A 144,179-nucleotide genomic window follows, 5' to 3' on the forward strand; every position below is an offset into this window, starting at 1 on the left:
TAGTTCCTATTGGTATTGATAATGCTAAAAACGAACATATATTTCATAGCATTATTCCTCAAGAAAGACAAGCTTTTAGTTGCAATTGTTCTATTTACAAGTGATATTCGTTTAAATAATAAAAGGTGAAGACAAAAGACAGATTTGACGAATTGAAGACGCAAACGATCAAAAAGCTCAAAAGTACAAAAGACAATCAAAGAGGTTCCAATTATTGATAAGAAACGTCTCGAAATTACAAGAGTACAAGATTCAAAACGCAAAGTACAAGATATTAAATTGTACGCAAGGACGTTCGAAAATCCGGAACCGGGACCAGAGTCAACTCTCAACGCTCGACGCAACGGACTAAAAATTACAAGTCAACTATGCACATAAATATAATATAATATTTAAATAATTCTTATAATTATTTAATATATTATATTTATATTTAAAACCGTCGGCAAGAAAGACTCCAAACTGGACTGAGCTGTAATTTCAATCTCCGCGACTCGCGGAGTTTGAAGGCCAAAAATGCCGCGAGTCCCGGAGCCCCAAGTTTTGAAAGTCCCTATAAAAGCAACCGAATTCTGAGCATTTTTCATCATCTTTTTCTTCTTCTCTCATAATACTACATAAATATTTATATTTATATTTTAATTTTAATTTTAATTTTAATTATAATTCTAATAATAAGGGTATGTTAGCAAATGTTGTAAGGGTGTAAGTCGAAATTCTGTCCGTGTAACGCTACGCTATTTTTAATCATTGTAAGTTATGTTCAACCTTTTTATATTAATGTCTCGTAGCTAAGTTATTATTATGCTTATTTAATCCGAAGTAATCATGATGTTGGGCTAATTACAAAAATTGGGTAATTGGGCTTTGTACCATAATTGGGGTTTGGATAAAAGAACGACACTTGTGGAAATTAGACTATGAGCTATTAATGGGCTTTATATTTGTTTAACTAAATGATAGTTTGTTAATGTTAATATAAAGATTTACAATTGGGCGTCCCTATAAATTACCATATACACTCGATCGAACACGATGGGCGGGGTATTTATATGTACGAATAATCGTTCATTTAACCGGACACGGGAATGGATTAATAGCCACTAGAATAATTAAAACAGGGGTGAAATTATGTACAAGGACACTTGGTATAATTGATAACAAAATATTAAAACCTTGGGTTACACTCAGTCAACATCCTGGTGTAATTATTAAACAAAGTATTAAAATCTTGTTACAGTTTAAGTCCCCAATTAGTTGGAATATTTAACTTCGGGTATAAGGATAATTTGACGAGGACACTCGCACTTTATATTTATGACTGATGGACTGTTATGGACAAAAACCAGACGGACATATTAAATAATCCAGGACAAAGGACAATTAACCCATGGGCATAAAACTAAAATCAACACGTCAAACATCATGATTACGGAAGTTTAAATAAGCATAATTCTTTTATTTCATATTTAATTTCCTTTATTTTATATTTAATTGCACTTCTAATTATCGCATTTTTATTGTTATTGTATTTAATTGCACTTTTAATTATCGTACTTTTTAATCGCAAGTTTATTTTATCGCACTTTTATTATTCGCAATTTCATTATCGTTATTTACTTTACGCTTTAATTTAAGTCTTGTATTTATATTTATTATTTTACATTTGGTTTTAACTGCGACTAAAGTTTTAAAATCGACAAACCGGTCATTAAACGGTAAAAAACCCCCTTTATAATAATAATATTACTTATATATATATATATATATATATTTATATTGTTATAAAAGTAAACTAATATAGCGTTAAGCTTTGTTTAAAAAGATTCCCTGTGGAACGATCCGGACTTACTAAAAACTACACTACTGTACGATTAGGTACACTGCCTATAAGTGTTGTAGCAAGTTTTAAGTATATCCATTCTCTAAATAAATAAATATCTTGTGTAAAATTGTATCGTATTTAATAGTATTTCCTTCTAAAATTTATAAGCTATTTTATATACACCTCGCGAAACATCAAGTATTTTTTTTGGCGCCGCTGCCGGGGAACTACTCTTAAAAGCCGGAAGCGCAACGCTAATATAAAAAAAAAAAAATTTTTTTTACTTTTATTAAAATTCATTTTTATAAAAATACGTTTTAAATATTCGAAAATATAAAAAGAAAAACAAAAATATGGGTATTTTTAAGATTTTGATAAATATTTAAGTTTTATAAAGTTTCTTTAGTTTGTAAAAATATAAGTTTTATTTAATTTATTTTATAAATATATTTTATAAATATAAAAAACCGAAAATATATATATATATATATATATATATATATATATATATATATATATATATATATATATAGCTTTAAGATTTTTATTTATAAAATTATAAAGTAGTCTATTTTTTTTATTCTAGTTTTGTTTTAAATATAAGTTTTTATTATACACATATTTTTTTTTTATATAAACAGAAAAATATAAAAACAGAAAAAAAAGAAAAAAAAAAGAAAAACGCGTTGAATTTTAAACCTGTCAGTTGAAATTTGGAACCCCGCGAGTCGCGGGGTTTGCTGCATCGAATACCGCAACTCGCGGAGGGGATCTGACACGCGACAGAACCCTAATTCTGCTTTAATTACGGGTATTAATTAATTATTATTATTATTATTTAACCCTAATTATTATTATTATTATAATTAGTTTTATTTTAACTTTTACTTTTTATTTAATTTATGTATTTAGTATTAATTAGTTTAATTAATTTATAAAATTAGTAGTTTTAATAAATAAATAATATAAAAATAATATTTTTATAAAAATTGTACTTTTTACAACTTTTTGTATATTTTTATATTTTGTCCCTTTTTAATTGTTTTAGCATAATATTTGTATTTTTAGCTCATATTTAGTTTTAAACATAGTTTTTGCCATAGTTATTTTTACTTCTAGATTTTTAGGCTTTGCCGTAGAATTCCTTAAGTGCTTTTTCTTTAGACTAAGATTTAGGTGCTTTAGAATTTTGCGACGCCTTTTTAAGTTTTAGTTTCTTTTTAAGTTATTTTCATTTGGGATTTAGTTTTTCTTGTAAGCTTTAATATTTTTAGACACCTTTTACCTATGTATCAATTATCATTCCAATTAGTAATCTCAATTTGCGATTATAATTTTAAGTTAATTGTAGTAATAAGGTTAGGTTAGTCAAGTATTTTTAAGTTTTATAAGTTTCTTTTATTTTTCCGTCACCTTTTATTTTTCCACCATTTTTCTTTTTCGACCTTTTTCCGACGAACTCTTTTGCTTTCTTATTTCTCGCTATTCTAGTTTTAGGATATAGATTTTTATTCTACTTCTTATCTAAATTTCTTAAAATTACGAAAATTTATTTTAAGTGGTTAAATTGATAGACATCAAAATTTTCTGGTTCGTAGTAATAGTTGGATTTGTACGTGGACCGGGTTATTGGAGCCAAACAGTCCTCAATTATATTGAGACCAAACGAATCCTGCCCCTCTGCTGCATCTTTTGGCTATTCGAAACGTGGGCAAAATCAGAAAAGTCTATTGATTGGATAACTTATTATAATTTTTCTTTCCTTTTAAAAACTAATAGGATATTCAGTGAATGCACCGAGCAAGACGTTCACCACCTTTTGTACGTTCACCACCTGTAACTAGATCAAGACATTTAGCAAATATTACTGCCGTTGATTTTTCCTTAGAATCGTCATCCAGTCGACCAAGTACTTCAGTTCAAATTTCCGATAATCCATTTTTTGAACCCGACCTCACAATTGAGAATCCGGAGAATATTCAGGAACGGTTCGTAGATCCTGAACCACTAAACTTTCCTCCGGAACCACCAATCATTCAAACAGAGATTGTTGAGGAACGAACCATTAAATCAGAATCCTCTAGTGATACCGATTCAACAAATTCAATTATGGAGAATCTGGAACCTTTAAGTATGGAAGACCGAATGAGGGCTAAACGCACTGGCCAAGGTCACGCAATTACTCATCCAGACATTAATGCGCCAGATTATGAAATGAAAGGACAAATTCTACACATGGTGACTAATCAATGCCAATTTAGTGGTGCGCCGAAGGAAGATCCAAATGAACATTTACGTACCTTTAATAGGATCTGCACACTATTTAAAATCCGAGAAGTGGAGGATGAACAGATATATCTCATGTTATTTCCCTGGACTTTAAGACGACTTGTAACGGGAGTGGAGCCACGCCGTGAGGGGTGATGTAGCAACCGGCCACGCGGGGAGGAAGGAGGTAGCGGGGCGTGGCAGGGGGCGGCGGTGGTGGCGTGGGGGTGGTGCGTGGGATGGCGACGGGAGGAGGAGACGCGGGTGGGAGGATTCGATTGGGCAACATTTTTTTCTTTTCTTTTTTATTAATTTAAAATATTATTTTATACCCCTTTTTAATATTTAACCCAATTATATTTTAACACCTCATCACAATACTCACAACCCACACCAAAAACCCACACAACCACTACTCCACAAAAACAACTCACACGTCCTAGTCATAAAAAAGCAACTCACGCCCCCAACCCACGCCCCCTACCGTTACGAATGGTCTAAAGGGAGAAGCCAAAGATTGGTTGGAATCGTTACCTGAAGGGGCGATTGATACATGGGATGTTTTAGTTGACAAATTTCTTAAACAATTCTTTCCGGCATCTAAAGCCGTAAGACTTCAAGCAGAAATTGTTACGTTTACACAGAAGCCAAATGAAACTCTATATGAGGCGTGGACAAGATATGGAAAGTTGTTAAGAGGATGTCCGCAACATGGTTTAGACACCTGTCAAATAGTACAAATATTCTACCAAGGATGCGACATCACTACAAGGAAAGACATAGATATAGCAGCTGGTGGTTCTATTATGAAGAAAACTGAAACTGATGCTTACAAAATTATTGATAACACTGCTTCCCACTCACATGAGTGGCACCAAGAAAAAGATATCGTTAGATCATCTAAAGCAGCTAGAGCCGATTCTAGCCATGACTTAGATTCCATTTTCGCAAAAATAAATGCTGTGGAGAGACGAATGGAAAAGATGACTAAAGATATTCACTCAATACGAATTAGTTGTGAGCAGTGTGGAGGACCACATTTGACAAAAGATTGTCTCAGTATTGAATTAACAATGGAACAAAGAGAGAATATTTCATACATAAACCAAAGGCCTGGAAATAATTATCAGAATAATTATCAACCGCCAAGACCGATTTACAATCAAAACCAAAATTATAACCGAAATATTCCATACAACAACCAACAAGGTCCTAGCAATCAACAAGTATCCAATAATACTTACAACCAGCAAAGACCTAATTTTCAAAACAAACCACCACAACAAACCGATGATAAAAAGCCGAATTTAGAAGATATGATGACGAAGCTAGTTGAAACTCAAACGCAGTTTTTCACATCTCAGAAACAAACTAATGAACAAAATGCTCAAGCATTTAGAAATCAACAAGCTTCTATTCAAAATCTGGAACAAGAAGTAAGTAACCTAGCAAGGTTAATAGGTGAAAGAAAACCGGGAAGTCTACCTAGTGATACAAATGCTAACCCCCGGAATGAAACAGCTAAAGCCATTACCACAAGAAGTGGTACAACACTTAAACCACCTGAAATACCTGTAACTTCTGATGAAACTATTCCTACTCCACAAGAACCACAACCTGATCAAGATAAGGAAAAAGAACCGGTAGTTGAAAAGGTTAATGAAGATAACATAGTTAAGGCTAAACCTTATGTTAAACCATACCAACCACCACTTCCTTACCCGAGTAAAATAAAGAAAGAGAAACTTGAAGCCGAGCAATCCAAATTCTTAGATATGTTTAAACAGATAAATGTAAATCTTCCTTTCATTGATGTGATTTCAGGAATGCCTAGATATGCTAAATTCTTGAAAGATCTAATCTCAAATAGAAAGAAAATGGAAGAACTCTCGGCTGTTACTATGAATGCTAATTGTTCAGCAGTGCTGTTGAATAAGATACCAGAAAAATTATCTGATCCAGGAAGTTTCACAATTCCATGTTTTCTGGGTAGTCTTAGTTCAATAGAAGCATTGGCAGACTTAGGTGCTAGTATAAATCTAATGCCGTATTCACTATACACTAAACTAGACCTTGGAGAATTGAAACCAACCAGAATAAGCATACAACTAGCCGATAGATCAATAAAATATCCTAGAGGGATAATGGAGAGCATGCTAGTTAAAGTTGGTACTTTAGTATTTCCAGTAGATTTTGTTGTTTTGGACATGGAAGAAGATTCTCAAGTTCCTCTCATATTAGGAAGACCATTCTTAAATACGGCTAAAGCAATGATAGACGTGTTCGGTAAGAAACTGACCCTAAGTATAGAGGACGAGAGTGTTACCTTTTCAGTTGATAGAGCAATGCAACAACCGCAATCTGCAGATGATACATATTATTATATTCAAACTATAGATGCACATGCAGAATTATTAGAAGAATTTCCAGAATTACAAGGAACAGGAGAATGTTCTTTAGGAGAAGGTAATGAACCAATTGATGAAGCTGAAATGTTAGCTACACTTATAGCTAATGGATATGAACCAACAACAGAAGAAATTCAAATGCTAAAAGAAGAAGACAAATATCGATATAAATCATCGATAGAAGAACCTCCGAAATTAGAGTTAAAGCCACTTCCAAACCATTTGGAATACGCTTATTTACATGGTGAATCTGAATTACCTGTAATAATATCATCTTCTCTTACTGAAAATGAGAAATCACAACTCATTTCTGTGTTGAAAGCTCATAAACCAGCCATTGCATGGAAGATTCATGATATTAAAGGAATAAGTCCTTCGTATTGCACACATAAAATCCTTATGGAAGAAGGTCATAAAACGTATGTGCAACGCCAACGAAGACTAAATCCTAATATGCAAGATGTAGTTAAGAAAGAGATTATTAAACTGCTAGACGCAGGTCTAATTTATCCAATCTCTGATAGTCCATGGGTAAGCCCAGTTCAATGCGTACCTAAGAAGGGTGGCATGACTGTCATTACAAATGAGAAAAATGAGCTTATTCCTACTAGAACTGTAACAGGATGACGTGTGTGTATTGATTATAGAAAATTAAATGATGCCACCAGAAAAGATCACTTTCCCTTACCTTTCATAGATCAAATGTTGGAAAGATTAGCCGAAAATAGTTACTATTGTTTTCTAGATGGATTTTCCGGATATTTTCAAATTCCAATAGCACCCGAAGATCAAGAGAAAACCACATTCACGTGCCCTTATGGTACTTTTGCTTACAAACGCATGCCATTTGGACTTTGTAACGCCCCAGCAACCTTTCAAAGGTGTATGATGGCGATTTTTCACGACATGATAGAAGAATGCATGGAAGTTTTTATGGATGACTTTTCAGTCTTCGGTGATACATTTGAATCATGTCTAGTTAATCTGGAACGAATGCTTATTAGATGCGAACAATCAAATCTAGTTCTTAATTGGGAGAAATGCCATTTCATGGTTAAAGAAGGCATCGTTCTTGGACATAAAATTTCAAAAGAAGGAATTGAAGTGGATAGAGCTAAAGTAGATGTAATTGCTAAACTTCCACATCCCACCAATGTTAGAGGAGTTAGGAGTTTTCTAGGGCATGCCGGTTTTTACCGACGTTTCATAAAAGATTTTTCTAAAATTGCCACTCCTATGAATAAACTCCTAGAAAAGGATGCTCCATTCATCTTTTCAGATGAGTGTATCAAATCTTTTAATATTCTTAAAGAAAAACTAACTAATGCGCCGGTCATGATAACACCAAATTGGAATCTACCATTTGAACTAATGTGCGATGCAAGTGATTTTGCAATGGGAGCCGTTTTAGGACAAAGGATTGAAAAATGATTTCAACCTATATATTATGCTAGTAAAACGTTACAAGGAGCACAAACGAACTATACAACTACTGAAAAAGAACTCCTTGCTATTGTCTTTGCTTTTGACAAATTTCGATCATATCTCGTTCTAGCAAAAACGGTGGTCTATACCGACCATTATGCTCTTAGATACCTATTTTCGAAACAAGATGCTAAACCAAGATTAATCCGTTGGATCTTACTCTTACAAGAGTTTGATATTGAAATCCGAGATAAAAGAGGAGCAGAAAATCTCGCCGCTGATCATCTTTCTCGTCTTGAAAATCCCGAATTAGAAGTTCTGAATGAATCGGCCATACAAGACAACTTTCCTGATGAATATCTATTGAAGATAGATTACAAAGAAATTCCATGGTTTGCAGACTATGCAAACTACTTAGTTTGTGGATTCCTTGAAAAAGGATTATCGTACCAAAAACGAAAGAAATTCTTCAGTGATATAAAACACTATTTCTGGGAAGATCCACATTTGTTTAAAAGTTGTCCAGATGGAATAATACGCCGATGTGTATTTGGAAATGAAGCAAGTAAAATATTAAACCATTGTCACACAGGACCAACAGGAGGGCATTATGGGCCTCAACTAACAGCAAGAAAAGTTTATGATGCTGGATTCTATTGGCCTACAATTTACAAAGACGCACACCTTCTTTGCAAATCCTGTGATGCTTGTCAAAGGGCCGAAAAAATAAGTCAACGTGATGAAATGCCACAAAATGTCATCCAAGTATGTGAAGTATTTGACATTTGGGGTATTGACTTTATGGGTCCATTTCCAAAATCTCATAATAATCTATATATACTCGTAGCCATTGATTATGTATCTAAATGGGCGGAAGCACAAGCTCTCCCAACTAACGATGCACGAGTTGTAGTCAACTTTTTAAAACGTCTTTTTGCAAGGTTTGGAACACCGAAAGCTTTAATAAGTGATCGGGGTACTCATTTATGTAATAATCAACTTGAGAAAGTTCTTAAAAGATATGGAGTAACTCATAAAATCTCCACCGTATATCATCCACAAACAAGTGGACAAGTTGAAAATACCAACCGAGCTTTAAAACGTATTCTAGAGAAAACCGTAGGATCAAATCCGAAGGAATGGTCCATTAAATTGGAGGATGCACTCTGGGCTTTTAGAACAGCCTACAAAACTCCAATTGGAACCACACCTTTTAGACTTGTTTATGGAAAAGCATGTCATCTTCCAGTAGAAATTGAACACAAAGCGTTTTGGGCTTTGAAGACATGTAATCTTGATTTACATGAAGCCGGACGTCTACGATTAAGTCAACTAAACGAATTAGAAGAATTAAGGCATGAAGCATACGAAAATTCGTTAATCTATAAAGAAAGAACGAAGAAATGGCATGATAAAAGAATCAGAAGTTCAAAAGAATTTAAAGAAGGAGACAGAGTTCTTCTTTTCAATTCACGATTCAAGCTATTTCCTGGAAAATTGAAATCAAGATGGTCTGGACCATTCATAGTCAAAAGAGTTTTCCCATACGGAACGATAGAATTAATAAATTCAAAAGGGATTGAATTTAAAGTTAATGGTCACAGAGTTAAACATTACATACATGGTCCGATGGAAGTCGACAACGAAGTTAATCACAATTTTAACACCACAGCTAACTAAGTGTGGGGAGAATCAAGTCTTTAAAGGATAATATGTATTTCTGTTAGAGTTAGATTGTCTGTTTTCGTGTAGTTCTCGAAAATGGAACCCGAATGGTCTTTCCCTAGCAGACCCTAAAGAACTAGTCTTCTCCCCCCATTCTGAATTTTTATTTTTTTAGGTTTTTACAAAATGGAGACTGTCTGTGAACTAAACCATGGTCTAATGCTACACGCTTTGATCACTAAACGTAATAATGACATACTACCGAGTGAACTAGTATCAGTAATCAGAGAAAGAATGGACGGAGTTAGAAAAGAATCCAGATGCGAAGATAATAAGTTACAATTTGGTAAAGGAAAATCAAAATCCGCAGCGAAAAGAAGAGCACGACACCTAGAAAGATGTCACAAATGCGGAAAATGGTCACATGGAGGTAAATGTTCAAATAATCAAACCTATTCAAACACCGAATTTGTTACTTTATGCAGAGACGGACCGTTCATATGTTTAGAAGAAAAGACACTAAATGCTCGAGGTTACGCCTATGTAGCCATGGAAAACCAATTAAACCGACTATCTTATGAATGGGATAGATCATATAACTAAGAAATCTATTTCACAGGTATGTTTGTACAGTTTTTATTTTATTTTATTTTTTTTATTTTTATTTTTAACCTTTTGATAATAAACGCTAATTTGTTCGCTAAAAAGTATTAAATTGGTATTGAATAAAATTAGGTTTGGCGACCGAAATTATTGATATCATTCAAAAATTTATTACATCACTGCGAAATTTAACGTTTATTCTTAAGGTATAAATATCTTTAATCAATCAACCCAAAATATTTCAAAAATTCGTCATGAGTTAAATTAGGTCTTGGAACCGAAATTACTTTACCGAAAATAGGGGCGCATATTTTTGATAATATTTGATTGATTAAAGTAGGATAAAAAGCCAAAAAGATTTTTAATTTTATTTTTACCATGTTTTTAAAATTAATATTTAAATCTTAAATTAATATTGTAAACTTTGTAAAAACAATATTTTTAAAATTGTAAATATTTGAAAAATTTATATAAGTTTGGTGTGAATTTATAATATAAATTTTTAAATTAAGATTGGTGTGAATTTTTTATTTTTAAAATATGAATTTTTAATTTTATGCATTTTAAATTTTAAGTTTGGTGTGAATTTTTAATATTAATTTTGAATTTCATATTTAAGTTGTGTGAATTTAAAAACAAAAATTTACTTTATCTCATTAAGTTAAAAATATGATTTTTAAAATTCGTCGTAATTTGAAGACTAGGTCTTTGAACCGAAATTGCTTTACCCAAGGGAGGGACGAGAACTTTTATTATCATTATTTTTAATCTTATTGAATTAAAGTATGCCAAAAATATTAAAAAAACCCCAAAAATCTTAGCTTTTAAAACAATCGCTACAAAAAGACAAATTTTAAAATTTTGTCGAAGGACGGACTAGGACATCGATCCGAAACGACCTCGTCCTAAATAACAAGGGAAACAAAATTTTAAAATTAATTACTTAATTGTTTTATAAGTTAAAGATTATAAAAAAAATATATATATATATATACCAAACTCCGCGACTCGCGGAGTTTGAAGGGGAAATCTCCGCGACTCGCGGAGGGACCAAAATCCAAAAAAAAAATAAAACGTAAAAAAACAGATCAGTTCACTCCCCACAAAAACACACTGCGAAGAACACAGCGAAAAAACCCCGAAAATACACGAAAAATACACCCCAAAATCACAATTTTTGACCGTTAATCACCAAATTTTTTACTAAAATCATGTTGTGAAGGATGCTATCTAGGAATTACTCAAGAAAAATGGTAAATTTCTACACCTAAACACCATTTAATCCGAAATTAGTGTTCTTGAGCAATTTTTTTCCCCAATTTGATTTTGATGCTTTTTAGTGTAATTAAGCTTAAATTGTTTATGTATTATGCTTGTATAACCTATATTGATGTTGTTTAACATGATTAGAAGCCTTAAACTTCAAATTTTGAGTAATCTAGGGTTTGTGTTCTTGAGCAAATTTGGGGCTTTTTGATATAAACAGGTTATGGCCGATTTTTGTCATGAATTGTTGCTAAATTAAGTAGTGTAACATGTCTAGGTAGTTAAATGATCCAAACTTTGAGCCTAAACATGATTTTGAGAATTAAAGTGGACTTTTTCAAGTCTAAAATTCATGAACTTGATTTTTGAGAGATAATGCCATTTGAAACTTGTTTAATTGCTAGTAATGATTATTTTGACATGTTATTTGAGTTGAATGCTTATGAACTTGGCAAACATTTTCGTATATGCTATTTTGAAAAAGTGTAGATTTGATGAAAATATGAAAATGAGTTTAAGTTTGATATAAATTGATCATGTCATTGTAATTATTTTGATTGATGATTTTGCTGACACTAATGCATATTTGGATGCACACAAATTGTGTTTGATGTGTTTTGCAGACTGAAAGGGGTGAATCTTCATCCCAAGCCCGCAATGCTCCTGCTGAGAATGCGGAACAACAGGAGGTGGATAACTACTACAAGCAGGATATACCTCATCCAGTCATGACCTTTTTTGATATGCACTTGGAAGAGTTACACCCGAACCTGAGATTTGACAGACTTTGGATAGATTATCCAAAATACCAAAGGGGTTTGCATACTCTTCATTCTAAGGTTGTTGAGGTACCGAGGGTCATAGAATGGGGACCCTTAGAAGCTGTAGAATTGGCCAGGCCAATTAGGGAATTACTTGTACAGAGGTATGGTAATTCTACTTTTAATGACTGGGTACGTTTATTCACCATGCTTAGACCTATATATAAAGTATGGTGTGAAGAATTGTTGTGTAGTATAGAGTTGAATGATCGGGTAGCTAGTTTAACCGATCGTTCTTTTATTAGATTTTTGTTAGGCGGTTCGATGCGCCACATGTCTTTACTAGACATGGCTCAGGCTTTACGTATATATACACCTGAGGAGTTAGCATCTGTCGATTGTAGAGGGTTGATACTAAATGGTAGAAAGATAGATGAAAATTTTGATACACACGGTGTGTGGAGTCAAATGACAAGCCATCATCGTTTCAAAGGGGGAAATTACTCTTATTTGGATATAGATAGAGCTGAATTAAGAGTAATTCATAGGTTTTTAGCTAATTCGATTACACAAAGGGGTAAGAACAAGGAAAAAGTAAATGAACAGGATTTGTTTTACCATATGTGTATTCGAGACCCACAAAGCGCTGTAAGTATACCGTATTGTGTGGGTTATTATTTATCAGCTATGGTTCGGGGGATGAGACCGCATAGCATAATAGGAGGTGGTATTTTTATTACTTTGATTGCTGAATATCTCGGTGTGGATATAAGTCGGGGGGGATTATTAGTAGAAGAACCAGAACCCCGCGATACTATAGGTTTAAATGTATACCATGGTGCGAAAGTTTTGAAGAGGCGAAATAACGTCGCAGTACAATACCATGGTAGACATCCACAGGTTGAGAGAAACCAACAGTAAGGTAATGTAGGAGGGGGAAATGAGATGCAAGAAATGCAAAGGTTTATAGCTTCATAGGAGTACGAAAATGCTAGACAGAGAGCATTTGAAGATTGGCAAGTTCATCAGAACCAAATCATAGCTCATTGCCAACATATAGGTAGAAACTATATTCCTACACCAAAACCCATCTTCCCTCCCTGGACTATAGAGATGCAACCACCGTATCCTACGTATAACCCTGCCGAAGCATTCTATAGCACCTATGGTTATGCCTGGAACCCCTATTGGTACCAGTATCATCCCTAGTCTACTTAGTTTTATTTATTTTGTAATTTGTAATATTGATACATTTAATACTTATGTTAATATTGTAATAGTTTTTATAATTTTCTAACTTTTATTCCTAGATTTTAATAATTTTTGAATGTGGGGTAATATACCAAACTTCAAAAATATGTATATATGTTTGCAGTTTATCTTATGTACACAACAGGGTAAAACAACGCATTTTCAAAGACTGGCATTAAGTTCAGCAAAAGCAACTAATTTTGACGACAAGATGCAAAATATATGTGAAATAAAAACAAGACGGAATGAACAAATGATGTGCACCATTTATCATTCAGCAAACAAACGCCAATATATTTGGAAACTTTGGTAAAAATTTAATCATTTTCACACAAATCACCCTCAATAATTTAAATTGTTACTGATTTCTTGCAAATGAGGGCATTGCAAGATCTTAAGTGTGGGAAGGGGTTAAATTCTTTCGGATTTTAAAATTTTTACTTTAAACACTGGGTTACCATTAAAAATACTAGTAAAGCAGTAGTTGTATTAGAATCTAGTGCTCTCTGATAATAAAGAACAGCCCTAGTCTTATATACTGACTACCCAATTCTAGTAAAATTTTACAAAATTTTCAATTAAATGAACTCAAAATCATGTTTATACATATTTATGAACGATAAAACTAGGTTATAACACCGAAATTATTGTTACCTCGAAAAGGACATAAATTGAGAAACAAACCAAAATGTTAAAATTCATTTAAAATGGAATAGAGGACGATAAAAAAGGAAAATAAAAGCCAAGTGTGGGAAAAATTACCAAGTTATCTTAAACATATGCCACATATTTTTGTACAAATAACTGAAAATACTTTTGCTTTGGACTAAACTAAAAAGTTTTACCTAATTTACTGTAAGAAAGATGGATCTACACGATGAATCAATTCCATCATTAAAAGAAAGTAAAGTCTTCCGAAAAAGACGCGCTTCTTGATTTAAGTCAGGAAGTTGTCGTCCAGACCAGCTGTAGGTTGACGAAAAATCTAGAAAAGTCATCACTAAAATCAGCAGGAAATCCACGGACCTCAGCATTAAACAGGGTCGCCAAGTGGTCAGATTTATCCTAACCATGAGAAGGATTTATCTCGTACAATGGGGGGGCACCATGAAAATTAGCTGGATAAGACTAATGAATCAGATCCCCAGAAAGGATAATCTCCTTAAAAGATCAAAAATCAGCTTTTAAGCCTGATATTACTCAATCCTTGAGATTGACCTTAAAGATTGAGAATTACAAACTCATGGAATTCAATGATATCTAAACTCGAGCTTGAACGAGAAAATATTTTGATCAAAACTATAAACCGATTTGTTTTCTGAAAACCTATTTTCAATGCGTTCATTACCATTGAACGTGAAAACCTAGGAATTCACCTGGAATTCATTAGGTCACCTGAACTAAATCGGGTGTCAACCGTAAGAACGGTGGTTGCATAGTTGTCAAAGACAGGACCTTGTGCCAAACCGAAAAATCATAAGGGTGAGCTTTACTATTACTCCTACCAAGGATAGTAATTGCGTCTGACACGTTATAGACCATAATTAAAAGCATGTCAGGGGACATTGCCTTAACAGTTGCTTGTTCAACGCTTTCCTTTACAACCGGACGGTAGTTTACCGAAAGGTAATATACGGGACAAGTAAACTGGACGTGTTGCTTTCCAAATACAAGGTTAGCAAGTGGGTGACACAAAACCGCAAGTTTTGAGCTAAAATTTTCAAATCTGAAACCCACCAAACCCACAAAAATATTTTGCAAACACCGGTAAAGGGTTATTCCGGAAAACTTATCTAGGGTAAAAACTAGATTTAATTTTTAAAAGATCAAATGTTTTCATAAAGATCCAATTTTCTTAATGGATCTAAATTTTTATAGTCATGTGGGACTGTAAACCATATCGTTACTACCATTGTTTATACCGCCGTATAGAAATCACTGATGTACAAAGTGTGAAGAATAAAGAAGTGATTCTTGTATTTCAAGACGATATTGCTTGAGGACAAGCAACGCTCAAGTGTGGGAATATTTGATAATGCTAAAAACGAACATATATTTCATAGCATTATTCCTCAAGAAAGACAAGCTTTTAGTTGCAATTGTTCTATTTACAAGTGATATTCGTTTAAATAATAAAAGGTTAAGACAAAAGACAGATTCGATGAATTGAAGACGCAAACGACCAAAAAGCTCAAAAGTACAAAAGACAATCCAAGAGGTTCCAATTATTGATAAGAAACGTCTCGAAATTACAAGAGTACAAGATTCAAAACGCAAAGTACAAGATATTAAATTGTACGCAAGGACGTTCGAAAATCCGGAACCGGGACCAGAGTCAACTCTCAACGCTCGACGCAACGGACTAAAAATTACAAGTCAACTATGCACATAAATATAATATAATATTTAAATAATTCTTATAATTATTTAATATATTATATTTATATTTAAAACCGTCGGCAAGAAAGACTCCAAACTGGACTGAGCTGTAATTTCAATCTCCGCGACTCACGGAGTTTGAAGGCCAAAAATGCCGCGAGTTGCGGAGCCCCAAGTTTTGAAAGTCCCTATAAAAGCAACCGAATTCTGAGCATTTTTCATCATCTTTTTCTTCTTCTCTCATAATACTACGTAAATATTTATATTTATATTTATATTTTAATTTTAATTATAATTCTAATAATAAGGGTATGTTAGCAAATGTTGTAAGGGTGTAAGTCGAAATTCTGTCCGTGTAACGCTACGCTATTTTTAATCATTGTAAGTTATGTTCAACCTTTTTAATTTAATGTCTCGTAGCTAAGTTATTATTATGCTTATTTAAAACGAAGTAATCATGATGTTGGGCTAAAAAATTAAAATTGGGTAATTGGGCTTTGTACCATAATTGGGGTTTGGACAAAAGAACGACATTTGTGGAAATTAGACTATGGGCTATTAATGGGCTTTATACTTGTTTAACTAAATGATAGTTTGTTAATTTTAATATAAAGATTTACAATTGGACGTCCCTATAAATAACCATATACACTCGGTCGGACACGATGGGCGGGATATTTATATGTACGAAAAATCGTTCATTTAACCGGACACGGGAATGGATTAATAGTCACTAGAATTATTAAAACAGGGGTGAAATTATGTACAAGGACACTTGGCATAATTGATAACAAAGTATTAAAACCTTGGGTTACACTCAGTCGATATCCTGGTGTAATTATTAAACAAAGTATTAAGACCTTGTTACAGTTTAAGTCCCCAATTAGTTGGAATATTTGCCTTCGGGTATAAGGATAATTTGACGAGGATACTCGCACTTTATATTTATGACTGATGGACTGTTATGGACAAAAACCAGACGGACATATTGAATAATCCAGGACAAAGGACAATTAACCCATGGGCATAAAACTAAAATCAACACGTCAAACATCATGATTACGGAAGATTAAATAAGCATAATTCATTTATTTCATATTTAATTTCCTTTATTTTATATTTAATTGCACTTTTAATTATCGCACTTTTATTTATTGTTATTATATTTAATTGCACTTTTAATTATCGTACTTTTTAATTATCGCAATTTTATTTTATCGCACTTTTATTTATCGCAATTTCATTATCGTTATTTACTTTACGCTTTAAATTAAGTCTTTTATTTATTTAATATTTTACATTAGGTTTTAACTGCGACTAAAGTTTTTAAAATCGACAAACCGGTCATTAAACGGTAAAAACCCCCTTTTATAATAATAATATTACTTATATATATTTGTATTTTTATAAATTAAAACTAATATAGCGTTAAGCTTTTTTTAAAAGATTTTCCCTGTGGAACGAACCGGACTTACTAAAAACTACACTACTGTACGATTAGGTACACTGCTGTGACGACCCGGAAATTTCCGACCAAATTTAAACATAACCTTTATATGTTTCCGACACGATAAGAAGAATTTGTAATGTTGAATCTCAAAAAGTTTGGAACTACATTCATGTAATCAATTACCCTTTGACCGTGTTCGATGATTCACGAACAATTATGAGTATATAGATATGTATATATAATATATAATATTAACTGAAAACATTAACAAAGTATTAGATATATGATACTTTACATGAACGTATTTGTTTCGATATATTTATCAACAGAATTAAGAGATAATATCAAATGATTGAATTATCAGATACATTATGATATGATTACGGGCCTATGTTATGAGGTCCACTGTGATTTAAGAAATCTATTCTTTTTGACAACATTCGGAAAATGGTAGAGTGATTTATAAATAAGAACAAATATGTCAATTAACGGGAACTAGACAAGGGTTAGTGGAAATTCCTGTTTAATTTTCAAGGCATGTTTTATAATATTTTCCTCGTGATCTTGATAAGATAACTATGTTAACTTTCATTTTATTTAATATGAAAATAAGAACGTGGAGTGTAAATAACTTAGATGTTGGATATCGACAAGTTAAGTAACTCGACATTTTTCATTAAGATGATTTCATACGTTTATTTAACCTTTGGACTTTATCTCATGCTTCACCAACAGACTGTAATTTAAAAACTTGAAACTTATTATGAATATATATAATTCTACTTTTCTAAAATGTTTTATGATATAACGATTTCCATTATTTTAACCTTTTAACAAAATGATTCTTAAATATATTTAGTTTTGAAAAACAAAATTATCATATTTATTTGATTTAGTTTCAAAAGTACAAAAAAAACGTTTTCAGTTTAAAAAGAACTTTATTATTAAAACGTATATATATCTTTTATAAATATCTAGAACCACTTTTGACAACTCATTACTTAACCAGTATGATAAAGATAACGATATTTATATTTTATTTTATTAAATATATATAACGATTTAAATTAATATTATATATATTTATACGCGTATTATACGTATACAGTTTTATACTTTTACTATACTTTAATTTTACCTTTACTTTACTTTTACTTTACTTTAACTTTAATAATTCACTTTAATAATTCATACTTTAATAATTCACTTTAATAATTCACTTTAATAATTCATACTTTAATAATTCACTTTAATAATTCATACTTTAATAATTCACTTTAATAATTCGCTTTAATAATTCATACTTTAATAATTCACTTTAATAATTCATACTTTAATAATTCACTTTAATAATTCAAAAATCTTTTATAAATAGAATTCAATAGGTTTCATTATTTCATAGAAACTTGAAAATATATTTCTCTAAACTCTCTCAATCGAATTACATATATATATTTTCTTTGTATTATTTCAAGATATTATTAGTATACATAAAATACTACGACGAAGTTATACTCAGAAGATTTCAAAATAAGTTTTCAAACGGGATAGAGCTAAGGAAATTATGGGTTATAGCTATGGAGGTTATGGGTATTGATCGAGGGTATTGCTCGTGAGGTCAACCTAACGTTTATCATTTTCGTTGCGTCTACGTACTTTCCTGCAATATTGAATCACAATATTGATACGTTCGTGAATCCGAGACAAACTCTGCACTTGTTCAGTGCCGTCATATACATGATTGCTACGAAATACAGTATTGTGAGTTTCATTAGCTCCCTTTTTAATTGCTTTTGCAATATATATTTTTGAGCTGAGAATACATGCGCTGTTTTTATAAATGTTTTACGAAATAGGCACAAGTACTAAAACTAATTCTACGTGGGTTTAAATCAGAAATATACCCTAAGCTTGGTAACATTAAACTACTTGTCTATGTACGGTAGGCGCGAATCCTAAAGATAGATCTATTGGGCCTGACAAACCCCATCCTGACTATGGGATGCTTTAGTACTTCGAGGTTATTTTAAACACACCTGATCTGGTGTACTTCAGAGGGTAAAACATGAACGTTAAGGCTTGTTACCGGGTGCCTACAACTTATAGAATACTTTTAAACACTTGCGAGTGTACGGATATTTATGGAAACTGAAATCTTGTGGTCTATTACTATTACGGAAATGATTGATTATGATAAACTAATGAACTCACCAACCTTTTGGTTGACACTTTAAAGCATGTTTATTCTCAGGTATTAAAGAAATCTTCCGCTGTGCATTAGCTCATTTTAAGGATATTACCTGGAGTCATTCATGACATACTTTGAAAGACGTTGCATTCGAGTCGTTGAGTTCATCAAGATTAATATTAAGTCAATTATAGTTGGATGTAATATGAAATGGTATGCATGCCGTCAATTTTTGATGTAAAGAAAGTTTGTCTTTAAAAAACGAATGCAATGTTTGTAAAACGTATCATATAGAGGTCAAATACCTCGCGATATAATCAACTATTGTGAATCGTTTATAATGTATATGAACGGGTCCTTTCAGTTGGTATCCGAGCCGTGGTCTTAGCGAACCAGGTCTTGCATTAGTGTGTCTAGCTGATAGTTGTTAAGATACATTAGTGAGTCTGGACTTCGACCGTGTCTGCATGTCAAAAGTTTTGTTTATCATTTTTAGTCGAAAATCATCTACTTACCATCCTTAGGAAATTACCTGCTTATCATTCTTAGTCTAGACACATCTTGCTGCATTGATTACATGAATAGTGTATAGACAAAATTCATATCTTAGCATATCTGCTAAATCATATCTTATCGTATCTATTATCGTAAACTTTGCCTAACATATTCCGTAAATTCCTCCGTAATCTATGAAATCTTTTGATCTATATATATATAGATATTCTATGTAGTTAGAATACCACCCGATAGCCAGAAAATCATTTCGTATCAAAAAATCCTTTATCAAATTGTACGAAATGGAATTCGTCATCAGTTCAAGTTCCTCGGATTCCGAAATGGAATCCCACTCAAGCTCTGAAAGTAGTGTGACTAGAATGGATCAACCAATTAGCCATAATCTATTCTGGATGAATTGGGGATGGGTTCGTAGCCTCCTTAATCATTGGAGATAAGAAGAAGGCGATCCTTTCCATCCACCACATTGCCCTCTTGGCAATGAACCTGAAGCACTTACCGGCGAACCTGTCCGAAACACCATTTTTTCTCTCATTTCCAGAGTATCTCGTCATGATTATATACTACACTAAATTCTAGATCTTATTTATCCGCTCGTCCGAACCGACAATCACCCCGGTGTAATAGAAGAAGTCAACGAGCTTCGCGCTCGGGTAGTGGCTTTGGAGAATATGGTGCAAAGGTTACAAACACCAGCAGCAGCACCAGCAACATAACCAGTACCACTATCAACAACATCAACAGTACCATTACCACCACCAACAACAACCGCATCACAAACCTCAACTTCACAATCTGTCCCATGAGCATCGACGTCATACGCCCTGTAGATACTAAGGAATACTACAACGATGAAGTATTGATTCATAACTTCATTGGGAAAACATTCTACGACGATTATGTAATTTCTAAAGTTTAGAAATTATCTATCCTAGCCTTAACCATAAATCAAGTGAGTTTAATTTAATATTAACTCATTAAATCTATATTACATCTGAAGAAATATACACATATATTTCCATAAAGACTGTAATAAAATTCTTTTGTACAAAATATTAATTGTGACATTTTTTTAACGGGTAGGTAATACCCGAGAGATATATAAATTCACAATTAATATGTTACATTCTTCGAATCTGATTCAGCAAATCATCCATTATACTCCCTACTTTTACAACAATATACATTCTTTTATAGAAATCAAAACAACCATACTCATTCAAAAATCTAATTACATATTCTGATTTTGAAATCGCCGAATTCAATTCAAGTTATAACCGGTATCATCACTCTTAGATTCTTACATCTTTCAAAGCTATACTTTAACTTCAAAACTGTGTTAGAACATCGTATGTATATTAACGATTATAATCTGTGTTCAAGCCCTTCGAAATACCTGAAGACAATTCAAATAATGAACAATCAAGATGATGATCCAACCACATGTTATCCACAGTTACGTACCTGAAAAACTTTTGAAACCAAAGTCATAATTTAACATGTATCCATGTCAGACCTTTTGGCATTTATTAGCTAAAATAACTTTTCAATCCCTTCTAAAAATAGACGATTTTGTCACAGCTCCAGCAAACCAACTTCAATTGTTCATTCGAATAAGCCTTATTATAATGATTACCCCTTCATCATTATTACTGGGGAACCTTTCATATCTCGCCACATTAGAAGTAAACTTATTAACAACTTCATTGACCTTTGACTTTCCGAAAAATCTTTATATTTATCAAAACCCCATCATTTACTCATCTACATCTTGTAACGAGAATTGCCATACGAATCATCAGAAATTAGCAATCAGTATTTTGAAATCTCGCAGCATGTCTACGCCAACAATTATATGTGTCTATCTTCTGGACTTATATACTTTGAATGTGAAGTTTCTGAAAAACACCCTAAACTGCGAACTAGTTCTCGAAATACTGATGAAGCAGCAAAAACTATAAATGACCTTAACAGTAAAAAGTTTGATGATAAAGAGTAGTGTGTTGGCAAAGCTCAGAAAAAGAGAAGATTTGGTACTGAAAAATACAGATTGAGCAAATCATGAAGAAGGCTGTGGATAAATTACAAGGACGAAATCTACCTTCAAAGAATCCAAATGATTCCGTGTCTGCTGAAGTCATTATCGAATACCTTGCTCCTGACTCTAAACCCTTACAGAAAATATTCTTCATCATCCTCTGATATTAGAAATTTTAAGATATCATCGTATCTTTCATTATAAATATCCTCCATATTTCTGAAGATATTTTCATAATTATTCTTATCTGAAATCATTTACCTCTTCGTGCTGTCTGTATTACATCATAAAAGAAACTATTTTAGTTTCTAAATTCTGAAACTTTCGAATTTAAAATAGGAATATTTTTGAAGTAGTGTTGGGAACTGAAGCATGAACTAGTATAATATAATGACACTTGATCAACGTGATTATATTACAGTAAGTCATGCTGAGTTTCTAAATGGAACGTGATGATTCACAGATCATAACGTCATCATGTGCTATGTTACACGACTCTTGTATTCTCTTTAACCTCTAAAATATCAAGAAAATATTTCTTGATGATTCGGCCTTTTTTGAGGTATTCTAGTAATTTGAAGAGTCAAGATCGTGCCATTACAATTTCCTTCTTAGAACATTAACAATGTTCATTATGAAATTCATATATTTGAATTCTGGACCATTACAAGCGGTACTTAATCGCAAGAAGAAGAAACGAAAGGACAAAACTCCGAAATAGAAATTGGGGTATAAATCGCAGCAAATAAAAGAGAGCATTAATTGGGGATGATAATGATTATAGAAGACAGAAGCAGGGACATCGAAATATAAGGGAAGATATAAAACCTAACAACAACTCAGAAACTATAAACCGTATATATCGATGCATATAGTAATATAAAGACACGGGAGAACTAAAAACACTATAAAACCAAGAGTATAGTAGAAGTAAATAGATTCTTCTGGAGGTAGATGAAAAAGAAGAACGACAGATATGAAAGTGAGGAGTATATCGAGAATCAGCACTGGATGAAGCATATTGACGAATAATTTTAAAGTAAGAATTGAGGGAGAAAGAATAGAAGGTGTGAATTAAAAGGAAACGAAGGAGGTGGATTTATAGTGAAATATCCGACAGAAAAATCGAGATGAATCATCGCATTAAATCGAAGAGGATCATAATTTCCTTAATCACTGAAGAATAAGATCCTATATAGATTACAAAGATTTTCTTTAATTCGGAGATCAACCGTGATGATGTCAAAAGATAAGACGAATCCCTATTTTCTCATTTCACTAATTTACGATAGCTTCACTCATACGTTTCGAGTAATCGAATTATTTTATCCATATTTCTCAATCATGATAAAACCCTATGAATCAACTTATATTCGTCATAATAACATTCTTATTGTTAGCCATGACGACCTCGATCAAATTTCGGGACGAAATTTCTTTAACGGGTAGGTACTGTGACGACCCGGAAATTTCCGACCAAATTTAAACATAACCTTTATATGTTTCCGACACGATAAGAAGAATTTGTAATGTTGAATCTCAAAAAGTTTGGAACTACATTCATGTAATCAATTACCCTTTGACCGTGTTCGATGATTCACGAACAATTATGAGTATATAGATATGTATATATAATATATAATATTAACTGAAAACATTAACAAAGTATTTTATATATGATACTTTACATGAACGTATTTGTTTCGATATATTTATCAACAGAATTAAGAGATAATATCAAATGATTGAATTATCAGATACATTATGATATGATTACGGGCCTATGTTATGAGGTCCACTGTGATTTAAGAAATCTATTCTTTTTGACAACATTCGGAAAATGGTAAAGTGATTTATAAATAAGAACAAATATGTCAATTAACGGGAACTAGACAAGGGTTAGTGGAAATTCCTGTTTAATTTTCAAGGCATGTTTTATAATATTTTCCTCGTGACCTTGATAAGATAACTATGTTAACTTTCATTTTATTTAATATGAAAATAAGAAAGTGGAGTGTAAATAACTTAGATGTTGGATATCGACAAGTTAAGTAACTCGACATTTTTCATTAAGATGATTTCATACGTTTATTTAACCTTTGGACTTTATCCCATGCTTCACCAACAGACTGTAATTTAAAAACTTGAAACTTATTATGAATATATATAATTCTACTTTTCTAAAATATTTTATGATATAACGATTTCCATTATTTTAACCTTTTAACAAAATGATTCTTAAATATATTTAGTTTTGAAAAACAAAATTATCATATTTATTTGATTTAGTTTCAAAAGTACAAAAAAAACGTTTTCAGTTTAAAAAGAACTTTATTATTAAAACGTATATATATCTTTTATAAATATCTAGAACCACTTTTGACAACTCATTACTTAACCAGTATGATAAAGATAACGATATTTATATTTTATTAAATATATATATAACGATTTAAATTAATATTATATATATTTATACGCGTATTATACGTATACAGTTTTATACTTTTACTATACTTTAACTTTACATTTACTTTACTTTTACTTTACTTTAACTTTAATAATTCACTTTAATAATTCATACTTTAATAATTCACTTTAATAATTCACTTTAATAATTCATACTTTAATAATTCACTTTAATAATTCACTTTAATAATTCATACTTTAATAATTCACTTTAATAATTCATACTTTAATAATTCACTTTAATAATTCAAAAATCTTTTATAAATAGAATTCAATAGGTTTCATTATTTCATAGAAACTTGAAAATATATTTCTCTAAACTCTCTCAATCGAATTACATATATATATTTTCTTTGTATTATTTCAAGATATTATTAGTATACATAAAATACTACGACGGAGTTATACTCGGACGATTTTAAAATAAGTTTTCAAACGGGATAGAGCTAAGGAAATTATGGGTTATAGCTATGGAGGTTATGGGTATTGATCGAGGGTATTGCTCGTGAGGTCAACCTAACGTTTATCATTTTCGTTGCGTCTACGTACTTTCCTGCAATATTGAATCACAATATTGATACGTTCGTGAATCCGAGACAAACTCTGCACTTGTTCAGTGCCGTCATATACATGATTGCTACGAAATACAGTATTGTGAGTTTCATTAGCTCCCTTTTTAATTGCTTTTGCAATATATATTTTTGGGCTGAGAATACATGCGTGGTTTTTATAAATGTTTTACGAAATAGGCACAAGTACTAAAACTAATTCTACGTGGGTTTAAACCATAAATATACCCTTAGCTTGGTAACATTAAACTACTTGTCTATGTACGGTAGGCGCGAATCCTAAAGATAGATCTATTGGGCCTGAAAAACCCCATCCTGACTATGGGATGCTTTAGTACTTCGAGGTTATTTTAAACACACCTGATCTGGTGTACTTCAGAGGGTAAAACATGAACGTTAAGGCTTGTTACCGGGTGCCTACAACTTATAGAATACTTTTAAACACTTGCGAGTGTACGGATATTTATGGAAACTGAAATCTTGTGGTCTATTACTATTACGGAAATGATTGATTATGATAAACTAATGAACTCACCAACCTTTTGGTTGACACTTTAAAGCATGTTTATTCTCAGGTATTAAAGAAATCTTCCGCTGTGCATTAGCTCATTTTAAGGATATTACCTGGAGTCATTCATGACATACTTTGAAAGACGTTGCATTCGAGTCGTTGAGTTCATCAAGATTAATATTAAGTCAATTATAGTTGGATGTAATATGAAATGGTATGCATGCCGTCAATTTTTGATGTAAAGAAAGTTTGTCTTTTAAAAACGAATGCAATGTTTGTAAAACGTATCATATAGAGGTCAAATACCTCGCGATGTAATCAACTATTGTGAATCGTTTATAATGTATATGAACGGGTCCTTTCAACTGCCTATAAGTGTTGTAGCAAGGTTTAAGTATATCCATTCTATAAATAAATAAATATCTTGTGTAAAATTGTATCGTATTTAATAGTATTTCCTTGTAAAAATAAAGCTATTTCATATACACCTCTACGCACATAAAGTATTTTTGGCGCCGCTGCCGGGGAACAAATCTAGCTTAAAAGCCGGAAGCTCAACGCTAATATATAAAAAAAAAGATTTTTATTTTTAAGTTTACTTTTATAAAAAAATACGCTGTTGTAAAAATACGTTTTAAATATTCTAAAATATAAAAACAAAAACAAAAATATAAATATTTTTAAGAGTTTGTTAAATATTTAAGTTTTATAAAGTTTCTTTATTTCTATTTTTAGTTTGTAAAAATATAAGTTTTATTTAATTTATATAAATATATTATATATATATATATTTTAGCAAAACAGAAAAAAAAACACTCGAGTCCAGTACTGTAGCAGCCCAGTAACTGGCCCGAAACCCTAGCTCATGCGATCGCATGAGCTCGAAGGCATATTTTCATGCGATCGCATGAGGGCATCTGACACGCCACAGTTGATTCTCGTACTGCATTAATTACGGATAATAATTATAATTATTATTATTTAACTTAAAACCCTAATTAGGGTTAGTATTTTTAATTGTTTAATTTTAGTTTTTAGATTTAATTTGTATTTTTAGTTTTAGTTTTTATTAATACATAAAATTAATAGTTTATAAAATAAAAAATATAAAAATAATATTTTTATAAAAATTGTACTTTTTACAAATTTTAGTATATTTTTATATTTTGTCTCTTTTTATTTGTTTTTAGCGTAATATTTGTATTTTTCGCTCGTTTTTAGTTTTTAAGATATAGTATTTGCCATAGTTATTTTTACTTCTAGATTTTTAGGCTTTGCTGTAAAATCGCTTAAGTGCTTTTTCTTTAGACTAAGATTTAGGTGCTTTAGAATTTTGCGACGCCGTTTTTAGTTTTTAGTTCCTTTTTAAGTTATTGCCATTTGGGATATAGAATTCCTTGTAAGCTTGAATATTTTTAGACGCAACTTTTAATTCTTAGTTTTTAGTTCCTTTTTAAGTTTCAACGCGCTACTTTCTTATTTTTATTTTTTCGACGCCTTTTACCTATGTATCAATTATCACTCCAATTAGTAATATCAATTTGCAATTTTAATTTTAAGTTAGTGATAATAATAAGGTTGGGTTAGTCGAGTGTTTTAAAGTTTTATAAGTCACTCTTTTTCTTTCTTATTTCTACAATTTTAATACCGACGCGCTCTTTTTCTTTCTTATTTCTCACCATTCTAGTTTTTAGGACTTAGAATTTTCTCTACTTCTTCTCTAAATTTCTTTAAATTACGAAAAATTATTTTAAGCGGTTAAATTGATAGACATCAAAATTTTCTGGTTCGTAGTAATAGTTGGATTTGTACGTGGACCGGGTTATTGAAGCCAAACAGTACTCAATTATATTGAGACCAAACGAATCCTGCCCCTCTGCTGCATCTTTTGGCTATTCGAAACGTGGGCAAAATTAGAAAAGTCTATTAATTGGATAACTTATATAATTTTTCTTTGTTTTTAAAAACTAATAGGATATTCAGTGAATGCACCGAGCAAAACGTTCACCACCTTTTGTACGTTCACCACCGGTAACTCGATCAAGACATCTAGCAAATATTGTCGCCGTTGATTTTTCTTTAGAATCGTCATCCAGTCAACCAAGTACTCCAATTCAAATTTCCGATAATCCAATTTTTGAACCCGACCTCACAATTGAGAATCCGGAGAATATTCAGGGACGATTTATAGATCCTGAACCATTAATCTTTCCTCCGGAACCACCAATCATTCAAACAGAGATTGTTGAAGAACGAACCATTAAATCAGAATCCTCTAGTGATTCAGATTCAACAAATTCAATCATGGAAAATCTGGAACCTTTAAGTATGGAAGACCGAATGAGAGCTAAACGCACTGGAAAAGGTCACGCAATTACTCAACCAGACATTAATGCGCCAGATTATGAAATCAAAGGATAAATTCTACACATGGTAACAAATCAATGCCAATTTAGTGGTGCACCGAAGGAAGATCCAAATGAACATCTTCGTACCTTTAATAGGATCTGCACACTATTTAAAATAAGAGAAGTTGAAGATGAACAGATATATCTCATGTTATTTCCCTGGACTTTAAAGGGAGAAGCCAAAGATTGGTTGGAATCGTTACCTGAAGGGGCGATTGATACATGGGACGTTTTAGTTGAAAAAGTTCTTAAACAATTCTTTCCGACATCTAAAGCCGTAAGACTTCAAGGAGAAATTGTTACGTTCACACAAAAACCAAATGAAACTCTATATGAGGCATGGACAATATTTGAAAAGTTATTGAGAGGATGTCCGCAACATGATTTAGACACTTGTCAAATAGTACAAATATTCTACCAAGGATGCGACATCACTACAAGGAAAGACATCGATATAGCAGCTGGTGGTTCCATTATGAAGAAAACCGAAACTGATGCTTACAAAATTATTGATAACACTGCTTCCCAGTCACATGAGTGGCACCAAGAAAAAGATATCGTTAGATCATCTAAAGTAGCTAGAGCCGATTCTAGCCATGACTTAGATTCCATTTCTACAAAGATAGATGCTGTCGAGAGACGAATGGAAAAGATTACTAAAGATATCCACTCAATACGAATTAGTTGTGAGCAGTGTGGAGGACCACATTTAACAAAAGATTGTCTCAGTATTGAACTAACAATGGAACAAAGAGAGAATATTTCATACATAAACCAAAGGCCTGGAAATAATTATCAGAATAATTATCAACCGCCAAGACCGATTTACAATCAAAACCAGAATTATAATCGCAATGTTCCATACAACAACCAACAAGGTCCTAGTAATCAACAAGTATCCAACAATACTTACAACCAGCAAAGACCTAATTTTCAAAACAAACCACCACAAACCGATGATAAAAATCCGAATTTAGAAGATATGATGACGAAGCTAGTTGAATCTCAAACTCAATTTTTCACATCTCAGAAACAAACCAATGAACAAAATGCTCAAGCATTTAGAAATCAACAAGCTTCTATTCAAAAACTGGAACAAGAAGTAAGTAACCTAGCAAGGTTAATAGGTGAAAGAAAACTGGGAAGTCTACCTAGTGATACAAATGCTAACCCTCGGAATGAAACAGCTAAAGCTATTACCACAAGAAGTGGTATTACATATAAACCACCTGAAATACCTGTAATTTCTAATGAAGATATTCCTACTTCACAAGAACCACAACCTGAACAAGATAAGGAAAAAGAACCGGTAGTTGAAAAGGTTAATGAAGATAACACAGTTAAAGCTAAACCTTATGTTAAACCATACCAACCACCACTTCCTTACCCGAGTAAAATAAAAAAAGAGAGACTTGAAGCCGAGCAATCCAAATTCTTGGATATGTTTAAACAGATAAATGTAAATCTTCCTTTCATTGATGTAATTTCAGGAATGCCTAGATATGCTAAATTTCTGAAAGATCTAATCACGAATAGAAAGAAAATGGAAGAACTCTCAGCTGTTACTATGAATGCTAATTGTTCAGCAGTACTGTTGAATAAGATACCAGAAAAACTATCTGATCCAGGAAGTTTCACAATTCCATGTTTTCTGGGAAGTCTTAGTTCAATAGAAGCATTGGCAGACTTAGGTGCTAGTATAAATTTAATGCCGTATTCACTATACGCTAAACTAGACCTTGGAGAATTGAAACCAACAAGAATAAGCATACAACTAGCCGATCGATCAATAAAATATCCTAGAGGGATAATGGAGAACATGCTAGTTAAAGTTGGTACTTTAGTATTTCCAGTAGATGTTGTTGTTCTGGACATGGAAGAAGACTCTCAAGTTCCTCTCATATTAGGAAGACCATTTTTAAACACGGCTAAAGCAATGATAGACGTGTTCGGTAAGAAACTGACCCTAAGTATAGAGGACGAGAGTGTCACCTTTTCTATTGATAGAGCAATGCAACAACTGCAATCTGTAGATGATACATGTTATTATATTCAAACTATAGAATCACATGCAGAATTGTTAAAAGAATTTCCAGACTTACAAGGAACAGGAGAATGTTCTTTAGGAGAAGGAACTGAACCAATTGATGAAGCTGAAATGTTAGCTACACTTATGGCTAATGGATATGAACCAACAACAGAAGAAATTCAAATGCTAAAAGAGGAAGACAGATATCGATATAAATCATCGATAGAAGAATCACCGACATTAGAGTTAAAGCCACTTCCGAACCATTTGGAATATGCTTATTTACATGGTGAATCTGAATTACCTGTAATAATATCGTCTTCTCTTACTGAAAATGAAAAATCTCAACTCATTTTTGTGCTAAAAGCTCATAAACCAGCCATTGCATGGAAGATTCATGATATTAAAGGAATAAGTCCTTCGTATTGCACACATAAAATCCTTATGGAAGAAGGTCATAAAACATATGTGTAACGCCAACGAAGACTAAATCCTAATATGCAAGATGTTGTTAAAAAGAAATTATTAAACTGCTTGATGCAGGTTTAATTTATCCAATCTCTGATAGTCCATGGGTAAGCCCAGTTCAATGCTTGCCTAAGAAGGGTGGCATGACTGTCATCACAAATGAGAAAAATGAGCTTATTCCTACTAGGACTGTAACAGGATGGCGTGTTTGCATTGATTATAGAAAATTAAATGACGCCACCAGAAAAGATCACTTTCCCTTACCTTTTATTGATCAAATATTGGAAAGATTAGTCGGAAATAGTTACTATTATTTTCTTGATGGTTTTTCCGGATATTTTCAAATTCCTATAGCACCCGAAGACCAAGAGAAAACCACGTTCACGTGCCCTTATGGTACTTTTGCTTACAAACGCATGCCATTTGGACTTTGCAACGCCCCTGCAACCTTTCAAAGGTGCATGATGGCAATTTTTCACGACATGATAGAAGAATGCATGGAAGTTTTCATGGATGACTTTTCAGTCTTCGGTGATACTTTTGAATCATGTCTAGTTAATCTTGAACGAATGCTTATTATATGTGAACAATCAAATCTAGTACTTAATTGGGAGAAATGTCATTTCATGGTTAAAGAAGGCATCGTTCTTGGACATAAAATTTCAAAGGAAGGAATTGAAGTGGATAGAGCTAAAGTAGATGCAATTGCTAAACTTTCACATCCCACCAATGTTAGAGGAGTTAGGAGTTTTCTAGGGCATGCCGGTTTTTACCGAGGTTTCATAAAAGATTTTTCTAAAATTGCCACTCCTATGAATAAACTCCTAGAAAAGGATGCTCCATTCATCTTTTCAGATGAATGCATCAAATCTTTTAATATTCTTAAAGAAAAACTCACTAATGCGCCGATCATGATAATACCAAATTGGAATCTACCGTTTGAACTTATGTGCGATGCAAGTGATTTTGCAATGTGAGCCGTTTTAGGACAAAGGATTGAAAAATGATTTCAACCTATATATTATGCTAGTAAGACGTTACAAGGAGTATAAACAAATTACACAACTACTGAAAAAGAACTCCTTGCTATTGTCTTTGCTTTTGACAAATTTCGATCATATCTCGTTCTAGCAAAAACGGTGGTCTATACCGACCATTCTGCTCTTAGATACCTATTTTCGAAACAAGATGCTAAACCAAAATTAATCCGTTGGATCTTACTCTTACAAGAGTTCGATATTGAAATCCGAGACAAAAAGGGAGCAGAAAATCTCGCCGCTGATCATCTTTCTCGTCTTGAAAATCCTGAATTAGAAGTTCTAAATGAATCGGCCATACAAGACAACTTTCCTGATGAATATCTATTGAAGATAGATTATAATGAAATTCCATGGTTTGCAGACTATGGAAACTACTTAGTATGTGGATTCCTTAAAAAAGGATTATCGTACCAAAAACGAAAGAAATTCTTTAGTGATATAAAACACTATTTCTGGGAAGATCCACATTTGTTTAAAAGTTGTCCCGATGGAATAATACGCCGATGTGTATTCGGAGATGAAGCTAGTAAAATCTTAAACCATTGTCACACAGGACCAACAGGAGGGCATTATGGGCCTCAACTCACAGCAAGAAAAGTTTATGATGCTGGATTCTATTGGCCTACAATTTACAAAGACGAACACCTTCTTTGCAAATCCTGTGATGCATGTCAAAGGGCCGGAAAAATAAGTCAACGTGATGAAATGCCACAAAATGTCATTCAAGTATGTGAAGTATTTGACATCTGGGGTATTGACTTATGGGTCCATTTCCAAAATCTCATAATAATCTATACATTCTCGTTGCCATTGATTATGTATCTAAATGGGCAAAAGCACAAGCTCTCCCGACTAATGATGCACGAGTTGTAGTCAACTTTTTAAAACGTCTTTTTGCAAGGTTTGGAACACTGAAAGCTTTAATAAGTGATCGGGGTACTCATTTCTATAATAATCAACTTGAGAAAGTTCTTAAAAGATATGGAGTAACTCATAAAATCTCCACCGCATATCATTCACAGACAAGTGGACAAGTTGAAAATACCAACCGAGCTTTAAAACGTATTCTAGAGAAAACCGTAGGATCAAATCTGAAGGAATGGTTCATAAAATTGGAGGATGCACCATGGGCTTTTAGAACAGCCTACAAAACTCCAATTGGAACCACACCTTTTAGACTCGTTTACGAAAAAGCATGTCATCTTCTAGTAGAAATTGAACACAAAGCATTTTGGGCTTTGAAGACATGTAATCTTGATTTACATGAAGCCGGACGTCTACGATTAAGTCAACTAAATGAATTAGAAGAATTAAGACATGAAGCATACGAAAATTCGTTAATCTATAAAGAAAGAATGAAGAAATGGCATGATAAAAGAATCAGAAGTTCAAAAGAATTTAAAGAAGGAGACAAAGTTCTTCTTTTCAATTCACGATTCAAGCTATTTCCTGGAAAATTGAAATCAAGATGGTGTGTACAATTTATAGTCAAAAGAGTTTTCCCATACGGAACTGTAGAATTAATAAATTCAAATGGGATTGAATTTAAGGTTAATGGTCACAGGGTTAAATATTACATAGATAGTCCAATGGAAGTTGACAACGAAGTTAATCACAAATTCGATACCACAGCTAATTAAGTATGGGGAAAATCAAGTCTTTAAAGGATAATATGTATTTCTGTTAGAGTTAGATTTTCTGTTTTCGTGTAGTTCTCGAAAATGGAACCTGAATGGTCTTTCCCTAGCAGACCCTAAAGAACTAGTCTTCTCCCCCCATTCTGAATTTTTATTTTTTTTAGGTTTTTCGAAATGAAGACTTCCTGTGAATTAAACCATGGTCTAATGCTACACGCTTTGATCACTAAACGTAATAATGACACACTTCCAAGTGAATTGGTATCATTAATCAGAGGTAAATTGGACGGAGTAAGAAAAGAATCCAGATGCAAAAATAATAAGTTACAATTTGGTAAAGGAAAATCAAAATCCGCAGCGAAAAGAAGAGCACGACACCTTGAAAGATGTCACAAATGCGGAAAATGGTCACACGAAGGAAAATGCTCGACGAATCAAACATATTCCAATACCGAATTTGTTACGCTATGCAGAGATGGACCGTTCATATGTATAGAAGAAAAAACGTTAAATGCTCGAGGTTACGCCTATGTAGCTATGGAAAACCAATTAGTCCGACTATCTTATGAGTGGGCTAGAGCATATCACTAAGAAATCTCTTTCACAGGTAAGTTTGTACAGTTTTCATTTTTATTTTTATTTTTATTTTTAACCTTTTGATAATAAACGCTAATTTGTTCGCTATAAAGTATTAAATTGGTATTCAATAAAATTAGGTCTTGCGACCGAAATTATTGATATCATACAAAAATTTATTACATCACTGCGAAATTTAACGTTTATTCTTAAGGTATAAATATCTTTAATCAATCAACCAAAAATATTTCAAAAATTCGTCATGAGTTAAATTAGGTCGTATAACCAAAATTACTTTACCGAAAAGAGGGGCGTTGTTTTTGATAATATTTGATTGATTAAAGTGGGATAAAAGCCAAAAAGATTTTTAATTTTATTTTTACTTTATTTTTAAAATTAATATTAAAATAATATTGTAAACTTGTTAAAATTAATATATATATTTAAAATTGTAAATATTTGAAAAAATTAATATTTTTAATATAAGTTTGTATGGAAAAAAAAAATTTAAATTTAAGTTTGGTGTGAATTTTTAATATGAATTTTTAATTTTATGCATTTTAAATTTAAGTTTGGTGTGAATTTAAAAACAAAAATTTACTTTATTTCATAAGTTAAAAATATGATTTTTAAAATTCGTCGTGAGTTGAAGACTAGGTCATTGAACCGAAATTGCTTTACCCAAGGGAGGGACGAGAACTTTTATTATCATTATTTTTATTCTTATTGAACTAAAGTATGCCAAAAACATTTAAAAAACCTAAAAATCTTTACTTTTAAAACCGCGCTTTGAATTGACGAAATTTTAAAATTTTGTCAAGGGACGGACTAGGATAACGATCCGAAACACCCTCGTTCCTAAAGGAAAACATAATTTTTAGAATTTAATTAATTATAAGTTTTATAAAGTATAAGGTTTTAAAAAAAAAAAGCCAAAAATACTGTAGCCGGAGCCCCATGCGATCGCATGGGTAATGCACTCCAACTCCATGCAATCGCATGGAGCTAGAAATTTGGCCAGGATCATAAGGCAGTCGCCTGTTCTGCCTCACACCACAACACACACACACATACACGAAACTCTCTCAAAATCTCACCAAATTTCACCATTTTTTCACCGTAATTCATCAGATTTCTTGCTCTAATCATGCCTAGATTCTCATTCTTCAGCAAAAAGGTAAAAATTACACCCCTAAACTCTATAAATTCCTAGTTTTTGTGATAATTACCAATATTTTACCTAATGCAATTTTGTTAATTTCTAGTGTAATTAGTGTTAAATTGATAGTATTTTGTGCATGTATAACCTAGATTGATGCTATTTAACATGATTTGAAGCCAAAAACTTCAAAATTTTTAGAAATCTAGGGTTTGTGTTCTTGAGCAATTTGGGCCTTTTTGATATAAATAGGTTATGGCCGATTTTTGTCATGAATTATTGCTTAATTGAGTAGTGTAACATGTTTAGGTAGTTAAATGATCCAAACATTGATCCTAAACATGATTTTTAAAGATTAAAGTGGACTTTTTAGGCGAAAATTCATGAACTTGATTAATTTGATATAATTGCCAATTGAGACTTGTTTAATTGTTAGTAATGACTATTTTGACATGTTATTTGAGTTAAATGCTTATGAACTTTGTATACATTTTCATATGTGCTTATTTGGAAAAGTGTAGAATTGTGAAAAATTGTGAAAATGTGTATAAGTTTAATTTTGATTTAACATGTTATTGTGATTGTTTTAAGTTGTTATTTTGCTAACACTAATGAATATTTGGATGCACAAATTTTGTGTTTAATGTGTTTTGCAGAAAGCCGATACTGGAGGTTCAGGAGCATCATCATCTAGACAACCTGCTCCAGCTCCAGAACCAGAACCAGAAATGCAATATGAACCTGAAGAACAACCATAACAGGAACCACAACAACAGCCTGATCAACACGTACCTTATTATGATCCTGTACAGTTTGTTAATGAATTCATAGTATTCCCGATGAGGCCGCCAGTAGAATACCCAACGATTCCTGAGCACACTTTGCATCCTAATCTGAGATTTGATAGAAGATGGAGAGATTACGAGACATATCAAAGGAACAAATTCAGATTGGTAACTAAAAATGTAGAGGTGCCAAGGGTAATCGATTGGGATCCTTTGGAAAGAGTTCAGCTAGCTAATAGAGTCAGACTGCTACTGATTCAGAGGTACGGGAACTCTTCTTTTACAGATTGGGAATGTCTTTTCACCATTCGTAGACCTGTATATAAGGAATGGTGTGTTGAGCTGATGAGTACTATAGCGTTAAATGTAGATGTAGATAGGTTAGATGATAGAAGTTTTCTTAGATTTATCCTTGGCGGTAGGATGTACAGAATGTCCATGATGGACATGGCCAGGGCATTATAGATTTACACTCATAGTGAATTGCTACTACCCGATTGTATGAGTTTGATTTATCGGGGTGAAAGGGTAGATAGGAACTTTGACACTGACGCCGTTTGGAGGCGTATGTCAAACTATAATGTTTTTACACTAGGAGGAAAACACTCCTACTTACATATTAACAAATCTGAGCTTCATGTGATTCATAGATTTTTGGCTAACTCGATTACACGGAGAGGTCACAATAAGGAGAAAATGACCTTACATGATTTATTTTACCTAAAGTGTATTCGAGACCCGAGAAGCTTTGTTAATATCCCTTACTGTGTTGGTTTTTATTTATCTAAAATGGTAGAAGGAATGCAGGACGGGAGTATAATAGGAGGAGGTATTTTTGTTACTCTCATTGGAGAGTATTTAGGTGTTGATAGGAACCAAGGGGGTCCATTACAACTTTGTAGAGAACAGGATGAGACCATAGGATTGCGGGTTTATGTGGGTGCTAAGGTATTGAAAAGTAGACGCAACCAGGCAGTACCCTATGAGGGCCCTCATCCACAGGTAGAAAGGGGCTCAGACGAGGAAATGGAGGAAGCGGAAGACATTAGGGATGTCTTTCGAGATGCTATTCTTGACGTCCACGTTCGTATAGATGAGGAAGCAATGACGAGCGCGGCCAGACATAGTATGTATGAGCAGTGAAACTCCGAGCGAGTATACGAGGATTATAGGCGACGCCAACACGATAGCTGGTTAGTTCATCAGCACCAAATCATGAGCCAGCTATCATATCAGGTACCAAATAATTACCTGCCTACTCGACCTGCTCATTTTCCGCCACACAACCCCGACATCCAACCACCCTTTAACCGGTATGACTATAACCAAGCCTATCAGAACACCTATAACCAACAATGGAACCTACCTGACGAGATGAACTGGAACCCTTATCCAGACTGATTTAGTTCCATTGGTTATTTTTATGTTTTTATCTTTTTAATTATTCATGTTTAAACTTATGTTATTGGATATATTTATGTAATTTTTATCATTTTTATTATTATTGTGTACTAATATTTCACATTTAGGATTTGAAAGTGGGATTTTAAGTCCCATTTCAAATTGCCATGCATGTTTATATTTGCATTGTATGTATATTGTCGATTGTACAAAACAGGGTAAAACAGCGCATTTTCAAAGACTGGCATTAAGTTCAGCAAAAGCTAGTACTTTTGACGACAAAACGAAAAACAAATGTGATGTAACAACAAGACGGAATGAACAAATGATGTGCACCATTTATCATTCAGCAAACAAACGCCAATATGTTTGGAAACTTTGGTAAAATTTAATTATTTTTCTACGCTAATCACCCTCAATAATTTAAATTGTTACTGATTTCTTGCAAATGAGGGCATTGCAAGATCTTAAGTGTGGGAAGGGGTTAAATTTGTAGTGACCCAAACTTTTCCATGTTTATATATATTAATTGAGATTGATATTTACATGATTAAATGTTTCCAACATGTTAAGCAATCAAACTTGTTAAGACTTGATTAATTGAAATATGTTTCATATAGACAATTGACCACCCAAGTTGACCGGTGATTCACGAACGTTAAAACTTGTAAAAACTATATGATGACATATATATGGATATATATATAGTTAACATGATACTATGATAAGTAAACATATCATTAAGTATATTAACAATGAACTACATATGTAAAAACAAGACTACTAACTTAATGATTTTTAAACGAGACATATATGTAACGATTATCGTTGTAAAGACATTTAATGTATATATATCATATAAAGAGATATTCATACATGATAATATCATGATAATATAATAATTTAAAATCTCATTTGATATTATAAACATTGGGTTAACAACATCTAACAAGATCGTTAACCTAAAGGTTTCAAAACAACACTTACATGTAACGACTAACGATGACTTAACGACTCAGTTAAAATGTATATACATGTAGTGTTTTAATATGTATTTATACACTTTTGAAAGACTTCAATACACTTATCAAAATACTTCTACTTAACAAAAATGCTTACAATTACATCCTCGTTCAGTTTCATCAACAATTCTACTTGTATGCACCCGTATTCGTACTCGTACAATACACAGCGTTTAGATGTATGTACTATTGGTATATACACTCTAATGATCAGCTCTTAGAAGCCCATGTGAGTCACCTAACACATGTGGGAACCATCATTTGGCAACTAGCATGAAATATCTCATAAAATTACAAAAATATGAGTAATCATTCATGACTTATTTACATGAAAACAAAATTACATATCCTTTATATTTAATCCATACACCAACGACTAAAAACACCTACAAACACTTTCATTCTTCAATTTTCTTCATCTAATTGATCTCTCTCAAGTTCTATCTTCAAGTTCTAAGTGTTCTTCATTTATTCTACAAGTTCTAGTTACATAAAATCAAGAATACTTTCAAGTTTGCTAGCTCACTTCCAATCTTGTAAGGTGATCATCCAACCTCAAGAAATCTTTGTTTCTTACAATAGATTATCATTCTAATACAAGGTAATAATCATATTCAAACTTTGGTTCAATTTCTATAACTATAACAATCTTATTTCAAGTGATGATCTTACTTGAACTTGTTTTCGTGTCATGATTCTGCTTCAAGAACTTCGAGCCATCCAAGGATCCGTTGAAGCTAGATCCATTTTTCTCTTTTCCAGTAGGTTTATCCAAGGAACTTAAGGTAGTAATGATGTTCATAACATCATTCAATTCATACATATAAAGCTATCTTATTCGAAGGTTTAAACTTGTAATCACTAGAACATAGTTTAGTTAATTCTAAACTTGTTCGCAAACAAAAGTTAATCCTTCTAACTTGACTTTTAAAATCAACTAAACACATGTTCTATATCTATATGATATGCTAACTTAATGATTTAAAACCTGGAAACACGAAAAACACCGTAAAACCGGATTTACGCCGTCGTAGTAACACCGCGAGCTGTTTTGGGTTAGTTAATTAAAAACTATGATAAACTTTGATTTAAAAGTTGTTATTCTGAGAAAATGATTTTTATTATGAACATGAAACTATATCCAAAAATTATGGTTAAACTCAAAGTGGAAGTATGTTTTCTAAAATGGTCATCTAGACGTCGTTCTTTCGACTGAAATGACTACCTTTAAAAAAACGACCTGTAACTTATTTTTCCGACTATAAACCTATACTTTTTCTGTTTAGATTCATAAAATAGAGTTCAATATGAAACCATAGCAATTTGATTCACTCAAAACGGATGTAAAATGAAGAAGTTATGGGTAAAACAAGATTGGATAATTTTTCTCATTTTAGCTACGTGAAAATTGGTAACAAATCTATTCCAACCATAACTTAATCAACTTGTATTGTATATTATGTAATCTTGAGATACCATAGACACGTATACAATGTTTCAACCTATCATGTCGACACATCTATATATATTTCGGAACAACCATAGACACTCTATATGTGAATGTTGGAGTTAGCTATACAGGGTTGAGGTTGATTCCAAAATATATATAGTTTGAGTTGTGATCAATACTGAGATACATATACACTGGGTCGTGGATTGATTCAAGATAATATTTATCGATTTATTTCTGTACATCTAACTGTGGACAACTAGTTGTAGGTTACTAACGAGGACAGCTGACTTAATAAACTTAAAACATCAAAATATATTAAAAGTGTTGTAAATATATTTTGAACATACTTTGATATATATGTATATACTGTTATAGGTTCGTGAATCAACCAGTGGCCAAGTCTTACTTCCCGACGAAGTAAAAATCTGTGAAAGTGAGTTATAGTCCCACTTTTAAAATCTAATATTTTTGGGATGAGAATACATGCAGGTTTTATAAATGATTTACAAAATAGACACAAGTACGTGAAACTACATTCTATGGTTGAATTATCGAAATCGAATATGCCCCTTTTTATTAAGTCTGGTAATCTAAGAATTAGGGAACAGACACCCTAATTGACGCGAATCCTAAAGATAGATCTATTGGGCCTAACAAACCCCATCCAAAGTACCGGATGCTTTAGTACTTCGAAATTTATATCATATCCGAAGGGTGTCCCGGAATTATGGGGATATTCTTATATATGCATCTTGTTAATGTCGGTTACCAGGTGTTCACCATATGAATGATTTTTATCTCTATGTATGGGATGTGTATTGAAATATGAAATCTTGTGGTCTATTGTTACGATTTGATATATATAGGTTAAACCTATAACTCACCAACATTTTTGTTGACGTTTTAAGCATGTTTATTCTCAGGTGATTACTAAGAGCTTCCGCTGTCGCATACTTAAATAAGGACGCGATTTGGAGTCCATGCTTGTATGATATTGTGTAAAAACTGCATTCAAGAAACTTATTTTGTTGTAACATATTTGTATTGTAAACCATTATGTAATGGTCGTGTGTAAACAGGATATTTTAGATTATCATTATTTGATAATCTACGTAAAGCTTTTAAACCTTTATTGATGAAATAAAGGTTATGGTTTGTTTTAAAATGAATGCAGTCTTTGAAAAACGTCTCATATAGAGGTCAAAACCTCGCAACGAAATCAACTAATATGGAACGTTTTTAATCAATAAGAACGGGACATTTCAGTTGGTATCCGAGCGTTGGTCTTAGAGAACCAGAATTTTGCATTAGTGTGTCTTATCGAGTTTGTTAGGATGCATTAGTGAGTCTGGACTTCGACCGTGTTTACTTGAAAAATGATTGCTTAACAAATTTTGTTGGAAACTATATATTTTTAACATGTGAATATTATGTGATATATTAATCTCTTAACGCGTTTGATATTATGTGATAGATGTCTACCTCTAGAACAAGTCCCATTAACTCACCCAATAATAATGAAGAGTCAAATGTAAATTGGAATGATTCGTGGACTGATTCACAAGTTCCCGAAGAGGAACCGGAAGAAGAGTCGGAACCGGAAGAAGAATCGGAACCAGAAGAAGAATCGGAACCGGATGAAGAAATAGAACCGGTGGGGAAATAATAAAACGGTTAAGTAAAAGAAAATCCTCAACCGACCGACCAAGGTTAATTATGGTCAATGGTGTTTCCGCCAAGGAAGCAAAATATTGGGAGGATTACCAATTCTCCGATGAATCGGATTCCGACGAGAATTCCGATGATGTTATAGAAATTACCCCAACTGAATTTAAAAAGGCAAAAGAAAATAATAAGGGAAAGGGCATAAAAATAGAGAAATCTAATTCCAACCCCGATGAACTTTATATGTATCGTCAACCCCCGAAGTCCTTAAGTTGTAACAATGACCCGGGAACCTCTAAACCACCAGGTTTTTCTAAACCAATGTGGACAACGACGGCTCGTATTAGGGGAACATCAAATATCCCTAGAAACTTGGCAAAACGAACCAAAACCGAAGAAGAAGAAACAAGCGAGTCGGAATAAGATAGTTGTATTCGTGTGGTGTAATATATGTAATATAGTGTGCTTATGCTTTATGATATATGTAAAAATTGCTTGTATTAATAAGTATTTTTTTTTATGAATCTAACTCTTGTCTATTTTACAGTATAAAAACACAAAATGGATAGACAATCCAATATTTTAAGAGACCTACCCGGAGACATGATTGATGAAATCTTGTCTAGAGTCGGTCAGAATTCTTCGGCACAACTATTTAAGGCGAGATCAGTTTGTAAGACATTCGAAGAACGTTCCAAGAATGCCTTGGTTTATAAAAGGCTTTCGTTCGAAAGATGGGGGATATCACATTGGGAAACTCATAAGTTACGATGTGTTTACTTTGACGCATATATTGCGGGGAACCCAAATGCTATTTTACGCAATGGGTTAAGAAATTATTTTGACTCAATATATCCGAATATTGGACTTCGTGATTTAGAAAAAGCGGCTAACATGCAACATAAAGAAGCATGTTATGCTTACGGATTAGTAATGTTCACTTCTCACCAAAGTGAGAACAAGAACATCGGGCTACAACTATTAAAAAAAACGTTTCCACAAGTGACGGAGTCGGTAATTGGGGTAAGAAATGAGGTTTTTAGATTGTTACGGGACTGTTGGACATTACGTAACCCTCGTCCCTTTGACGACGTTACAACACGCTGTCTTATCAACGGCTATAACGGTTATGTTCCACAAGACCAAGGATGGGAAGTAGTCCTAGTAAAACCAGAATGCATGACTTGTTTCTGGACGTATGAATTACGTGTCTTTATTGCCTTTGCTGAACGACTTGTGTACTAGCTAGAATTATCTTCACAACCATCTTGTATCAAATTTATTGTGTGCTATATTTCATGCTATATGTAAAATAAGCGGTATTGTAAGTTTGTAAAATATTATGTAAAAGTTTGAACGCGAAATATTATTATAATCAGTTTTTTATATAGAATTGTAGTAGTTGAATTGTATATTAGCTACTAAGTATGAACTTAACGGGTAGGTACTACCCGAATTTAAACTTATAAAACGCTAATATGAAGAAAAAGCTTTTATAAATGAGTTCATATTATGCTATGAAATACTATTAACTACTCTTAATATTCTGTATGATTAACTTGTTCCATTTGACTATTTTGAAGGAAATGGCACCGACTACTCGACACACCGTGAATATGAATGAAGAGGAATTCCGTACTTTTCTAGCTTCAAACATAGCCGCAGTACAGGCTGCGCTACATACCAACAATAACCTTGGATCTAGCAGTACAGGAAATCGTGTAGGATGCACCTACAAAGAATTCACTGCCTGCAAACCTTTAGAATTTGATGGAACCGAAGGACCGATCGGATTAAAACGGTAGACCGAGAAGGTCAAATCGGTGTTTGCCATAAGTAAGTGTACTGAAGAGGACAAAGTAAAGTACGCTACGCATACCTTCACAGGTTCTGCGTTAACATGGTGGAATACCTATCTAGAGCAAGTGGGACAAGACGATGCGTACGCACTACCGTGGTCAGCATTCAAGCACTTGATGAACGAGAAGTACCGTCCCAGAACCGAGGTCAATAAGCTCAGGATAGAACTTAGAGGGTTACAAACCCAAGGATTTGATATTACCACGTACGAAAGACGATTCACAGAATTGTGCCTATTGTGTCCGGGAGCATTCGAAGATGAGGAAGAGAAGATCGACGCGTTTGTGAAAGGATTACCGGAAAGAATCCAAGAAGATATAAGTTCACACGAGCCCGCCTCCATACAACAGGCATGTAGAATGGCTCACAAACTAGTGAACCAGATTGAAGAAAGAATTAAAGAACAGACTGCTGAAGAGGCCAATGTGAAGCAAGTCAAAAGAAAGTGGGAGGAAAACAGTGATAAGAATCACCAATACAACAACAACAGCAATTACAACAATAATCGCAACAATTATCCCAACAATCGCAACATCAATCGCAACTACAACAAACGGCCCAACAACAACAACAACAACAACAACAACAACAACAACAGCAACTACAACAATCATCCCAATAACAATAATAACCGCAACAACAACAACAATCAGAAGCAGCTATGCCAAAGGTGTGAAAAGTATCACTCGGGGTTCTGTACCAAATTTTGCAACAAGTGTAAAAGAAATGGTCATAGCGCGGCTAAGTGTGAGGTCTACGGACCAGGGGTTAATAGAACGAAAGGAACAAATGGTGTTGGAACGAGTAATGGCAGAGCAAGTAGTGTCAGAGCAAGTTATGCCAATGTAGTTTGTTATAAATGTGGAAAACCGGGCCACATTATTAGAAATTGCCCGAACCAGGAGAACACGAATGGACAAGGCCGCATTAGAGTTTTCAATATTAATGCGGCAGAGGCACAAGAAGACCCGGAGCTCGTTACGGGTACGTTTCTTATTGACAATAAATCTGCTTACGTTTTATTTGATTCGGGTGCGGATAGAAGCTATATGAGTAGAGATTTTTGTGCTAAATTAAGTTGTCCATTGACGCCTTTGGATAGTAAATTTTTACTCGAATTAGCAAATGGTAAATTAATTTCAGCAGATAATATATGTCGGAATCAAGAAATTAAACTGGTTAGCGAAACATTTAAGATTGATTTGATACCAGTAGAGTTAGGGAGTTTTGATGTGATAATCGGTATGGACGGGTTGAAAGAAGTGAAAGCAGAGGTCGTTTGTTACAAAAATGCAATTCGCATTATACGAGAAAAAGGAAAACCCTTAATGGTGTACGGAGAAAAGGGCAACACGAAGCTACATCTTATTAGTAATTTGAAGGCACAAAAACTAATAAGAAAAGGTTGCTATGCTGTTCAAGCACACGTCGAGAAAGTACAAACTGAAGAAAAGAGCATCAATGATGTTCCCATTGCAAAAGAATTTCCCGATGTATTTCCGAAAGAATTACCGGGATTACCCCCACATCGATCCGTTGAATTTCAAATAGATCTTGTACCAGGAGCTGCACCAATAGCTCGTGCTCCTTACAGACTCGCACCCAGCGAGATGAAAGAACTGCAAAGCCAATTACAAGAACTTTTAGAGCGTGGTTTCATTCGACCAAGCACATCACCGTGGGGAGCTCCTGTTTTATTTGTCAAGAAGAAAGATGGTACATTCAGGTTGTGTATCGACTACCGAGAGTTGAACAAACTTACCATCAAGAACCACTACCCACTACCGAGAATCGATGACTTATTTGATCAACTACAAGGCTCGTCTGTTTATTCAAAGATTGACTTACGTTCCGGGTATCATCAAATGCGGGTGAAAGAAGATGATATTCCAAAGACTGCTTTCAGAACACGTTACGGTCATTACGAGTTTATGGTCATGCCGTTTGGTTTAACTAATGCACCAGCTATGTTCATGGACCTTATGAACCGAGTGTGTGGACCATACCTTGACAAGTTTGTCATAGTTTTCATTGATGACATACTTATTTACTCAAAGAATGACCAAGAACACGGTGAACATTTGAGAAAGGTGTTAGAAGTATTGAGGAAGGAAGAATTGTACGCTAAGTTTTCAAAGTGTGCATTTTGGTTGGAAGAAGTTCAATTCCTCGGTCACATAGTGAACAAAGAAGGTATTAAGGTAGATCCGGCAAAGATAGAAACTGTTGAAAAGTGGGAAACTCCGAAAACTCCGAAACACATACGCCAGTTTTTAGGACTAGCTGGTTACTACAGAAGGTTCATCCAAGACTTTTCCAGAATAGCAAAACCCTTGACTGCATTAACGCATAAAGGGAAGAAATTTGAATGGAATGATGAACAAGAGAAAGCGTTTCAGTTATTAAAGAAAAAGCTAACTACGGCACCTATATTGTCATTGCCTGAAGGGAATGATGATTTTGTGATTTATTGTGACGCATCAAAGCAAGGTCTCGGTTGTGTATTAATGCAACGAACGAAGGTGATTGCTTATGCGTCTAGACAATTGAAGATTCACGAACAAAATTATACGACGCATGATTTGGAATTAGGCGCGGTTGTTTTTGCATTAAAGACTTGGAGGCACTACTTATATGGGGTCAAAAGTATTATATATACCGACCACAAAAGTCTTCAACACATATTTAATCAGAAACAACTAAATATGAGGCAGCGTAGGTGGATTGAATTATTGAATGATTACGACTTTGAGATTCGTTACCACCCGGGGAAGGCAAATGTGGTAGCCGATGCCTTGAGCAGGAAGGACAGAGAACCCATTCGAGTAAAATCTATGAATATAATGATTCATAATAACCTTACTACTCAAATAAAGGAGGCGCAACAAGGAGTTTTAAAAGAGGGACATTTAAAGGATGAAATACCCAAAGGATCGGAGAAGCATCTTAATATTCGGGAAGACGGAACCCGGTATAGGGCTGAAAGGATTTGGGTACCAAAATTTGAAGATATGAGAGAAATGGTACTTAGAGAAGCTCATAAAACCAGATACTCAATACATCCTGGAACGGGGAAGATGTACAAGGATCTCAAGAAACATTTTTGGTGGCCGGGTATGAAAGCCGATGTTGCTAAATACGTAGGAGAATGTTTGACGTGTTCTAAGGTCAAAGCTGAGCATCAGAAACCATCAGGTCTACTTCAATAACCCGAAATCCCGGAATGGAAATGGGAAAACATTACCATGGATTTCATCACTAAATTGCCAAGGACTGCAAGTGGTTTTGATACTATTTGGGTAATAGTTGATCGTCTCACCAAATCAGCACACTTCCTGCCAATAAGAGAAGATGACAAGATGGAGAAGTTAGCACGACTGTATTTGAAGGAAGTCGTCTCCAGACATGGAATACCAATCTCTATTATCTCTGATAGGGATGGCAGATTTATTTCAAGATTCTGGCAGACATTACAGCAAGCATTAGGAACTCGTCTAGACATGAGTACTGCCTATCATCCACAAACTGATGGGCAGAGCGAAAGGACGATACAAACGCTTGAAGACATGCTACGAGCATGTGTTATTGATTTCGGAAACAGTTGGGATCGACATCTACCGTTAGCAGAATTTTCCTACAACAACAGCTACCATTCAAGCATTGAGATGGCGCCGTTTGAAGTACTTTATGGTAGAAAGTGCAGGTCTCCGATTTGTTGGAGTGAAGTGGGGGATAGACAGATTACGGGTCCGGAGATTATACAAGAAACTACCGAGAAGATCATCCAAATACAACAACGGTTGAAAACCGCCCAAAGTCGACAAAATAGCTACGCTGACATTAAAAGAAAAGATATAGAATTTGAAATTGGAGAGATGGTCATGCTTAAAGTTGCACCTTGGAAAGGCGTTGTTCGATTTGGTAAACGAGGGAAATTAAATCCAAGGTATATTGGACCATTCAAGATTATTGATCGTGTCGGACCAGTAGCTTACCAACTTGAGTTACCTCAACAACTCGCGGCTGTACATAACACTTTCCACATCTCGAATTTGAAGAAATGTTTTGCTAAAGAAGATCTCACTATTCCGTTAGATGAAATCCAAATCAACGAAAAACTCCAATTCATCGAAGAACCTGTCGAAATAATGGATATATATATAGTTAACATGATACTATGATAAGTAAACATATCATTAAGTATATTAACAATGAACTACATATGTAAAAACAAGACTACTAACTTAATGATTTTTAAACGAGACATATATGTAACGATTATCGTTGTAAAGACAGTTAATGTATATATATCATATAAAGAGATATTCATACATGATAATATCATGATAATATAATAATTTAAAATCTCATTTGATATTATAAACATTGGGTTAACAACATCTAACAAGATCGTTAACCTAAAGGTTTCAAAACAACACTTACATGTAACGACTAACGATGACTTAACGACTCAGTTAAAATGTATATACATGTAGTGTTTTAATATGTATTTATACACTTTTGAAAGACTTCAATACACTTAGCAAAATACTTCTACTTAACAAAAATGCTTACAATTACATCCTCGTTCAGTTTCATCAACAATTCTACTCGTATGCACCCGTATTCGTACTCGTACAATACACAGCTTTTAGATGTATGTACTATTGGTATATACACTCCAATGATAAGCTCTTAGCAGCCCATGTGAGTCACCTAACACATGTGGGAACCATCATTTGGCAACTAGCATGAAATATCTCATAAAATTACAAAAATATGAGTAATCATTCATGACTTATTTACATGAAAACAAAATTACATATCCTTTATATCTAATCCATACACCAATGACCAAAAACACCTACAAACACTTTCATTATTCAATTTTCTTCATCTAATTGATCTCTCTCAAGTTCTATCTTCAAGTTCTAAGTGTTCTTCATTTATTCTACAAGTTCTAGTTACATAAAATCAAGAATACTTTCAAGTTTGCTAGCTCACTTCCAATCTTGTAAGGTGATCATCCAACCTCAAGAAATCTTTGTTTCTTACAGTAGGTTATCATTCTAATACAAGGTAATAATCATATTCAAACTTTGGTTCAATTTCTATAACTATAACAATCTTATTTCAAGTGATGATCTTACTTGAACTTGTTTTCGTATCATGATTCTGCTTCAAGAACTTCGAGCCATCCAAGGATTCGTTGAAGCTAGATCCATTTTTCTCTTTTCCAGTAGGTTTATCCAAGGAACTTAAGGTAGTAATGATGTTCATAACATCATTCAATTCATACATATAAAGCTATCTTATTCGAAGGTTTAAACTTGTAATCACTAGAACATAGTTTAGTTAATTCTAAACTTGTTCGCAAACAAAAGTTAATCCTTCTAACTTGACTTTTAAAATCAACTAAACACATGTTCTATATCTATATGATATGCTAACTTAATGATTTAAAACCTGGAAACACGAAAAACACCGTAAAACCGGATTTACGCCGTCGTAGTAACACCGCGGGCTGTTTTGGGTTAGTTAATTAAAAACTATGATAAACTTTGATTTAAAAGTTGTTATTCTGAGAAAATGATTTTTATTATGAACATGAAACTATATCCAAAAATTATGGTTAAACTCAAAGTGGAAGTATGTTTTCTAAAATGGTCATCTAGACGTCGTTCTTTCGACTGAAATGACTACCTTTACAAAAACGACTTGTAACTTATTTTTCCGACTATAAACCTATACTTTTTCTGTTTAGATTCATAAAATAGAGTTCAATATGAAACCATAGCAATTTGATTCACTCAAAACGGATGTAAAATGAAGAAGTTATGGGTAAAACAAGATTGGATAATTTTTTCTCATTTTAGCTACGTGAAAATTGGTAACAAATTTATTCCAACCATAACTTAATCAACTTGTATTGTATATTATGTAATCTTGAGATACCATAGACACGTATACAATGTTTCGAGCTATCATGTCGACACATCTATATATATTTCGGAACAACCATAGACACTCTATATGTGAATGTTGGAGTTAGCTATACAGGGTTGAGGTTGATTCCAAAATATATATAGTTTGAGTTGTGATCAATACTGAGATACGTATACACTGGGTCGTGGATTGATTCAAGATAATATTTATCAATTTATTTCTGTACATCTAACTGTAGACAACTAGTTGTAGGTTACTAACGAGGACAGCTGACTTAATAAACTTAAAACATCAAAATATATTAAAAGTGTTGTAAATATATTTTGAACAAACTTTGATATATATGTATATACTGTTATAGGTTCGTGAATCAACCAGTGGCCAAGTCTTACTTCCCGACGAAGTAAAAATCTGTGAAAGTGAGTTATAGTCCCACTTTTAAAATCTAATATTTTTGGGATGAGAATACATGCAGGTTTTATAAATGATTTACAAAATAGACACAAGTACGTGAAACTACATTCTATGGTTGAATTATCGAAATCGAATATGCCCCTTTTTATTAAGTCTGGTAATCTAAGAATTAGGGAATAGACACCCTAATTGACGCGAATCCTAAAGATAGATCTATTGGGCCTAACAAACCCCATCCAAAGTACCGGATGCTTTAGTACTTCGAAATTTATATCATATCCGAAGGGTGTCCCGGAATGATGGGGATATTCTTATATATGCATCTTGTTAATGTCGGTTACCAGGTGTTCACCATATGAATGATTTTTATCTCTATGTATGGGATGTGTATTGAAATATGAAATCTTGTGGTCTATTGTTACGATTTGATATATATAGGTTAAACCTATAACTCACCAACATTTTTGTTGACGTTTTAAGCATGTTTATTCTCAGGTGATTACTAAGAGCTTCCGCTGTCGCATACTTAAATAAGGACGAGATTTGGAGTCCATGCTTGTATGATATTGTGTAAAAACTGCATTCAAGAAACTTATTTTGTTGTAACATATTTGTATTGTAAACCATTATGTAATGGTCGTGTGTAAACAGGATATTTTAGATTATCATTATTTGATAATCTACGTAAAGCTTTTAAACCTTTATTGATGAAATAAAGGTTATGATTTGTTTTAAAATGAATGCAGTCTTTGAAAAACGTCTCATATAGAGGTCAAAACCTCGCAACGAAATCAATTAATATGGAACGTTTTTAATCAATAAGAACGGGACATTTCAAAATTCTTTCGGAATTTTAAAAAAAATTTAACTTTAAACACTTGATTACCATTAAAAATACTAGTAACGCAGTAGTTGTATTAGAATCTAGTGCTCTCTGATAATAAAGAACAGCCCTAGTCTTATATACTGACTACCCAATTCTAGTAAAATTTTTCAAAATTTTCAATTAAATGAATTCAAAATCATGTTTATACATATTTATGAACGATAAAACTAGGTGTTAACACCGAAATTATTGTTACCTCGGAAAGGACATAAATTGAGAAACAAACCAAAATGTTAGAATTCATTTAAAATGGAATAGAGGACAATAAAAAGGCAAATAAAAGAAAATAAAAGCCAAGTGTGGGAAAATTTACCAAGTTATTTTAAAACATATGTCACATATTTCTATAACAAATAACTGAAGATACTTTTGCCTTGGACTAAACAAAACAGTTTTACCCGATTTACTGTAAAATATTTGAAAGAAAAATGGATCTACACGATGAATCAATTTTATCATTATAAGGAAGTAAAGTCTTCCGAAAAAGAAACGCGCTTCTTGATTTAGGTCATGAAGTTGTCGTCCTGACCAGCTGTAGGTTGACGAAAAATCTAGAAAAGTCATCACTAAAATCAGCAGGAAATCCACGGACCTCAGCATCAAACAGGGTCGCCAAGTGGTCAGACTTATCCTAACCATGAGAGGATCTGTCTTGTAAAATGGGGAGGACGCCGTGCAAATTAGCTGGATAAGACTAATGAATCAGATCCCCAGAAAGGATAATCTCCTTAAAAGATCAAAAATCGGCTTTTAAGACTGATATTACTCAATCCTAGAGATTGACCTTAAAGATTGAGAATTACAAACTCATGGAATTCAATGATATCTAAACTCGAGCTTGAACGAGAAAATATTTTGATCAAAATTACAAACCGATTTGTTTTCTAAAAACCCATTTTCAATGCATTCATTACCATTGAACGTAAAATCCTAGGAATTCACCTAGAATTCATTAGGTCACCTGAACCAAATCGGGTGTCAACCGTAAGAACGGTGGTTGCATAGCATGGTCAAAGACAGGACCTTGTACCAGACCAAAAAATTATAAGAGTGAGCTTTACTATTGCTCCTACAAAGGATAGTAATTGCGTCCGACACGTTATAGACCGTAATTAAAAGCATGCCAGGGGACATTGCCTTAACAGTTGCTTGTTCAACGCTTTCCTTTACAACCGGACGGTAGTTTATCGAAAGGTAATATACGGAGCAAGTATACTGGACTTGTTGCTTTCCCAATACAAGGTTAGCAAGTGGGTGACACAAAACCACAAGTTTTGAGCTAAAATTTTCAAATCTGAAACCCACCAAACCCACAAAAACAATTTGCAAACATCGGGTTATTCCGGAAAACTTATCTAGGGTAAAAACTAAATTGAATTTTTAAAAGATCAAATGTTTTCATAAAGATCCAATTTCCTTAATGGATCTAAATTTTCATAGTCATGTGGGACTGTAAACCACATTGTTACTACCATTGTTTATACCGCCGTAAAGAAATCACTGATGTACAAAGTGTGAAAAATAAAGAAGTGATTCTCGTATATTTCAAGACTATATTGCTTGAGGACAAACAACGCTCAAGTGTGAGAATATTTGATAATGCTAAAAACGAACATATATTTCATAGCATTATCCCTCAAGAAAGACAAGCTTTTAGTTGCAGTTGTCCTATTTACAAGGAATATTCGTTTAAATATTAAAAGGTGAAGACAAAAGACAGATTCGACGAATTGAAGACGCAAACGACCAAAAAGCTCAAAAGTACAAAGTACAATCAAAGAGGTTCCAATTATTGATGACAATCGTCTCAAAATTACAAGAGTACAGGACGCGAAACGCAAAGTACAAGATATTAAATTATACGCAAGGACGTTCGAAAATCCGGAACCGGGACCAGAGTCAACTCTCAACGCTCGACGCAACGGACTAAAAATTACAAGTCAACTATGCACATGAATATAATATAATATATAATTAATTCTTAAAATTAATATATATATTATATTATATTTAAAAACCGTCGGCATAAGAAAACAAGCTCGTGTGAGCTGGAAATAGAGGCCATGCGATCGCATGGCCTTGAAGAGTAATTCCCATGCGATCGCATGGCCAACAGTATCTGGCCACAGCCCTATAAATTCGCGTGTTTGGTTCAGTATAAAAAGATATATATCCATCCAACTCTCTCAACGTGTATATATATATATATATATTTATATTATAATTTTAATTTTAATTTCCAATAATAAGGGTATGTTAGCGAATATTGTAAGGGTGTAAGTCGAAATTCTGTCCGTGTAACGCTACGTTATTTTTAATCATTGTAAGTTATGTTCAACCTTTTTAATTTAATGTCTCGTAGCTAAGTTATTATTATGCTTATTTAAAACGAAGTAATCATGATGTTGGGCTAAAAAATTAAAATTGGGTAATTGGGCTTTGTACCATAATTGGGGTTTGGACAAAAGAACGACACTTGTGGAAATTAGACTATGGGCTATTAATGGGCTTTATACTTGTTTAACTAAATGATAGTTTATTAATTTTAATATAAAGATTTATAATTGGACGTCCCTATAAATAACCATATACACTCGATCGGACACGATGGGCGGGATATTTATATGTACGAATAATCGTTCATTTAACCGGACACGGGAATGGATTAATAGTCACTAGAATTATTAAAACAGGGGTGAAATTATGTACAAGGACACTTGACATAATTGATAACAAAGTATTAAAACCTTGGGTTACACTCAGTCGATATCCTGGTGTAATTATTAAACAAAGTATTAAGACCTTGTTACAGTTTAAGTCCTCAATTAGTTGGAAGATTTGACTTCGGGTATAAGGATAATTTGACGAGGATACTCGCACTTTATATTTATGACTGATGGACTGTTATGGACAAAAACCAGACGGACATATTGAATAATCCAGGACAAAGGACAATTAACCCATGGGCATAAAACTAAAATCAACACGTCAAACATCATGATTACGGAAGTTTAAATAAGCATAATTCCTTTATTTCATATTTAATTTCCTTTATTTTATATTTAATTGCACTTTTAATTATCGCACTTTTATTTATTGTTATTATATTTAATTGCACTTTTAATTATCGTACTTTTTAATTATCGCAATTTTATTTTATCGCACTTTTATTTATCGCAATTTCATTATCGTTATTTACTTTACGCTTTAAATTAAGTCTTTTATTTATTTAATATTTTACATTAGGTTTTAACTGCGATTAAAGTTTTTAAAATCGACAAATCGGTCATTAAACGGTAAAACCCCCCTTTTATAATAATAATATTACTTATATATATTTGTATTTTTATAAATTAAAACTAATATAGCGTTAAGCTTTGTTTAAAAGATTTTCCCTATGGAACGAACCGGACTTACTAAAAACTATACTACTGTACGATTAGGTACACTGCCTATAAGTGTTGTAGCAAGGTTTAAGTATATCCATTCTATAAATAAATAAATATCTTGTGTAAAATTGTATCGTATTTAATAGTATTTCCTTGTAAAAATAAAGCTATTTCATATACACCTCTACGCACATCACCTTCTGTCAAAACTAAAGCATACATTAGACTACTGTTTGATTCTGACTCGCCACATCCTAATGAGCTGATGGTTATTGGGCTCCAGGTCGTATGGGATCCAGGATGAGAAACCAGCTTGGAGAACAAGCAAAGTCATGGCTAAGTTTGATTAGGATTCTAATTACCTATTTTAAATTAGGATTTTATCTATTGGGAGTTCTAATTCAATAAGGATTTAGAGTTGTTGGAGATATAGAGAACTTTAAACAATTAGAGAGAAGATTCCAGGAAACTCGCACGAAGCTTCCATGAAGTTGTTAGGAAACTAACATGTAGCCTCTACGAAGTTGTGAGGAAATTCACATGTAGCTTCCACGAAGCTGTCAGGAAACTCACATGTAGCTTCCATGAAGCTGTCAGAAAACTCACATGAAGCTTCAAGGAATTGTTTTTAGCTTACTCCTTAAACCATTCTATAAATAGACCCTCTTGTAACTCATTGTAAACACACCATAAATATTCAGTAAATACATTCTCTAGTTGGTCTGTGGACTAAAGCAATCACAACGATTGCATATAACCACGTTATCTCTTGTGTCGATTTATATTTCTTGCATTTATAATATTTCGTTCATTAAGTGGGTTAGTAATCTTGTAGAATTACTATCGGTGAGTGATCTTGTTGAATCACTTGCGTTGTTTTGGGTCCTAATATCCTTACAACTGGTAATAGAGCTCAAAGTTTCGACTTTGGGTACGATGGCGGAAGACGGAAAGTTTAGAATCGACCGATTCGATGGGAGAGACTTTGGCTTTTGGAAGATGCAAATTGAAGATTACTTGTATCAAAAGAAGCTACATCAACCTCTGTTAGAGACCAAGCCCGAAAGCATGAGCGATGCCGATTGGACGCTTTTGGATCGTCAAGCTTTGGGTGCGATTCATCTTTCACTTGCTAAGAATGTTGCATACAACGTTATGAATGAGAAGATGACGTTTGCTTGCTTGAAAGCACTCTCTAACATGTATGAGAAACCTATCGCTTCTAATAAGGTTTTTCTCATGCGACAATTGTTCAATACGAAGATGAAGGAAGGTACGAGTGCAACAGATCATATCAACAAGTTCAACAACATCATATCGAGGTTAGCATCGGTAGATATTGTGTTTGATGATGAGTTAAAGGCACTAATCTTGCTTTCATCATTACCGAAAAGTTGGTCGGGTACGGTTACCGCAGTTAGTAGCTCTACGGGAACTACTAAGCTAGCGTTTGAAGGAATAAGGGATTTGATTCTTGGTGAAGATACACGTAGGAGAAACTCGGGGGAATCGACATCCGGTTCTTTGTTAAGTACCGACAACCGTGGTAGGAAATTTGATCGCGGTGAGAAGAAGGGTAGAAAGAAGTCTAAGAAGAGGTATCCATCGAAAGATAGAAGTGAAGCTGTTTGTTGGTGTTGCAATCAAAAAGGGCACTTTCAAAGGAATTGTAAAAATGGTCCGGCGAAAGGTGTGAACTTGACCGAGGAAGAAAGTGATGATTCACTTTTATGTAGTGTTGAAAATTCTATGGAGTCTTGGATTTTAGATTCGAGAGCTTCATTTCATGCTACTCATGTCAAAAGCATGATGAAGAATTTTCGGCCATATCAAGGCAAGGTGAGATTGGCGGACGACAAACAACTCAATATAGAGGGCATTAGAGATGTTTTATTGAAGACTACTCTTGGCTCTAATTGGACCTTGAAAAACATAAGGTACATTCCTAAATTAAAAGGGAAACTTATTTCGGTTGGTCAATTAGATGATGAAGGTAACGCGGTTACTTTTGAAAACCGCCAATGGAAGGTGGTTAAGGGTAGTTGTATTGTGGCTCGTGGATATAAAAGGGGAACTCTTTATATGGTTGAAGTGTTTGATGAAGACACGGTGATTGCTACAGTTAATGTTGAGTCCGAATCAACTCTATGGCACCGAAGACTCGGACATATGAGTGAGAAGGGTATGAAGATGCTTGTTTCGAGTGGGAGAATTCCGGATTTGAAAAAGGTAGAACTTGGGTTTTGCGAACCATGTGTATATGGGAAGCAAAAGAAGGTGACTTTTGGAAAATCAGGGAATGCACCAAAGTTGGAGAAATTGGAGCTCGTTCATACGGATGTGTTTGGTCCAACCAATGTAGAATCACATGGAGGTTCTCGCTATTATGTCACCTTCATTGACGACTCCACTCAAAAGGTATGGGTTTATTTTCTTAAAGCTAAATCCGATGTATTTAATACTTTTGTGAAGTGGAAAGCTATGGTAGAAAATGAGGCTAACTTGAAGGTCAAATGCTTGAAGTCGGATAATGGAGGGGAATATGGTAGTCTTGAGTTTAAAGACCATTGTGAAAAGTTCGGTATTAGAATGTTGAAAACGGTACCGGAGACACCGCAACACAATGGGGTCGCCGAACGTATGAATCGTACGTTAATTGAAAGGGCTAAGAGTATGAGACTGCATGCCGGTTTGCCTAAAATATTTTGGGCAGATGCGGTTAACACGGCGGCTTATTTGATAAATAGGGGACCCTCAATGTGATGACCCGTACAAAACCATCGTGTACGAATCATCAACAACAGGATCATTACAAGGTTAAGTACTATATGCTGTAATTAAAGAAGTTGCATTCACGATAAAAAGGTGATGTCATAACCGACATCAAATGTTTTACATTTCAAAAGCATGCTTCACTAAGTAGAAGCAAATAAATAAGTGTACGTGACCCCAAAGGTCGTTACATAACATAGTTTCAAAAGTAAATAAGTTTGAATGCAAGATAAGTAGTCATGCGATAACAACTCTAAGCAGCGGGTTCTACAGCACGACTAGTACACAGCGGAAGCAACCTCAAGCACCTGAGAAATACATGCTTAAAAACGTCAACACAATGGTTGGTGAGCTATAGTTTAAGTATAACAGTATGTAAGGTAGGCCACGAGATTTCAGTGCTACAAAGAGCGTTTCAAAACAGTATGATAAAGTATATGTTAACCGTGGACACTTGGTAACTAACTTAATGTTTATACCCCCTGAAAGTACACTTGGCAAGTGCGTATGTCTACGAAGTATTAAACACTCGTTAAATGCTAGCGCGACTAGCCCGAGTGGGGATGTCAAACCCTATGGATCCATATCTAAGATTCGCGTTCACGGTTCAAAAACCAATGATTAAACGTTACCGAGCTAAAGGGAATGTTTATGCCGTTGTATAACCCACACATATATAAAGTTTAAGTACTCGTGCCTAGTATGTAAAACATAAAATCCGCATGTATTCTCAGTTCCCAAAATAAGTTAAAGTAAAAAGGGAATGCTATAACTCACAATGATAATGTAGTCGTAAAGTCGGTCCGGTAAAGGTGTGCAAGTAAATGGTCCGAAAGTCCTCAACCTAAGTCAAATAGTACTAAGTCAGTAAATCGTCTTAATAGGTTTAAAAGTATGTAATTAAGGTCTTAAGGGTCATCATCATTCATCATTAAACAAAAGGCGTAAGGTAGGTTTCGTTTATGAAAGTAGTTTAAAACAAAGTCTGACTTCAGTCAGTCACCACGGCCTCTACCCTTACTGAATTAAGGTGAGACCAGTGGCCATGGCTCCGTCTATGAGTCCCTTAAGTGTGGTAAAATTTACAGAAGCAAACTCGTCTTCGTTTGACCGTGGCGACGGTCTAAGTGCGAGTAGGTCAGAAATTTCTGCACAACGTTAAAGGACATAGTAACAATCGGAGGGCAATGTTAAAGGACAACGTTGAAGATCCAAGACTCAAAAGTCTAGATCCAAAGTTATATTTAAGGAAAACTTATTTGTGTGTTCTTAAACTTTCAAAGTTAACTTAATTTGTTCAAGAGATATGAGATCAAGACTAACTTGTAGTACTTGACCATATAAACTAACTACATGAAATTAAAGTGTATAAATTGAAGTAGTAAACTAAATAAACAAGAAAAAGATTCATGGTTGTTCATACTTTTAAAGATTCAACCAAAGTTAATCTTTAAGTAAAGTAAACTTTAAGTTTACTTCCATGACTTACAAGTGTGATTTCAACAACAATGAACTTATAATCTTTTGAAACAATATATGTAGAACATAAACTAGTAAGTTTAGTTCTTGTGTTCTTGATAAATACAAGATATTATGAAGAATCAAACTAGTAAGTTTGATCTTGTAACTAGTAAAGATTAACTAACAATTACATGTAACAAACTAACAATAACAAGTAATCAATCTACAAGTAACAAAAGATTAAAAGAAACAAAATATGATGATGATGATTTAGAGTGCTTTTGGTTTCGGTTTTAAGTCAAGAAAAGGAAGAAAGAAACTCATGCTACTTACAAGATTAGAGAGCAAAAGATGAGAGGAAGTTTTGAGAGAAAAAGCAAGTTAAGTGTGTGTGAGAAAATGAGAGAATAATTAAATGAACAAGTAATGAAGTTTGAAACAAAACTATCCCTTTACAAGGGGGTAGGCCGACGGTTTTTGGGTGGGGGAGGGAGGAGAGATTTGTTTGTTGGTCACTAGTGTGTAAGGCTTACAAAAGTGGGATATTAAGGGTATTTACATGGGGATTACATGCAACTAGATTCCAATTCAAAGTTAGCTAACTAGTTACCATTCAAACTAATACTTACAAGTTGAAAGAGTGGGCTAAAGGTCCATTAATAAATGTAGGGTGGGCTTATAAGCCCAAGTTCAAGAGTCCATTAGCTTAAATCAAGCCCAAGTTCCAATTATAACAAGTTAAGCCAAATAAAGCCCAAGTAACTAACTAATAACCATAGTTAATTAAAATGATTAATAAAGCTTAATCATGAATGCAAATAATACTTGAAAATATTATTCATGAAGTTTCGTGTGTCACAAAGACGTTTCGGGTACTTAAAAGTCAAGTACGGGCAATCATGGTAACATGTAAATGTAATAACATACATTCGTTTAATCACACGTATTATTAATAATAATTATTAATAAATAAACGTTGGAAATTCCAGGGTCGTTACATTACCCACCTGTTAAAGAAAATTTCATCCCGAAATTTAAGCTAAGGTAGATGGAGGATTCGGGAAAAGGTGAGGATACTTCCGCATCATTTGATCCTCTCGTTCCCAAGTAAACTCAGGTCCTCGTTTGGCATTCCATCGTACTCGTACAATCGGAATCTTGTTGCGTTTCAAAGTTTTGATCTCTCGATCCATAATTTCAACAGGTTCCTCCACAAAGTGGAGTTTGTCATCAATTGTAAGTTCTTCCAGTGGTATGATAAGTTCCGGTGCCGCAAGGCACTTCTTCAAGTTTGACACATGGAAGGTAGGATGAACTGAGCTCAATTGTGCTGGTAGATCCAAACGGTATGCAACGGGTCCAACACGTTCTAAGATTTCAAAAGGACCAATGTATCGTGGGTTTAACTTTCCACGTTTTCCAAAACGAATCACACCTTTTTAAGGTGCAACCTTCAACATAACACGATCACCAACGTTAAATTCAAAGTCTTTACGTTTAAGATCAGCATAACTCTTCTGGCGATCACGGGCAGTCTTAAGTCTAGCTTGAATCTGAGCAATCTTCTCCGTGGTTTCGTGGACTACCTCGGGTCCGGTGATTTGCTTTTCGCCTACTTTGACCCAACAAATAGGAGATCGGCACTTACGGCCATACAATGCTTCAAAAAGTGCAGCATTAATGCTAGAGTGATAACTGTTGTTGTACGAGAATTCGGCGAGTGGCAAATGCCTTTCCCAGGCCTTTCCGAAATCAATGACACATGCACGCAGCATGTCTTCCAAGGTCTGAATTGTTCGCTCACTTTGCCCGTCAGTCTGTGGATGATACGCAGTACTCATGTCGAGACGAGTTCCCATGGCTTCTTGCAAGGAACGCCAAAATCTAGAGTCAAAACGGGGATCGTGATCGGAGATGATTGATAAAGGTACACCATGACGAGATACAACCTCTTTGATGTATAACTGAGCAGGTCTTTCCATTGTATCAGTTTCCTTCATCGCTAGGAAGTGTGCAGATTTGGTGAGGCGGTCAACAATAACCCAAATGGTATCGTATCCGCCCACCATCTTCGGCAGCTTAGTAATGAAATCCATTGTGATCCTTTCCCACTTCCATTGTGGGATCTCCGGTTGCTGAAGTTACCCAGAAGGTCTCTGATGCTCGACTTTAACCTTTGAGCAAGTCAAACACTTAACAACATAAGTCGCAACGTCCTTTTTAAGATTCGGCCACCAATACTGTTCTTTAAGGTCGTGGTACATTTTTTCCGCTCCAGGATGAATCGAATATCTCGACTTGTGTGCTTCATCAAGTATCAGGTTCCATAGATCTCCATAAAGAGGTACCCAAATTCTTCCGGCATAACATCGGAGTCCAGACTCCCTAACCTCGAATCGAGAGACAAGTATGTTCAAATGTTCGTGAGATATGTTCTCCTCCTTGAGAGCCTCAACTTGGGCTACTCTGATCTGGTTGTTGAGGTTCGAATGAATGGTGATGTTCAGAGCCCTAACACGAAGAGGTGCCGTCCTCTCCTTTCGGCTTAAAGCATCAGCTACAACATTGGCCTTGCCAGGGTGATAACGGAGTTCACAATCGTAGTCGTTGAGCGTCTCAATCCATCGACGCTGTCTCATATTCAGTTGCTTCTGATCGAAGATGTGCTGGAGACTCTTGTGATCGGTGAAGATAGTGCTCTTAGTTCCATACAAATAATGTCTCTACAATTTAAGTGCAAAGACAACGGCTCCAAGCTCAAGATCATGAGTAGTGTAGTTCCGCTCGTGAATCTTTAATTGGCGGGAGGCATAGGCAATAACCTTTGATCGTTGCATCAGTACACAACCAAAACCACTCTTCGAAGCATCGCAATAAACAACAAAGTCGTCACTGCCTCCAGGAAGTGATAGGATAGGTGCGGTGGTTAACTTCTTCTTCAAAGTTTGAAATGCCGATTCGTGTGCGGGTTCCCAAATGAACTTCTTGCCCTTGTGAGTCAGTGCGGTCAAAGGACGCGCAATCAGAGAAAATCCTTCGATGAATCTTCAGTAATAACCGGCGAGACCTAGGAATTGGCGAATATGCGTCGGAGTAGTGGGGGTCTCCCACTTGCTGATGGCTTCAATCTTGGCGGGATCAACTTTGATACCCTGGTCGCTTACAACATGACCCAAAAATTGTACTTCCTTTAACTAAAATTCACACTTAGAGAACTTGGCGTAAAGTTGCTCTTGTCTTAAGAGTTCAAGCACTAATCGGAGGTGTTGCTCATGTTCTTCTTCGCTCTTAGAGTAGATGAGGATATCATCTATGAAGACGATAACAAACTTGTCCAAGTAAGGCTTGCAGACACGATTCATGAGGTCCATGAACATGGCAGGTGCATTTGTGAAACCAAATGGCATCACGAGAAACTCATAATGACCATAACGGGTCCTGAATGCAGTCTTCATCACGTCACTTTCCTTCACCCTCAGCTGGTGATATCCGGATCGCAAATCGATCTTTGAATAAACGCTCAATCCTTGTAGTTGATCAAAAAGATCGTCAATTCGTGGAAGAGGATACCGATTCTTGATTGTCAATTTGTTGAGTTCACGGTAGTCGATACACATACGGAAGGATCCATCCTTCTTCTTCACAAACAACACAGGTGATCCCCAAGGCGAGAAGCTTGGTTGAATAAATCCTCGGTCTAACAGCTCTTGTAGTTGACTCTGTAATTCTTGCATCTCGGAAGGTGCGAGTCTATAAGGTGCGTGAGCTACAGGTGCTGCTCCTGGCACTAAATCAATCTGAAACTCTACGGCTCTCTGCGGCGGCAATCCAGCCAATTCCTCGGGGAAGACATCGAAAAATTCGTTCACAATTTGAACATTGTTCACGCGCTTCACCTCAGTTTCTACCGCTTTCACATGTGCTAGGACAGCAAAACGTCCCTTCTTCATAATCTTTTGCACTTTCACGCAACTAATGAGGTTCAACTTCGAGGTACATCTCTCTCCATAGATAACCAGTGGTTCGCCATCTCCTTGTGGTATGCGAAGCGCTTTATCTCCACAGATAATATCGGCCTTTATCTTGCTCAACCAATCCATACCGACGATCACGTAAAAACTTCCCAGTTTGATAGGTATTAAATCAATTTCGAAATCTGCACCATCTATGTTGATAATAGCTCCACGACTAATATGGTCAACCTTTTCAAGTTTTCCATTTGCGACCTCGACAAGCATACTTTCTTTTAACGGGACTAATGACCAATTAATCTTAACGCAAAAATGTCTACATACATAACTTCTATCCGCACCAGTATCAAACAAGACAGAAGCTAAAAGATTGTTGATTGTGAATATACCTGTCACCAAGTCGGGGTTATCGCGTGCATCCCTTGCATTAACATTAAAAGCTTGTCCACGGGGTGGTCCACCATCTTTTCGCTTGTTGGGGCATGCATTTCTGAAATGGCCCGTCTGCCCGCATTCGTAGCACTTCTTCGGCCCATTGGTGTTTGGCTTCCCATTCAAAGTAGTGACCATGCAGTCCTTCCCGATGTGCCCAGCCCGTTGGCACTTCTCACAGACAACATTACAATACCCAGTGTGGTGCTTGTAACACCTCTTGCATTATGGTAAGGTTCCTTTGTAGTTCGGGTTGGTGTTGGTGTTGTTGTTGGGATTAAGGTTTCCACCGTTGTTGTGCCTCTTGGCGGGGGTTTGATCATAGTTTCTCCCCCTGTTGTTGTTGTTGTTGTTGTTGTTGTTGTTGTTGTTGTTGTGGTTGTTGTGGTTGTTGTGGTTATTGTGGTTGTTGTGGTTGTTGTCCCATTTCCTCTTTTCACTACTACCGGCTTCAAACTTAGCCTTCTCCGGCTCATCAAGGATGATTTGATTCAGGAGAGTATGCGCCATGCGCATTGCTTCGGGAACATTCGGTGGTTTGGATGAGGTGACATTTCCTTTGATGGACTTAGGGAGTCCCGAGAAGTATTTCTCCATGCGCTTGAATTCGGGGGTGACCATGGTCGGACACATCAGTGCTAACTCCAAACACCTACGATTGTAACTGTTAAGGTCGTTCCCTACGGCCTTCAACTGCATGAATTCAATTTCCATCTTCTGAATTTCGGTTCTCGGACAATACTCATCAATCATAGCCGCCTTGAATTCCTCCCATGGCGTAGCATACGCCTCATCGATACCTTTCGCTTGAGCTAACGTGTTCCACCACGTTAGCGCGCCGTCAGATAGCGTGCAAGATGCAAACTTGGTTTTATTATCCTCCGAACAGTTGCTAACTCGGAATACTGATTCAAGTTTCTCGAACCATCTGGTGAGACCGACTGGTCCCTCGGTGCCGCTGAAGTTATGCGGTTTGCAGCTCTGGAATTCCTTATATGTACACCCATTTCGAACGGGTGGAATAACCGGTGGTGGTGGCGGTGGAGCTTCGAGATTTCTTTCTGCTAGGGCTGCAGCGACCCGTTCGTTGATCATGTCCTCAATCTGGGCAGCGGTAGGTGTGGATCTTTCGTTAGCCATGGTATTCTAAACAAAAATTTTGACCCAAGTCAAAATCCAGCATGCAAGTAGTAATAATACAGTATATAGTGACCAACATGGAATCAAAACATCACATGTTATTAAATAATGCATCTAGGAACAAATACCACAGAATCATCGTACAGCAATGTAAATAGAACATCGTGCAAGAATTAAATAACGCAAAGTTCCATTCATTAATAATAATAAGTTTCATACATCTGAATAAGTTCGTACAATACATATGAAATACATGAAACTATATCTAGATTACATCATGAAATCTAAATACAAGGTCCTACGGTGAAGGCGGGTGAACTGCTCCTCGAGCCAACTGCTCCTCGAGCTCAGTGACTCGAGCTCGGAGAGTCTCAATCTCCCTCATCAGTTCCTCGTTAGAGGGAGCTGGTGGGGCAGGCTGTGCAGGTGGGGCGGGTGGTGCGGGTGGTGCTGGTGGTGCTGATGTAGATGTTCCGGCTCCGAATGTAGACAGTACGTCCCTAGATGTAAGTGGTCCGTATCTAAATCTAGGTGGTACGGTTCCAGGAATAGTCAATACGTTACGGGGAACCTTACGTATCTGTGGGTCGGCAGGGTATGGCACAACTCGTTTACGAGCAGTAACACTACGACGATGGCCAAAAGCGTCAGTAAAAGCACGACCTCCATTCACCCCTGGAATGACGGTGCCATCGAAACGGTACCGCTTCTTCGGCGGGGTGGAGGGTGCCTGAATAGGTCTATCAGCAGGTTCCTCATCATCGCTGGAGTCGTTTGATGATGAAGAATCGGCGGATGATGAGTCATCCGAATCGTGTGGTGGTGACACTGGTGGCTGAGCTGGTAATCCGAAGCGTCCGAAGGCGGCCAACATCTGTCTGTGTCTGCCTGGCGGAATCAAGACTAAACGTCCGTCGGGAGTGCGTCGGCAAGGCATGCGCATGTGGTTATGAAACGGCCCTTCCCCGAACTCCGCGGGGATCTCAATACCACCAATGCGGGGCTGTGACCTCGAGGGTCCGGGAGCAGACACTGGGGCAGGTGCACTAGTACCAGCTCCGGAAGTAGAAGCACCGGGATCACTAGTGGGTGTCGGGGCCGGTGTATCGGCAGTAGCAGCAGCAGGTGTAGCAGTAGGTAGGGTGACGGGGTCTGAGTCTGTACTGCCCGAAATTCCAGCAGGTGGAACATCCGACATCTGAACAAGGAAAAATAAATTTTCCATGTCAGTATGTCATAAAGCAAGCAAATAATAGGCCAACAGTTTAAATCATGTATAACAATAAGTAGCATGGCAATATCAGTAATCGTACGAAACTAGCATGCAATCGAAAGCAAGTAATAGCATGCAGTAGTGAAATCATGTAGTAGCATACGGCATATAGCAGTAACAGTAAGCAGCAGCATGCAGTAAGTTCAGCGGAAACAAGTAAACTAGCAAGTTGTAGATTAGTCCTATTAGTGAATCCTACTCGGGTCGGTCTTAGACTTACTAATGCAACCTAATTCCCTACAACCAATGCTCTGATACCAAATGTGATGACCCGTACAAAACCATCGTGTATGAATCATCAACAACAGGATCATTACAAGGTTAAGTACTATATGCTGTAATTAAAGAAGTTGCATTCACGATAAAAAGATGATGTCATAACCGACATCAAATGTTTTACATTTCAAAAGCATGCTTCACTAAGTAGAAGCAAATAAATAAGTGTACGTGACCCCAAAGGTCGTTACATAACATAGTTTCAAAAGTAAATAAGTTTGAATGCAAGATAAGTAGTCATGCGATAACAACTCTAAGCAGCGGGTTCTACAGCACGACTAGTACACAGCGGAAGCAACCTCAAGCACCTGAGAAATACATGCTTAAAAACATCAACACAAAGGTTGGTGAGCTATAGTTTAAGTATAACAGTATGTAAGGTAGGCCACGAGATTTCAGTGCTACAAAGAGCGTTTCAAAACAGTATGATAAAGTATATGTTAACCGTGGGCACTTGGTAACTAACTTAACGTTTATACCCCCTGAAAGTACACTTGGTAAGTGCGTATGTCTACGAAGTATTAAACACTCGTTAAATGCTAGCGTGACTAGCCCAAGTGGGGATGTCAAACCCTATGGATCCATATCTAAGATTCGCGTTCACGGTTCAAAAACCAATGATTAAACGTTACCGAGCTAAGGGAATGTTTATGCCGTTGTATAACCCACACATATATAAAGTTTAAGTACTCGTGCCTAGTATGTAAAACATAAAATCCGCATGTATTCTCAGTTCCCAAAATAAGTTAAAGTAAAAAGGGAATGCTATAACTCACAATGATAATGTAGTCGTAAAGTCGGTCCGGTAAAGGTGTGCAAGTAAATGGTCCGAAAGTCCTCAACCTAAGTCAAATAGTACTAAGTCAGTAAATCGTCTTAATAGGTTTAAAAGTATGTAATTAAGGTCTTAAGGGTCATCATCATTCATCATTAAACAAAAGGCGTAAGGTAGGTTTCGTTTATGAAAGTAGTTTAAAACAAAGTCTGACTTCAGTCAGTCACCACGGCCTCTACCCTTACTGAATTAAGGTGAGACCAGTGTCCATGGCTCCGTCTATGAGTCCCTTAAGTGTGGTAAAATTTACAGAAGCAAACTCGTCTTCGTTTGACCGTGGCGACGGTCTAAGTGCGAGTAGGTCAGAAATTTCTGCACAACGTTAAAGGACATAGTAACGATCGGAGGGCCATAAATCCTAAACCGTAACTCGGATTAAGATGAGTCCTATATGAAACGTTATCTACTCGAAAAGATCTATTTAAAAATCAAGGTTAGAACATCCTAGGTCTACTGGTCTGTTACATAATCACCAGACCAGTAGCTTTTGGACAGAACAGTGAGTTTAAAAGGGTTCCGGTTGTCTTGGTGCTTGATGTTCATCATGGTTCTCATCCTTGATGCATATAGCTTCAAGTGTACAACTCATTGATGTATCTACATCATCTTTACCAAGTCTTGACCATCATAACCCATGTGCAAGTCTAAGACATGAAGCACAACTCACTCAAGAGTTGTATGAAGTTTGATGAACCAAAGTTGCATCAAGGTCTTAGATCTAACACATACATGGACTTTAAAGCTAATAACAAGTTATAAACTTGAAAGTAAACTAACTAATCAAGATCATAAGTAGTAGAACATAGTTCTTAGTTTGATCTTGAAGATCCAAGACTCAAAAGTCTAGATCCAAAGTTATATTTAAGGAAAACTTATTTGTGTGTTCTTAAACTTTCAAAGTTAACTTAATTTGTTCAAGAGATATGAGATCAAGACTAACTTGTAGTACTTGACCATATAAACTAACTACATGAAATTAAAGTGTATAAATTGAAGTAGTAAACTAAATAAACAAGAAAAAGATTCATGGTTGTTCATACTTTTAAAGATTCAACCAAAGTTGATCTTTAAGTAAAATAAACTTTAAGTTTACTTCCATGACTTACAAGTATAATTTCAACAACAATGAACTTATAATCTTTTGAAACAATATATGTAGAACATAAACTAGTAAGTTTAGTTCTTGTGTTCTTGATAAATACAAGATATTATGAAGAATCAAACTAGTAAGTTTGATCTTGTAACTAGTAAAGATTAACTAACAATTACATGTAACAAACTAACAATAACAAGTAATCAATCTACAAGTAACAAAAGATTAAAAGAAACAAAGTATGATGATGATGATTTAGAGTGCTTTTGGTTTCGGTTTTAAGTCAAGAAAAGGAAGAAAGAAACTCATGCTACTTACAAGATTAGAGAGCAAAAGATGAGAGGAAGTTTTGAGAGAAAAAGCAAGTTAAGTGTGTGTGAGAAAATGAGAGAATAATCAAATGAACAAGTAATGAAGTTTGAAACAAAACTATCCCTTTACAAGGGGGTAGGCCGACGGTTTTTGGGTGGGGGAGGGAGGAGAGATTTGTTTGTTGGTCACTAGTGTGTAAGGCTTACAAAAGTGAGATATTAAGGGTATTTACATGGGGATTACATGCAACTAGATTCCAATTCAAAGTTAGCTAACTAGTTACCATTCAAACTAATACTTACAAGTTGAAAGAGTGGGCTAAAGGTCCATTAATAAATGTAGGGTGGGCTTATAAGCCCAAGTTCAAGAGTCCATTAGCTTAAATCAAGCCCAAGTTCCAATTATAACAAGTTAAGCCAAATAAAGCCCAAGTAACTAACTAATAACCATAGTTAATTAAAATGATTAATAAAGCTTAATAATGAATGAAAATAATACTTGAAAATATTATTCGTGAAGTTTCGTGTGTCACAAAGACGTTTCGGGCACTTAAAAGTCAAGTACGGGCAATCATGGTAACATGTAAATGTAATAACATACATTCGTTTAATCACACCTATTAATAATAATAATTATTAATAAATAAATGTTGGAAATTTCAGGGTCGTTACACTCAACACCGTTGGGTTTCCGAATTCCCGAGGAAGAATGGCAAGGTAAGAAGGTGAGCTATGGTCACCTTAGGATCTTTGGGTGTAATGCATATGTGAAGACCAAAGATGCAGATAAAGACAAGCTTGAAGCTAAGTCAAAGAAGTGTATTTTCATAGGCTATGGGTCGGATGAAATGGGTTATCGTTGTTGAGACAACGAAGCTAGAAAAGTAATTCGTTCACGAGATGTTACTTTTGATGAAGATTTGGTCTATGGCAAACCGGAAACGGGGAGTCCTAAACCGAGTCATGTTACTTTTGACGATGTTTCTATTGATGATCTTGCAGGTTCTAGTGGGAGTTTGGGAAACAATGAATTGCCGAATGACGGTGAGGTTTCAGGAAATGCTATTGATGGAGATGGTTCAAAAAGCGGTGATGATTCCGAACATAGTGCGAGTTCTAGTGATGAGGAGGACACAAATGAAACTGGTCCAACTATTTCGGTTGCTCCTACACTAAGACGCTCGACTATAGTGCCCAAACCTAATCCTAGGTATTCTCCATCAGCAAACTACTTGCTCTATACCTAGAATGGTGAACCCGAAAGTTACTTTGAGGCAAGAAAGACAAAAGAATCCATACAATGGGAGCATGCCATGAAAGAAGAGATGGGGCCACTTGAGAAGAATAAAACTTGGTCACTAGTGAAGTTACCTCATGATAAAAGAGTGTTGCAAAACAAATGGGTATATAGAATCAAGAATGAGTTGGATGGCAAGAAAAGGTATAAGGCTCGTTTGGTAGTCAAAGGCTTTCAACAAAAGGAAGGGGTTGACTACAAAGAGATATTTTCACCGGTAGTTAAAATGACTACTATCCGTTTGGTACTTTCTATGGTTGCATCCGAAGACTTACATCTAAAGCAACTAGATGTGAAGACCGCATTCTTGCATGGTAATCTTGCTAAAGAGATCTACATGAGGCAACCCGAGGGCTTTGAGGTAAAGGGTAAAGAGAAGTGGGTTTGTAAGCTAAAGAAAAGTTTGTATGGATTGAAGCAAGCACCTCGGCAATGGTACTTGAAGTTTGATGATTTTATGAAGAAGATTGGTTTCTTAAGATGTGAAGCGGATCATTGTTGCTACTTAAAGAAACTCAAGTCTTCTTATATAATCTTATTGTTGTATGTTGATGACATGTTACTTGCAGGTTCCAACATGTACGAAATTAACAAGTTGAAGGGATTACTTTCCCGTGAATTCGAGATGAAAGATCTTGGTGCTGCTAGGCAAATACTTGGCATGAGTATTGTGCGTGATCGTGTGAAAGGTACTCTATACTTGTCTCAATCCAAATATATTGAGAAATTAGTAGAGAGGTTCAATATGGAGAATTCAAAGACTCGTTCTATGCCTTTGGGTAGCACGATTAAGTTATCGAAAAGTCAATCACCAAAGACGGTAAAAGACAAAACGGATATGGAAAAGGTTCCATATGCATCGGCCGTGGGTAGTATTATGTATGCCATGGTTTGTACAAGACCCGATATTGCTCAAGCAGTGGGAGTTGTAAGTTGTTATATGTCTAATCCGGGAAAAGAGCATTGGGAAGCGGTCAAATGGTTGCTTCGTTATTTGAAAGGTACTTCTAATATGGGATTGTGTTTCTCCAAAAACAATCTCATACTTAGGGGTTATGCGGATGCTGATTTGGGTGGATGTGATGATTCGGGGAAAAGCACTACGGGTTATGTTTTCACAATAGGGAAGACGGCGGTTAGTTGGATGTCTCGACTACAAAAGAGTGTTGCTTTATCAACCACCGAAGCCGAATATATAGCTATTGCAAAAGCTTCTAAAGAGCTTGTTTGGTTGAAAAACTTCTTAGGTAAGTTGGGTAAAAGACAAGACTATCGCGTCTTGAATTGTGATAATCAAAGTGCGGTTCATCTTGGGAAGAATCCGATGTTTCATAGTCGTACGAAACACATCAAGATAAGGAATCATTTTATTCGACAACATATAAATGATGGTACTTTATTATTGGAGAAAATCCTTGGTACGAAGAATCCTGCTGATATGTTTACTAAGGTTGTTACGACAGAGAAATTGAGGTTTTGCATTACCTCAATTGGTCTTCTAATGAATTGATGAGAGAAGACCCCAACTAGAGAATTAGAGAGTTAATGTTTCAATTCTAACAAGTAGTGTTGAAGACCTTGTATCGAAAGTCTGCTCATCCGAAGTATGTGTTGAGTGTGTGTTGTAGTGACCCGAACTTTTCCATGTTTATATATATTAATTGAGATTGATATTTACATGATTAAATGTTTCCAACATGTTAAGCAATCAAACTTGTTAAGACTTGATTAATTGAAATATGTTTCATATAGACAATTGACCACCCAAGTTGACCGGTGATTCACGAACGTTAAAACTTGTAAAAACTATATGATGACATATATATGGATATATATATATAGTTAACATGATACTATGATAAGTAAACATATCATTAAGTATATTAACAATGAACTACATATGTAAAAACAAGACTACTAACTTAATGATTTTTAAACGAGACATATATGTAACGATTATCATTGTAAAGACATTTAATGTATATATATCATATTAAGAGATATTCATACATGATAATATCATGATAATATAATAATTTAAAATCTCATTTGATATTATAAACATTGGGTTAACAACATTTAACAAGATCGTTAACCTAAAGGTTTCAAAACAACACTTACATGTAACGACTAACGATGACTTAACGACTCAGTTAAAATGTATATACATGTAGTGTTTTAATATGTATTTATACACTTTTGAAAGACTTCAATACACTTATCAAAATACTTCTACTTAACAAAAATGCTTACAATTACATCCTCGTTCAGTTTCATCAACAATTCTACTCGTATGCACCCGTATTCGTACTCGTACAATACACAGCTTTTAGATATATGTACTATTGGTATATACACTCCAATGATCAGCTCTTAGCATCCCATGTGAGTCACCTAACACATGTGGGAACTATCATTTGGCAACTAGCATGAAATATCTCATAAAATTACAAAAATATGAGTAATCATTCATGACTTATTTACATGAAAATAAAATTACATATCCTTTATATCTAATCCATACAACAACGACCAAAAACACCTACAAACACTTTAATTCTTCAATTTTCTTCATCTAATTGATCTCTCTCAAGTTCTATCTTCAAGTTCTAAGTGTTCTTCATATATTCTACAAGTTCTAGTTACATAAAATCAAGAATACTTTCAAGTTTGCTAGCTCACTTCCAATCTTGTAAGGTGATCATCCAACCTCAAGAAATCTTTGTTTCTTACAGTAGGTTATCATTCTAATACAAGGTAATAATCATATTCAAACTTTGGTTCAATTTCTATAACTATAACAATCTTATTTCAAGTGATGATCTTACTTGAACTTGTTTTCGTGTCATGATTCTGCTTCAAGAACTTCGAGCCATCCAAGGATTCGTTGAAGCTAGATCTATTTTTCTCTTTTCTAGTAGGTTTATCCAAGGAACTTAAGGTAGTAATGATGTTCATAACATCATTCTATTCATACATATAAAGCTATCTTATTCGAAGGTTTAAACTTGTAATCACTAGAACATAGTCTAGTTAATTCTAAACTTGTTCGCAAACAAAAGTTAATCCTTCTAACTTGACTTTTAAAATCAAATAAACACATGTTCTATATCTATATGATATGCTAACTTAATGATTTAAAACCTGGAAACACAAAAAACACCGTAAAACCGGATTTACGCCGTCGTAGTAACACCGCGGGCTGTTTTGGGTTAGTTAATTAAAAACTATGATAAACTTTGATTTAAAAGTTGTTATTCTGAGAAAATGATTTTTATTATGAACATGAAACTATATCCAAAAATTATGGTTAAACTCAAAGTGAAAGTATGTTTTCTAAAATGGTCATCTAGACGTCGTTCTTTCAACTGAAATGACTACCTTTACAAAAACGACTTGTAACTTATTTTTCGGACTATAAACCTATACTTTTTCTGTTTAAATTCATAAAATAGAGTTCAATATGAAACCATAGCAATTTGATTCACTCAAAATGGATTTAAAATGAAGAAGTTATGGGTAAAACAAGATTGGATAATTTTTCTCATTTTAGCTACGTGAAAATTGGTAACAAATCTATTCCAACCATAACTTAATCAACTTGTATTGTATATTATGTAATCTTGAGATACCATAGACACGTATACAATGTTTCGACCTATCATGTCGACACATCTATATATATTTCGGAACAACCATAGACACTCTATATGTGAATGTTGGAGTTAGCTATACAGGGTTGAGGTTGATTCCAAAATATATATAGTTTGAGTTGTGATCAATACTGAGATACGTATACAATGGGTCATGGATTGATTCAAGATAATATTTATCGATTTATTTCTGTACATCTAACTGTGGACAACTAGTTGTAGGTTACTAACGAGGACAGCTGACTTAATAAACTTAAAACATCAAAATATATTAAAAGTGTTGTAAATATATTTTGAACATACTTTGATATATATGTATATATTGTTATAGGTTCGTGAATCAACCAGTGGCCAAGTCTTACTTCCCGAAGAAGTAAAAATCTGTGAAAGTGAGTTATAGTCCCACTTTTAAAATCTAATATTTTTGGGATGAGAATACATGCAGGTTTTATAAATGATTTACAAAATAGACACAAGTACGTGAAACTACATTCTATGGTTGAATTATCGAAATCGAATATGCCCCTTTTTATTAAGTCTGGTAATCTAAGAATTAGGGAACAGACACCCTAATTGACGCGAATCCTAAAGATAGATCTATTGGGCCTAACAAACCCCATCCAAAGTACCGGATGCTTTAGTACTTCGAAATTTATATCATATCCGAAGGGTGTCCCGGAATGATGGGGATATTCTTATATATGCATCTTGTTAATGTCGATTACCAGGTGTTCACCATATGAATAATTTTTATCTCTATGTATGGGATGTATATTGAAATATGAAATCTTGTGGTCTATTGTTACGATTTGATATATATAGGTTAAACCTATAACTCACTGAAAGGACTCGTTCATATACATTATAAATGATTCACAATAGTTGATTACATCGCGAGGTATTTTGACCTCTATATGATACATTTTACAAATATTGCATTCATTTTTAAAAGACAAACTTTCTTTACAACGAAAGTTGACGGTATGCACACCATTTCATAATACATCCAACTATAATTGACATAATAATAATCTTGATGAACTCAATGACTCGAATGCAACGTCTTTCAAAATACACCATGAATGACTCCAAGTAATATCCTTAAAATGAGCTAATGCACAGCGGAAATTTTCTTTAATACCTGAGAATAAACATGCTTTAAAGTGTCAACCAAAAGGTTGGTGAGTTCATAGGTTTATCATAACAATCATTTCAATATATTAATAGACCACAAGATTTCCGTTTATAAATATATATACACTCGTAAGTGTATAAGAGTATTCTATAAATTGTAGGCACCCGGTAACAAGCCTTAACGTTCATGTTTTACCCTCTAAAGTACACCAGATCAGGTGTGTTTAAAATAACCTCGAAGTACTAAAGCATCCCATAGTCAGGATGGGGTTTGTCAGGCCCAATAGATCTATCTTTAGGATTCGCGCCTACCGTACATAGACAAATAGTTTAATGTTACCAAGCTAAGGGTATATTTCTGGTTTAAACCCACGTAGAATTAGTTTTAGTACTTGTGCCTATTTCGTAAAACATTTATAAAAAAACAGCGCATGTATTCTCCGTCCCAAAAATATATATAAAAGGGAGCAAATGAAACTCACCATACTGTATTTCGTAGTAAAAATACATATAACGTCATTTAACAAGTGCAAGGTTGGCCTCGGATTCACGAACCTATATTAATTATATATATTTATATGTTGGTCAATATTTGTCTAACAATTTTTGGTCAAGTCATAGTGTACCACAATCCTAATGCTCGAGACTAATATGCAAAAGTCAACAAAAGTCAACTTGACCCAAAATGACTTCTAAAATTTATACGTGTTTATTATATAACTTAACTATAGTCGTTTTATATATTTAAATATATTTATTAGATTTTATATAATAAAAATCATTTATTAATAAAAATTTATATTAACGTTTATATATGATAAAATATACTTTTATATATCTTAAGTAGTAAAATTTATAAAGTTTACTTAATATCTTAAAACTATAGTGGTAAGTATTATTAATGTAATTATATTACGCGTGGTGAAAAATATATTTGTATCCCCTATTTATTTGATAAAATAATATTGATCATAATAATAATAAGTAAAAGTTGTATTATTTTGTAATAATAATTATTATTATTCTATAAAAAAATAACAATATTTATATTTACTAAAAATGTTATTATGATAAAATGATAATACTAACATAATAGTAATAATGATATTTTATAATAACAATGATATTTCTATTAAAATAATAACGACGATAGTAATAATAATCATTTTAACAATAATACTAAAATTCAGTTGACTATAACTTCAAATCCGTTCATCAAAACCATTCGATATCTAAATGAAAAGTTTTTAATTTTTCGCTAGCTTTCCAATGACATGCATATCATATACCCTATCTCAGTAGCATATGTATCTAATTCAGGATTCAACAAACCTATCTAAGGACAATATCGAATGTACAAGCATGCATAATCCTATATACTCGAGCACTAGTCAGGGATACACTATTGATATATAAAAGTTAAGTTATGAGTGCTCACGTATCAATATTGAGATTCAATATTGCAGGAAAGTACGTAGATGCAACGGAGATGATAAACACTAGATTGACCTCACGAGCATACCCATGAACCATACCCATCACCTCCATAGCTATAACCCATAATTTCCTTAGCTTCTACTCATTCAAAAAACTATTTTGAAATCACTCGGACATCACTCCGTCGTAATATTTTATGTATACTAATAATATCTTGAAATAATACAGAGCAAATATATATATATATATATGTAAATCGATTGAGAGAGTTTAGAGAAATATATTTTCAAGTTTATATGAAATAATGAAACCTATTGAATTCTATTTATAATAGATTTTTGAATTATTAAAGTGAATTATTAAAGTATGAATTATTAAAGTAAATTATTAAAGTATGAATTATTAAAGTATGAATTATTAAAGTGAATTATTAAAGTATGAATTATTAAAGTTAAAGTAAAGTAAAAGTAAAGTAGAGGTAAAGTTAAAGTATAGTAAAAGTATAAAAACTATGTATGTATAATACGCGTATAAATATATATAATATTAATTTAAATTGTTATATATATTTAATGAAATAAAATATAAATATCGTTATATTTATTATACTGGTTAAGTAATGAGTTGTCAAAAGTGATTCTAGATATTTATAAAAGTTATATACGTTTTAATAATAAAGTTCTTTTTAAACTGAAAACGTTTTTGTACGTTTGAAAATAGATTAATAGAATATTATGAAAACCAATTCTCCACTAGCTTTTGTCTAACTTTCGTAAATGACACTTTTTATTTTTATTTATAAATAGCTTTACAAATTATTCTGAATATCGTTAAGAGGAATAGATTTCTCAAATCATAGTGGACCTCTCAACAGAGACTTGTAATCATAATTCAATATTTCTGATAATTCAATCATTTAATATATTTTTTTTTAATTTCATCGATAATCATATTGAAACAAATACGTTCATATAAAGCATTATACTTTTAAATACTTTGTTGACATTTTCAATTTATAACATATACACATATACATACATATTCATATATGTTCATTTAATGGTTCGTGAATCATTGGAATTTGGTCGAGGTTTAAATGAATGTATAAACATAGTTTAAAATCCTTGAGATTTAACTTAACAAACATTGCTTATCGTGTCAGAATAATATAAAGATAAAGTTTAAATTTAGTCGGAAATTTCCGGGTCGTCACAGTACCTACCCGTTAAAGAAATTTCGTCCCTGAAATTTGATAGAGGTCGTTATGGCTAACAATGAGAATGTTATTATGACGATTATGAAGTTTTATCATGTCTAAGAAGTATGGATAAAATAATTCGATTACTCAAAGCGTATGAGGGAAGTTATCGTAAATGAAGGAAATAAGATTATAGTGATTCGTCATATCTTTTGACATCATCACAATTGATCTCCGAATTTAAAGAAAATCTTTGTAATCTATGTTGGGTTTGATGCTTCGGTGATTAAGGAGATTATGATTCTCTTCGAATTAATACGATAATCCATCTTAATTTCTCTGTCGGGTATTTCACTATAAATCCACCTCCTTCGTTTCCTTACAACTCACACCTTCTATTCTTTCTCCCTCAACTCATATTTTAAAGTATTTGTCATTATGCTTCATCCAGTACTAATTCTCGATATACTCCTCACTTTCATATCTGTCGTTCTTCTTTTTCATCTGCCTCCGGAAGAATCTATTTACTTCTACTATACTTTCGGTTTTATAGTGTTTTTAGTTCTTCCTTGTCTTTATATTGCTATATGCATCGATATATACGGTTTATAATTTTTGGGTGGTTGTTGGGTTTTATATCTTCCCTTATATTTCAAAGCTCCTGCTTTTGTCTTCTATAATCATTGACATCCACAGTTAATGCTCCCTTCTATTTGCTGCGATTTATACTCCAATTTCTATTTTGGAGTTTTGTCCTTTCGTTTCTTCTTCTTGCGATTAAGCAACGTTTGTAATGGTCCAGTATTCGCAGATATGAATTTCAGAATGAACATAGTTAATGTTCTAAGAAGGAAATGGTAATGGCACGATCTTGATTTGTTAATTTACCAGAATACCCTGAAAAGACCGAATCATCAAGAAAATATATTCTTGATATTTTTAGAGATTAAATAGAATACAAGAGTCGTGTAACTTGGAACATGATGACAGCATGGCCTGTGAATCGTCATGTCCCATTAGAAACTCAGCATGACTTACTGTAATATAATCACGTTGATCAAGTGTCATTATATTATACTAACTCATGCTTCAGTTCCCAACACTACTTCAAAACATTCATAATTTAAACTCGAAAGTTTATAGAATATAGAAACTAATAGTTTCTTATATGATGTAACACTGATAGCGCAAAGAGATAAATGACTTCAGATAAGATTAGTTGTGAAAATATCTTCAGAAATATCGCGGATATTTATAATGAAAGATATGATAATATCTTAGAATTTCTAATATTGATGGATGATGATGAAGATTTGTCTGTAAAGGTTTAGAATAAAGAGTAAGGTATTCATTAATGACTTTAGCAGACACTGAATCATTTGGATTCTTTGAAGGCAGATTTAGTCTTTGTGATTTGTCCACAGCCTCCTTCATACTCTGTTCAATCCGTTTTCCAGTTCCAAACCTTCTCTTTTTCTCAGCTTTTCCACCTTACTATTCTTTGTCATCAAACTTTTTACTGTTAAGATCGTTTACAGTTTTTGATGCTTTGTCAGCATTTCAAGAACTAGTTTGCAGTTCAAAATATTTTTCAGAACTTCACATTCAAAGTATGTAAGTCTAGGAGATAGACATTTTACGTACACATATAACTGTTGGCGTAGACATGCTGCGAGATTTCAAAATACTGGTTACTGTTTTTCGATGATTCATATGACAATTCTCGTTACAAGATGCGAATGAATAAATGATGTGATTTCAATAAATATAATGATTTTTCGAAAAGTCAAAGATAATTGAAGTTGTTGGTAAGTTTATTGCTAAGGTGGCGAGATATGAAAGGTCCTCAGTAACGATGACGAAAGGGCAACGTATCTATCGAGGTTATAATAAGACTAGTCTGACTGAAAAGCCGAAGTTGACTTGCTGGAGCTGTGACAAAACTGTCTACTTTGAAAAGGAATTGAAAAGTCATTTTAGCTAATAAATGCCAAAGGGTCTGACACGGATACTTGTCGAACTATGACTTTGGCTTTGAGAGATTTTTAGGTACATAAATGTGGGTAATATGTGGTTGGATCATCATCTCGATTGTTCATTTTTTGAAGTGTCTTCGAAAACTTCGGAGAGTTTGAACACAGTTTGTAATCATTAATATACATATGATGTTCTAACAGGGTTTTGAAGTCAAAGTATAGCTTTGAAAGATGTAGGAATCTAAGAGTGATCTCTTTTGTTAAATCATGACTTGGATTTTGATTTGTCAAAATCAGAATGCGTAATTGTAACGACCCGTCCTTATCCCCCTGGACAAAGTCATCAACATTTGGTCCCATTGCGACGATCGACTCCAAGTAATGTCCTTAAAATGAGCAAATGCACGGCGGAAGACTTAATTCGTACCTGAGAAATAACATGCTTAAAAGTGTCAACCAAAAGGTTGGTGAGTTCATAGGTTTATCATAATAATCATTTCAATATGTTAATAGACCACAAGATTTCATAAACATAAACATAATACACTCGCAAGTGTATGTAAAGCATTCTAAGTGGTTGAGCACTTGGTAACCATACTTAACATTTAATCAACGTCTCATATTCCCTTTATTATGAAATCTCACTACACTGTACCAAGTGTAGTCACCAAAACGAAGTACTGTGCAACCGTTGAATACTGGTCGTCCAGTCCGGTTGGGGTTGTCAGGCCCGATAGATCTATCAACAGGATTCGCGTTTACAATACCCATGTAAATAGTAGTTACCAAGCTACAGGGAAATATGCCAGTGGTACAACTCAACGTAGAATATATTTTTAAGTACTTGTGTCTATTTTGTAAACATTTATAAAAGCAGCGCATGTATTCTCAGCCCAAAAATATATATTGCAAAAGCAATTAAAAAGGGAGCAAATGAAACTCACCTACAATGTATTTTGTAGTAAAAATACATATGACGACATAGAACAAGTGTAGGATTGGCCTTGGATTCACGAACCTATATCATTTCTATATATATTAACACATATAATTGAAATCAAACAATTTACATATTATTAATGATATAATTGTGATTTTAATATATTATAGGTTTCATTCATATCATGATTAAATATATTTATTTTTGTAAACTTTAAATAGATAATTCATATTTATTACAAAAATATTAATATAGTTATGTTTTATGTTATAATTATATTTTTTTTTATAAGAAATTCTTTATTTGATATATTAATAATACTAATAATAATAATGATAAAAATTTTACTAATTATGATAAAAATCATAATAATTCTACTAAAGATAATTTTAATAATAAAAATGATAATCTTGATAAAAATGTTTGTTTCAATAATAATACTAATTTTAATAAACATGATAAAAATAATGATACTTTTAATAATAATAATAATAATAATAATAATAATAATAATAATAATAATAATAATAATAATAATAATAATAATAATAATAATAATAATAATAATAATAATAATAATAATAATAATAATAATAATAATAGTAATTCTACCTCAAAGGAGTAGCTCTTAAAAAAAATGCCCAAGTCCGGGTCTGAACCCGCAACGTCCCGCTAACTCGAATACAATCTTAACCATCACGCTATGTGTTTAAAATAAAAATGCCCGACCAAGCTCAAACCCGAGACCTCTCGGTTAACTCAAACACACTAACCCAATGAACCCTTTATTACATTCTTGTATTATCTCCCACTTCCAACTATATATCCTTACAACTGTCATGACTTTCATTTTCACCACAACCATCATCTTTCATTATTTTAATTCATATAACCTCGTCATTATAATTCGTGATTATCATCATCAGTAATATATCATACGTACATCATTATCGTATTTTGCTTCACAGTATTCCCGAATTAGTTCTTGGCCCAACAACAACAAAATAATGGCCTGCGGCCCAGCTATTGATTTCAAGCCTAAATCCATAAAACAAGCCCAATTAGCAAATTAAATCACACATGGCCCATAAAAAAAAACTCAATGTTGGCCACGTCCATGCTAAAAAAATATTTCGGTGTCCCGTATTTTTTTACAAAAATAAAAAAAATTGACAAAAAGAACAAATTATTTTTGGTTTACTTCATTGATCACTTTTTGCACATCACTTTCTTTTACAGCTCACTATCCATTAACATAAAATATTCATTTGTTATTTCATCATCATTCTGTCTGTTCGTCATTCTACATCATCAACCACCTTGCCTAACAAAATAAAGATAGCAGTAACAAGTTTTCATGGGTCCTTCGGTTTATAACAAAACGTGAATATTGACTGCAGGTTTCGATTAAAAGAAAACAAAACGAGGAGAGGGAGAGGAGGGAGAGAGAGTTGCGAAGGTGGTGGTTGCGGTGATTGGGACCAAAAAGGAAACGCAGCAGCTGAGTAGTTATATAGTGGTGATTTGGTTGGTTTTCGATCTCGAACAGAAATTAACAGATAGTATGCAGAAGGAAAGAGAAAAAAATAATAAAACGATGGGATGGTGGTTTGTTGGTTCACGTCCAAACCGAAGAAAGGAACAAGCAATTTCAAAAGGTTGTGTGGTGACTTGGGTTGATGATAGGTGATGATTATGAGCTAAAACAAAATACATAATTGCAATAATAACAATTGAAGTTTCAGGTTGGGTGATGTATTTGGTGATCGAACAAGAAAGTGGTTCTTGATCATGGTGGTGAGAGTTAGCTTCGGTTAATAGAAAATAAGACAAAATAGCAGAAGTCTTCAACGGTTCATTGATTTTCAGTTTGGTTGTAATGATGTTCAAGAGGTGATGGTTTAACAAAAGGCAATAAGGTAACTATGATTTTCAGTTTGTGGTTTGGGTTATGGGTCTTCGTCTAACAACACCCAAGTAGTAGTAGTAGTTCAAACAATAAAGTGTCGAGTCAGCAGGGTGTTTAGTGGTGTCGTGGAGGTGACGATTGTGGGATCAAAGATTGTATATGGTGGTCGTATGGTTTGTGTTCAACAAAGAACCAAGAAGAAAGGAGGTTGAGGTGGTTTGGGGTGGTAGCCGTTGTTGTGGGTGGCTACTGGAATGGTGGTGGTTGAATGGTGTTCACCGGCGATCAAGAGATGGATGTGTGTTTTATATATATGTCTAGCACATGTATATATATTTATATAGAATAGATGAGGAAAAGAATAATGCACTCAAAAACAATAATGCACTCTTATTACACGTAATTTACAAGGATAATTTAATAGTAGGTCTGCCGACACTCTATCGGGGAATTGGGTTCCGTGCTTCATTGTTAATCTGTGGCGGATAAAAAGGTTCAGAAGAAGAAAAAAAATCCCACATTTTTAAATTAATTATATTTATTTATTTGGACATTAGAAGTGAGAAATAAAATTAAAAATATTCGTCTAATATTAGAGCTCAATCCTAACTAATAAAGTACATTGTATTGAAACTCAACTTAAAATATCTAAATATATTTTTAACAAATCTAAAATTTATATCATCTAATTACAGGACAACGTTTATTATTAAATTTTCATAAATTTCGAATTTTAACTTGTTAACTATCAATCGAATGACAACAAATGCTATAATAAATTCGAAATCATTTATATTCGAGTTACATTATTTTTATTATGTTTTAATAACAATTTAATTATTTGTTCAATGCATCAAATCATATGATATACTTTATTTAATATATAATTATTATTTATGTACCTATATATATATATATATACATATTTATTTACAAATAATTGTTCATGAATCGTTGGGATTGATCAAAGGTCAATTGCATATATGAAACAGTTCAATATTTTTGAGACCCAACCTAACAGACTTGGCTTATCTTGTCAAAAATATAATATCGTATCGAGATGTTGGTTTAAAATTAGTCGAAATTTTCCGGGTCGTGACAGTACTTACCCGTTAAAGAAATTTCGTCCCGAAATTTGATCGAGGTCGTCATGGCTAACAATAAAATGTTTTTTTTTTATGACGAATATGAATTGATAAATAGAGTTTTATCATCATTGAGTAATATGGATAAAACAATTCGATTACTTGAAGCGTATAAATGGAGCTATCACAAAAGATCAAGATAGAGATTTAACTTTTGACGTAGTCATGGTGGATTTTCGGAATTCATAGAATTTAAGGAAATCTTCTATCCAGAAAGAAATGTAATAGCACGATTTATTAGCAAACTGTTGGAATTACGGAAGAACAGAAATATCAAAGGAAATATTTTCGTGATATGCTTAGAGCTTAATTAGAATGAAAGAGTTGTGTAACATGGCATATGATGAGGGTATGATCTGCGAACCATTATCACGTTCCATTAAAAACTCAGCATGACTTACTGTAATATAATCACGTTGGCCTGACGTCATTATATTATACTAACTCATGCTTCAATTCCCAACACTACTCCAGAAACATTCATAATTTAAACTCAAATTTTACAGAAGGATAGAAACTAAAACAGTTTCTTTTATGATGTAGCATAGATAGCACGAGGAGATAGATAATTTCGGTCAAGGATATTTATGAAGGTATCTTCAGAAATATCGAAGATATTTATGATGATATTTTGGAATTTCTAAGTTTGAAAGTTGATAAGGAAAAATTTTCCGCAAGATTTTAACGTGACTTCGGAGCATAATATTCTCTAAAGATTTCATCGAATCCAGAATTACCTGGATTCTTTGAATATAGGGTTTGGTCCTTGTATTTGCTCTTTGTTTCCTTCACGGTGTGCTCAATCCGATTTTTTTTTTTTTTTTTTTCAATATCAAATTTTCTATTGAGCGTTCCCAACACTCCATTCTTTATCATCAAACTCTTGGCCATTAGGCCATCTACAATTTTACTGTTTCCTCTGCATTTAATGCGGCCATATCTGAATTCATTGGTTAGTAATCCGAGGTGTTTTCAAGAGAATTGTGTTTTTTTTTTTTAGATGATTAAACGCTGATGGTAATATGTTGGAATATAAAAGGTTCCTCGGTAGCAATAAAGAGCACGCGTATATATCAAAGTTATAATAAGGTTGTTTTGAATGAAAAGTTGAAGTTGTCTTGCTGGAGCTGTGACAAAATTGGCTACTTTGAAAATGGATTGCAAGTTACTTTTGGTAATAACAACGCCAAAGGAGCTAGCACAGGTATGTGTTAAACGTTTACTCAGGTTTCGAGGGTTTTTAGATGCATAGCTATATGCATTGATCTTTTCTTCCGTAGATGAAGTGCGGTTGGTTCATCCTCTCGATTGAGATGTTTTCAAGAATTATGAAATGTTTAAACGCAGATTGGAATCGTCAAGATACAAATGAGGTTTAAGATGAAATCAAGTGGCAAACTTGAAGAATTGTTTAGTTTCATATGTTATAATTAATATTTTAATTCAATTTTTTTTTAATTGTCCAATGTTGATAGTCCCAATCGATAGTCCACAGTTAACAGTACAATAATTCATATATAATTTAATTTATAATATTCGAATTAATTAATACGTATCGTGACCCGTGTACATGTCTCAGACTCGATCACAACTCAAAGTATATATATTATTTGAGAATCAACCTCAACCCTGTATAGCTAACTCCCGCATTACTGCATATAGAGTGTCTATGGTTATTCCAAATAATATATATAGATGCGTCGATATGATATGTCAAAACCTTGTATACGTGTCCCGATATTTAAAGTGCGTAAAATAAATAACAGAAATTAAATGACGATAAATTAAATGCGTAAAGTAAATAACAGAAATTAAATGACGATAAATAAAATTGCGATAATTAAATTGTGATAAATAAAATGTAATCAGTTAGCTAGGAACAGTTAGCTGGAACAGTTAGCGTGGATTCTTAACAAAATTTCAATTAGTTAATTCGTTTGTTTCTAACAAATTTTATTTTGTCCAATGTTTTCTTCATTATGCCACTTGTTGGATTCTGATAGGTCAAAATCCAAATATGAAATTTAAATGGAAATGGTTATTCTGTGGTGAATGGATACGTATATCGGTGGTTGTACATAGGATAGTAAATGACCGTTGAATCAGATTCGAAGAATGTACAGTGCAACTTATTAATGTGAATATTCCTCGGGTATTACCTACCCGTTAAAATATTTTCACCATTAACAGTTTGTAGGAAAGAATTTTTAATTACAATCTTTATGAAAATATACATACATATATATATTTTCTTCAGATGTAATCATGGATTTTATGAGTTAATATGATATTAACTCATCTGATTTACCGTTAGAACAAGAATATATAATCTCTAAAACATTAGAGATTACATAATCATTATGTTGAACTAAGATAAATGATGTAGAACGTCATGTAGAACGATGATTATACTTGAGGTGTCGAAGCTGGTGACGCGAATGTTGTTCTTGGTGGTACTAGTGATGTTGGTGCTGAGGCTGGTGATGTTACTGGTGTTGATGGTACTACTAGTGCTTGCAAATTGTGTACCGTGCTCTCTAAAGTTAACACTCGAGCTCGAAGTTCTTTAACTTCTTCTACTAACCCTGGTTGGTTATTAGTGTGAGGTAGAGGTCGGATATCTTCTCTAGTTCCGTTAATGGTAGCCTCAAGACAAAAAATTCTTGCAAAAAGGGTATAAACGGTGTTGCGAACAGGTTCGCCGGTGAGCGGGTCGAGCACTCCGACGTTAGGTGGTAAGTTCGGCTCATGATATGGAATACCTTCTTCATTTCTCCATAGGGTAAGTATTTCGCGAACCCATCCCCACTTTCTAAAGAAATCACGGTAGTTGATCGGTTGGTGCGCTCCCGTCACGCTATCTTCGGAGTCAGAAGAACTTGGTCGATTCGTAGAGGCCATCGTACACGATCACAGAAAAGGTTTTTGGTATGAAAAGCTTAGTGACAGCAAATGATAGTTGGATGGTATTCTCAATGCATAATATGCCTAGATATATATAGTACCAGGGTCCCTTAAATTACGGAGAAATTTACGGAAGATATCAGGCAAAGTTTACCGTAATAGATACGCTAAGATATAAATTGTCTATACACTATCTATGCAATAAAGGCAGTAAGGCATCTCTAGACTTAGGAATGATTAGCGGAAATTTTCCACTAGGAATGATATACAATACTTATAATATGCAGCTAAGGTCGAAGTCCAGACTCGCAAATGCATCCTAACAACTATCAGTTAGACACACTAATGCAAGACCTGGTTCGCTAGGACCAACGCTCTGATACCACCTGTAACGACCCGTCCTTATCCCCCTGGACAAAGTCATCAACATTTAGTCCCATTGCGACGATCGACTCCAAGTAATGTCCTTAAAATGAGCAAATGCACGGCGGAAGACTTAATTCGTACCTGAGAAATAACATGCTTAAAAGTGTCAACCAAAAGGTTGGTGAGTTCATAGGTTTATCATAATAATCATTTCAATATGTTAATAGACCACAAGATTTCATAAACATAAACATAATACACTCGCAAGTGTATGTAAAGCATTCTAAGTGGTTGAGCACTTGGTAACCATACTTAACATTTAATCAACGTCGCATATTCCCTTTATTATGAAATCTCACTACACTGTACCAAGTGTAGTCACCAAAACGAAGTACTGTGCAACCGTTGAATACTGGTCGTCCAGTCCGGTTGGGGTTATCAGGCCCGATAGATCTATCAACAGGATTCGCGTTTACAATACCCATGTAAATAGTAGTTACCAAGCTACAGGGAAATATGCCAGTGGTACAACTCAACGTAGAATATATTTTTAAGTACTTGTGTCTATTTTGTAAACATTTATAAAAGCAGCGCATGTATTCTCAGCCCAAAAATATATATTGCAAAAGCAATTAAAAAGGGAGCAAATGAAACTCACCTACAATGTATTTTGTAGTAAAAATACATATGACGACATAGAACAAGTGTAGGATTGGCCTTGGATTCACGAACCTATATCATTTCTATATATATTAACACATATAATTGAAATCAAACAATTTACATATTATTAATGATATAATTGTGATTTTAATATATTATAGGTTTCATTCATATCATGATTAAATATATTTATTTTTGTAAACTTTAAATAGATAATTCATATTTATTACAAAAATATTAATATAGTTATGTTTTATGTTATAATTATATTTTTTTTATAAGAAATTCTTTATTTGATATATTAATAATACTAATAATAATAATGATAAAAATTTTACTAATTATGATAAAAATCATAATAATTCTACTAATGATAATTTTAATAATAAAAATGATAATCTTGATAAAAATGTTTGTTTCAATAATAATACTAATTTTAATAAACATGATAAAAATAATGATACTTTTAATAATAATAATAATAATAATAATAATAATAATAATAATAATAATAATAATAATAATAATAATAATAATAATAATAATAATAATAATAATAATAATAATAATAATAATAATAATAATAATAATAATAATAATAATAATAATAATAATAGTAATTCTACCTCAAAGGAGTATCTCTTAAAAAAAATGCCCAAGTCCGGGTCTGAACCCGCGACGTCCCACTAACCCGAATACAATCTTAACCATCACGCTATGTGTTTAAAATAAAAATGCCCGACCAAGCTCAAACCCGAGACCTCTCGGTTAACTCAAACACACTAACCCAATGAACCCTTTATTACATTCTTGTATTATCTCCCACTTCCAACTATATATCCTTACAACTGTCATGACTTTCATTTTCACCACAACCATCATCTTTCATTATTTTAATTCATATAACCTCGTCATTATAATTCGTGATTATCATCATCAGTAATATATCATACGTACATCATTATCGTATTTTGCTTCACAGTATTCCCGAATTAGTTCTTGGCCCAACAACAACAAAATAATGGCCTGCGGCCCAGCTATTGATTTCAAGCCTAAATCCATAAAACAAGCCCAATTAGCAAATTAAATCACACATGGCCCATAAAAAAAAACTCAATGTTGGCCACGTCCATGCTAAAAAAATATTTCGGTGTCCCGTATTTTTTTACAAAAATAAAAAAAATTGACAAAAAGAACAAATTATTTTTGGTTTACTTCATTGATCACTTTTTGCACATCACTTTCTTTTACAGCTCACTATCCATTAACATAAAATATTCATTTGTTATTTCATCATCATTCTGTCTGTTCGTCATTCTACATCATCAACCACCTTGCCTAACAAAATAAAGATAGCAGTAACAAGTTTTCATGGGTCCTTCGGTTTATAACAAAACGTGAATATTGACTGCAGGTTTCGATTAAAAGAAAACAAAACGAGGAGAGGGAGAGGAGGGAGAGAGAGTTGCGAAGGTGGTGGTTGCGGTGATTGGGACCAAAAAGGAAACGCAGCAGCTGAGTAGTTATATAGTGGTGATTTGGTTGGTTTTCGATCTCGAACAGAAATTAACAGATAGTATGCAGAAGGAAAGAGAAAAAAATAATAAAACGATGGGATGGTGGTTTGTTGGTTCACGTCCAAACCGAAGAAAGGAACAAGCAATTTCAAAAGGTTGTGTGGTGACTTGGGTTGATGATAGGTGATGATTATGAGCTAAAACAAAATACATAATTGCAATAATAACAATTGAAGTTTCAGGTTGGGTGATGTATTTGGTGATCGAACAAGAAAGTGGTTCTTGATCATGGTGGTGAGAGTTAGCTTCGGTTAATAGAAAATAAGACAAAATAGCAGAAGTCTTCAACGGTTCATTGATTTTCAGTTTGGTTGTAATGATGTTCAAGAGGTGATGGTTTAACAAAAGGCAATAAGGTAACTATGATTTTCAGTTTGTGGTTTGGGTTATGGGTCTTCGTCTAACAACACCCAAGTAGTAGTAGTAGTTCAAACAATAAAGTGTCGAGTCAGCAGGGTGTTTAGTGGTGTCGTGGAGGTGACGATTGTGGGATCAAAGATTGTATATGGTGGTCGTATGGTTTGTGTTCAACAAAGAACCAAGAAGAAAGGAGGTTGAGGTGGTTTGGGGTGGTAGCCGTTGTTGTGGGTGGCTACTGGAATGGTGGTGGTTGAATGGTGTTCACCGGCGATCAAGAGATGGATGTGTGTTTTATATATATGTCTAGCACATGTATATATATTTATATAGAATAGATGAGGAAAAGAATAATGCACTCAAAAACAATAATGCACTCTTATTACACGTAATTTACAAGGATAATTTAATAGTAGGTCTGCCGACACTCTATCGGGGAATTGGGTTCCGTGCTTCATTGTTAATCTGTGGCGGATAAAAAGGTTCAGAAGAAAAAAAAAATCCCACATTTTTAAATTAATTATATTTATTTATTTGGACATTAGAAGTGAGAAATAAAATTAAAAATATTCGTCTAATATTAGAGCTCAATCCTAACTAATAAAGTACATTGTATTGAAACTCAACTTAAAATATCTAAATATATTTTTAACAAATCTAAAATTTATATCATCTAATTACAGGACAACGTTTATTATTAAATTTTCATAAATTTCGAATTTTAACTCGTTAACTATCAATCGAATGACAACAAATGCTATAATAAATTTGAAATCATTTATATTCGAGTTACATTATTTTTATTATGTTTTAATAACAATTTAATTATTTGTTCAATGCATCAAATCATATGATATACTTTATTTAATATATAATTATTATTTATGTACCTATATATATATATATATATATATACATATTTATTTACAAATAATTGTTCGTGAATCGTTGGGATTGATCAAAGGTCAATTGCATATATGAAACAGTTCAATATTTTTGAGACCCAACCTAACAGACTTGGCTTATCTTGTCAAAAATATAATATCGTATCGAGATGTTGGTTTAAAATTAGTCGAAATTTTCCGGGTCGTGACAGTAATCAAATTTGGGTGAGAATGGTTGCTTTGATTTCTATACAAGAATGTATATTGTTGTTCGATTTTGGGAGTATAGTTGATGATTTGCTTAATCAGATTCGAAAAATGTAATATATTAATTGTGAATTTATATATCTCTCGAGTATTACCTACCCGTTAAAAAAAATTCACAATTAATATTTTGTACAACAGAATTTTATTACAGTCTTTATGAAAATATATATGTGCATATTTTCTTCAGATGTAACATAGATTTAATGAGTTAATATTAAATTAAACTCATTTGATTTACGGTTGAAACTAGAACTGAATAATCCCTAAAGACTTTAAAAATTACATAACTTTTACGGAGTATTTATTCAATAAAATTGAAATTATGAATTAATACTTCGTTATTTGTTGGTGTTTGTAACCCTTGCACCATATTCTCTAAAGCCACTACTCGAGCGCGAAGCTCGTTGACTTCTTCTATTACACCGGGGTGATTGTCGGTTCGGACGAACGGATAAATAAAATCTAGAATTTGATGTAGTATATAATCGTGACGAGATACTCTGAAAATGAGAGAGAAAATGGTGTTTCGGACCGGTTCGCCGGTAAGTGCTTCAGGTTCATCGCCAAGAGGGCAATGTGGTGGATGGAAGGGATCACCTTCTTCTTGTCTCCAATTATTGAGGAGGCTACGAACCTATCCCCAATTCATCCAGAATAGATGATGGCTAATTGGTTGATCCATTCCGGTCACACTGCTTTCGGAGCTTGAGTGAGATTCCATATCGGAATTCGAGGGACTTGAACTAATGACGAATTCCATTTCGTTCGATTGAATAAAGAATTTTTCGATATGAAATGATTTTTCGGCTATCGGGTGGTATTCTAATTACATAGAATATCTATATATATAGCGCAAAAGATTTCGAAGATTACGGAGGAAATTACGGGATATGTCAGGCAAAGTTTACAGTAACAGATACGCTAAGATATGGATTAGCAGATATGCTAAGATATGAATTTTGTCTATACATTATTCATGCAATCAATGGAGTAAGACGTGTCTAGACTAAGAATGATAAGCAGGCAATTTTCGACAAAAATGATAAGCAAAACTTTTGACATGCAGACACGGTCGAAGTCCAGGCTCATTAATACATCCTAACGACTATCAGTTAGACACACTAATGCAGACCTGGTTCGCTAAGACCACCGCTCTGATACCAACTAAAAGGACTCGTTCATATACATTATAAACGATTCACAATAGTTGATTACATCGCGAGGTATTTTGACCTCTATATGATACATTTTACAAACATTGCATTCGTTTTTAAAAGACAAACTTTCTTTACAACGAAAGTTGACAGCATGCACACCATTTCATAATACATCCAACTATAATTGACATAATAATAATCTTGATGAACTCAATGACTCGAATGCAACAGCTTTCAAAATACACCATGAATGACTCCAAGTAATATCCTTAAAATGAGCTAATGCACAGTGGAAGATTTCTTTAATACCTGAGAATAAACATGCTTTAAAGTGTCAACCAAAAGGTTGGTGAGTTCATAGGTTTATCATAACAATCATTTCAATATATTAATAGACCACAAGATTTCCGTTTATAAATATATGTACACTCGCAAGTGTATAAGAGTATTCTATAAATTGTAGGCACCCGGTAACAAGCCTTAACGTTCATGTTTTACCCTCTAAAGTACACCAGATCAGGTGTATTTAAAATAACCTCGAAGTACTAAAGCATCCCATAGTCAGGATGGGGTTTGTCAGGCCCAATAGATCTATCTTTAGGATTTGCGCCTACCGTACATAGACAAGTAGTTTAATGTTACCAAGCTAAGGGTATATTTCTAGTTTAAACCCACGTAGAATTAGTTTTAGTACTTGTGCCTATTTCGTAAAACATTTATAAAAAAACAGCGCATGTATTCTCAGTCCCAAAAATATATATAAAAGGGAGCAAATGAAACTCACCATACTGTATTTCGTAGTAAAAATACATATAACGTCATTTAACAAGTGCAAGGTTGGCCTCGGATTCATGAACCTATATTAATTATATATATTTATATGTTGGTCAATATTTGTCTAACAATTTTTGGTCAAGTCATAGTGTACCACAATCCTAATGCTCGAGACTAATATGCAAAAGTCAACAAAAGTCAACTTGACCCAAAATGACTTCTAAAATTTATACGTGTTTATTATATAACTTAACTATAGTCGTTTTATATATTTAAATATATTTATTAGATTTTATAATAATAAAAATCATTTATTAATAAAAATTTATATTAACGTTTATATATGATAAAATATACTTTTATATATCTTAAGTAGTAAAATTTATAAAGTTTACTTAATATCTTAAAACTATAGTGGTAAGTATTATTAATGTAATTATATTACGCGTGGTGAAAAATATATTTGTATCCCCTATTTATTTGATAAAATAATATTGATCATAATAATAATAAGTAAAAGTTGTATTATTTTGTAATAATAATTATTACTATTCTATAAAAAAATAACAATATTTATATTTACTAAAAATGTTATTATGATAAAATGATAATACTAACATAATAGTAATAATGATATTTTATAATAACAATGATATTTCTATTAAAATAATAACGACGATAGTAATAATAATCATTTTAACAATAATACTAAAATTCAGTTGACTATAACTTCAAATCCGTTCATCGAAACCATTCGATATCTAAATGAAAAGTTTTTAATTTTTCGCTAGCTTTCCAATGACATGCATATCATATACCCTATCTCAGTAGCATATGTATCTAATTCAGGATTCAACAAACCTATCTAAGGACAATATCGAATGTACAAGCATGCATAATCCTATATACTCGAGCACTAGTCAGGGATACACTATTGATATATAAAAGTTAAGTTATGAGTGCTCACGTATCAATATTGAGATTCAATATTGCAGGAAAGTACGTAGACGCAACGGAGATGATAAACACTAGATTGACCTCACGAGCATACCCATGAACCATACCCATCACCTACATAGCTATAACCCATAATTTCCTTAGCTTCGACTCATTCAAAAAACTATTTTGAAATCACTCGGACATCACTCCGTCGTAATATTTTATGTATACTAATAATATCTTGAAATAATACAGAGCAAATATATATATATATATATATATATATATGTAAATCGATTGAGAGAGTTTAGAGAAATATATTTTCAAGTTTCTATGAAATAATGAAACCTATTGAATTCTATTTATAATAGATTTTTGAATTATTAAAGTGAATTATTAAAGTATGAATTATTAAAGTGAATTATTAAAGTATGAATTATTAAAGTATGAATTATTAAAGTGAATTATTAAAGTATGAATTATTAAAGTTAAAGTAAAGTAAAAGTAAAGTAGAGGTAAAGTTAAAGTATAGTAAAAGTATAAAAACTATGTATGTATAATACGTGTATAAATATATATAATATTAATTTAAATTGTTATATATATTTAATGAAATAAAATATAAATATCGTTATATTTATTATACTGGTTAAGTAATGAGTTGTCAAAAGTGATTCTAGATATTTATAAAAGTTATATACGTTTTAATAATAAAGTTCTTTTTAAACTGAAAACGTTTTTGTACGTTTGAAAATAGATTAATAGAATATTATGAAAACCAATTCTCCACTAGCTTTTGTCTAACTTTCGTAAATGACACTTTTTATTTTTATTTATAAATAGCTTTACAAATTATTTCGAATATCGTTAAGAGGAATAGATTTCTCAAATCATAGTGGACCTCTCAACAGAGACTTGTAATCATAATTCAATGTTTCTGATAATTCAATCATTTAATATATATTTTTTTTAATTTCATCGATAATCATATTGAAACAAATACGTTCATATAAAGCATTATACTTTTAAATACTTTGTTGACATTTTCAATTTATAACATATACACATATACATACATATTCATATATGTTCATTTAATGGTTCGTGAATCATTGGAATTTGGTCGAGGTTTAAATGAATGTATAAACATAGTTTAAAATCCTTGAGATTTAACTTAACAAACATTGCTTATCGTGTCAGAATAATATAAAGATAAAGTTTAAATTTAGTCGGAAATTTCCGGGTCGTCACACTCACCAACATTTTTGTTGACGTTTTAAGCATGTTTATTCTCAGGTGATTATTAAGAGCTTCCGCTATCGCATACTTAAATAAGGACGAGATTTGAAGTCCATGCTTGTATGATATTGTGTAAAAACTGCATTCAAGAAACCTATTTTGTTGTAACATATTTGTATTGTAAACCATTATGTAATGGTCGTGTGTAAACAGGATATTTTAGATTATCATTATTTGATAATCTACGTAAAGCTTTTTAAACCTTTATTGATGAAATAAAGGTTATGGTTTGTTTTAAAATGAATGCAGTCTTTGAAAAACGTCTCATATAGAGGTCAAAACCTCGCAACGAAATCAATTAATATGGAATGTTTTTAATCAATAAGAACGGGACATTTCAGTTGGTATCCGAGCGTTGGTCTTAGAGAACTAGAATTTTGCATTAGTGTGTCTTATCGAGTTTGTTAGGATGCATTAGTGAGTCTGGACTTCGACCGTGTTTACTTGAAAAATGATTGCTTAACAAATTTTGTTTGAAACTATATATTTTTAACATGTGAATATTATGTGATATATTAATCTCTTAACGCATTTGATATTATGTGATAGATATCTACCTCTAGAACAAGTCCCATTGACTCACCTAATAATAATGAAGAGTCAAATGTAAATTGGAATGATTCATGGACTGATTCACAAGTTCCCGAAGAGGAACCGGAAGAAGAGTCGGAATCGAAAGAAGAATCGGAACCGGAAGAAGAATCGGAACCGGATGAAGAAATAGAACCAGTGGGGGAAATAATAAAACGGTTAAGTAAAAGAAAATCCTCAACCAACCGACCAAGGTTAATTATGGTCAATGGTGTTTCCGCCAAGGAAGCAAAATATTGGGAGGATTACCAATTCTCCGATGAATCGAATTCCGACGAGAATTCCGATGATGTTATAAAAATTACCCCAACTGAATTTAAAAAGGCAAAAGAAAATAATAAGGGAAAGGGCATAAAAATAGAGAAATCTAGTTCCAACCCCGATGACCTTTATATGTATCGTCAACCCCCGAAGTTCTTAAGTTGTAACAATGACCCGGGAACCTCTAAACCACCAGGTTTTTCTAAACCAATGTGGAAAACGACGGCTCGTATTAGGGGAACATCATATATCCCTAGAAACTTGGCAAAACGAACCAAAACCGAAGAAGAAGAAACAAGCGAGTTGGAATAAGATAGTTGTATTCGTGTGGTGTAATATATGTAATATAGTGTGCTTATGCTTTATGATATATATGTAAAAATTGCTTATATTAATAAGTATTTTTTTTTTTTATGAATCTAACTCTTGTCTATTTTAAAGTATAAAAACACAAAATGGATAGACAACCCAATATTTTAAGAGACCTACCCGGAGACATGATTGATGAAATCTTGTCTAGAGTCGGTCAGAGTTCTTCGGCACAACTATTTAAGGCGAGATCAGTTTGTAAGACATTCGAAGAACGTTCCAAGAATGCCTTGGTTTATAAAAGGCTTTCATTCGAAAGATGGGGGATATCACATTGGGAAATCCATAAGTTACGAGGTGTTTACTTTGACGCATATATTGCGGGGAACCCAAATGCTATTTTACGCAATGGGTTAAGAAATTATTTTGACTCAATATATCCGAATATTGGACTTCGTGATTTAGAAAAAGCGGCTAACATGCAACATAAAGAAGCATGTTATGCTTACGGATTAGTAATGTTCGCTTCTCACCAAAGTGAGAACAAGAACATCGGGCTACAACTATTAAACAAAACGTTCCTACAAGTGACGGAGTCGGTAATTGGGGTAAGAAATGAGGTTTTTAGATTATTACGGGACTGTTGGACATTACGTACCCCTCGTCCCTTTGACGATGTTACAACACGCTGTCTTATCAACGGCCATTACGGTTATGTTCCACAAGACCAAGGATGGGAAGTAATCCTAGTAAAACCAGAATGCATGACTTGTTTTTGGACGTATGAATTACGTGTTTTTATTGCCTTTGCTGAACGACTTGTGTACTAGCTAGAATTATCTTCACAACCATCTTGTATCAAATTTATTGTGTGCTATATTTCATGCTATATGTAAAATAAGCGGTATTGTAAGTTTGTAAAATATTGTGTAAAATTTTGAACGCGAAATATTATTATAATCAGTTTTTCATATAGAATTGTAGTAGTTGAATTGTATATTAGCTACTAAGTATGAACTTAACGGGTAGGTACTACCCGAATTTAAACTTATAAAACGCTAATATGAAGAAAAAGCTTTTATAAATGAGTTCATATTATGCTACGAAATACTATTAACTACTCTTAATATTCTGTATGATTAACTTGTTCCATTTGACTATTTTGAAGGAAATGGCACCGACTACTCGACACACCGTGAATATGAATGAAGAGGAATTCCGTACTTTTCTAGATTCAAACATAGCCGCAGTACAGGCTGCGCTACATACCAATAATAACCTTGGATCTAGCAGTATAGGAAATCGTGTAGGATGCACCTACAAAGAATTCACTGCCTGCAAACCTTTGGAATTTGATGGAACCGAAGGACCGATCGGATTGAAACGGTGGACCGAGAAGGTCGAATCGGTGTTTGCCATAAGTAAGTGTACTGAAGAGGACAAAGTGAAGTAGGCTACGCATACCTTCACAGGTTCTGCGTTAACATTGTGGAATACCTATCTAGAGCAAGTGGGACAAGACGATGCGTACGCACTACCGTGGTCAGCATTCAAGCACTTGATGAACGAGAAGTACCGTCCCAGAACCGAGGTCAATAAGCTCAAGACAGAACTTAGAGGGTTACGAACCCAAGGATTTGATATTACCGCGTACGAAAGACGATTCACAGAATTGTGCCTATTGTGTCCGGGAGCATTCGAAGATGAGGAAGAGAAGATCGAAGCATTTGTGAAAGGATTACTGGAAAGAATCCAAGAAGATATAAGTTCACACGAGCCCGCCTCCATACAACAGGCATGTAGAATGGCTCACAAACTAGTGAACCAGATTGATGAAAGAATTAAAGAACAGACTGCTGAAGAGGCCAATGTGAAGCAAGTCAAAAGAAAGTGGGAGGAAAACGGTGATAAGAATCACCAATACAACAACAACAGCAATTACAACAATAATCGCAACAATTATCTCAACAATCGTAACATCAATCGCAACTATAACAAACGGCCCAACAACAACAACAACAACAACAACAGTAACTACAACAATCATCCCAACAACAATAATAACTGCAACAACAACAACAATCAGAAGCAGCTATGCCAAAGGTGTGAAAAGTATCACTCGGGGTTCTGCACCAAATTTTGCAACAAGTGTAAAAGAAATGGTCATAGCGTGGCGAAGTGTGAGGTCTACGGACCAGGGGTTAATAGAACAAAAGGAACAAATGGTGTCGGAACGAGTAATGGCGGAGCAAGTAGTGTCGGAGTAAGTTATGCCAATGTAGTTTGTTATAAATGTGGAAAACCGGGCCACATTATTAGAAATTGCCCGAACCAGGAGAACACGAATGGACAAGGCCGCGAAAGAGTTTTCAATATTAATGCGGCAGAGGCACAGGAAGACCAGGAGCTTGTTACGGGTACGTTTCTTATTGACAATAAATCTGCTTACGTTTTATTTGATTCGGGTGCAGATAGAAGCTATATGAGTAGAGATTTTTGTGCTAAATTAAGTTGTCCATTGATGCCTTTGGATAGTAAATTTTTACTCGAATTAGCAAATGGTAAATTAATTTCAGCAGATAATAGATGTCGGAATCGAGAAATTAAACTGGTTAGCGAAACATTTAAGATTGATTTGATACCAGTAGAGTTAGGGAGTTTTGATGTGATAATCGGTATGGACTGATTGAAAGAAGTGAAAGCAGAGATCGTTTGTTACAAAAATGCAATTCGCATTATACGAGAAAAAGGAAAACCCTTAATGGTGTACGGAGAAAAGGGCAACACGAAGCTACATCTTATTAGTAATTTGAAGGCACAAAAACTAATAAGAAAAGGTTGCTATGCTGTTCTAGTACACGTCGAGAAAGTACAAACAGAAGAAAAGAGCATCAATGATGTTCCCATTGCAAAAGAATTTCCCGATGTATTTCCGAAAGAATTACCGGGATTACCCCCACATCGATCCGTTGAATTTCAAATAGATCTTGTACCAGGAGCTGCACCAATAGCTCGTGCTCCTTACAGACTCGCACCCAGCGAGATGAAAGAACTGCAAAGTGAAATGTCTCGTTCTTATTGATTAAAAACGTTCCATATTAATTGATTTCGTTGCGAGGTTTTGACCTCTATATGAGACGTTTTTCAAAGACTGCATTCATTTTTAAAACAAACCATAACCTTTATTTCATAAATAAAGGTTTAAAAAGCTTTACGTAGATTATCAAATAATGATAATCTAAAATATCCTGTTTACACACGACCATTACATAATGGTTTACAATACAAATATGATACATCGAAATCAGTTTCTTGAATGCAGTTTTTACACAATATCATACAAACATGGACTCCAAATCTTGTCCTTATTTTAGTATGCAACAGCGGAAGCTCTTAGTATTCACCTGAGAATAAACATGCTTTAAACGTCAACAAAAATATTGGTGAGTTATAGGTTTAACCTATATATATCAAATCGTAACAATAGACCACAAGATTTCATATTTCAATACACATCCCATACATAGAGATAAAAATCATTCATATGGTGAACACCTGGTAACCGACATTAACAAGATGCATATATATAAGAATATCCCCATCATTCCGGGACACCCTTCGGATATGATATAAATTTCGAAGTACTAAAGCATCCGGTACTTTGGATGGGGTTTGTTAGGCCCAATAGATCTATCTTTAGGATTCGCGTCAATTAGGGTGTCTGTTCCCTAATTCTTAGATTACCAGACTTAATAAAAAGGGGCATATTTGATTTCGATAATTCAACCATAGAATGTAGTTTCACGTACTTGTGTCTATTTTGTAAATCATTTATAAAACCTGCATGTATTCTCATCCCAAAAATATTAGATTTTAAAAGTGGGACTATAACTCACTTTCACATATTTTTACTTCGTCGGGAAGTAAGAATTGGCCACTGGTTGATTCACGAACCTATAACAGTCTATACATATATATCAAAGTTTGTTCAAAATATATTTACAACAGTTTTAATATATTTTGATGTTTTAAGTTTATTAAGTCAGCTGTCCTCGTTAGTAACCTACACCTAGTTGTCTACAGTTAGATGTACAGAAATAAATCGATAAATATTATCTTGAATCAATCCATGACCCAGTGTATACGTATCTCAGTATTGATCACAACTCAAACTATATATATTTTGGAATCAACCTCAACCCTGTATAGCTAACTCCAACATTCACATATAGAGTGTCTATGGTTGTTCCGAAATATATATAGATGTGTCGACATGATAGGTCGAAACATTGTATACGTGTCTATGGTATCTCAAGATTACATAATATACAATACAAGTTGATTAAGTTATGGTTGGAATAGATTTGTTACCAATTTTCACGTAGCTAAAATGAGAAAAATTATCCAATCTTGTTTTACCCATAACTTCTTCATTTTAAATCCGTTTTGAGTGAATCAAATTGCTATGGTTTCATATTGAACTCTATTTTATGAATCTAAACAGAAAAAGTATAGGTTTATAGTCGTAAAAATAAGTTACAAGTCGTTTTTGTAAAGGTAGTCATTTCAGTCGAAAGAACGACGTCTAGATGACCATTTTAGAAAACATACTTCCACTTTGAGTTTAACCATAATTTTTTGATATAGTTTCATGTTCATAATAAAAATCATTTTCTCAGAATAACAACTTTTAAATCAAAGTTTATCATAGTTTTTAATTAACTAACCCAAAACAGCCCGCGGTGTTACTACAACGGCGTAAATCCGGTTTTACGGTGTTTTTCGTGTTTCCAGGTTTTAAATCATTAAGTTAGCATATCATATAGATATAGACCATGTGTGTAGTTAATTTTAAAAGTCAAGTTAGAAGGATTAACTTTTGTTTGCGAACAAGTTTAGAATTAACTAAACTATGTTCTAGTGATTACGAGTTTAAACCTTCGAATAAGATAGTTTTATATATATGAATCGAATGATGTTATGAACATAATTACTACCTCAAGTTTAGTAGGTAAACCTACTAGAAGTGACAAGAAATGATCTAGCTTCAAAGGATCTTGGATGGCTTGATAGTTCTTGAAGTAGGATCATGACACAAAAACAAGTTCAAGTAAGATTTTTACTCGAATTAAGATAGTTTATAGTTATAGAAATTGAATCAAAATTTGAATATGAATATTACCTTGAATAAGAAAGATAACCTACTGTATATAACAAAGGTTTCTTGATCTTAGATGATTACTTGGAATGGATTAGAAAGCTTGGAAGTAAATTAGTAAACTTGAAGGGATTTTTGAAGTGTTCTTGAAGTGTTCTTCCTATGATGATTATAGCTTGATTCTTGAAGTGATTTTTGATGAAGATGATGATTAACTACTGGAAAAATACGTTCATAATAGTGTGTGTGTGTTGAGAGAGAATTAGAAAGAGAATTGGAAGTGAAATGGAGTGAATGATGAGTGGTAATTGGTGAGTGGTGAGTGGGGTTAAAAGGAGTTCTAGTTAGTTGACTAGCTCATGGTAGAAGTTAAAATTGATTAGTCATACATGAAATAATCAAGAGTGGAATCCCATGCTAGTTCCTATTGGTATATACTTATAGTAAGTACGTTTTGAAGCTGTGTATAATACGGGTAAGAATACGACTAGAATTCTTGATTATTAGAAAAGAATGGAAAAGTAACTGTAACCATTTTCGTTAAGTATGAGTGTTTTGATATATGTCTTGAAGTCTTCCAAAAGTATTTTAATACATCTAAATACACTACATGTATATACATTTTAACTGAGTCGTTAAGTCATCGTTAGTCGTTACATGTAAGTGTTGTTTTGAAACCTTTAAGTTAACGATCTCAATTAATGTTGTTAACCCATTGTTTATTATATCTAATAAGCTGTTAAATTATTATATTATCATGATATTATGATATATTAATATATCTTAATATGATATATATACATTTAGATGTCGTTACAACGATAATCGTTACATATATGTCTCGTTTCGAAATCCTTAAGTTAGTAGTCTTGTTTATATGTATATAACTCATTGTTAATATACTTATGGAGAAACTTACTTATCATAATCTAATGTTAACCATATGTATATCCATATATATATATCGTCATGTCGTTTTTACAAGTTTTAACGTTCGTGAATCGCCGGTCAACTTGGGTGGTCAATTGTCTATATGAAACATATTTCAATTAATCAAGTCTTAACAAGTTTGATTGCTTAACATGTTGGAAACATTTAATCATGTAAATATCAATCTCAATTAATATATATAAACATGGAAAAGTTCGGGTCACTACAGTACCTACCCGTTAAATAAATTTCGTCCCGAAATTTTAAGCTGTTGAAGGTGTTGACGAATCTTCTGGAAATAGATGCGGGTATTTCTTCTTCATCTGATCTTCACGCTCCCAGGTGAACTCGGGTCCTCTACGAGCATTCCATCGAACCTTAACAATTGGTATCTTGTTTTGCTTAAGTCTTTTAACCTCACGATCCATTATTTCGACGGGTTCTTCGATGAATTGGAGTTTTTCGTTGATTTGGATTTCATCTAACGGAATAGTGAGATCTTCTTTAGAAAAACATTTCTTCAAATTCGAGACGTGGAAAGTGTTATGTACAGCTGCGAGTTGTTGAGGTAACTCAAGTCGGTAAGCTACTGGTCCGACACGATCAATAATCTTGAATGGTCCAATATACCTTGGATTTAATTTCCCTCGTTTACCAAATCGAACAACGCCTTTCCAAGGTGCAACTTTAAGCATGACCATCTCTCCAATTTCAAATTCTATATCTTTTCTTTTAATGTCAGTGTAGCTCTTTTTTTGACTTTGGGTGGTTTTCAACCGTTGTTGAATTTGGATGATCTTCTCGGTAGTTTCTTGTATAATCTCCGGACCCGTAATCTGTCTATCCCCCACTTCACTCCAACAAATCGGAGACCTGCACTTTCTACCATAAAGTGCTTCAAACGGCGCCATCTCAATGCTTGAATGGTAGCTGTTGTTGTAGGAAAATTCTGCTAATGGTAGATGTCGATCCCAACTGTTTCCGAAATAAATAACACATGCTCGTAGCATGTCTTCAAGCATTTGTATCGTCCTTTCGCTCTGCCCATCAGTTTGTGGATGATAGGCAGTACTCATGTCTAGACGAGTTCCTAATGCTTGCTGTAATGTCTGCCAGAATCTTGAAATAAATCTGCCATCCCTATCAGAGATAATAGAGATTGTTATTCCATGTCTGGAGACGACTTCCTTCAAATACAGTCGTGCTAACTTCTCCATCTTGTCATCTTCTCTTATTGGCAGGAAATGTGCTGATTTGGTGAGACGATCAACTATTACCCAAATAGTATCAAAACCACTTGCAGTCCTTGGCAATTTAGTGATGAAATCCATGGTAATGTTTTCCCATTTCTATTCCGGGATTTCGGGTTGTTGAAGTAGACCTGATGATTTTTGATGCTCAGCTTTGACCTTAGAACACGTCAAACATTCTCCTACGTATTTAGCAACATCGGCTTTCATACCCGGCCACCAAAAATATTTCCTGAGATCCTTGTACATCTTCCCCGTTCCAGGATGTATTGAGTATCTGGTTTTATGAGCTTCTCTAAGTACCATTTCTCTCATATCTCCAAATTTTGGTACCCAAATCCTTTCAGCCCTATACCGGGTTCCGTCTTCCCGAATATTAAGATATTTCTCCGATCCTTTGGGTATTTCATCCTTTAAATTTCCCTCTTTTAAAACTCCTTGTTGCACCTCCTTTATTTGAGTAGTAAGGTTATTATGAATCATTATATTCATAGATTTTACTCGAATGGGTTCTCTGTCCTTCCTGCTCAAGGCATCGGCTACCACATTTGCCTTCTCCGGGTGGTAACGAATCTCAAAGTCGTAATCATTCAATAATTCAATCCACCTACGCTGCCTCATATTCAGTTGTTTCTGATTAAATATGTGTTGAAGACTTTTGTGGTCGGTATATATAATAATTTTGACCCCATATAAGTAGTGCCTCCAAGTCTTTAATGCAAAAACAACCGCGCCTAATTCCAAATCATGCGTCGTATAATTTTGTTCGTGAATCTTCAATTGTCTAGACGCATAAGCAATCACCTTCGTTCGTTGCATTAATACACAACCGAGACCTTGCTTTGATGCATCACAATAAATCACAAAATCATCATTCCCTTCAGGCAATGACAATATAGGTGCCGTAGTTAGCTTTTTCTTCAATAACTGAAACGCTTTCTCTTGTTCATCATTCCATTCAAATTTCTTCCCTTTATGCGTTAATGCAGTCAAGGGTTTTGCTATTCTGGAAAAGTCTTGGATGAACCTTCTGTAGTAACCAGCTAGTCCTAAAAACTGGCGTATGTGTTTCAGAGTTTTCGGGGTTTCCCACTTTTCAACAGTTTCTATCTTTGCCAGATCCACCTTAATACCTTCTTTGTTCACTATGTGACCGAGGAATTGAACTTCTTCCAACCAAAATGCACACTTTGAAAACTTAGCGTACAATTCTTCCTTCCTCAATACTTCTAACACCTTTCTCAAATGTTCACCGTGTTCTTGGTCATTCTTTGAGTAAATAAGTATGTCATCAATGAAAACAATGACAAACTTGTCAAGGTATGGTCCACACACTCAGTTCATAAGGTCCATGAACACAGCTGGTGCATTAGTTAAACCAAACGGCATGACCATAAACTCGTAATGACCGTAACGTGTTCTGAAAGCAGTCTTTGGAATATCATCTTATTTCACCCGCATTTGATGATACCCGGAACGTAAGTCAATCTTTGAATAAACAGACGAGCCTTGTAGTTGATCAAATAAGTCGTCGATTCTCGGTAGTGGGTAGCGGTTCTTGATGGTAAGTTTGTTCAACTCTCGGTAGTCGATACACAACCTGAATGTACCATCTTTCTTCTTGACAAACAAAACAGGAGCTCCCCACGGTGATGTGCTTGGTCGAATGAAACCACGCTCTAAAAGTTCTTGTAATTGGCTTTGCAGTTCTTTCATCTCGCTGGGTGCGAGTCTGTAAGGAGCACGAGCTATTGGTGCAGCTCCTGGTACAAGATCTATTTTAAATTCAACAGATCGATGTGGAGGTAGTCCCGGTAATTCTTTCGAAAATAAATCGGGAAATTCTTTTGCGACGGGAACATCATTGATGCTCTTTTCTTCAGTTTGTACTTTCTCGACGTGTGCTAGAACAGCATAGCAACCTTTACTTATTAGTTTTTGTGCCTTCAAATTATTAATAAGATGTAGCTTCATGTTGCCCTTTTCTCCGTACACCATTAAGGGTTCAACTTCTTCTCGTACAATGCGAATTGCATTTTTATAACATACGATCTCTGCTTTCACCTTCTTCAGCCAGTCCATGCCAACTATTACATCAAAACTCCCTAACTCTACTGGTATCAAATCAATCTTAAATATTTCGCTACCCAGTTTAATTTCTCGATTCCGGCATATATTATCTGCTGAAATTAATTTACCGTTTGCTAATTCGAGTAAAAATTTACTATCCAACGGCGTCAATGGACAACTTAATTTAGCACAAAAATCTCTACTCATATAGCTTCTATCCGTACCCGAATCAAATAAAACGTAAGCAGATTTATTGTCAATAAGAAACGTACCCGTAACAAGCTCCGGGTCTTCCTGTGCCTCTGCCGCATTAATATTGAAAACTCTTCCGCGGCCTTGTCCATTCGTGTTCTCCTGGTTCGGGCAATTTCTAATAATGTGGCCCGGTTTTCCACATTTATAACAAACTACATTGGCATAACTTGCTCCGACACTACTTGCTCCGCCATTACTTGTTCCGACACCATTTGTTCCTTTCGTTCTATTAACCCCTGGTCCGTAGACCTCACACTTCGCCTCGCTATGACCATTTCTTTTACACTAGTTGCAAAATTTGGTGCAGAACCCCGAGTGATACTTTTCACACCTTTGGCATAGCTGCTTCTGATTGTTGTTGTTGTTGCGGTTATTATTGTTGTTAGGATGATTGTTGTAGTTGCTGTTGTTGTTGTTATTGTTGTTGGGCCGTTTGTTGTAGTTGCGATTGATGTTGCGATTGTTGGGATAATTGTTACGATTATTGTTGTAATTGCTGTTGTTGTTGTATTGGTGATTCTTATTACCGTTTTCCTCCCACTTTCTTTTGACTTGCTTCACATTGGCCTCTTCAGCAGTCTGTTCTTTAATTCTTTCTTCAATCTGGTTCACTAGTTTGTGAGCCATTCTACATGCCTGTTGTATGGAGGCGGGCTCGTGCGAACTTATATCTTCTTGGATTCTTTCCGGTAATCCTTTCACAAACGCGTCGATCTTCTCTTCCTCATCTTCGAATGCTCCCGGACACAATAGGCACAATTCTGTGAATCGTCTTTCGTACGTGGTAATATCAAATCCTTAAGTTCGTAACCCTCTAAGTTCTGTCTTGAGCTTATTGACCTCGGTTCTGGGACGGTACTTCTCGTTCATCAAGTGCTTGAATGCTGACCACGGTAGTGCGTACGCATCATCTTGTCCCACTTGCTCTAGATAGGTATTCCACCATGTTAATGCAGAACCTGTGAAGGTATGCGTAGCGTACTTCACTTTGTCCTCTTCAGTACACTTACTTATGGCAAACACCGATTCGACCTTCTCGGTCCACCGTTTCAATCCGATCGGTCCTTCGGTTCCATCAAATTCCAAAGGTTTGCAGGCAGTGAATTCTTTGTAGGTGCATCCTACACGATTTCCTGTACTGCCAGATCCAAGGTTATTGTTGGTATGTAGCGCATCCTGTACTGCGGCTATGTTTGAAGCTAGAAAAGTACGGAATTCCTCTTCATTCATATTCATGGTGTGTCGAGTAGTCGGTGCCATTTCCTTCAAAATAGTCAAATGGAACAAGTTAATCATACAGAATATTAAGAGTAGTTAATAGTATTTCGTAGGATAATATGAACTCATTTATAAAAGCTTTTTCTTCATATTAGCGTTTTATAAGTTTAAATTCGGGTAGTATCTACCCGTTACGTTCATACTTAGTAGCTAATATACAATTCAACTACTACAATTCTATATGAAAAACTAATTGTAATAATATTTCGCGTTCAAACTTTTATACAATATTTTACAAACTTACAATACCGCTTATTTTACATAAAGCATGAAATATAGCACATAATAACTTTGATACAAGATAGTTGTGAAGATAATTCTAGCTAGTACACAAGTCGTTCAGCAAAGGCAATAAAGACACGTAATTCATACGTCCAGAAACAAGTCATGCATTCTGGTTTTACTAGGACTACTTCCCATCCTTGGTCTTGTGGAACATAACCGTTATGGCCGTTGATAAGACAGCGTGTTGTAACGTCGTCAAAGGGACGAGGGTTACGTAATGACCAACGGTCTCGTAATAACCTAAAAACCTCATTTCTTACCCCAATTACCGACTCCGTCACTTGTGGGAACGTTTTGTTTAATAGTTGTAGCCCGATATTCTTGTTCTCACTTTGGTGAGAAGCGAACATTACTAACCCGTAAGCATAACATGCTTCTTTATGTTGCATGTTAGCCGCTTTTTCTAAATCACGAAATCCTATATTTGGATATACTGAGTCAAAATAATTTCTTAACCCGTTGCGTAAAATAGCATTTGGGTTCCCCGCAATATATGCGTCAAAGTAAACACATCGTAACTTATGGATTTCCCAATGTGATATCCCCCATCTTTCGAACGAAAGCCTTTTATAAACCAAGGCATTCTTGGAACGTTCTTCGAATGTCTTACAAACTGATCTCGCCTTAAATAGTTGTGCCGAGGAATTCTGACCGACTCTAGACAAGATTTCATCAATCATGTCTCCGGGTAGGTCTCTTAAAATATTGGGTTGTCTATCCATTTTGTGTTTTTATACTGTAAAATAGACAAGAGTTAGATTCATAAAAAAATACTTATTAATACAAGCAATTTTTACATATATCATAAAGCATAAGCACACTATATTACATATATTACACCACACGAATACAACTATCTTATTCCGACTCGCTCGTTTCTTCTTGTTTGGTTTTGGTTCGTTTTGCCAAGTTTCTAGGGATATATGATGTTCCCCTAATACGAGCCGTCGTTGTCCACATTGGTTTAGAAAAACCAGGTGGTTTAGAGGTTCCCGGGTCATTGTTACAACTTAAGGACTTCGGGGGTTGACGATACATATAAAGTTCATCGGGGTTGGAATTAGATTTCTCTATTTTTATGCCCTTTCCCTTATTATTTTCTTTTGCCTTTTTAAATTCAGTTGGGATAATTTCTATAACATCATCGGAATTCTCGTCGGAATCCGATTCATCGGAGAATGGGTAATCCTCCCAATATTTTGCTTCCTTGGCGGAAACACCATTGACCATAATTAACCTTGGTCGGTTGGTTGAGGATTCTCTTTTACTTAACCGTTTTATTATTTCCCCCACCGGTTCTATTTCTTCTTCCGGTTCCGATTCTTCTTCCGGTTCCGACTCTTCTTCCGGTTCCTCTTCGGGAACTTGTGAATCAGTCCACGAATCATTCCAATTTACATTTGACTCTTCATTATTATTAGGTGAGTCAATGGGACTTGTTCTAGAGGTAGACATCTATCACATAATATCAAACACGTTAAGAGATTAATATATCACATAATATTCATATGTTAAAAATATATAGTTTCCAACAAAAATGTTACGCAATCATTTTTAAAGAAAACACGATCGAAGTCCAGACTCACTAATGCATCCTAACAAACTCGATAAGACACACTAATGCAAATTTTCTGGTTCTCTAAGACCAACGCTCGGATACCAACTGAAATTTCCCGTTCTTATCGATTAAAAACGTTCCATATTAATTGATTTCGTTGCGAGGTTTTGACCTCTATATGAGATATTTTTCAAAGACTGCATTCATTTATAAAACAAACCATAACCTTTATTTCATAAATAAAGGTTTAAAAAGCTTTACGTAGATTATCAAATAATGATAATCTAAAATATCCTGTTTACACACGACCATTACATAATGGTTTACAATACAAATATGATACATCGAAATCAGTTTCTTGAATGCAGTTTTTACACAATATCATACAAACATGGACTCCAAATCTTGTCCTTATTTTAGTATGCAACAGCGGAAGCTCTTAGTATTCACCTAAGAATAAACATGCTTTAAACGTCAACAAAAATATTGGTGAGTTATAGATTTAACCTATATATATCAAATCATAACAATAGACCACAAGATTTCATATTTCAATACACATCCCATACATAGAGATAAAAATCATTCATATGGTGAACACCTGGTAACCGACATTAACAAGATGCATATATATAAGAATATCCCCATCATTCCGGGACACCCTTCGGATATGATATAAATTTCGAAGTACTAAAGCATCCGGTACTTTGGATGGGGTTTGTTAGGCCCAATAGATCTATCTTTAGGATTCGCGTCAATTAGGGTGTATGTTCCCTAATTCTTAGATTACCAGACTTAATAAAAAGGGGCATATTTGATTTCGATAATTCAACCATAGAATGTAGTTTCACGTACTTGTGTCTATTTTGTAAATCATTTATAAAACCTGCATGTATTCTCATCCCAAAAATATTAGATTTTAAAAGTGGGACTATAACTCACTTTCACAGATTTTTACTTCGTCGGGAAGTAAGACTTGGCCACTGGTTGATGCACGAACCTATAACAATATATACATATATATCAAAGTATGTTTAAAATATATTTACAACACTTTTAATATATTTTGATGTTTTAAGTTTATTAAGTCAGCTGTCCTCGTTAGTAACCTACAACTAGTTGTCCACAGTTAGATGTACAGAAATAAATCGATAAATATTATCTTGAATCAATCCACGACCCAGTGTATACGTATCTCAGTATTGATCACAACTCAAACTATATATATTTTGGAATCAACCTCAACCCTGTATAGCTAACTCCAACATTCACATATAGAGTGTCTATGGTTGTTCCGAAATATATATAGATGTGTCGACATGATAGGTCGAAACATTGTATACGTGTCTATGGTATCTCAAGATTACATAATATACAATACAAGTTGATTAAGTTATGGTTGGAATAGATTTGTTACCAATTTTCACGTAGCTAAAATGAGAAAAATTATCCAATCTTGTTTTACCCATAACTTTTTCATTTTAAATCCGTTTTGAGTGAATCAAATTGCTATGGTTTCATATTGAACTCTATTTTATGAATCTAAACAGAAAAAGTATAGGTTTATAGTCGGAAAAATAAGTTACAAGTTGTTTTTGTAAAGGTAGTCATTTCAGTCGAAAGAACGACGTCTAGATGACCATTTTAGAAAACATACTTCCACTTTGAGTTTAACCATAATTTTTGGATATAGTTTCATGTTCATAATAAAAATCATTTTCTCAGAATAACAACTTTTAAATCAAAGTTTATCATAGTTTTTAATTAACTAACCCAAAACAGCCCGCGGTGTTACTACAACGGCGTAAATCCGGTTTTACGGTGTTTTTCGTGTTTCCAGGTTTTAAATCATTAAGTTAGCATATCATATAGATATAGAACATGTGTGTAGTTAATTTTAAAATTCAAGTTAGAAGGATTAACTTTTGTTTGCGAACAAGTTTAGAATTAACTAAACTATGTTCTAGTGATTACGAGTTTAAACCTTCGAATAAGATAGTTTTATATATATGAATCGAATGATGTTATGAACATCATTACTACCTCAAGTTTAGTAGGTAAACCTACTAGAAGTGACAAGAAATGATCTAGCTTCAAAGGATCTTGGATGGCTTGAAAGTTCTTGAAGTAGGATCATGACACAAAAACAAGTTCAAGTAAGATTTTTACTCGAATTAAGATAGTTTATAGTTATAGAAATTGAATCAAAGTTTGAATATGAATATTACCTTGAATAAGAAAGATAACCTACTGTATATAACAAAGGTTTCTTGATCTTAGATGATTACTTGGAATGGATTAGAAAGCTTGGAAGTAAATTAGTAAACTTGAAGGGATTTTTGAAGTGTTCTTGAAGTGTTCTTCCTATGATGATTATAGCTTGATTCTTGAAGTGATTTTTGATGAAGATGATGATTAAATACTGGAAAAATACGTTCATAATAGTGTTTGTGTGTTGAGAGAGAATTAGAAAGAGAATTGGAAGTGAAATGGAGTGAATGATGAGTGGTAATTGGTGAGTGGTGAGTGGGGTTAAAAGGAGTTCTACTTAGTTGACTAGCTCATGGTAGAAGTTAAAATTGATTAGTCATACATGACATAATCAAGAGTGGAATCTCATGTTAGTTCCTATTGGTATATACTCATAGTAAGTACATTTTGAAGCTGTGTATAATACGGATAAGAATACGACTAGAATTCTTGATGAAAGAAAAGAATGGAAAAGTAACTGTAACCATTTTCGTTAAGTATGAGTGTTTTGATATATGTCTTGAAGTCTTCCAAAAGTATTTTAATACATCTAAATACACTACATGTATATACATTTTAATTGAGTCGTTAAGTCATCGTTAGTCGTTACATGTAAGTGTTATTTTGAAACCTTTAAGTTAACGATCTCAATTAATGTTGTTAACCCATTGTTTATTATATCTAATGAGATGTTAAATTATTATATTATCATGATATTATGATATATTAATATATCTTAATATGATATATATATATACATTTAAATGTCGTTACAACGATAATCGTTACATATATGTCTCGTTTCGAAATCCTTAAGTTAGTAGTCTTGTTTATATGTATATAACTCATTGTTAATATACTTATGGAGATACTTACTTATCATAATCTCATGTTAACCATATGTATATCCATATATATATCGTCATGTCGTTTTTACAAGTTTTAACATTCGTGAATCGCCGGTCAACTTGGGTGGTCAATTGTCTATATGAAACATATTTCAATTAATCAAGTCTTAACAAGTTTGATTGCTTAACATGTTGGAAACATTTAATCATGTAAATATCAATCTCAATTAATATATATAAACATGGAAAAGTACGGGTCACTACACAAAGCCAATTACAAGAACTTTTAGAGCGTGGTTTCATTCGACCAAGCACATCACCGTGGGGAGCTCCTATTTTGTTTGTCAAGAAGAAAGATGGTACATTCAGGTTGTGTATCGACTACCGAGAGTTGAACAAACTTACCATCAAGAACCGCTACCCACTACCGAGAATTGACGACTTATTTGATCAACTACAAGGCTCGTCTGTTTATTCAAAGATTGACTTACGTTCCGGGTATCATCAAATGCGGGTGAAAGAAGATGATATTCCAAAGACTGCTTTCAGAACACGTTACGTTCATTACGAGTTTATGGTCATGCCGTTTGGTTTAACTAATACACCAGCTGTGTTCATGGACCTTATGAACCGAGTGTGTGGACCATACCTTGACAAGTTTGTCATTGTTTTCATTGATGACATACTTATTTACTCAAAGAATGACCAAGAACACGGTGAACATTTGAGAAAGGTGTTAGAAGTATTGAGGAAGGAAGAATTGTACGCTAAGTTTTCAAAGTGTGCATTTTGGTTGGAAGAAGTTCAATTCCTCGGTCACATAGTGAACAAAGAAGGTATTAAGGTGGATCCGGCAAAGATAGAAACTGTTGAAAAGTGGGAAATCCCGAAAACTCCGAAACACATACGCCAGTTTTTAGGACTAGCTGGTTACTACAGAAGGTTCATCCAAGACTTTTCCAGAATAGCAAAACCCTTGACTGCATTAACGCATAAAGGGAAGAAATTTGAATGGAATGATGAACAAGAGAAAGCGTTTCAGTTATTGAAGAAAAAGCTAACTACAGCACCTATATTGTCATTGCCTGAAGGGAATGATGATTTTGTGATTTATTGTGATGCATCAAAGCAAGGTCTCGGTTGTGTATTAATGCAACGAACGAAGGTGATTGCTTATGCGTCTAGACAATTGAAGATTCACGAACAAAATTATACGACGCATGATTTGGAATTAGGCGCGGTTGTTTTTGCATTAAAGACATGGAGGCACTACTTATATGGGGTCAAAATTATTATATATACCGACCACAAAAGTCTTCAACACATATTTAATCAGAAACAACTGAATATGAGGCAGCGTAGGTGGATTGAATTATTGAATGATTACGACTTTGAGATTCGTTACCACCCGGAGAAGGCAAATGTGGTAGCCGATGCCTTGAGCAGGAAGGACAGAGAACCCATTCGAGTAAAATCTATGAATATAATGATTCATAATAACCTTACTACTCAAATAAAGGAGGCGCAACAAGGAGTTTTAAAAGAGGGAAATTTAAAGGATGAAATACCCAAAGGATCGGAGAAGCATCTTAATATTCGGGAAGACGGAACCCGGTATAGGGCTAAAAGGATTTGGGTACCAAAATTTGGAGATATGAGAGAAATGGTACTTAGAGAAGCTCATAAAACCAGATACTCAATACATCCTGGAATGGGGAAGATGTACAAGGATCTCAAGAAACATTTTTGGTGGCCGGGTATGAAAGCCGATGTTGCTAAATACGTAGGAGAATGTTTGACGTGTTCTAAGGTTAAAGCTGAGCATCAGAAACCATCAGGTCTACTTCAACAACCCTAAATCCCGGAATAGAAATGGGAAAACATTACCATGGATTTCATCACTAAATTGCCAAGGACTCCAAGTGGTTTTGATACTATTTGGGTAATAGTTGATCGTCTCACCAAATCAGCACACTTCCTGCCAATAAGAGAAGATGACAAGATGGAGAAGTTAGCACGACTGTATTTGAAGGAAGTCATCTCCAGACATGGAATACCAATCTCTATTATCTCTGATAGGGATGGCAGATTTATTTCAAGATTCTGGCAGACATTACAGCAAGCATTAGGAACTCGTCTAGACATGAGTACTGCCTATCATCCACAAACCGATGGGCAGAGCGAAAGTACGATACAAATGCTTGAAGACATGCTACGAGCATGTGTTATTGATTTCGGAAACAGTTGGGATCGACATCTACCGTTAGCAGAATTTTCCTACAACAACAACTACCATTCAAGCATTGAGATGGCGCCGTTTGAAGCACTTTATGGTAGAAAGTACAGGTCTCCGATTTGTTGGAGTGAAGTGGGGGATAGACAGATTACGGGTCCGGAGATTATACAAGAAACTACCGAGAAGATCATCTAAATTCAACAACGGTTGAAAACCGCCCAAAGTCGACAAAAGAGCTACGCTGACATTAAAAGAAAAGATATAGAATTTGAAATTAGAGAGATGGTCATGCTTAAAGTTGCACCTTGGAAAGGCGTTGTTCGATTTGGTAAACGAGGGAAATTAAATCCACGGTATATTGGACCATTCAAGATTATTGATCGTGTCAGACCAGTAGCTTACCGACTTGAGTTACCTCAACAACTCGCGGCTGTACATAACACTTTCCACGTCTCGAATTTGAAGAAATGTTTTGCTAAAGAAGATCTCACTATTCCGTTAGATGAAATCCAAATCAACGAAAAACTTCAATTCATCGAAGAACCCGTCGAAATAATGGATCGTGAGGTTAAAAGACTTAAGCAAAACAAGATACCAATTGTTAAGGTTCGATGGAATGCTCGTAGAGGACCCGAGTTCACCTGGGAGCGTGAAGATCAGATGAAGAAGAAATACCCGCATCTATTTTTAGAAGATTCGTCAACACCTTCAACAGCTTAAAATTTCGGGACGAAATTTATTTAACGGGTAGGTACTGTAGTGACCCGAACTTTTCCATGTTTATATATATTAATTGAGATTGATATTTACATGATTAAATGTTTCCAACATGTTAAGCAATCAAACTTGTTAAGACTTGATTAATTGAAATATGTTTCATATAGACAATTGACCACCCAAGTTGACCGGTGATTCACGAACGTTAAAACTTGTAAAAACTATATGATGACATATATATGGATATATATATATATAGTTAACATGATACTATGATAAGTAAACATATCATTAAGTATATTAACAATGAACTACATATGTAAAAACAAGACTACTAACTTAATGATTTTTAAACGAGACATATATGTAATGATTATCGTTGTAAAGACATTTAATGTATATATATCATATTAAGAGATATTCATACATGATAATATCATGATAATATAATAATTTAAAATCTCATTTGATATTATAAACATTGGGTTAACAACATTTAACAAGATCGTTAACCTAAAGGTTTCAAAACAACACTTACATGTAACGACTAACGATGACTTAACGACTCAGTTAAAATGTATATACATGTAGTGTTTTAATATGTATTTATACACTTTTGAAAGACTTCAATACACTTATCAAAATACTTCTACTTAACAAAAATGCTTACAATTACATCCTCGTTCAGTTTCATCAACAATTCTACTCGTATGCACCCGTATTCGTACTCGTACAATACATAGCTTTTAGATGTATGTACTATTGGTATATACACTCCAATGATCATCTCTTAGCAGCCCATGTGAGTCACCTAACACATGTGGGAACCATCATTTGGCAACTAGCATGAAATATCTCATAAAATTACAAAAATATGAGTAATCATTCATGACTTATTTACATGAAAACAAAATTACATATCCTTTATATCTAATCCATACACCAACGACTAAAAACACCTCCAAACACTTTCATTCTTCAATTTTCTTCATCTAATTGATCTTTCTCAAGTTCTATCTTCAAGTTCTAAGTGTTCTTCATATATTCTACAAGTTCTAGTTACATAAAATCAAGAATACTTTCAAGTTTGCTAGCTCACTTCCAATCTTATAAGGTGATCATCCAACCTCAAGAAATCTTTGTTTCTTACAGTAGGTTATCATTCTAATACAAGGTAATAATCATATTCAAACTTTGGTTCAATTTCTATAACTATAACAATCTTATTTCAAGTGATGATCTTACTTGAACTTGTTTTCGTGTCATGATTCTGCTTCAAGAACTTCGAGCCATCCAAGGATCCGTTGAAGCTAGATCCATTTTTCTCTTTTCCAGTAGGTTTATCCAAGGAACTTAAGGTAGTAATGATGTTCATAACATCATTCGATTCATACATATAAAGCTATCTTATTCGAAGGTTTAAACTTGTAATCACTAGAACATAGTCTAGTTAATTCTAAACTTGTTCGCAAACAAACGTTAATCCTTCTAACTTGACTTTTAAAATCAAATAAACACATGTTCTATATCTATATTATATGCTAACTTAATGATTTAAAACCTGTAAACACGAAAAACACCGTAAAACTGGATTTACGCCGTCGTAGTAACACCGCGGGCTGTTTTGGGTTAGTTAATTAAAAACTATGATAAACTTTGATTTAAAAGTTGTTATTCTGAGAAAATGATTTTTATTATGAACATGAAACTATATCCAAAAATTATGGTTAAACTCAAAGTGGAATTATGTTTTCTAAAATGGTCATCTAGACGTCGTTCTTTCGACTGAAATGACTACCTTTACAAAAACGACTTGTAACTTATTTTTCCGACTATAAACCTATACTTTTTCTGTTTATATTCATAAAATAGAGTTCAATATGAAACCATAGCAATTTGATTCACTCAAAACGGATTTAAAATGAAGAAGTTATGGGTAAAACAAATTGGATAATTTTTCTCATTTTAGCTACGTGAAAATTGGTAACAAATCTATTCCAACCATAACTTAATCAACTTGTATTGTATATTATGTAATCTTGAGATACCATAGACACGTATAAAATGTTTTGACCTATCATGTCGACACATCTATATATATTTCGGAACAACCATAGACACTCTATATGTGAATGTTGGAGTTAGCTATACAGGGTTGAGGTTGATTCCAAAATATATATAGTTTGAGTTGTGATCAATACTAAGATACGTATACACTGGGTCGTGGATTGATTCAAGATAATATTTATCGATTTATTTCTGTACATCTAACTGTGGACAACTAGTTGTAGGTTACTAACGAGGACAGCTGACTTAATAAACTTAAAACATCAAAATATATTAAAAGTGTTGTAAATATATTTTGAACATACTTTGATATATATGTATATATTGTTATAGGTTCGTGAATCAACCAGTGGCCAAGTCTTACTTCCCGAAAAAGTAAAAATCTGTGAAAGTGAGTTATAGTCCCACTTTTAAAATCTAATATTTTTGGGATGAGAATACATGCAGGTTTTATAAATGATTTACAAAATAGACACAAGTACGTGAAACTACATTCTATCCTTGAGATTTAACTTAACAAATATTGCTTATCGTGTCAGAATAATATAAAGATAAAGTTTAAATTTAGTCGGAAATTTCCGGGTCGTCACACTCACCAACATTTTTGTTGACGTTTTAAGCATGTTTATTCTCAGGTGATTATTAAGAGCTTCCGCTGTCGCATAGTTAAATAAGGACGAGATTTGAAGTCCATGCTTGTATGATATTGTGTAAAAACTGCATTCAAGAAACTTATTTTGTTGTAACATATTTGTATTGTAAACCATTATGTAATGGTCGTGTGTAAACAGGATATTTTAGATTATCATTATTTGATAATCTACGTAAAGCTTTTTAAACCTTTATTGATGAAATAAAGGTTATGGTTTGTTTTAAAATGAATGCTGTCATAACCCGACCTTAACCATAAGGACGAATACAATAACATATGATTTCATCGCGAGGTATTGACCTCTATATGCGACATTCTTCAAAAACTGCATTCGTTTTTACAATACAAACCATAGCTTTTATTACAAATACAAGGTTTAAACAACTTAATAATGATTATCATTTAGTGATAATCTTTGACTTACAAACTTTACATGTGATAATAACAATACGACCTCCAACATATTTTACATTACAAATCCTCCGATATGCAGGCTTTACGTAGATTATCAAATAATGATAATCTAAAATATTGTGTAAAAACTGCATTCAAGAAACTTATTTTGTTGTAACATATTTGTATTGTAAACCATTATGTAATGGTCGTGTGTAAACAGGATATTTTAGATTATCATTATTTGATAATCTACGTAAAGCTTTTTAAACCTTTATTGATGAAATAAAGGTTATGGTTTGTTTTAAAATGAATGCTATCATAACTCGACCTTAACCATAAGGACGAATACAATAACATATGATTTCATCACGAGGTATTGACCTCTATATGCGACATTCTTCAAAAACTGCATTCGTTTTTACAATACAAACCATAGCTTTTATTACAAATACAAGGTTTAAACAACTTAATAATGATTATCATTTAGTGATAATCTTTGACTTACAAACTTTACATGTGATAATAACAATACGACCTCCAACATATTTTACATTACAAATCCTCCGATATGCAGTTTTATTTTTGACACAAATATGCATACTCAAGATCTTGCTTAAATTCAACATGTTGCAGCGGAAGCTTTTAGTTATCACCTGAGAATAAACATGCTTAAAACGTCAACATAAAGTTGGTGAGATATAGGTTTAATGCCGGCAGCATTATAAATATAGACCACAAGATTTCATATATAAACGTTTTAATAAAAATATTCTAAGTTGTTGAGCACTTGATAACCATACTTAACATTTAATCAACGTCGCATATTCCCTTTATTATGAAATCTTACTACACCGTACCAAGTGTAGTCACCGAAACGAAGTACTGTGCAACCGTTGAATACTGGTCGTCCAGTCCGGTTGGGGTTGTCAGGCCCGATAGATCTATCAACAGGATTCGCGTTTACAATACCTCATGTAAATAATAGTTACCAAGTTACAGGGAAGTATGCCAGTGGTACAACTCAACGTAGAATATATATTTTTAATCACTTGTGTCCATAACGTAAATCATAAAATGCATGTATTCTCATCCCGAAATATTTAGAGTTTAAAAGTGGGACTATATACTCACTTTTGCCTTGAAGGTAATAAACACGACTTGGTCTCCGATTGATATCACAAACCTAACCATATATATAATATATCAACATATTTTCTTTTCAAGTAATCGTTATATATATATATATATATATATATATATATATATATATATATATATATATATATATATATATATATATATATATATATATATATATATATATATATACTTTTAATATTTTCTTAGTCCGTAGTTAGCAGTCCGATGTTAGTGGTCCACAATTAGTTGCTTAAATAAAATAAATAAAGACCCCATCGTATTCGTATTGATCAGAATTAATCTCGACCCATGGTACCATGTTGTCAAGTGACGTGTTGCGTACATAAAGTACCGTGTTGTCAAATGACGTGTTGCGTACAATCATGAGGTGTTATGATTAATCTTCTCGTGTTGTTTACGGGTGGTCCTGAAATATATAAAATCAAATCATAAGTAAATATATATTAAATATTATGTTAATTAGCCAAGATATGATTAATCCGATTTTGTCATAATATGATATATTACAGGTCTTGAAGTGTTTTTTAAAAAACAAATTAGAAGGATCTATTTAGTTTGCGAACAAGTTTGAAATCACTCAAACTATGTTCTTGTTGTTAAAATTTTACAACACAAAATAAGATAGCTATATAAATATGAATCGAATAAGGTTATGAATAAGGTTACTACCTCAAGTTACTTGGATAAAGTTACTGGAAAAGGTAAGAAAAATCTTGGAATCAAAAGAGTGGTGGAGTGGGATTGAAAGATTGGAAGTAATCTCCTTGAAATCGGATGACTATATTGATACGTTCTTGAGTAGGTAAATGAAGAGAGATTAGGGAGTGAATTAACTTGAAAGAAAATTGGAAATGAAATTGTATGTGTGTGTGTGCAAAATAGCATGATTATGGGATGGATATATAGGAGATTTAGTTTGTTTTCTTGCACAAAAGTCACACATGAGGTTAAATGGCTGGTTTTCACATGTAACATCATGTCTAGTGGCTGATCATTGAAGTTTATTGTTGGTATATACCAATAGTAAATACGTATAGAAGCTGGGTATGATACGGTTACATATACCCTAGATATACTTGTAGAAATTTTGAGGAATCGGAACAAGAATTCAAATATGGACGGGTTTATAACTGTAAAAGAGGCTCAAAAACTGGGCTTTTATTTTTGGGTCAAACTGGGCCAAAATAAAATTTTAAGACATTTTTAATAAAGCAATGTTAGCCCAAAAAAATTTTCCAAGCTGACCTGGCAGCTCGACCCCAGCCAGGGGCTCTGCCCCTTGGACCCCGCTTATCGGGGGCGCTACCCCCGAACCCCCGTCATAATCAAGATAAGTTCAAACAAGTGTGCACTCCACACTTCCCCAAACTTGTTCGATATTTATCAAGATTATTTTGGTTACAAATTAATCCCATTACACTTAAATCATATTGGTGACATAGATCACAAACACATTATAGATTGTAAGTATATATGTCAAAGAACGTTACATATAGTTATCGTTTTGAAAACTTAAGTTTGTGGTCTCAAAGTATACTTATAACTCATTGTTGTTAGTTCACAATGAAATGTTAAACCATCCTTAAATCATGTTAAATATGTATAGATATGTACTTATACATAATCGTATAATTATCGTGTGTTATATAGTTCGTGATATCATCGGTCAAATTGGACGGTCAAACGTTGTGTGAAACTCTTTTCAAAAACATAAGTTTCAACAGTTTGGATTGCTTATCATGTTGGTAAGGTTTATTTTATGTAAATATTAATCTCATAAGTATAAAACGATCGGAAAATCCGGGTCGTTACAAATGCAGTCTTTGAAAAACGTCTCATATAGAGGTCAAAACCTCGCAACGAAATCAATTAATATGGAACGTTTTTAATCAATAAGAACGGGACATTTCATGTGTGTCCCAAATGGAGTTTGGCGGTATAATGGTGGTTTAACGTTCTTGGTTAGATCGTTGATATTTTGGGTTGACGAAGGTTGGGTTTGTTCAAAGTCTCCAAGTGGGAGATTGTTGGAGATATGGAGAACTTTAAACAATTAGAGGGAAGATTCCAGGAAACTCACACGAAGCTTCCACGAAGTTGTTAGGAAACTAACATGTAGCCTCCACGAAGTTGTGAGGAAATTAACATGTAGCTTCCACGAAGCTGTCAGGAAACTCACATGTAGCTTCCATGAAGCTGTCAGGAAACTCACATGAAGCTTCAAGAAATTGTTTTTAGCTTACTCCTTAAACCATTCTATAAATAGACCCTTTTGTAACTCATTGTAAACACACCACAAATATTCAGTAAATACATTCTCTAGTTGGTCCGTGGACTAAAGCAATCACAACGATTGCATATAACCACGTTATCTCTTGTGTCGATTTACATTTCTTGCATTTATAATCTTTCGTTCATTAAGTGGGTTAGTAATCTTGTAGAATTACTATCGGTGAGTGATCTTGTTGAATCACTTGCGTTGTTTTGGGTCCTAATATCCTTACAAGAGTATCCCATTAGTATATAAACAGTTCATACGTACTTTTATTTTGAGTGTTTTTATGTTTATCAAATAATATTATTCAGTTTTTATTATATAAGCCGTGAGCTTTGAGAGTTAAAAAGCTTTAGCTTTTATGTTGTGAGTTTTCTTCCTGCTATTTTCAATCTGTTCTTCATCTACACAAGGTTCGGGAGTATCAATCACATAAAAAACTTGCTCAAACTCTTGTGTAGTTTCTTCAACGACCAATGGACGTGGTTGAAAATTGTGATACTCGATGAAAGCATCTTGCTTAAAATTGAAAGCATCTTGCTTAAAATTATGGGGCAAGAACTTTCGTGTTAGCAATTGCTTCATCTTTTCCCATGTTTTCACTTTAGATTTTCGGGCATACACCCTAGATATTCGAACATGTTCCCACCATAAAGAAGCGCGTTTACGCAACTTTATGGCCACCAATTTAACCTTGAGATTATCCGGGATATCTTTGATAACAAAGATACGCTCAACCGTGCTTAACCAATCTAAAAAATCTTGCGGATGCATAGATCCGTTAAACTCAGGAATCTCTACTTTCATCCCTAGATTACACAACGGGTCTTCGTTAGGTTCCCTTCGATTCCTCCGGTTTGCGAAAGGATTGGTATCGTCCCATCGATTAGGGTTGCGATCCGAATCACTTTCTTGATAGTCATATGTGTGGTTTAACTCCAACTCATCAATCCTCCTATTCAATCGTGCAATCTCTGCATCACGTGGATCATTATCATCATAAAAATTATTTTAGTGATGATCACTATATCGCCCACGATGATTTCGATAAGCCATCCTGACTACTGATACCACTTAATGTAGGATCTTAATGGCTGCACAAGAATAGATTGAAAATAGCAGGAAGAAAACTCACAACATAAAAGCTAAAGCTTTTTAACTCTCAAAGCTCACGGCTTATATAATAAACTGAATAATATTATTTGATAAACATAAAAACACTCAAAATAAAAGTACGTAGGAACTGTTTATATACTAATGGGATACTCTAAATCCTTATTGAATTAGAACGCCTAATAGATAAAATCCTAATTTAAAATAGGTAATTAGAATCCTAATCAAACTTAGCCATGACTTTGCTTGTTCTCCAAGCTGGTTACTCATCCTGGATCCCATACGACCTGGAGCTCAATAACCATCAGCTCATTAGCCTGTGGCGGGCCAGCATCATACTGCAGTCGATTAACAGCTAGCAGCCCATTTTGTCTTCTCTTGTAAATCTTACGTGCACCTGCATCAGATACCAAGTCTGTGAATGATAAGATTACAAACCATGATCATAAGCTGCAAAAGCTGGAGAGCCAACAATACCATTAGACACCCAACTGCCGAAATGGAAGGTTTAAACGTTAAATTTAACAGTAATTTCATGACAACGTTACATCATTAAAACACAAAGCTTACCACATAGAGGAATCAAAGACACCGTGTTGCAGATAAACAGTCTTCTTTGAACCACGCCTAGCTACAGCAAACATAGATCATTGTTTATCACGAAAGCTTTGTATGAACGGTAAACGGACAAAGTTTTCCATGTTCATATTCAGACGTACGCGGCCCAACTGGGTTATCTCGTAACTGTTTCAAACCCTTTTCAAAAATATGTACACTGAAGCTTTGTATATTACTAAAATAAAAATACATTTTTGAGTTTTTTTTACCTTGGAGTTCTTTCTAAAACCAGAACATAACCATCTGGTGTTACTACTTTAATAGCTTCATAAGGGTACTTGATAAAATCATGTGGCAAAAAACATTAAGGTGTAAAATATATATTAAAATTAATGTAAATTACTAATAACAACAAATGCCTTGATTAATTACCCGTGGAGCATAAAGCCCGGGAAGCTCTAAAGGTAAGTGAAAATCGGAAACATAGCAGGGGTTCTGAAGCTTAGGAGAGGAGACAGTTTCGCTGTCGTTAGAGTGTGTGGCAACTGGCAACGTGAGCCAACGCCGAGTTCTGTAATGACATCTCGCCATGTTCTATAATCTGTATTTAGTTTACTACTTAAATTACTTTTCTTTTCGGTTGGGGTAGGATCAGAATCAGCAAGAGTTGCAGGGGCAACAACGCGAACTGAATCGTTACTCTGATTCTTTTTAATACCACTTAAAGAAGAGGAGGAGGAGGTGACCACCCTAATAACATCATTAACGAGTCAAACGAAGAAAGAAGACAACGGATTGCACGATGAATAACGTCGAATATGGTCTCTATTACTACCTCTATCCCAAGATGAAGGTCCTGGTGATATTAAAATACAGTGTAAATATGAAGAATTTTTTTAAAACAAAAGACAATAGTGTTAATTTAAGGGTCTGTTTGGAGACTTTTGAAACTGATTATCAAAATGTGAGGTTGTGTTAATCATATTTTAAAATTATGCTTCTGATAAGTTTTGGGTTAACAAATCAGTTTCATACCAGCTGCGAAAAAATGTTTTTTAAACAAAAGCAACCAAAAAAAGTTACACAATTACCTATTCATAGTTTCATTTGAGATACTTTTAGTCCAATCTTATGTCACAAGAATGTACCTTTTGTCATTTTCAATATTTATAAATTTACCAAATTATTAAGACTTAAAACAAGTGTAAATTTGATTGGCGACTTAAAACGGCTCTATTGATTCGACATCAATCGTCGATTTATTGGCGATTTGGCCGACTCTTAGAACCTAAATTAAATTCCAGGCAGGATTTAAAACCCATAGAAATTTGATTCTACCATTTTCATGACGTCTATTATTAATTTTTATTTTAGTTTATTTATTTAAAAAAAAACTTTTTCCTACTTAAAGGCCGGAGGTCCTCTCGGAAGCAATCTCTTTATCCGTCGAACAAAGAGAGAGATGACTTTCTCTACTCTTGAGAGTGTTTCACTCTAGGTGGAGAAATGACTTGTCTTTATTCTCGGATAGGGGAAGGATTGTCTACATATCACCTCCCCCATACACCACTCATGTGGTTTTGGGTTTTGTTGTTGTTGTTGTTGTTGTTTAAAACAAGTGTAACACATCCAAACACTTTCTCCTACATCATATTTTATATAGTTGATTATTGGATTCTAAAATGAGATAGCCTAGTGGTTGGCGTAACAAGATGTTTTTTTGTTTAAACCTCACTAGCAGCAAATATTTAAATGGTCAAGAAAAGGGTCAGAAACGGGATAATCCGGTTAAATCGCGTACATCTGATTAAAAAATACTCGCCTTATGGATAACCTGAAGAAAGAAAATCTCATTCGTTTACCCATTTAGATAATCATTTCTAAAATATACATCCAAACACCTTTTAAGTACACACAAAATCACAAACTAATCTCTATAATACCACGTCTTCTGTCAGTAGCGTGCTGCACAATATGATCTAACTGTCACAACCCATTAATCTTATGGCCCAATCCACTAAGTTTGTGGCCCAATATGTCAAAATCAAAGGAGGCCCATGAACCTCATGGAAGTTCACTAGAACTTTCTCATGAGTTCTTCCATGGAATGGTATAGAATGTCCATGAAAATATCTAGACACATTAAGCTTCTAGTTCTTAGATCTTAGCCATCCATTGTATTTAATCCTAGCCATCCATTTTGTGATATGAGTAGTATAAATAGGGGTGGCCTCATTTGGCACACCACACCTCAAATCTCAAACATTCTCTCTTGTAAAGTATTCTCAAGCAATATAAGTATTTTCTTCAATTCCACTTGTTCTATAATATTTTCTCTTTTGGTTACTTGAATCATTATAAGGTCCGAGTAAGGCTGACTTAGTAGAGACTAAGTGCCGCACGTGAGCTTATCGAGATAAGTCCGTGACATTTGGTATCAAGAGCCAGGTCGATTCAAGGAGATGGCAACCGAGACCGAGAAGAATATGAGCGCAACAAGTGGTGTGATGGGTGATGAGACTCGTGGCCGGGTAGAGACTCGCCAACGAGCCAAGAAGAACCGAGGTACGTCCAAAGACTTTGTAGTAGACTTGGACAAAAGGATCATGGATGTAGAGACATCCATGGACGACGTGAAAGCAAAGGTCGAAGACGTCCACCAACGTTTAGATGGTTTGGACGGGGACTTTGACGAATTGAAAGATGATTGCAAGAGTGCAATCAACGTGCTAGACGTTGACATGCGACGTGAGATCCATGACTTAAGGGGTATGCTCATGGGTGAGATTACGAAGTTGCGAGGAGAAATGGAGGGGGAGGTCTCCACTATTCACCAACGCCTCGTGGATTTACAAACCAACATGAACTCTTGTTTGAGATTCATGGCTAGTGGGGGTGGCAACATTGGATGCAATGCTCTGAAGGTGGACGTTCCCAAGCCATCACCATTCGTGGGAAAGCGGGAAGCCCGAGCGGTTGATGATTTTATATGGGAGATGGAACAATACTTGGAGGGAGTCAACATAGTGGATGAGCAATGAAGATCAAGACGGTAAACCGTTACCTGAAGGATACCGCAGCATTATGGTGGCGTCGTCGATATGGAGATATCGATAAAGGTACGGTTACTATTGATACTTGGGATGATTTCCTTACTGAACTTAAGAATCAATTCTACCCCAAGAATGCTCAAAAGGATGCGATGAGTCGCCTACGTAAATTACATCATTCCGGGACAATTCGGGAGTATATTAAAGAATTCACGAACCTTAGCCTGGAGGTCCCAGATATTCCTGATGATATTCTTCTCTTCTATTTTCTCGATGGTTTGCAACCTTGGGCTAAAATGGAGCTGAAGAGACGAGGAGTCCAAGACCTTGCCACCGCAATTGCTCAAGCGGAGGCACTAGTCAACCATGCTAATAGGAAAGATTCGTTCAAGTCAAAAGATAAGAAGGTGAGCCATGAGAAAGGTGGGGGAGATAAGCCCGCGCAATCAAGGAATGATAATACACGTAAGCCACCAACCGGGAATAACAAGAGCATAAAAACTTCTTACAAGAATGATGGATGTTTCATATGTGATGGACCGCATAGAGCCTGAGATTGTTCGAAGAAAGCTAGCCTTCATGCTATGGAAGCTCAAAAGGCGGGTTGTCAGGATGAGGATGTGTGCATGGGATCGATGCAAATACTCAATGCTATCAAGGCCAAGGTGGAGGTACCTAAAGTAATGGCTAAAGGACTCCAATTCGTGAAAGTTTATGTTCAAGGAAACCGGGTACGAGCTTTGGTAGATACGGGAGCTACTCATACCTTTGTTTCCACCGAGGAAGCTAAAAGATTGGGGATTAAAGAGATAAAGGAGGGCAGAATGATGAAGACGGTGAATGCGAATGCTAAACCGATTAGTGGGGTGGCTAAAGATGTGCAAGTGAAGATTGGAGAATGGGAAGGAACGATTGATCTATCGGTTGTGCCTATAGACGACTTCAAGTTAGTACTTGGGATGGAGTTCCTAGATAAGGTACGCGGTTTCCCTATGCCATTCGCTAACTCACTGTGTATCTTGGATGGTGGGAAAACTTGTGTGGTGTCAACTGAAAGTGGAAGCAAGAGTGCGTCCAAGTCACTTTCGACCATGCAATTCAAGAAGGGATACAACAAGAATGAGACTTGCTATTTAGCAGTAGTAAGGCAAGAGACGGCCGAAGAAAAGGGAAAACTATAGGTACCTAAGGAGATTGAGAAAGTCCTTGATGAGTTCAAGGATGTCATGCTTAAGGAGTTACCAAGGAAGTTACCACCTAGGAGGGAGATAGACCATGCGATCGAGTTGGAGCCGGGATCAAAACCACCTTCCAAAGCCCCTTACCGAATGCCTCCGCCCGAGTTGGAGGAGTTGCGGAGACAACTCAAGGATTTATTGGATGCGGGATATAGTCGTCCCTCAAAAGCCCCTTATGGTGCACCGGTGCTATTTCAAAGAAAGAAGGACGGGTCTTTGCGAATGTGTATAGACTACCGAGCACTGAACAAGGTAACTATCAAGAACAAATACCCAATTCCGCTTATTGCTGATTTGTTCGATCAACTTGGGAAGGCGAGATACTTCTCCAAGTTAGACTTGAGATCGGGATATTATCAAGTCCGAATTGCTGAAGGAGATGAGGCTAAGACCACATGCGTGACGAGGTATGGCACTTATGAATTCCTAGTCATGCCCTTTGGTTTAACCAATGCCCCTGCCACATTTTGTACTTTGATGAACAAATTATTCCACCCGTTCCTCGACAAGTTTGTCGTGGTGTACTTATATGACATAGTCGTATATAGTGACACCATGGAAGATCATGTGAGGCACTTGAAACAAGTTTTCCAAGTACTAAGGGATAATGAGTTGTATGTGAAACCAGAGAAATGCTCATTTGGATTAAAAGATGTGGAATTTCTTGGACATCGAATAAAAGATGGGAAGTTGCTGATGGACAGGGCTAAGATCAAGGCAATCCAAGAGTGGGAGGCGCCAACCAAGGTTACTGATTTACGATCTTTCCTTGGTTTAGTTAACTACTATCGTCGTTTTATCAAGGGATATTCAGCGAAAGCAGCTCCATTGACGGAATTGTTGAAGAAGAACAAAGCTTGGTTGTGGGATGAGAAATGTCAAGCAGCATTCGAAGAGTTGAAAAGAGCGGTCATGGAAGAACCGGTGTTGAGACTTTCGAATGTGACCATTCCGTTCGAGTTACACACAGACGCATCATATTTTGCTATTGGAGGAGTTCTAATGCAAGAAGGTCACCCAATCGCGTTCGAAAGTCGAAAACTTAATGAGGCGGAAAGGAAGTACACTGTGCAAGAGAAAGAGATGACAGCAATTATTCATTGTTTGAGGACATGGAGGCATTATCTTTTGGGATCAAGGTTCATGATCAAGACGGATAATGTGGCAACGAGTTATTTTCAAACCCAAAATAAGTTGAGTCCCAAACAAGCTCGTTGGCAAGACTTCTTAGCCGAATTTGACTATGTGTTGGAGTATAAGCCTGGGAAAGCCAATGTGGTGGCTGATGCCCTAAGTCGTAAGGCGGAGTTTGCAGCGATCACAAAACCACAATTCTTCCTTCAAGATCGTATAAAGGAGGGATTAGAGCATGATCCTATAGCCAAAAACCTTGTTGGATTGGCTCGAGATGGGAAAACGCGAAGGTTTTGGCTCAAGGGTGATCTATTATTCACCAAAGGAGACCGGCTATATGTGCCTAAGTGGGGTGACCTTAGACAGACAATCTTGAAGGAGTGTCATGATTCAAAGTAGGCTGGTCATCCAGGTATCAAGAGGACGTTGGCATTGGTGGAAAGCACTTACTATTGGCCAAGGATGGAAGACGACGTAGAGACGTACGTGCAGACATGCCTAATATGCCAGCAAGACAAGATAGAGTAACGCCAACCAGGAGGACTATTACAGCCGCTACCTACACCGAAAGGACCATGGGAGAGTGTTTCCATGGACTTCATCACTTGCTTACCAAAGTCGGAAGGGTGTGGGAGTATTATAGTCATATTAGACCGGTTCTCTAAGTATGGAACCTTTATAGCTGCATCATCCGAAGTTACCGCAGATGAGACCGCAAAACTATTTTTCAAGAATGTAATAAAGTATTGGGGGATACCGGGACATTTTTGGACGGAGTTGTTCAAGATCATGGGGACAGACTTGAATTTCTCCACAAGTTTTCATCCCCAAACGGATGGACAGACGGGAAGGGTGAATGTACTATTGGAGCTCTATCTTCGATACTATGTAAGTGCAAATCAACATGATTGGGCTAAGTGTCACGACCCGGAAAATTTCGACTAATTTTAAATCAAACTCTCAATACGATTTAGTATTTTTGACACAATAAGAAAAGTCGGTAATGTTGAGTCTCAAAATCTTTGAACTATTCTTATGAATCCATTTGACATTTGATTATTTCTGACGACTCATGATACGATTGCTTGTATATATATATATATATATATATATATATATATATATATATATATATATATATATATATATATATATATATATATATATATATATCTGTGTGTGTGTGTGTGTATAATAATATGAAATATTATTTATTGTAATTGTTATAATTAATATTGTAAATAATAAATTTTATTTACAAAGTATCTATAAATAACGTATATAGAATACATATATAGGATTTCGAAGTTATTTAGTAAACGACTGCAACGCTCAATTGTCATTTGGTTGATAGTTAACGAGTTAAAAACGAACTTATTTAATTTTAAAATAAACGGTGATTCGAAAATGAGTTTTATAAATTTTAGGCTAAATAATAATATATGTAGAAGTTGTTTGTCAAATTTTAAAACTTTTTATATTTTACCTGGGATTGATAGTGGACAGTGAGTAAAATTTTATTTAATAGTTAATGATCGAATTTTATATCATAATGACCAAAATAAATAAATATAATTAAAATAAAAGTTTGGGATTTTTCTGAAAGACTTTTTATTCACCACTGTGTAACAACGGGGTACGAAATATATCCCATTAGAACTGTCGGCAGAGTTAATATATTTATGTACACGTTTTTAATTATATTATATTATAATTATTATTATAATATTATTATTTAACTGTATTTGTAAGTTTATATATGGATAGAATATCTAAATAGCTATATGATTTACATATACATATACCACCATGATCAACCAAACCCATTTGATAAACCATTCAACCACCAAATGGTCACCTACTAGTCTTATCTATATACATATACTTTTGAATAATGGAATCACCATCCATCTAACTATCTTGTTCATTAATTCTATTTTTCCTCTATTATTATCTTCTTCTGCTCATTCGTACCACAACTACCATCATCACATGCCATCACCTTGCTTCTAACACCACCACTTGCGGCTATGGTTGCTACTTCTAATTCTGTTTTCTGTCCAGCAAAAACATGAGCCAAAACCATCCTAATTCGCTGCTGTTTTCCCATCTGTTTCTGGTTCGGTTCCAAACCACGAACCATTATAAAACCTTATTACTAACGTGTACTACTGCTGCACTTACTAGCTAACCAACCCGAAACTCGACATCAAACTAGCTCGACTCTTGATCATGCTCGATAAAACCCAACTAGTCTAACCCCATCTTTCCTTTTCTTCAACATCCGACACAAGATCAATAACCGGCACCACCTTCCACAACCACCACCATTTAAATCACAACCTTAACACCTCCATACAAACACCACCTTTACGTTTTTTTTTTTTACTTCTCTCTTTCTATTTCACGCTTGAATAACCACTATCAACCACTATGGTTCCTTCTGTTCAGCTGCAAAAGGACCTTGATCAACCGCCATTATTGTCGCTGCTATGTTTTCCTGCTTCTTATTCGAATCCATCTCACCACCCCACGATCACCACCACCCTAAAACCGCCACCATTAAACTACTACAACTTGTTGGTCTATTCCTGTTTGAACCGGTCACGAAGTCATCTGTTTCTGTGCACCTACAACCTATTCAAGACGATAATTGCAGCTGGAAATTCATGAGTTTTTTTTTTTTTTTAAGTTAAAGTTAAAATAGATGTAAGTTAATCATTGGATTTATATAATTAGTGGGATGATATGATGATGGTAGGGTCTATACATGAGAACAATTTGTTAGGTAATGAGCTGTATGTTGTAACTTGATTTAAAATGACTCAAATTGATTATGGGCCGTGTGCAAAATAATAAATATTAGAAGATTTGAATAATAGATAGATATGAGAATAAGAATGTGATTGGTGATACACTGGAACCGTAAACCTTTAAAAGTTACGGACTATTGTTGATCGGGCTCCCTTAAACGAGCAATAGACTATTCGTTGTGTTGGGCCGATTGATACTTGGACTAGTGAGTTAGATCGGGCCCTAGATCAGCCCAATAACCATTCGGGTAACCGCGTATTTTTTTTAAAGAAGATGACGAGAAACGACAAACGATTATGATTAGATATTAAGTGTTGTGATTTTATGTTGAATACAAATATGATGGTAGTAAATAAGATGATGAGATCGAAATATAAAATGATGATGACAATGATCTTGAAGATAATGGTAATCATAAGAATGAAATGATGATGATGATGATAGAATTTAGATAATGGGTATAGTGTTAGAATGATGATGATGTTAGATGACATGCTGAAAATAATATACATGATGGTGATTATATTAGTGATGATTATGACGTTATAGAACGAAGAAGATAATAGGATTTAAGACTATGATTATGAAGATCCTGATGAAGACTAAGAAAAATAAAACAAATAAAATGGGGTTGTGTAGTAAAATAGAATTACAGCAGCCATATCAATGGTTAAGGAGTGTTTTGGGTTAGTGGGACATCGCAGGTTCAAACCCGGGCTTGGGCATTTTTTTTAAGGGCTACTTCTTCTTTGAGGTAGAATTATTATTATTATTATTATTATTATTATTATTATTATTATTATTATTATTATTATTATTATTATTATTATTATTATTATTATTTTTGTTATAATTATTGTTATCATTAATATTATTTTTATTATTAACATTAATTACTATAAGTATTATTAATAAGTATTATTAGTATTAAGAGTTATTATCAAAATTATAATTTTTATTGCAAAAATAATACTTTTATTTTATTATCATTATTGTTAAAATTACCATTTTTACTAAAACTATATTTTTATTAAAAATAACATTATTAATGAAATTATCATTTTTATTTGAATTGACATTATCGATATCATTAATATTATCATTATAAAGAGATTACAAAAAAATTTTTTATTAGTATTAGTATTATCTTACCAAATAACAATTAGTACATAACACTATAATTAAAACATATAACATATATAATTTATTAAAGTAACAAGTATATCACTAATAATATAAATTCGTTCGATTACCATATTATGTGTTAATATATATATATATATATATATATATATATATATATATATATATATATATAGGTTCGTGAATCTGAGGCCAACCCTATACTTGTTCAATGTCGTCATATGTATTTTTACTACAAAATACAGTATGGTGAGTTTCATTTGCTCCCTTTTTAATTGCTTTTGCAATATATATTTTTGGGCTGAGAATACATGCGCTGCTTTTATAAATGTTTACGAGATAGACACAAGTACTTAAAATATATTCTACGTTGAGTTGTACCACCCTGCATATCTTCCCTAATAGCTTGGTAACTACTATTTACATGTGGTATTGTAAACGCGAATCCTGTTGATAGATCTATCGGGCCTGACAACCCCAACCGGGCTGGACGACCAGTATTCAACGGTTGCACAGTACTTCATTTCATGACTACACTTGGTACAGTGTAGTGAGATTTCATAATAAAGGGAATATGCGACGTTGATTAAATGTTAAGTATGGTTACCATGCTCAACCACTTAGAATATTTTTATTAAAATGTTTGTGTATATGAAATCTTGTGGTCTATTAAGATATTGAAATGATTGTTATGATAAACCTATGAACTCACCAACCTTTTGGTTGACACTTTTAAGCATGTTTATTCTCAGGTATGAAAGAAACCTTCCGCTGTGCATTTGCTCATTTTAGAGATATTACTTGGAGTCGTTCATGGCATATTTAAGTCAACGCCTCGCAATGGGACCAAATGTTGATGACTTCATCCAGGTGGATAAGGACGGGTTGTTAGAGTTGGTATCAGAGCGGTGGTCGTAGCGAACCGGGTCTTACATTAGTGTGTCTAACTAGGAGTTGTTTGGATGCATTAATGAGTCAGGACTTCGACCTAGTAGTTGTTAGGTTATATTAATGAGTCTAGACTTGAACCTGGTCTGCATGTTAAAAGTTTTTGCTTACCACCATTTGTCGAAAGATATATACTTATCATTTTCAGTCTCGACACATCTTATTGCAATTATCGCATAGACAGTGTACAGACGAATTCATATCCCATCACATTAAACTTTGTCTGACACGTTTTCTTAATTCTCTCCGCAATCTATGGAATCTTCTGTACTATACATAGATATTCTATGTAATTAGAATATCATCAAATATCTGAAAATCTTTTCATATCAAAAAATCCTTTATTCACTCGTACGCAATGGAACTCACCACTAGTTCAAGTCCCTCGGATTCCGATATGGAGTTTCATCTAAGCTCCGAAAGCAGTGTCACCAGAATGAATCAACCAATCAGCCATCCCCCAATTCATCTGATGGGTTCGTAGTTGACTTAACCAATGGAGACGCGAAGAAGGCGATCCTTTCCACCAACCGAATTCACCTCTTGGCGAAGAACCTGAAGCACTTACCGGCGAACCTGTTCGTAATACTATTTTCTCTCTCATTTCCAGAGTATCCGCCATGATTGTATACTATCTCAAATTCAAAACCTTATTCACTCGCCCGTTCCTACCGACAATCATCCCGAAGTAATAAGTCAACGAGCTTCGCACCCGAGTTGTAGCCTTGAAAAATATGGTGCAAAATGTACCAGCTTCAGCAACATTACTGGCACCAACAGTACCACTGACAGCAACATCCGCATCACCAGCCTTGACATCACAATCTGTATCTCGAGCATAACCATCGTTCTACATATCTCTCTATATCATTAATCTACGTTCTGCATATCGTTTTACATCGATTATCTTCATTCGACAGGGCGATTATGTAATCTCTAATGTTTTAGAGATTATATATTCTTATTCTAACGGTAAATCAAATGAGTCTAATATCATATTGACTCATTAAATCCACGATTATATCTGAAGAAAATATATATGTAAGTATATTTTCATAAAGATTGTAATTAAAAATTATTTCGTACAAACTGTTAATGGTGAAAATATTTTAACGGGTAGGTAATACCCGGGGAATATTTAGAATTCACATTAATGAGTTACACGGTACACTCTTCAGTTCTGATTCAGTGATCATTAACAAATACTGATCAAATCCATACATATACGTATCCGTTCACCAAAGAACAACTATTTCCATTCAAATTCAATTTCATATTTGGATTTTGACCTATCAGAATCCAACAAGTGGCATAATGAAGAAAACATTGGACAAATAAAATTTGTTAGAAACAAACGAATTAACTAATTGAAATATTGATAAGTATCCACGCTAACTGTTCCTAGCTAACTGGTTACATTTTATTTACCGCAATTTAATTATCGCAATTTATATTCTCGCAATTTTATTTATCGTCATTTAATTTCTGTTATTTATTTTACGCACATTAAAAATCGGGACACATGTACACAATACGTCGGATTAATTCTGAGACAATAAGTTGTACACGGGTCATGATACGTATTTATTAATTCGAATATTTGGTACATCCTAACACAATAAGTATACAATACGTTTTGATAAATCCTAAGACAATACGTACACAATACGTCTTAGTTAATTCTGAGACAATACGTCTACAATACGTCTCTGGGTTGATGCAAAGACAATACGTATACAATACGTCGTGGGATAATTCTAAGATTATATATATATATATATATATATATATATATATATATATATATATAAATCGATTATTGGACTATCAACATTAGACAATTAAAAATGAATTTAAAATATTGATTATAACATATGAAACTAAACAATTCTTCAAGTTTGCCACTTGATTTCATCTTAAACCTCATTTGAATCTTGACGATTCCAATCCATGTTCAAATCTTTCATGATTCTTGAAAACACTTCGACCGAGAGGATGAACCAGCCGCACTTCATCTACGGAAGGAAAGATTTATGCATATAGTTATGCATCTGAAAAACTCTCGTAAACTGAGTAAACGTTTAACATGTAGCTGTGCTAATTCCTTTAGTGTTATTATTACCCAAAATAACTTTGCAGTTCTTTTTCAAAATAGTCAAATTTTGTCACAGCTTCAGCAAGTCAACTTCAACTTTTCTTTCGAAACAACCTTATTACCACCTTGATTTATATGCGTGTTCTTTTATTGTTACCTGAGAACCTTTTATATTCCACCATATTACCATCATCGTTCAATCATCTAAAAACATAATTCTCCTGAAACCACCTCGGTTTGATAACCGATGACCCAGATCCGTTAACTTTGAAAATGCTGACGAAGCAGCATGTTGTGGATGGTATTAATGGCCAAAAGTGATGATAAAAGAATGGAGTGTTGGGAACGCTCGATAGAAAATTTGGTACTAAAAAACGAATTGAGCTAACCGTGAAGGAAACAAAGAACAAATACAAGGACCAAACCCTATATTCAAAGAATCCAGATAATTCTGGATCCGATGAAAACTTTAGAGAATATCTTGCTCCGAAGTCATGTTAAAATCTTGCGGAAAATTTTTCTTCATCAACCTTCGAACTTAGAAATTCCAAAATATCATCATAGATATCTTCGATATTTCTGAGGATATTTTCATAAATATTCTTGTCCGAAATTATCTACCTCTTCGTGCTATCTGTATTCCATTAAATGGGAAACTTCTGTAAAATCTAAGTTTAAATTATGAATGAATTATGGAGAAGTGTTGGGAATTGAAGCATGGGTTAGTATAATATAATGATGCCCGGCCAACGTGATTATATTACAGTAAGTCATGCTAAGTTTCTAATGAAACGTGATGATGGTTCACAGTAGATTATACCATCATCATGTGCCATGTTACCTAACTCTTTCATTCTAACTTAACTTTTGAACATATCAAGAAAGTATATTCTTGATAGTTCTATCCTTATTGATTCTGGTAAATTGACAAATCAAATCGTGCTATTACGTTTATTCTTGTTTAGAACATTAAGTTTATCCGAAACTCCATACTTACGAATTCTGGACCGTTACTCGCTTTAGTAGAGATCGAGAAGATAATAAAAAGGCAAAGAGTTCCAAAATATAAGAGAAAATATAAAGCTCAATAACAACACAGAAATTACAAACCGTGTATATCAATGTTTATCGCAACATAAAGACACGGAAGAATTAATAACACTATAGGACGAAGTAGAAGAAAACAGATTCTTTTGGTGGAAGTTGGAAAAGGAGAACGATTGTTGCGATAGTTAGGATAATGACAAGGATTAGAACTGGATTAAGCATTTTCACAATCTTTTGGATATATGAACTAAGAAAGAAAGTATATGAATGGTGAGAAAAGTGGAACGGAAGAGTTTCATTTATAATGGAAATACCAGACAGAGTAATCGAGGCAGATCACCGTATTTAATTAGAGAAATCCTAATTTCCTTAATCTCGAGGAAATCAAATCTTATTCAGATTTCAAAGATTTTCTTCAAATCCCTTGAATTCCAAAATTCAACCAAGACAGCGTCAAAAATTAAGACTCACCTTATTTTCTAAATTCAACAGTGACTACGTCAAAAGTTAAATCTCTATCTCAATCTTTTGTGATAGCTTCACTCAGACTCTTCGAGTACTCGAATTATTTTATCCATATTACCCAATAATAATAAAACTCTGTTTGTCAACTCATATTCATCATGAAAACATTTTTATTGTTAGCTATGACGACCCCAATCAAATTTTGACGCAGGTAGGTACTGTCACGACCCGAAAAATTTTGACTAATTTTAAATCAAACTCTCAATACGATTTAGTATTTTTGACACAATAAGAAAATTCGGTAATGTTGAGTCTCAAAATCTTTGAACTATTCTTATGAATCCATTTGACATTTGATTATTTTCGACGACTCATGATACGATTGCTTGTATATAGATATGCATGTATGTATATATATATATATATATATATATATATATATATATATATATATATATATATATATATATATATATATATATATATATATATATATATATATATATATATCTGTGTGTGTGTGTATAATAATATGAAATATTATTTATTGTAATTGTTATAATTAATATTGTAAATAATAAATTTTATTTACAAAGTATCTATAAATAACGTATATAGAATACATATATAGGATTTCGAAGTTATTTAGTAAACGACGGCAACGCTCAATTGTCATTTGGTTGATAGTTAACGAGTTAAAACGAACTTATTTAATTTTAAAATAAACGGTGATTCGAAAATGAGTTTTATAAATTTTAGGCTAAATAATAATATATGTAGAAGTTGTTTGTCAAATTTTAAAACTTTTTATATTTTACCTAGGATTGAGAGTGGACAGTGAGTAAAATTTTATTTAATAGTTAATGATCGAATTTTATATCATAATGACCAAAATAAATAAATATAATTAAAATAAAAGTTTGGAATTTTTCTGAAAGACTTTTTATTCACCACTGTGTAACAACGGGGTACGAAATATATCCCATTAGAACTGTCGGCAGAGTTAATATATTTATGTACACGTTTTTAATTATATTATATTATAATTATTATTATAATATTATTATTTAATTGTATTTGTAAGTTTATATATGGATAGAATATCTAAATAGCTATATGATTTACATATACATATACCACCATGATCAACCAAACCCATTTGATAAACCATTCAACCACCAAATGGTCACCTACTAGTCTTATCTATATACATATACTTTTGAATAATGGAATCACCATCCATCTATCTTGTTCATTAATTCTATTTTTCCTCTATTATTATCTTCTTCTGCTCATTCGTACCACAACTACCATCATCACATGCCATCACCTTGCTTCTAACACCACCACTTGCAGCTATGGTTGCTACTTCTAATTCTGTTTTCTGTTCAGCAAAAACATGAGCCAAAACCATCCTAATTCGCTGCTGTTTTCCCATCTGTTTCTGGTTCGGTTCCAAACCACGAACCATTATAAAACCCTATTACTAACGTGTACTACTGCTGCACTTACTAGCTAACCAACCCGAAACTCGACATCAAACTAGCTCGACTCTTGATCATGCTCGATAAAACCCAACTAGTCTAACCCCATCTTTCCTTTTCTTCAACATCCGACACAAGATCAATAACCGGCACCACCTTCCACAACCACCACCATTGAAATCACAACCTTAACACCTCCATACAAACACCACCTTTACGTTTTTTTTTTACTTCTCTCTTTCTATTTCACGCTTGAATAACCACTATCAACCACTATGGTTCCTTCTATTCAGCTGCAAAAGGACCTTGATCAACTGCCATTATTGTCGCTGCTATGTTTTCCTGCTTCTTATTCGAATCCATCTCACCACCCCACGATCACCACCACCCTAAAACCGCCACCATTAAACTACTACAACTTGTTGGTCTGTTCCTGTTTGAACCGGTCACGAAGTCATCTGTTTCTGTGCACCTACAACTTATTTAAGACGATAATTGCAGCTGGAAATTCATGAGTTTTTTTTTTTTTAAAGTTAAAGTTAAAATAGATGTAAGTTAATCATTGGATTTATATAATTAGTGGGATGATATGATGATGGTAGGGTCTATACATGAGAACAATTTGTTAGGTAATGAGCTGTATGTTGTAACTTGATTTAAAATGACTCAAATTGATTATGGGCCGTGTGCAAAATAATAAATATTAGAAGATTTGAATAATAGATAGATATGAGAATAAGAATGTGATTGGTGATACACTGGAACCGTAAACCTTTAAAAGTTACGGACTATTATTGATCGGGCTCCCTTAAACGAGCAATAGATTATTCGTTGTGTTGGTCCGATTGATACTTGGACTAGTGAGTTAGATCGGGCCCTAGATCAGCCCAATAACCATTCAGGTAACCGCGTATTTTTTTTAAAGAAGATGACGAGAAACGACAAACGATTATGATTAGATATTAAGTGTTGTGATTTTATGTTGAATACAAATATGATGGTAGTAAATATGATGATGAGATCGAAATATAAAATGATGATGACAATGATCTTGAAGATAATGGTAATCATAAGAATGAAATGATGATGATGATAGAATTTAGATAATGGGTATAGTGTTAGAATGATGATGATGTTAGATGACATGCTGAAAATAATATACATGATGGTGATTATATTAGTGATGATTATGACGTTATAAAACGAAGAAGATAATAGGATTTAAGACTATGATTATGAAGATCCTGATGAAGACTAAGAAAAATAAAACAAATAAAATGGGGTTGTGTAGTAAAATAGAATTACAGCAGCCATATCAATGGTTAAGGAGTGTTTTGGGTTAGTGGGACGTCACAGGTTCAAACCCGGGCTTGGGCATTTTTTTTAAGGGCTACTTCTTCTTTGAGGTAGAATTATTATTATTATTATTATTATTATTATTATTATTATTATTATTATTATTATTATTATTATTATTATTGTTATCATTAATATTATTTTTATTATTAACATTAATTACTATAAGTATTATTAATAAGTATTATTAGTATTAAGAGTTATTATCAAAATTATAATTTTTATTGTAAAAATAATACTTTTATTTTATTATCATTATTGTTAAAATTACCATTTTTACTAAAACTATATTTTTATTAAAAATAACATTATTAATAAAATTATCATTTTTATTTGAATTGGCATTATCGATATCATTAATATTATCATTATAAAGAGATTACAAATTTTTTTTTATTTATTAGTATTAGTATTATCTTACCAAATAACAATTAGTACATAACACTATAATTAAAACATATAACATATATAATTTATTAAAATAACAAGTATATCACTAATAATATAAATTCGTTCGATTACCATATTATGTGTTATTATATATATATATATATATATATATATATATATATATATATATATATATATATATATATATATATATATATATATATATATATATATAATGATATAGGTTCGTGAATCTGAGGCCAACCCTATACTTGTTCAATGTCGTCATATGTATTTTTACTACAAAATACAGTATGGTGAGTTTCATTTGCTCCTTTTTAATTGCTTTTGCAATATATATTTTTGGGCTGAGAATACATGCGCTGCTTTTATAAATGTTTACGAGATAGACACAAGTACTTAAAATATATTCTACGTTGAGTTGTACCACCCTGCATATCTTCCCTAATAGCTTGGTAACTACTATTTACATGTGGTATTGTAAACACGAATCCTGTTGATAGATCTATCGGGCCTAACAACCCCAACCGGGCTGGACGACCAGTATTCAACGGTTGCACAGTACTTCGTTTCGTGACTACACTTGGTACAGTGTAGTGAGATTTCATAATAAAGGGAATATGCGACGTTGATTAAATGTTAAGTATGGTTACCAAGTGCTCAACCACTTAGAATATTTTTATTAAAACGTTTGTGTATATAAAATCTTGTGGTGTATTAAGATATTGAAATGATTGTTATGATAAACCTATGAACTCACCAACCTTTTGGTTGACACTTTTAAGCATGTTTATTCTCAAGTATGAAAGAAACCTTCCGCTGTGCATTTGCTCATTTTAGAGATATTACTTGGAGTCGTTCATGGCATATTTAAGTCAACGCCTCGCAATGGGACCAAATGTTGATGACTTCGTCCAGGTGGATAAGGACGGGTTGTTAGACTAAGCTTCTTGATATTGCTCAGTTCTCTTATAACATGCAAAGGAGTGAGTCCACGGGGAAGAGCCTTTTTGAGTTGGTGACAGGACGCCAACCTTTGACCCCGAATGCTCTGGCTGCTTCATATGATGGAAGCAGCCCAGCCGCTTATAGAACGATGAAGGAGTGGCACGAACAAGCTGACTTGGTGCGAGCATCACTAGATAAGGCGGCCAAGAAAATGAAGAAATGGGCAGATGAGAAAAGACGACATGTTGAGTTCAAAGTTGGGGACAGGTGATGGTGAAGCTTTTACCTCAACAATTCAAAACATTTCGGAAGGTGCACAAAGGATTGATCCGGAGATATGAAGGCACATTCCCGGTAATTGGACGTGTTGGGAACGTATCTTATCGAGTTCAACTACCGCCCAAGTTAAAGATTCATCCAGTCTTCCACGTAAGTTTTCTAAAACCTTATCATGGAGACGAGGAAGACCCAGAACGAGGAGTTTCCAAGCGAGCACCAATGGCAGTTGCGACTTCATTCGATCGTGAGGTGGAAGATATCTTGTTGCATCAAACGGTACGGAGACGAGGTGTGCCGAGCTATAGAGAATACCTAGTTAAGTGGCATAACTTAACCAATAGTGAAGCAAGCTGGGAGGCCGAAGACCTATTGTGGCAGTTCACAGTCAAAATCAAGAAGTATAACGAGGATCACACGACGAGGACGTCGCGAGCTTAGGTGAGGGAGAATGTCACAACCCATTAATCTTATGGCTCAATCCACTAAGTTTGTGGCCCAATATGTCAAAATCAAAGAAGGCCCAAGAACCTCGTGGAAGTTCACTAGAACTTTCCCATGAGTTCTACCATGGAATGGTATAGAATGTCCATGGAAATATCTAGACACATGAAGCTTCTATTTCTTAGATCTTAGCCATCCATTGTATTTAATCCTAGCCATCCATTTTGTGATTTGAGTAGTATAAATAGGGGTGGCCTCATTTGGCACACCACACCTCAAATCTCAAACATTCTCTCTTGTAAAGTATTCTCAAGCAATATAAGTATTTTCTTCAATTCCACTTGTTCTATAATATTTTCTCTTTTGGTTACTTGAATCATTATAAGGTCCGAGTAAGGCTGACTTAGTAGAGACTAAGTGCCGCACGTGAGCTTATCGAGATAAGTCCGTGACATAACGCTTTCTTGTTGGTAGCATGTGAGCTCTGCACTTTTCAGTGATGTGTAGTATGTGCACGTATATTTCTTCGAAAGATCTTTTTATGATATTATAAAGGTATCCCCAAAAAAATTATTGCAGGAAGCAACATAAAAATGATTATGGATATAATCCAATGTCTTTGATGTCTTTCACGTTTAAAACTAGGTGCTCTCGAAAATTCGAAGTCTGGAATAATTAGAGAAGAGGGGGACGTAAACATCATCAACATCATCTCCAGATGAATATTCTACGCTTGATGCTGAATCATAATTCACTGACAGTTCATGGACGTAATGGTTAAAGAGGATACACACCCCCAAAAACATGTCTTCCTGTGGTGCTTTAAAGGGTACGTTTTTGGTATCACCTTTAGCTCAAGATGGTTACAATAGTTGTTCGTTTTTTCGGAATCAATCAACTAATGCAACTAAGCAGTCAAGCAATCGAAACGTTGTCACGTTTATCCCATTTTAAGTCATTTCGGTAAGATTAATTTACTTACGTTATTAATCACAATGGTTGAAATAGAAATGTTTCTTTTATCAGTTCCCAGGGATCATGGCTGTTCTAAATAATAAGGCAATTAATGAAATCGTACGCGTTACTGGAGTGAATGGGAGCTCCCCAATCCCAGTTAGATACTCAGGGGAGAAACCGGCCACACCAATTATTAATCCTTTATATACTAAAACACGTGCTGGTTTGGTCGTTTGATAACTCCAACACGACAATCATTTAACCCCCACTCTTTTATTAACCTACATTACGCCCCATCTTCTTCCAGAAAAAAAAAACTCAAACGCCACCAGTCGCCACCGGTCTCCAGCGGCCCCACTACCGCCAACACAACCACTTCCACGAACCTGACCAGCAACACTGCTACCACTCAACCGTTTGCTTCAAAAGCCGTGACATTGTTACGAACCACAACGCAAGGAGTTTTTAAAGAATCAATTCCTGGTTTGTGCAATCTTCTTCTCCAACGCTCTTCTCTCTAATTTAGGAGTGAAACCGTAATCAGGTTAGTTTGATATATCAGTTAGTGCTTTCGTTATATTTCAGCGTATTGCGTGTGAAATCGATTTTTAATTTGTGTTGATTAGATTGTTTGTTGAAATCCTAAATTGATAGCATAAGATAATTGATATAATTTTATTTTTTACTGAAGTTTGATTCTATTTTGTTTTTATAAATGGTAGCTTACTTTATTTGTAGTATACAAGTTGGTTGTGACTGATTTCTTTGGCACAACGATGGGTGCAGTTGCAAGTGGGTTGTGAGTGATTTCTTTGGTCGCAAGATGGAACTACAATTGAGCATGGATTTAACTGTCTAGGGACTGCATATGTAGTTCCATCTTGGTAGTTCAATTTAAGTTATGGATGCTCATTTAAATCCATGCTCAATTGTATAATTTCATAACCGCCAATTAAGGAGTAATCGAACTGTATAGGGACTGCATGGTTGTGATTGAATTCTTTAGTTTTCTACATTTAGGCAGCCAAATACAAAATTAACATTACTCCTTTTATTGGTGCAGTAGGTAATTCTTTTAAGAGCTGCTTAATATCCTGAAAAGCTTTTTCTGTTTCTTCTGTCCATTTAAAATCTTTTTTGTTCAAACAACTTTTTAAAACCTTCATAAATGGTAATGATCGATGCTACTCTTGATAAAAACCTTGTCAAAGCTGCCAATCTTCCATTCAAGCTTTGAACTTCTTTCTTTGTTTTAGGAGATACCATATCTTCAATTGCTTGAATCTTTTTCGGATTAGCCTTAATTTCTCTTTCTGTAACAATATATCCTAAAAATTTGTCTTCTTCTACACCGAAAGTGCATTTTTTAGGATTTAGCTTCATGTTAACTCTTCTTAATGATTCGAATGTTTCAAGAGTATCTCTGAGCATGCTGTCTTCTGTATGACTCTTGACAACAATATCATCAACATAGGCCTCTACGTTTCTGCCTATTTGACTCTTAAATGCTTTATCAATCACACGTTGATAAGTTGCTCCTGCATTCTTTAATCCAAAAGGCATCATGATTTAGAAAAAAATTCCATCTGGTGTGTGGAATGTTGTTTTATCTTGATCTCGAATTGCCATGGGGATTTGATGGTATCCCTTGAATGCATCCAAAAAGGATTTAAACTGATACTCACTTACAGACTCCACTTTCCAATAGATTTCTGGTAAAGGATAATTGTCTTTTGGACATGCTTTATTTAAATATGTGAAATCTACACACATCCTCCATGAATTATCTGGCTTTCTTACCATAACCGGGTTTGCTACCCATGTCTGGTATTTTACTTCCCTCAATATTCCAGCATCCACCAATTTTTTAACTTCTTCTCTGAGAAATTGTGTTCGATCTGGAGTCATGCCTCTTTTCTTTTGATACACTGGTGGGATATTAGGATTCACACCAAGCTTATGTTCAGCTACATGATGTGGTACTCCAGTCATATCAGAATCTTGCCATGCAAAAAATCCAAATTTGTGGCTAAGATTTTGTAAAGCTTTTCTTTTGTTTCTTTTGCTATTGTGTTTCCAATGGTAATTATCTGATCTAGAAATTCTGGATTCGGTGACACTGGACCATCTTCATGAACAATTGGATCAACAGCTGTTCTGTTTATTTGCACACATTCTATTGCTCTTCTCCGTTCAGCGTATAGCGTGGCAATACCAGCTGGTGTAGAAAATTTCATCATGCCATGGACCGTTGATATTACAGCTCCAAATGTCATCATAGCTGATCGACCTAGAATGACATTATATTGTGAGTTTGCTTTAACAACTAAAAACTCGTTATCAGCTGTTCGTTTGAATGGTGTTTTTCCCAAAACTACTTCCAACATTATGCTTCCTTCTGACCATGATGGATGATTAGCAAAACTTGCTAAGGGAACAAATGTGTCCTTCAACTGCTCCTTAACTCTTTCTGGTAATTGCACAAAACAATGCTCATACATGATATCTGCTCCTGCCCCTGTATCAGTATATATTCCGCCAACAACACAGTTTGCTATTCGAGCTTCAATGACTACAGGAGCATCAGATGGATTAGTATTAACATGGAAGGAAAAGCAAACAATTTCTGCTTCCAATCTTCTAATACTTCTGCCTTTCTCCGTTGTCTGGCTTGCCATGAATGTATCATGTTTGCTTCAATAGGTGCTATCTGACAATTACGCCTTTTGGTGCTCTTAAAAGTTGAGTAATTCTTTAGAACGGGTGGCGCCATTTGTTGGTACGATTTTCCGTATAGCGACTGTAAGGTACCAGTACAAGACAATAGCTACTCAGCGTGTGGCGTATACTGTTGATTGTTGTTTGCCCTCGAGAAATAATCTCTGCAGACCTGGAACACAGATGTAAGATCTGTGGGGTGGCCTCAATCAATCTGTGGATCAATCTGTAATGATCCGTCTAGCGTGCTGCTGCTAAGTGGC

Source organism: Rutidosis leptorrhynchoides, chromosome 7 (assembly GCF_046630445.1).
Source record: "Rutidosis leptorrhynchoides isolate AG116_Rl617_1_P2 chromosome 7, CSIRO_AGI_Rlap_v1, whole genome shotgun sequence".
NCBI lineage: Eukaryota > Viridiplantae > Streptophyta > Magnoliopsida > Asterales > Asteraceae > Rutidosis > Rutidosis leptorrhynchoides.